A 123900-nucleotide genomic window follows, 5' to 3' on the forward strand; every position below is an offset into this window, starting at 1 on the left:
TTGAACAAACACTTCACAAAAGAAAATTATAGGAATGGCTAATAAGACCATGAAAGAAATGCTCACATTGTTTGTCATAAGAAAATGCAAATTGAAACCACAATGAGATGCTGATACATACTCACATGAATGGCAATAATAATAATAAAAAAGGCTGTCAGTATTAACTGCTGTATGAGTATAGAACTTTCATACATAGCTGGTAGGAATGCAAAATGGTACAGCAACATTAGGAAGAAGTTTGGCAGTTTCATAAAAATTTAAACATAAAATACCATGTGACTTAATAATTCTAGTCCTAAGTATGCAAGAGAAATAAAAACGTATATTCACACAAAACCCTGTATACAAATGTTTATAGCAGTGTTATTTCATAATAACCAAAACTTGAAAACAACTTGTACGTCTTTATCTAATGAAATATGTTTATAATGAAACGAGTAGCCTTGCGCACAAATCCGTGCGCCAGTAGCTCACCAGTAGCTCGCTGCTGCCCTCCAGTAGCTCTCCACCCGCTGCCCCGCCCTCCTGTAGCTCCCCAACCCCCCTCCCCCATCCCCCCTCATAGCTTGCTGCCCTGCCCCCTCCTGCAGCTCCCTCTGCCCTCCCCCGCCCCCCACCTCATAGCTTGCTGCCCTGCCCCCTCCTGTAGCTCTCCGCCACCCGCTTGTAGCTCGCTGCCCCACTCTCCTGCTGATCTGTAATCCAGTCGTTATGTAGCGTAACGACCATTTGCATATTACATCTTTATCATATAGGATTCCACTCAGCAATAGAAAGGAACAAACTATTGATACAAGCAACAACATTGATGAATCTCCAAATGCATTGTTCTAAGTGAAAGAAGCCACACTCTAAAGGCTACACACATCCATCTGTATGTTCCACTTATATGGCATTTTAGAAAAGGCAACTGTAGGGTGAAGGACAGATCAGTAGTAGCCAGGAGTCAGATGTTGGGGGAAGGGTTAACTGCAAAGGGACTGCATGGGGGAACTTTTTTGGATGATGCAACTCTTCTACATCTTGACTACTGAGGTGGTTACATGTACTAGTAAAACTCATAGAAGAGTGGATTTTACTGTATTAAATTAGAATATAAATTTTAAAAACAATCACATATATGATATGAAAGTCTAGTCAATAATAATCCTGGAGAGCTATTGAGGTGCTTAGCGAAACTATGACTATATGATCAAGAAGCATATATTTTTTTAAAATACCAAGAGGCTTAGCTGGTTTGGCTCAGTGGATAGAGCGTCGGCCTGTGGACTGAAGAGTCCCAGGTTCAATTCCAGTCAAGGGCACATGCCTGGGCTCTAACCCCAATAGGGGTGTGCAGGAGGCAGCCAATCAATGATTCTCTCTCATCATTGATGTTTCTATCTCTCTCTCCCTCTCCATTTCTCTCTGAAAACTATATATATATACATATATATATACATATATATGTATATATGTGTGTGTGTGTGTGTGTGTGCGTGTGTGTGTGTGTGTGTGTGTGTGTGTATAAAAGCCTAATATGCAAATTGTCGCCACAGGAGTTCAACCGGGAGACCAATCACTCACTATGATGTGTGCTGACCACCAGAGGGTGGCGCAGAATGAAAGGAGGCCCCAGCTGGCAGCTGGCAGCTGGGGAAGGGAGGCCCTGGCCAGCAGCTGGAAGGCCCCAATCAGCCCTGATAGCTGGCCAGGCCTAGGGACCCTACCCATGCACTATTTTCATGCACCGGGCCTCTCTAGTATATATATATATATATATATATATATATATATATATATATATATATATATTATCAAGAAGGATGCTGCAGAGTATGTGAAGAGATGAGCTAATGTTATAAACATTATGCCAGGCATGATAGTGTATTTTTGTACTATTTTGCACCAGAAATTGTCTTTCAAATATGCATTGGTAAATGAATCATTATATGACTTCAAAGATAGACCCAAGCGGTATGTTAAAGAATGCTATAAAATTAACCACTACACGATATACTAAGAGCCATAATAATAGATGAACAAATTTTGCCAACAGCTAAGTCATTCCACTATCTGATAAAAGTAAAAAGTTAGTGGAAAAAATGTCTTGCTATTGAAAACATCAGAGAGTTTATCCGGTTTGGGCAGCATGGGGGTGTGTGCTTCTGGCAGAGTAGCTGGAAGCAAATGTGGAAACTCAAAACCATCAAAGTAAAGCCGCTTATCCTCCTAACAACTGGCATGACTTCATATACATGAAATCTAACTTGGACATCTTATCCCATAGAAATTCTTTGATGTCAGTTTTGGATCAATGACTTCTACTAGTATATACTTGCTAAATAACCAGAAGTTTCCATCTCCATTATTATAAAGCTCTTCTGTTAAATAAGTTAAGGCCAGATTGATTTTTTAAATGATCACATCTTGCATTTGTAAAATGTATTAACTGTGTGGAGAACTTTTACATATATACATTTCCTCATTTAAACTTAAAATTTATACTTGGATTTGTAAGGATTTTAGAAACTTCCAAACCTATAAAATTCTGTTATTTCAAATTAGTTCAGGAGTTTTATAGCAATTGAGTCATAAAAATACATATAGTTATAAACATTCCAATTTATTTTGGTCCTTTTTTTCTCCATAATAACAAGAAATTGTAGGATTTCTAGAAACCTACAGTTTAAGCAGCTGCCACCAAAAGTGAGTGGTATTTGAGCTACAGATCTGATTCAAGTAGCAAGTAAGACTCCACCTCTCTCAGACCACACCACACCACACCAAACATCATCTTGTCACATAGATAGAAAGCTAGAGGTTTCTAATTTTATACCTGAGATATTTTTAGTACAATCCTTTCATTTAACAAGTGAGAAAATTGAGGACCCAAGAAGCTAAGTGATACTTTGATAAATATTTAGATAAAAAAATGTAGATTAAAAAATAGTTCCAGAGTAGAACCAAGCCAATTCAAATATATTACAACTTCCAGCTGATTCTATACCTCTCTCATTATTTTTTTAAAAACCTAGAATAGCCCTGGCTGGTTTGGCTCAGTGGATAGAACATCTGCCTGTGGTCTGTAGGGTCCCACGTTCGATTCTGGCCAAGGACACGTGCCTGGGTTTTGGGCTCAATCCCCAGTAGGGGGTGTACAGGAGGCAACCAACCAAAGATCCTCTCTCATTATTGATGTTTCTATCTCTCTCTCCCTCTCCCTTCCTCTCTGAAATCAATAAAAATATATTTTTTTAAAAACCTAGAGTAGAAATAAGTATAATTATATGTAAACTTCTATTTGTCTGGAAGGCAAAAACTCTGGGCAGAAGGAATCCTGGAGGTTGGGCTGGTTGCCCCTTGGGAGGACTCAGTGGGTTCCAGGATGATGGGCTACCTGCAAATCCACTAAGCTCGAGGGTTTTCAAGTCTCTCTGGTGTTCAGAGTAAGAAGGAATAGCTGGTAAAAGCAAATGTTTATTTATATAGAGCTTACAGTATTCCAGTTATAGTACTTTATGTATATCATTCCGCAATAATTCCATGAGGCATTATTATCATTATCACTTTACAGATAAGGAAACTGAGGTCCAAAAAAATTAAAAAACTTTTCTGAAGTTCTGCAGGGAGTAAGCTGTAGAGCTAAGAAACCACCAGTCTGGCTCTAAGCGTTCTGTTGAGCTACCTCCAAAAAACAGCTAGGTCTTCGACATTACCTATAAGTGCTAAGCATTGTTTCCAAGAGCTCTTAACCTCATAACAACCCCATAAGTCATGCTATTAATAGCCTTATTTCATGGATGGGAAAGCTGAGGCACAGGCTAAGTAATTTGTCCAAGGTAGTGCAGCTAGTAAATTGCAGAGCCTGAATTTGAATCCAGGCAATTAGGCCTCAGATAATGCCCTTAACCATTGGTTAAACCAACAGTCTTGTTTTGCTTGTTGCCATAATTTATTCATATTAAAATTTAAAAATATATTTAACCTGAGAAATGTTGAGTAATATATAACTGTTTCGTACATTACCGAAAAATCTGTTTTGTGTATTACTGAAATAAGATGTGTTTGCTTCTAGAATGTAATGCACTAATGAAATATATTATTTAAATGGCAATGTGTTTGCTGCAAGAAATCCTTGTAGAAATTGCTGGAGTTATATTTATATTACTACAAAAATTGATGCTAGTTCAATCATTTTCCTATGAAGATACATATGACAACAGATTGAAATTTCTCCTTAAACATCTGTTTCCAAGATTATGTCTCAGGGAAATATTATTTTCACTACTGAGAAATATGGCATTGCAGCTGTGTTTGTGCTCTTGGCAGAAAGACTTTGGGTACTTACATTTTTTTCAGATATGTTACAGTAGATTTTTCTGGGTCAAACATTAACATAAAAATGATTCAAATACATTTGACTTTTCTAGGGGTTCTACGTGTAGCTACAGTATTTATATTTTGTACTGGAGTTTATAAAGTTTCTTTTTTTTAAAAATATATTTTATTGATATTTTACAGAGAGAGGAAGGGAGAGGGATAGAGAGCCAGAAACATCGATGAGAGAGAAACATCGATCAGCTGCCTCCTGCACACCTCCCACTGGGGATGTGCCCGCAACCAAGGTACATGCCCCTGACCGGAATCGAACCCGGGACCCTTCAGTCCACAGGCCGACGCTCTATCCACTGAGCCAAACCGGTTTCAGCTATAAAGTTTCTTAATATGTGATTGGGGGTGAAATCTTTACAACTGTGGTGTTTATTGCATGAAGAAACTGTCAACAGTGACTCTTCCTCTCAGTCCACATTGATGGCCCTATAAAGCATTTTGTGTAACTGGCTGATTGAGGAGGAAAAACCTAGGACCAGTTTACAAATGGTTCTGCATAATATCCCGGCACCAAGGAGAGGTGGACAATTGCATCATTACAGTCCCGATGAGAGGTGGCCCCGGAGGCCATTACTGGAGGGAAATTTTCCTAATGAGCATAGTTTGGAGCAACACATTTGATAGTCCACCTTGTCTGGACTGAAACGTATCAGAAGTATGGATCTGCAGTGATTCATAGGCACTTGCTAACATTTGGGCTGGATGGTCAGGAACTCAGGAAGGACAAGATGGGAAAATTGATATGAAAAGGTCTGGGGAAAGAAGTACGTGATAGGTCTCTCAGAATGGGCACACAGTGTAGAGACATTTTTGTTCCATGCAGATACTCACCAAAGCCATCATCTGAAGAGGAGGCTTTCAGTAATCAGGTGGACAAAATGGCAGTCTCTTATTGCCCACCAGCCATTGTTCCCAGCCACCCTCGTGTGGATGCTGAGTGTCAAAGGAGTCACTGTGGCAGTTATTGGGTCACTGTCAGCCCCAAACCCACCTTCTATTCTATACTCTTTGTGATGCTGGAGCTGGACTCCTCTGTACTCTGGGGCCACATTTCAGCTTTGATAGCTGGCTACAGCTGGCTCTGCCAACAGTGGATGCCAGGAGGAGACTGAAAGGCAAGAGGAAGAAAGGACTGCTCCCCCCACCCCCTGGCCCCCACCCATCAGCTTCTTGTTGCCGTTTGTCTTCCAGTCCACTCACTTCCTGCTCCTCTGAGCATCACTCCAGCAGCAGCAGTTCCTTTCTTTGGTAGGAGCTGAATCCACTTTGCAGTTTCCCCAGCATTTCCAGTACCAGCCTCACATGACCCTGTCAGAGACACCAGCATTAGTGGGTCAGTGGCTCTTCTGCAGAACTGGGTTCAAGCCTTAAAACATCTTCCAACTCCCTTTTTCAAATTCACCTCTTTTTAAAAATATATTTTTATTGATTTCAGAGAGGAAGGGAGAGGGAGAGAGAGAGAGAAACATCAATGATGAGAGAGAATCATTGATCGGCTGCCTCCTGCATGTCCCACACTGGGGATGGAGCCGGCAACCCGGGCATGTGCCCTGATCAGGAATCAAACTGTTCATAGGTTGACACTCAACCACTGAGCCAAGCTGGCTGGGCCAAATTCATCTCTTATTAATGCATCTAGTGTCCCCATCACACTCCTTTCTGGATTTGGGGAAGGTGTGTAAGACAACATGTAGAAATGGGAGGCTATCCTGAAGCTAGCACTGGGTTGGTTTGGAGTAAAGAGGAAATGCAGGAGGAATAGTGCCCTGATGGGTGGGGTCCTTATAGTAAAGGCGAGACCATGTAATGACATACAGAACTGTTAGGAAGCAGTAGGATATAGGAAAAGAGAGAATTGTAGAGTAGAGGGAACAAAAGGTCAGGAGCTGACAGTGTAGTAACAGGTTATACTGTATTGAAATGAAATTGAGACTTACAAGCCACCTTAATATTTTGGTGTGTTTCCTTCTGACCTTTTTTCGATGCTTTTTATTCAGTTTAGTCTTTATCATATATTCAATTTTATCTTATGCATCTGTCACTTAACATTACAACATAAGCATTGCCTCTTCTTATAACATCAACGTCGTCTTGTGTGTTTTTTAATTTGGGCAAGAAAGCAAAAGAGAATATACTAGTAAAGATAATATGCAGCCCTAGCTGGTTTGGCTCAGTGGATAAACCATTAGCCTGTGGACTGATGGGTCCTGGGTTAAATTTCTGGTCAGGGCACATGCCCGGGTTGCCGGCTTGATCCCCAGTAGCGGGTGTGCAGGAGGCAGCCGATCAATAATTCTCTCTCATCATTGATATTTCTATCTCTCCCTCTTCCTTCCTCTCTGAAATCAATAAAAATATACTAGAAAAAAAGATAATATGCAGTGCAACAAATAGTGCTTACCCTACATTTATTTATTTTTGAGCTAGTGCCATTTTATTTTATTTTATTTTTTAAAAATATATTTTATTGATATTTTACAGAGAGGAAGGGAGAGGGATAGAGAGTTAGAAACATCGATGAGAGAGAAACATCGATCAGCTGCCTCCTGCACACCTCCCACTGGGGATGTGCCCGCAACCAAGGTACATGCCCTTGACCGGAATCGAACCCGGGACCCTTCAGTCCACAGGCCGACGCTCTATCCACTGAGCCAAACCGGTTTCGGCCATTTTATTTTATTTTTAATTGAAGTACAATTGACAGAACATTGTTAGTTTTAGGTGTTTAACATAATGATTTGATACTTGTATATCTGCAAAATTATCACCACACTATGTCGAGTTAACATCCATCACCATACATAGTTGCAGAATTCTTTTCTTGTGATGAGAACTTTTAAGATCTATTATCAGCAATTTTCAAATATGCAATACAGTATTATTATTATCACCATGCTGTACATTAAATCCCATGACATTTATTTTATAACTGGAAGTTTGCACCCTTTACCTATTTTTCAGCCCCTCTCCCACCTCTGGCAACCACCAATCTATTCTCTGTATCTATAAGCTTGTTCTGTTTTTTGTTTTAGTTTTCACAGATAAGTGAGATCATATGGTATTTGTCTTTCTCTGTCTGAATTACTTCATTTAACATAATGCCCTCAAGTTTCATCCATGGACTTTATTCTTTCGTATGGTTGAATAGTATTCCATTATATATATTTAAATAATTTCTTTATTCATTCATCAATGAATGCTTAATTTGTTTCCATATCTTGGCTACTGTAAACAATGCTGCAATGAACATGGGGGTATATATTCTTTGAGTTAGTGTTTTCATTTTCTTTGGATAAACACCCAAAGTGGAATTGCTGGATGGCATTATAGTTCTATTTTAATTTTTTGAGGAACCTCCATACTGTTTTAGTGATGCACAAATTTACATTCCCACCAACAGTGCACAAGGGTTCCTTTTTCTTCACATCTTGACTAACACCTGTTATTTCTTATCTTTTTGTAAGAGCCATCCTAACAGGTGTGATGTGCTATCTCACTGTGGTTTTAATTTGCATTTCCCTTATAAATAATGATGTTGAGCATCTTTTCATGTACTTGTGGCCATCTGTATGTGTTCCTTGAAAAAATGTCTATTGAGGTTCTCAACATCATTTTTAGTGACTGATTAAAATCCCATTTTTTTTGTTAGATCATTATTTATTTAACTATTCCTCTTCTGATGGGCTTTCAGGTTATTTTCAATATTTATTAAAATAACTGCAATGACTGTCTTGGTGCAAAAGATTTTTTTTTTTTTTTTAGAGAGAGAGAGTGGAATGCAGGGGGAGAGACAGAGAGAGGGAAGCATCGATGTGAGAGAGACACATCCATTGGCTGCCACAGGGATAGAACCTGCAATAGAGGTATGTGCCCTTGACTGGAATCAAACCCAGGATCCTTCAGTCTGCAAGCCAACACTCTTATCTACTGAGCAAAACAGGCTAGGGTGCAAAAGCTTAAAAAAAATTTTTTTTTTTTTTAAATTTCAGAGGGGAAGGAGATGGATAGAAACATTAATGATGAGAGAGAATCATTGATAGGCTGCCTCCCGCATGCCCCCTACTGGGATCAAGCCTGAACCCCAGCATGTGCCCTGACTAGAATCTATCCTTGACCTCCTGGTTCATAGGTCAATGCTCAACCATTGAGCCACACTGGCTGGATGAGCAAAAGCTTTTTATTCACTTCAGGTTGTATCCTTAGGATATATTCCCCAAAGTGGAACTGCTGTGTCAGAGAATATGGATGCTTTTAATCTTAATATTTTCATTCTTAATTTGCCCTCAAATTCTTACAGGTGAACATCCTTTTCCCATAATAATCCTGTAATCTAAAAAGCACTGAAAATTGAAAGCATCTTCTTCATATTTTACCTGACTTGTAATCATTTAGTAGTAAAACCTGAGTAGAATTAATAGAAAGTGATTTATAGACTTTATTTTTCAACGTAGTATGAGTATTTGTTTTGCATAAATATTAATGCATTTTGATTATGGGATACTGCTTCAGAACCCACTCAGAGAGTTGGGTAATTATGTTTGTAACATACTGCCTTTTGAAAAATCCCAAAATATCTTACTTTAAAACTGTATCCAGGCTTAAGGGTTTGCGATGAGGATTGTGAACCTGTACTAGTAATGTTCCAAGAATGTACTGGATATGTTAATTTAAAAAATCTTTGCTGAGATTTTTGTCCTGGTGTTATGGGCTGAATTCATGCTGAAGTCCTAACTACCAGTACCTCAGAATGTGACTGTATTTGGAGACAGTCTTCAAAGAGGTAATTAAAGCAAAATGAGGTCATTAGCATAGGACCTAATCCAAAATGACTGGTGTGCTTAAAAGAAGATATTAGGGCACATCCACACAGAGGGAAGACTTCCTAAAGGCACAGAGAGAAGGCAGCCATCTATAAACCAAGGAGAGAGGCCTCAGAAGAAACCAGGCCTATGGATAATCTAGCCTCCAAAATTGTAAAATAAATTTCTGTTAGGTCACTCAGACTGTGGGTATTTTGTTTTGGCACCCTAGAAACCAATACAACGGTAACATATAGATTTTATAATCAACAAAGTATCTCCATTTTGCAAAAACAATGCACCAACCAACTAAACTAAACCACGCTCCCCCTTCAAATCAAGCTTTTAAAAATATGATTGGTTTTATAATTGTTGCCATTATTTTCACTAGTAGACCACAATTCTTGTCAGTTTCCTGGAAGATCCAGCCAGTTGAGGAATTAAAAAAAAAAAAAATCACAATGTCCTAGGCTTGAAGGGATGTGAGTTGAAACAACAGTTTTAACTCCTTTATTTTACAGATGGGAAGAAAGAAGTCGCTAGCCTAAGTTTAACCATTGCATTGCTGATAGATTGAAGACAAGGCCTTAGAACTTGTATGCTTTGGTCAATCCTCCTCCTCAGGGTTTCTGCGCTTCTGAATCAAGGTCTGAGTCTCAAGAAGTGACACTTGCAAGAATTACAGATGGTGCAGTGAGTTCAGAGATTGCTGTAAATGGGATGATGTGACTAATCAGAAAGCAGGGTTGGTGAACATCTAATAGAAAATCTGAGCTCTAATCCTGGCCTGTTCATGAAAGAAAAACCACTTAACCAGGGCTCTAAGTTCCTTGTCTTTCAAACGAAGGGATAGGCTAGTTGATGAGAACATTTGCATAGTACTTGGAGTTCTTTAAAATGTGCATTTGTGTAAAGAGAGTTACAAAGTGCCTGGCATATAGTGCTAAAAAAGGTTATTTTATTATTAATCACAACTCCCATAGAGATGCCATTTTGCAGATGTAAAAGCTGAGAATTACAGAAATTAAGCACACAATTTTCCAAGGTCTCAACAGGGAAAGTAGGCTGAGACCCAGACTTCTATTTCCTTTGTAGTACACTAAAGCCCGTTTAGGTGTAAGGTTATTATTTTACAATAATTTAGACTTGCTGTGAATCTAGAAAGATGTAGAAACAGTACGGTCAAAGAGAAGAGGGAAATGTTTTATGCAGAAGTAAGCTATGTATGTGAAGGAAGGGTTTGGGAAGATAATGAATTTCCTCTGCAGTCTTTACCACGAGGCAGCCTTTCTGATGGGGAATGGGGTGGGAGGTAGGGAGAAGGTGTGGGGCTAAGTAGCCTCAGGAAAAACCTTGATCAGAGTAACGGCCCATTACTAGCGTTTTATTACTTATCTGGTTGTGGATTATTAAATAGATTGGGGAATTGGGGCTGGAGGTTCAGAGACGAGTTAGATGGCTGTTGTTATAGTCTAGTACTGAATGAAGCACCAGAGGAGGGCATCCAGTAGGTTGAGACAATTAATGACCTGGGAGGAAGGTCTTCTGTTTTTAGTCAAGAGATCGCGTGCAGGCACATGTAAACCCGTTATTTTTATTTATTTTTTAAAGTATATTTTTATTGCTTTCAGAGAGGAAGGAAGAGAGAGAGAGAGAAACACCAATGATGATAGAGAATCATCCATCGGCTCCCTCCTGCACGATCGGAGCCCGCAACCCAGGCATGTGCCCTTGACTAGAATCCAACTCGGGACCCTTCAGTCCGCAGGTCCAAGCTCTATCCACTGAGCCAAACCGTTATTTTTAAAAAAGGACTAGTGAGTACTTTAAAAATATTTTTTAAAGCTACTGTAGAGGCCTGGGAAGCCAAAGTGACGCATTTGTAATTAAAACCAGGGTTAGATTCCTGGCTGATATCTTCTAATTATGCAATGCAGAGGAAGTCATCTAACCTCTTGTGAACCTCGGTTTCATTTCCTCTGAGTTAAGCGCGAAATTCCCTACTTGGTAAACCAGACAGTATTTGAAGGCCCCCAGCAATAGCGCTCAAGGTTGGCTCCCGTCTCCCCCCAGGCATCCTTCGGGCTGGGTCCGAGCAGCCCAGGGCGTCCGAGACTGGGAAAGCGGTTCTCCCGCAGGCTCCCCCCATCCCACCTCCCCCCTCCCCCCGCCCGACCTGGGGCTGACCTCCAGACACCAGCCCCAGCTAGGACCAAGCTTCCCGGGAGGACAGAGCATCCCTCGCCAGCCAGCGGGACGGAGAGAGGCTCGGAAGCGCGTGGCTGCCCCAGCTCGACCGGGATGCCTAGTGGAGGCGGGGAGAGCGGGCGAGGGGAGCGGGCGGGGCGGCGGCGCCCAGGCCGCAGCGTCACCCCCACGCCGCCCGCCCGCGAACTCGCCGCGGTGCTGGGCCGCGCTGGCCGCGTTTGAAGTCGCGGGCGCAGCCGCTGGTTGGCGGGCGCGGGTCACGTGGCACAGGCAGGAGTTTCCCCGACAGCTGGAGGCTGCGTGGGATCCGGCGGCGGCTCGGAGCTCGGCGCTGCGGCCCTCCCCGCCCCTCCTCCTCCCCGCCCGCTTCCGCCCGGCTTATTATCCTCCGTATTGACAAACAGAGCGGCCGCGGCGGCGACTCTCGGCGAGCATCGGTAGCCAAGCCATGGGAGACAAGAAGAGCCCCACCAGGTAACGGCGCCCGGCCCCCGGGCCCGGACAGGGCGGGCGGCGGGGCCCTCGCGCCGGGCTGCGGACGGCCGCCTCGCTCGCCGCCCGGGCAGCCAGCGGGGCGAGGACGGGGGCGACGCCGCTGCTCCGCGCGAGGGGCCGGCGCCGGCCGCCCCACAATGGAACCGCGATGGCGGCGGCCTGAGCGGCGGCCCGGGGTGTCAGGACGGCGCGGCGGCGGCGGCGGCAGGGTTAGCGGCGACTGCACGGCGCTCGCGCCCTCCCCCTTCCTGACTCCCCTCCCCCTCCGAGTCGAGCGGCGGCCGGGCCCGCGGGGCCGGGGTCGCGGAATTGGGGCAGGGGGCGGGGCGGGCGGCCGCGGGCCGGGGCGCCGGGCGCGGCCTGCTGGTGACCCCGCGGGGCTCGTGTCCGGGTTGTGTCCTGCAGGCCGAAGCGGCAGCCGAAGCCGTCCTCGGATGAGGGCTACTGGGACTGCAGCGTCTGCACCTTCCGGAACAGCGCCGAGGCCTTCAAGTGCATGATGTGCGATGTGCGGAAGGGCACCTCCACCCGGTGAGTCCCGCGCGCCGCCCGCCGGCCGGCCGGCCGGCCGGGTCGCGGCGCCGCCGAGGACGTCCCTGCGGCTGCCCCCCCTCCGTGACACTCGCAGACCAGGCGAGAGGAGGCCAGAAGGAGGGGGCGGGCGCGATAGGAATTGGATCAGATTGATCGCGACCCCAGCGATGGTTTGCGGTGAGGGGTAATTGAAGAGGCTGTAACGTCTTTCGCTGCCAAGAGGGCATAAATTATTGAAGGGAGGCAGTAGCTACTTGGATTCAATTCGTGTCACTAGGTGTAATACCCTCCCCCCCACCCCACCCCACCCCACCCCACCCCACCCCACCCCACACACATTCCGGATATAATAGTGTTGGCTGCATTGTTGCGTTAGTGTGTAGGAACCAAAGAAGAACCTTGAAGACCTCTTTAGGAGCAGAAGATGTAATTTACTATCGTTCTTCAAAGTAAAGTATTTGATTATAGAATACACAATAGGTTTGACTTCCTTTTTCATACAGACGTCTGGAAGGGTCAGATCAAGGTTTTGCTTCATGTTTGTATTCCAGTTTTTTAATATTTTATAAATAGGTAATTGGAGATGAGCCCAGTCACGGACACATTTTTGCCGAAAGTATCTGAATATCTTTAGTTTGATCAAATGGCAATCTGTTAGACTATACAGATGAGAGGAATTGATCTCTGTCTATTTTCAGTCTTTATTTTATTGTAAGCTTGCAATAACTGAGTCTTTTACAAAAATACTTAAGTTAATTTACTGGGTAAAGAAAATCATCCAGGAAATTCAAAGTCAGTGACAGTCTTGATATGCCAGCACTTAGTTACAGAGTTCCTTCGCCTTTAAAGGAAGGTAGTTTTTAAGTTAATTTATTATAATCCTGTGATTTATAGCTTGATATTTAGTTAACATGTATTTTGATATCACAGAATGTTACAAACTAAATTACCACAAGAATATAAGCTACTTGGATTCAATTCGTGTCACTAGGATAAACTGTTGTAAAAAACACTAACACAAAATTGACTTTAGGTTTATATATTCAGTAGAAATTAGATTTCTAAAAATGAGAGATTCATATTTTTAAACGCCATTTGGAGTATTTTATTAAAATTTTAAAATGTAGATTCAGAAATGGTTGGCAATAATTTAACATTTTAAGATTTACCCAGTGAATGAAGCTAGCTGCTTTGGACATAAGCCTTTTGTAAATCATAGTATGCTTTTTGCCTACTCCCATCTTCATTGGATGAAATTTTCCATAATATCCTTTAAAAAGCAAATTTTCAAACATTTACAAAATTCAAGGGAATGGAACAGAACATTCTAATAAAAAAGTACCTGTTTGCTAAAATGAACGTGGTAACTATTTTTGGACCTGTGATTTAAGTATTTTTGAAAAGCAGAATATCTTTATATCTTTATGTCTATATAAGGTTGGAATTGGTTTAGATTATGTTTGTATATCTATGTTAGTACTTTCCACTTTTAAAAATGCTCAATAGACGATTTTCAGAAAATTTGGTTTTTGGAGGCAGGAATTTTAAAGTGGAGATTATAATGATTATTATAATCTTAATCTCTGGTATGAAATTATTGCTTTTTGTTGTTCCCTCTATTTTCTTGTAGCCATTAGAAAATTACTGAAACTAGAAGAGCCTATATGTTTATTTGCAGAGACAGCAAGGAAGGGGGGAAGCTGGTGTCCTACTCCACAGCCAGTCTTGGGGTTAGAGGAACCCTGAGAAATAGAGTAGGTGGTGGCAGCTCAGAAGAGAAGAAACAGGCTGAATACCTGGCACCTGGAAAAAGAAGGAATATGGTGCACAGGGGAGTTGGCCCAGGACAGAGAAGTGGGCCTAGTTTAAAAGAGGCTTGAGTCCCCCATGGGGGCCCCTGACAATTTTTACCAGTACATCTGAGCTCTTGTAGATCCAATTTTTAGTGGATTACTTGAGGAGAACTCAGAGAAGCATCCTCATTTGGATTGAAACTGAAGAGGCTCTGGGCAACTCACCAGAAGTCTAAGGGACACTCTGTTCCTAAAAGTAAGTGTTATACACTACAACCCTCTCAGCTTCTTCCTTCCCCTCTCTGAATTGTCTCTTCTCATTTGATTTTGGCTATAAATTAAGAGCTCTAATTTCTCTGTTATTTTCTTCATACCGTCATTTCTGAAAATCAGAGTAGAATCCATGTTTAGATAGAACAATGGAGCAGGGCATTGTTAATAGGGCAGATATTGATTGCACCACAAAATATTGCCCTCTCTGGTAATGTTAGAAAACAGGATTAAAGGACTGCAGAACACTCTGGGGAAGCAAAAGTTTTTAGTAGTTGGAAGAAATAATTCTCTACAACTGACATGTTAATTAGCAGTTAAGGTAATTTCAAGGATAAGATTGGTGATTACCAAAGCAGGGACTAGATAGCTGCGGAACAGAAGGATGCAGATTGCTAATGACTAGTTTGCAAGAGGACAGACTGGGCTTGAATCTCTTGGGTCAGACTGACCTTTGAACTGATTCTGTCTCAGTCCATAAATGGGAGGCCAAGTGTAAGCCTTCCCAGACCCTTGAAAGATCTTTTTTTCTAAACCTCTGGAGAAGATGGGGCCATGGTCCCCTGTGAAGTCTTCGCTGACAATTTTATTTTCTTTAAAGAATGCCTAGTTAAGAAAAAAAAAAGTCTAGTTCAAATCCTTTATATTACAGAAGACCATTTCCTTTGGCTATATCCTTGGTAGGTCACGTTTTTCTGCAGAATAACAGTTTGTATGGAATGAAATGAGATTATGTTCATAGCAGTATTTTAAATGAAATGTGATTTGATTGAAGTAGCTTCAATTCCTAAGTTGATAAATTACATTCTTTAAGTTTAAACCATTTCTATGATTGAACTTTAGTTTGTACTTGCTGGCCTTATTAGTTTAAATTTTATTAATCCTTTTTTAATCCAGAAGCTAAATAACTACATAGTTCAAGTACCTGAGGTTTTCTACATTGTGCTTTTGTTAGTGAAAATGATAAATGTCAAAATGACAGGAAAATTTTAAAAAGAAAAAGTTATGGTGACAAATTGTTATCGAAAGTACTACATAGTCTCCTTCGTATTTATTTTTATTTTAAAAATATTTTTATTGATTTCAGAGAGGAAGGGAGAGGGAGAGAGAGAGATAGAAACGTCAATGATGAGAGAGAATCATTGATTCGATGCCTCCTGTACACCCCCAACTGGGAATTGAGCCCGAAACCTGGGCATGTACCTTTGATGGGAATTGAACCCGGGACCCTTCAGCCCACAGGCCAACGCCCTATCCACTGAGCCAAACCAGCTAGGGCTCCTTCATATTGATATCTCAGCTTCTTATAACTCAAATATAAACCCAAGAAATTTTAAGAAATTAAAAGCCATTCTGAATCATCTCAGAAAATGAAATATTTAGTGTCTGTGTGGGGATAGTATAATGTAAAGTATATCCTCACAGATATACATCACCACCATGCACATGATGATTTAGATTAGTATCTTAATTGTCACTTCTTCATATAGGAATGGAAATTACTGCTTAATTCAGGTAGCAAATATTAAAAAATGATGATGACACCCTAGCTGGTTTGGCTCAGTGGATAGAGCTTCGGCCTGTGGACTGAAGAGTCAGTCCCAGGTTCGATTCCGGTCCAGGGTACATGCCCAGGTTGCGGGCTCAATCCCCAGTTGGGGGCGTGCAGGAGGCGGCCGATCAATGATTTTCTCTCATCATTGATGTTTCTATCTCTCCCACTCCCTTCCTCTCTGAAATGAATAAAAATATATTTTAAAAAATGATGAAATGTGATCTAAACGAGAACCTATAAAACACCTAATTCATAGGAGGCTTTCTAGTGTAATTTCAAGTGGAACAGATAATGATCTTCTGAAGGTAAATTGTAATAGCTCCTTTAGGTTCCCTCAGATGTTATTTTAGAGAAAGATGAAAAAGATTTTACATAATAGAAAGAGCACTACGTGTTGTACTAAGAGTCTGGTGACCAGGGTTCTTACTCATTTCAGCCACTTTAGTACCCAGCATTCAGCAATGTTTATTGAACATCTTATTTTATATAAGAGTAGAGCCAGGTACTGGACATACAGTGGTGAACAAAATAGATGTTTCTTGCTTCTTTTATAAAATTTTATGATTTTTATCAAATCAGAAACACTGAATTGTACCAAATCTGTACATGAGGTAGTATTATTAAATCTTTCTTTTATGCTGAAATTTTCTTGTGTAAAGAAAAATAGTGTTTCTAACTGAACATAGTGTTGTGGTTAGGATCTGTTGGTTTAAAGAATGAATTATTTCAGCTTCTATAGAATGGGATTAAACTGTATAAAATTTACATTTTGAAAAAACCTTAAAGAAACCAGTTTTCATCTGATAAAAATTATTTCAGTATCATTGTTGTCTTTCCATACTTGCTTCCTGTCTTGTAATTTGAAGTTTGGCACAGACTCTCCTAGACTTTTGGTGTGGGAATGGGAGAAAAAAATTGAGGACCATCTAATCTAAGTCAGTCCGTTTTTCAGATAATGCAGAATTCCTGAGCCTCCCTTTCCAGCTACCACACTGTTGTTCTAGGAGGGGTTGGGTTTCCTCCCTGTCTTGGGTTAGAGTAGTTACATGGGCTCAGTGTTTACAGAGCATTTTGAAAATGATTGTGTTTGGATAGTCTAGGTAGTGGTTTTTAAAGTGTGATCTGAGGAACCCTGGAATTCCCTTTTAGGAAGCCTGTGAAGCCCAAACTATTTTCGTAATCATACTAAGATGTTATTCACCGTGTTGATATTGCAGTGGTGGAGCAGAGGCAATGGTGGGTCAAACTGCTGGCCCCTTAGCATGAATCAAAGTAGTGGCACCAAACTATTACCTTCACGGTAATCTTCACCACCATGCACATGCAGTAAAAATAACGTCAGTCTCACTTAAGAATATCTCTGATGAAGCAGTAAAAGTTACTAATTATATGAAATCTCATGTCTTTTTTCATACTCTGTTTCATGAACCAGGAAGTACTGGTACATATAAAAGCACATTTTGCTTTATAGCAAAGTAGAGTGGTTGGTTCAAGGGAAAGCAATTGTATTGAGGTGTAAGCAAAACTAGCTCCTTTTTTTGTAGAACATCATTTTTACTTGAAAGAATTCCTGGCAAACTATAGTTCTTCAGACTTGGATATTTAGCAGATATTTTCTAAAAAATGAACACTGTGTCTGTCACTTTAAGAAAAACAATTGTATTAAAAATAGTATTTGTTGCCAATGGTAAAATTGAGCTTTCAGGAGAAAATTAGAGTTTTTGAAAACTTGTAACCACTACAGTGATATTAAGAACTTAGACTACTTTAAAGATGAGATCATGTGGTAATACCAATTAATGTAATTTGTGGTAGTTTGTCATAAAATTTGTTAATATTTGAACGATCTTCATAACTCAGTGACCCAACATTTTCCAATAACCAGGGTATGATTTTACAAAACCATGCATGGATATAATCCATTCAAGGTTCTAATTAAGCCAGTGTGTTTTTAAGGGAACACTATGAAAACTTCCTTGATGTGGTTTCAGATTTCACATGCAGCTAATCTTTGAGAAACAACTACTTGTGTGTTTTTTTATGTAATATCAAAGAAGAATATTCACTATTATCTGAAAAGGCTATTAAAATACTTCTCCCTTATTTCTACTACATATTTGTGGGAGTCCAGATTTTCTTCATGTTCTTGAACCAAAACAGGGTAGTGCAGCATATTGAATGCAGAAGTAGATATGACAATCCAGATGACTTCTGTTAAGCTAGATAATAGAGGTTTGCAAAAATATGCAAGTGCCACTCTTCATGCAAAATTATCATTGTTTTGGAAAATATAGTTTTTTTTCCACAAAAAATGTTATTTATATCAACATGTGATGTACTTTTTGTTACTTTTTAAAATGCACTAGTATATACTTAAATTTTTTTCTGTTTATTTTATTTCTTTACAGATAAGACAAAAGCTCTTTTTAACTTTTGAGAGTGTAGCGATCCTGAGATCAAAAAGTTTATGAACTGTTTGGTCTAGAGTTTTACTAACTTGGGTTTCTACATACAACAGATTTATTTCAGCAGCATTCTTTTTCTTTCCTTTATCCTTTGTTGAGTAAGATCTCTATGTGACCTAGTTGTTAAACTCAGTGGCTTAATTTCAAGTCTTCTTTCTATGTCGTCTTTGTAGTAATTAGTATTGGTAACCTTTTTTTAAAAAAATTGAAATTCTCCTTCCTTGCCATCTGTAATGCTACTTTTTTCCTAGTTTTCCTTGTATGTCTCTGAAATCAATTTCTGCCTACCCAGACTTGGCTTCTTCTCTTTGTATGTGACACAGACTTTCTGGAACCTGAGCTAGAAACTATTATTGACTCATATTTGATTATAAGCCATCATCCCTTATGTTCAGTCTTTCTCTGGATTTTCTCTCAAATCTGTCCTTTTTCCAGTTTATGTAGGTAAAATTTAGAAGCCCATATCATCTCTCTTGAGTTATTGGACAAATTTATCTCTTCTCTAGAATGCTGCTATAATGTTATCTTCAGTATAATTTTTGAAAACTATGTAATTAATGTTGGTTCCTGTATTAAAAAAAAGAGACTCTCCAGTCACTTCTAATCAAGGGTTAGGTTCCTGAGATTGATGTTTCAGACAATAATAATCTATTCTTAAATTACTTTCCTAGCTTCATTTTCTGCTGTGTGTCCCAAACAATCCTATGCTGCATCAGCACTGAAATATTTTGATCAGATGGTACTCCCAACTATCATTGATTCAGTCTTATCTATCTAAATGTATATATAGTAATTATTCCTAGAGAATTACCATATTGTAGTATTATTGTCTAGAGTTTTATCTGTTCTACCAGGTGGGGACTATCTTACTGACTTTGGTATCCCCAGAAGCTAGTAAAATACCTGGAACATTATAGGCATTTAAATTTTTTCAATTAACGTGTTGTTGTTTTTTAAATTTGACTATTCAATTTGATATCCAGCATTGCTTTTCCAATAACTTTTAAGTCTGTATTTTTAAACATATTATCAGACTGCCCTGGCCAGTGTTGTTCAGTGGTTAGAGTGTCGGCCCACAGACTGAAGGGTCTCTGGTTCGATTTCAGCTCAAGAGCACATACCTGGGTTGCAGGTTTGAATCCTGTCCCACCTTCCATCCCCCTTCCGGTTTGTGCTCTTGCAGGAGGTGGCCCATGGATGTGTGTCTCTCATGTCAGTGTTTCTCTTTCTCTCCCTCCCTTCCAGTCTCTCTGAAAATCCGTGGTAAAGTGCTCTCAGGTGAGGATTAACAACAACAAAAATATTATCAGCTGTTTTGTTTGCAATTTATTGGTATATATTAGTTTTAGCATTATTACTTTTTTACAGCTTACTTTATATTTTGAAGCTGTGTTAATTGATTAAAAACAATTTTTACAGTTAGACTAGTAACTAAGATTTAGATTTACTTTCATTCTTAAACATGGCAGTAGTATTTTTATAGCACAATAATGTTATAATACAATATGTGGTTATTTTGAAGATTAAAGTAGAATACACTTAAAGAATGTAGTATCCTATTTTCTATTACTGTATTTTCTTGTCATATATATTTTGCTTTATTTTTTTTAATTTTCTTTTTTTCTTTTCTTCTATTTGTCATTTATATTTTGAAAAATATACGTGTGGAAGTAGGAAATATAATTTTCTTCTCAGTTTTTGAACATATTTAGCTTTATCATTTTGTTTGTTTGTTAGTCCTCACCTGAGGATTTTTTTCCATTGATTTTCAGAGTGAAAGGGAGAGGGGAGGGGGAGTAAAATGGGGGTGCGGAGGAGATATCTCAATGTGAGAGAGACACATGGATCGGGATCGAACCTGCAACCCAGGTACTTGCCCTTGATCAGGAATCAAACCTGAGACCCTCCAGTGTGAGGGCCGACGCTCTAATCACTGAGCAGTGCTGGCTACGGCTACCTTTAACATTTTTAAAATTGACATATTAGTTTCATGTTTTAGCATTATTTCAAAGATGATGTTATACATGAATACCTTAGCATTTTTAAGAAATAACTTCGGAACGTTTTTTTGTTTTTTTTTTTTTTTTTTTTTTTTTTTTCCAAATTTTTATTAAGGTATTACATGTGTACATATCTTATCATTGCCCCCGACCCCCACCCCACTCCCATATATGCCCTCACCCCCCAATGTTTTGCATCCGTTGGTTACTCTTATATACATGCATATAAGTCCTTCAGTTGATCTCTTATTTCCCCCACCTCTCCCTAACCTTACCACTGTAATTTGACAGTCTGTTTGATGCTTTACTGCCTCTGTAACTATCTTTTTGTTCATCAGTTTATAATGTTTTTCATTATCCCCAAATGAGTGGGATCATGTGGTATTTTTCTTTCATTGACTGGCTTATTTCACTTAGCATAATGTTCTCTAATTCCATCCAAGTGCCTACAAATGGTAGTAATTCCTTCTTTTTTACGGCAGCATAGTATTCCATTGTGTAGATGTACCATAGTTTTCTGATCCAGTCATCTGCTGATGGGCATTTAGGCTGTTTCCAAATCTTAGCTATTGTAAATTGTGCTGCTATGAACATAGGGGTGCATATATCCTTTCTGATTGGTGTTTCTGGTTTCTTAGGATATATTCCTAGGAGTGGGATTACTGGGTCAAATGGGAGTTCCATTTTCAGTTTTTTGAGGAAACTCCATACTGTTCTCCACAGTGGCTGCACCAGTCTGCATTCCCACCAGCAGTGCACGAGGGTTCCTTTTTCTCCGCATCCTCGCCAACACTTGTCGTTTGTTGATTTGTTGATGATAGCCATTCTGACAGGTGTGAGATGGTATCGCATTGTTGTTTTGATTTGCATCTCTCGGATAATTAGTGACTTTGAGCATGTTTTCATGTGTCTCTTGGCCTTCCTTCTGTCTTCTTTCGAAAAGCTTCTATTTAGGTCCGTTGCCCATTTTTTTATTGGATCATTTATCTTCCTTTTATTAAGTTGTATAAGCTGCCTGTAGATGTTGGAAATTAAACCTTTATCAGTGATACCATTTGCAAATATGTTCTCCCATACAGTGGGGTTTCTTGTTGTTTTGTTGATGGTTTCTTTTGCTGTGCAAAAGCTTTTTATTTTGATGTAGTCCCATTTGTTTATTTTCTGTTTGGCTTCCATTACCCTAGGGGCAGTATCACTGAAAAAGTTCTTTTGGCATATGTCTGAGATTTTGCTGCCTGTGGATTCCTCTAGTATTTTTATGGTTTCCCGTCTTATATTTAAGTCCTGTACCCATTTTGAGTTTATTTTTGTGTATGGTGTAAGTTGGTGATCTAGTTTCATTTTTTTGCATGTATCTGTCCAATTTTCCCAACACCATTTATTAAAGAGACTGTCTTGACTCCATTGTATGCTCATGCCTCCTTTGTCAAATATTAAATGCGCATATTGGTTTGGGTCGATATCTGGATTCTCTATTCTGTTCCATTGATCTATATGTCTGTTCTTGTGCCAGTACCAGGCTGTTTTGAGGACAGTGGCTTTGTAATACAGCTTGAAATCTGGTATTGAGATCCCTCCTACTTTATTCTTCTTTCTCAGGATTGCTGTGGCTATTCGGGGTCTTTTTTTATTCCAGATGAATTTTTGGAGAGTTCTTTCTAGGTCTGTGAAATACGCCGTTGGTATTTTAATGGGGAGTGCATTGAATCTATAGATTGCTTTGGGTAGTATGGACATTTTAATGATGTTGATTCTACCAATCCATGAACATGGTATGTTCTTCCATCTGTTTACATCTTCCTCTATCTCTTTTTTCAGTGTCCTGTAGTTTTCCGCATATAGGTCTTTTACCTCCTTGGTTAGGTTTATTCCTAAGTATCTTAATTTTTTTGGTGCGATGGAAAATGGGATTGCTTTTTTAGTCTCTCTTTCTGTAAGTTCATTGTTGGTGTATAGAAATGCCATAGATTTCTTGGTGTTAATTTTGTATCCTGCTACATTGCCGAATTCATTTATTAAGTCTGTTAGTTTTTTGATGGAGTCTTTCGGGTTTTTTATGTACAATATCATGTCATCTGCAAATAAGGACAGCTTTACTTCTTCTTTTCCAATTTGGATGCCTTTTATTTCTTCTTCTTGTCTAATTGCAGTGGCTAATACTTCCAGTACTATGTCAAACAGGAGTGGTGAGAGTGGGCATCCCTGTCTTGTTCCTGTTCTTAGGGGAAATGGTTTTAGTTTTTGCCCATTGAGTATGATGTTAGCTGTGGGTTTATCATATATAGCTTTTATGATGTTGAGGTATGATCCTTCTATTCCCACCTTGTTGAGAGTTTTTATCAAGAAAGGGTGTTGGATTTTGTCAAATGCTTTTTCTGCATCAATTGATATGACTATGTGATTTTTATCTCTCAATTTGTTTATGTGATGTATCACATTTATTGATTTGCGGATATTGAACCATCCTTGCATTCCTGGGATAAATCCTACTTGGTCATGGTGTATGATCTTTCTGATGTACTGCTGGATCCTATTTGCTAGAATTTTATTGAGGATTTTGGCATCTACATTCATGAGAGATATTGGCCTGTAATTCTCCTTCATTGTGTTGTCTTTATCTGGTTTTTGTATTAGGGTGATGCTGGCTTCATAGAAGGAGCTGGGAAGTGTTCCTTCCTCTTGAATTTTTTGGAATAGTCTGAGGAGGATAGGTTTTAGTTCTTCCTTGAATGTTTGGTAGAACTCTCCTGTGAAGCCGTCTGGCCCCGGGCTTTTGTTTGCCGGAAGCTCTTTGATGACTGCTTCAATTTCTTCCATAGTTACTGGCATGTTGAGCTGTTTAGATTCTTCCTGATTGAGTTTTGGAAGGTTATATTTTTCTAGGAATATGTCCATTTCCTCCAGGTTGTCCAGTTTGTTGGAATAGAGTTGTTCGTAGTAATTTTTAACAATCCTTTGTATTTCGGCGGGATCTGTTGTTATTTCACCTCTTTCATTTCTGATCTTGTTTATTTGGGTCCTCTCCCTTTGCTTCTTGGTGAGCCTGGCTAGAGGTTCATCAATCTTGTTTATCCTTTCAAAGAACCAGCTCTTGGTTTTGTTGATCTTTTGTATTGTTTCTTTGGTCTCTATGTCGTTTATCTGTGCTCTGATCTTTATTATTTCCTTCCTTCTGCTTACACTGGGCTTTTCTTGTTGCTCTTTTTCTAACTCTTTGAGTTGTTGGGTTAGGTAATTTATTACCCCTGTTTCTTGTTTTTTGCAGTAGGCTTGTAGAGCTATGAACTTCCCTCTCAAGACTGCTTTCGCTGTGTCCCATAGATTTTGGATTGTAGTGTTTTCATTGTCATTTGTTGTCATGATGTTTTTTATTTCTTCTTTGATCTCTCTGGTAACCCAGTCATGGTTTAATAGCATGCTGTTTAGTCTCCATGTGTTTGATTTCTTTGGGTTGTTTTTATTGTAGTTGATTTCCAGTTTTATGCCACTGTGGTCTGAGAAGATGCTTGATATGATTTCTATCTTCTTGAATTTGAAGAGACTTTGCCTATGTCCCAACATATGGTCTATCTTTGAAAATGACCCATGTGCACTTGAGAAGAATGTATATTCTGTGGCTTTGGGGTGAAATGTTCTGAAGATGTCAATTAATTCCATCTGGTCTAGTGAGTCATTTAGGATTGATGTTTCTTTGCTGATGTTTTGTTTAGAGGATTTGTCCAATGGTGATAGTGGGGTATTAAAGTCTCCTACTATGATTGTATTGCTGTCAATGTCTCCCTTAATATCCTCCAGGAGTTTTTTTATGTATTTGGGTGCTCCTGTATTGGGTGCATATATGTTTACCAGAGTTATTTCTTCTTGTTGGATTGCTCCCTTTAGTATTATGAAATGGCCTTCCTTATCTCTTGTTATGTCCTTCAGTTTGAGATCTAATTTGTCAGAAATAAGTATTGCTACCCCAGCTTTTTTTTCAGTTCCATTTGCCTGGAAAACCTTTTTCCATCCCTTCACCCTCAGTCTGTGTGCGTCTTTTTTTCTGAGGTGGGTTTCTTGTAGACAGCAGATATATGGGTCGTGTTTTCTTATCCAATCTGTTACCCTATGTCTTTTGATTGGGGCATTTAATCCATTTACATTTAAAGTTATTATTGATAGGTACTTATTTGTCGCCATTCCTATTCTTTACCCCTGTGTTACTTCTTCGCTTCCTGTTTCTTTCTTTCTTTCTTTTTTTTTTACAGTAGACCCTTTAGCATTTCTTGCATTGCTGGTTTGGTGGTAATAAATTCCCTTAGTCCTTTTTTGTCTGTGAAGCTCCTGATTTCACCTTCAATTTTGATTGACAGCCTTGCTGGGTACAGTATTCTTGGATTCAGCCCCTTCCTTTGCATGACTTTGTATATTTCATTCCATTCCCTTCTGGCCTGATGAGTTTCTGTTGAGAAATCAGTTGCTAGTCTGATGGGGGTTCCTTTGTATGTAACTTTCTGTCTCTCTCTTGCTGCTTTTAAGATTCTTACTTTGTCGTTGGTGTTTGCCAATTTAATTATAATGTGCCTTGGCGTCGGTCTTTTGGGGTTCATTTTGCTTGGGACTCTGTGAGCTTCTTGGATTTGTGTGGGTTTTTTCTTCCCTATATCTGGGAAATTTTCTGTCATTATTTCTTCAAAGAGGTTTTCTATTCCTTGCTCAGCTTCCTTTCCTTCTGGAACCCCTATTATGCGGATGTTGTTTTGTTTCGTGTTGTCCCAAAGTTCCCTTAGACTCTCCTCCTGCCTTTTAATTTTTTTTTCTAGAAGTTGCTTTTCTTGGGTATTTTTTTCCATCTTGTCTTCTAGCTCACTGATGCGGTCCTCTGCTTCTTCTAGTCTACTCTTGATGCTTTCTATTGAGTTCTTTACAGCAGCGATGTCATTTTTCATTTCTTCTTGGTTCTTCTTCATTTCCTCTTGGTTCTTGCTCATATTGTCGAATTTGTCTTCCATTCTTTTCAGCCACCTTATGACCATTTCTCTGAATTCTTTTTCTGGAAGGTTGCTTGCCTCCATTTCGTTTACTTCCTTTTCTGGTGATGCCTGCTTTTCTTTCATATGCGGGCTGCTTCTTTGTCTCCCCATGGTCTCTCTTCTCTGGGTGTCTGGTTATGTAGTTCTCTCTCTCCTGGGTTGATTTAAAGGCACAAAATACAGCACTACCAGGTACAACTCACAAGGCACTGAACAGAAATGTATTCACGATATTAATAACCTCCAATAAAGGTGACCACCAGAGAAAGGCAAATTAGGTGATAGGAGAGAAAGAAGAAGAGGAAAAAAGAAAGAAAGAAAGAAAAAAAGAAAAAAGGAGTGTGAAAATGAAATTGGGAAAAGGGAAAGTAAAGAGAAAAAAAAAAGTAAGAGAGACAAGAAAGTGACTAAGAGAGAAAGGGGAACAGACTATATATATTGGGGATAAAACTCCAATAGAACAATCACTAATCCCGGCAAATGCCAGCAACAAGTGCCTGGGGATTAATACAAACTACAACACCAACTAATATGGATTGAGGCAAGGGAAAGCTGAAGCACAAAACAAACAAAAAAATAAACAAAAGAAGAATAAGCAAAACTATCTCACAAAAACAGCATAAAAATTGGATATAATCTACATTCAAGCAAACAACAACAAAAGGACAGAGAGAAGGACAAGTTTATGGATAGCTCAGACAGCGAAGGGAGAGGTGTATGTGGACTTGGAGCAGGGGATTAGAGATTAGATATGTAAGTAGGGTGAAATTTTAACAAGGGGTAAACAGAAAGAATAGGGAAAATCTAAAGCAGTAAAAGGGTAAGACAAACAGGACACTGAAAAGGGGGAGGTTAGGAAGAGAGTGATGGCCTAAAGGTAGAGTTGAGATAGAGTAAAACGATGCTAAAGGAAAGATAAAAAATAGAATGTAGAACCCTAATCCCAAAATAAAATGAAGAGAAAATAAAATGACACTTTAAAAAAAAAAAGATAAAATAGCAGTAGTAATAATACGGATTGAAAATAAAAATGTAATCATTAAAAAGGTAAAATCAAGTGATGAAAAAAGAAAAAAAAGTTTCTTGATTAAAGGATGCAAAAAATGAAAATAAAAAAAAATAAACAAATAAAAAAATAAAAGGTAAAAATAAAATGTGAAGTAGTGAAGGTCATTCACTTCCTCTGTTTTTCTGTTTGGCACGCCTGTTTCTCAGTCCAGACAGTATTGCAGTTCCCTGCGATCCACTGCTCTTCGGTGTTGTAAGCCAGTCCTGATTTTAAGCAGGCGGTGTGTCTTAATTTCTCGTATTCCTTTATTTTTGATTACGCAAGAGTCAATTTGTGATTCAGCCCCTGGGTGGCAGTGTTTCTGGATTGACTTCCGGGTCTATCTATGGCCTCTCTAGGCAGTGTTAGAGCCTTTTTTCTCTGTGGCACTGCCACCGGCCTGTGGGCGTGGTCTGCCTCAGAGCTGACTCTCTGATGGTCACTCCCCGCTCCGATCCCCAGGTTCCAGAAAAACAACTTTCCCCTGCAGTCTCCCAGGGTGTCCCCAACTGGGTGATCCTATGTATTGGGCTTAGTAATCAGAAGCAAGGATTTGAAGAGGAAAAAGCCCAAGTGTGCGAACTCCAGGACTGCGAGTAAACCCAGGCACAAAGGGAGCGCACGGGCTGCGCGTAAGTCTGGACAGCCTGAAATTCTTAGGGTGTCCCTGCACTTCAGATCAAAATGGGTTGCTTTTTAGAGTGCCCTTCTCTTAGCAGCTCTGAGGACCCCTTTCCACAATCACAGATCACGCCAGCCCCTACAGCCACGGATTTTTCTAGGCACAGACTTCCCTGGTCCTCCGGCTCCCGCAAAACGCGCGTTCCTCTCTCCCGCCGGGACCAGAGACCTCACCTTATCCCAGGCGAAATCTGACCTTTCCGTGGTGGAGTGTAGAGCTCCTCTGAACCCGTGTGCTTGCGCCAGTTGGGGAGCGTTGTTCTGGGGCTCGCAGCTGTTCCTGGGGTGCCGCAGTTGTGGATTCTCAGGCTTCAGATAAGCTCCACTTTCCGGATCAAGATGGCGCAGACTCCGCGTCCAAGCCCGCAGCTCCGGGAGGGGACCCAGCCGCAGTTGGTGCTGCCAGGTCAGGGGAACCCCGTTCAGCAGTCCCCCACCTCCTTCTGGAATTCAGCTGTCTCCCAACCAGCCAACAAACACTCCTTGTGCGTCCCTCAGCTGTTCTTTTTTTCTGCTCCGGGACAAGGCTCGGAACACGTCTGTCTATTCCGCCGCCATTATTCCCTCCCCAACTTCGGAACGTTTTATGTTTTTTATTTTTCTTGTCTCACCACCACTTATTTAGGTCTTGTTATCCAGACTATTGAAATTTATATAATACAGCTAAAAATGAGAAATTAACTACTGAAGTCATGAAAGAATATAGCATGTTATAAAACATATTTTATTTCTCAACTAAATTATAAGATCTCTGTTGAATTATTTTTAAAGTTAAGACGGTTGACATTGAGGATCTATCAAAAAATAAAATATACTAAAACTAAACAGATTTGTGGTAATTGAGATTGTTTAATTGAAAAACAATTTAGAATTCATATAGTGCATTTTTTTGAACTGTACTAAGTTTTAAATTAATGGAACAAATTAAATTTAATTATTAAAATTGAACTAATTTTCATTTATCTGTGAACTTACTGCTTTTAAATATAAATTATACAAATTAGCAGGCACCTAATAGGTATAGAAATTAGTTAGACATTAAGAAAATAATGGAATTTTCCTTCATCTTGTACTTTTTACTGTATCTAGTTGTTCAGAGTCAGACTAACAGGATTAGTCACTTATATCTTTCTAGAATTTCATTATCATTTTGCCTGCCTAATTAACTATACTTCAAGACCCAGCTCATGCCTAGCCGGTTTGGCTCAGTGAATAGAGTGTCAGCCTGACTTTAAGAGTCCCGGGTTCAATTCTGGTCAAGGGCACATGCTCAGATTGCAGGTTCGATCCCCAGTAAGGGGCATGCAGGAGGCAGCCGATCAATGATTCTCTCACATCATTGATGTTTCTATCTCTCCCTTCCTCTCTGAAATAAATAAAAAATATATTTAAAAAGAAAGAAAGAGGAAAAAAAAAAAAACAAAACCCAGCTCACGTGTCTATTTCCTCTGACATTCTCCTAGGCACATCCCAAACTTGCCTCCTTTTGTGTGTCTTTTGTGCATATCTCTCATTCTGTACTCCATCTAGCTTTAGCATTTCCTCATAAATACAGCACTGATTCATGCTTTCTCAGGAAGCTGAGTATTTTTTCTCATAGGACAAGGTAATCAGAGAGGGGAGGATGGCTCTTTGGTTAATGTTATGAGAGTAACTGTATTCTCTTTCTAGGATTCAAATAGTCCCTCAAAATTAATTTGTGATGTTTACCTTTATTATATCATTTAGCATACTATATAGTTCTGTTACATATATGCATTTACTCACTTGTTATGCTATCAGTTTCTAAGGAAATATGAGTTTTTCAGGATCTTTTTTGAAAATGTTTGACAAAGTGCCTGGGAAGTAATGTGTTCAATAAAGGTTTGGTAAAAGAGGAACATAGGTATTAAAATTTTTTTTTTATTTATTTTAAATAAGTTTTGAAAAAGTTGGAATTTTGATACAGGTTGTATAAGTCATAATTTGGAGAGGACCTCCTGTATACATGTGTGAACTATCAGAAATAAATAGAAGTAAAAAAATTCTATAATTCTGTAAATGGTTATTAGACACTACCATATGCCAGGAATTAGCCTGAACTATAGAATTGTGGATGAGAGACCTAGTTCCAGCTCTCTGAGAATTTGAATTCTAGCAAAGAAGATATCTCTAGGGAGTAAACAAAAGGAATTTAAATTAATTTTCCAACACAGTCCTAGTTTTTGGAGAAGTCCTGTGCTCAAATTAAGTATGAAATCAGTTATTGCTGTGACCATCTACACTAATAAAAGAGAAAGATGCAAATTGATCATACCTTTGCGACACCCACAGCCAATCAGGAGTGAGTATGCAAATTAACCCAACAAAGATGGCAGGGTAATTTGCATACACAGGCGCCAAGCGGCAGGGGGCAGGACACTTGCGTCGTCACCATGGCGATAATGCAGGCGTTCCACACCGCACCAGCTGCTCTGGCCCTCTGGGCAGTGTGGGAAGGCGGAAAGACGGCTCAGGTCTGGAGCAAGCGAAGGCAGAAAGGCAGCTCAAGCTGGAGTGAAGGCGGTGCCTGCAGCCAGGGGAAGGAAGGGCCATTCTTGCATGAATCTTCATGCATCAGGCCTCTAGTTATTTATAAGCACTTAAGCTAAAATGTGCTTTAACATCGTGGCCAATTTCTAATTTGATGGATTATCTGTCTCAAATTTTAGCCAAATGAAGCTGCCACTTCATTGCTAGGTAAAACCTTCTCTTTCTGTCTTTGTACATGTATGTGTGTGTGTGTGTGTGTGTGTGTGTGTGTAGATGTGTATGTCTTTTAAAGAAACTACTGTTTTTAAAATAATAGTTGTTACATAAATGAGGATTTCAGAAGACTAAAATGATTATTTGCTGATGACAAATTTACATAGGATGTTATAGACTGTTAAATTTAAATATATTTAGTATTTACTCATCCCAGAAACCACCTTCTTTGAGAATAAAATAATTTCGTAATAGAAGTACATTATTAAATTTAATCTGTTTCTTCAGCTATCTTATTGGTTATATTGGCAATTGCTACTCAGGTTTTTTGTTTTTCTTTAAAAAGCTTTGCTGAGAAATTTTAATGAATTAATTTCTGTAAAGCTCTTTACACAGTGGCTTTTACATAGTAAATGCTCACTAAATGGTAGCCATTACTGTTGTGTGTATTTGTAAGCATATAATATATGGCCCTGTCCAGTGTGGCTCAGTTGGTTGGAGCTTCGTCCCTGGCACCAAAAGGTCGTGGGTTCGATCCCAGTCAGGGCACATACCCATGTTTTGGGTTCAGTCTTTGGGGCACATATCGGAGGCAACCAATCACATTATTATTTTTCTCTCTCCCTTCCCTCTCTCTCTCTCAAACAAAAAATCAATTAAAAATGCTAAAGAATATAATTTATTATTGCCAAATTAATTTTTATGTACTATTGGTGATTTCTGGGGCTGGGGGTAGGAATTCAGTAAAAGCAATATCATTAAATTTCATTCATGTAGTGCTGTACTGTATTCAAAATTCTTTCCTATATATCCTTCCATTTGCTCATCAAACCCCACCCTATGTGGAAGAAAGGAAGATGGTCATCTCATCACAGTTTAGTGATAGAACCCAGATTGAGAATCAGGTTGTTTTGACTGGTTGATCTTTTCACCCTTCCATCTCTGATAAACAGGTTTATGAAACAATCCTGTTCAGTTAAAGGTTTCTTTGCTTATTCCTCTTTCCTTCAATATTAGATACAGGGCCAGCATACTTTGGTAGAAAGGTTAGCATTCTCTGGGGTATCAAGTTTTACTCAAGGATTTAATGAAACCTTAGTTTTTGTTTTGTTTTGAAAGATATATTGACCTTAAATATTCATCTTTTATAGGTTGTAATTTTTACTGGTATTACAAGTGCATAAAAATGTCATAATGATTTTGTAAATTATTCATTTAATAAATATTGAACACCTACAATGTCTTTGTTTATTGACTTTCATGTTTGTTAAAATCTCTATCCCCCCATTTAATTTAATTTAATTTAATTTAATTTAATTTAATTTAATTTAATTGTTGTTAGTATTACAGATGTCCTCCAATATAATATTTACTCCCCCTTTACCTCCCTCCTCCCAACCCTTGCCCCCCGAGACCTTCACCACACTATTGTTTGATGTTGTTTATGCATATACTATCTAATAAAAGAGTAATATGCAAATTGGCCATCACTCTAACATACAAGATGGCCACCCCCATGTGGTCAAAGATGGCTGCCCCATGTGGACACAAGATGGCCACCACAAGATGGCCGGCAGGGGAGGGCAGTTGTGGGTGATCAGGCCAGCAGGGGAGGGCAGTTGGGAGGAACCAGGCCTGCAACGGAGGGCAGTTGGGGGCAATCAGGCCTGCAGGGGAAGGCAGTTAGGGGTGACCAGGCCAGCAGGGGAGGGCAGTTAGGGGTGACCAGGCCTGCAGGGGAGAGCAGTTGGAGGTGACCAGGCCAGCAGAGGAGGGCATTTGGGGGTGACCAGGCCTGCAGGGGAGAGCAGTTAGGGGTGACCAGGCCTGCAGGGGAGAGCAGTTGGGGGTGACCAGGCCAGCAGGGTAGGGCAATTAGGGGCAATCAGGCTGGCAGGGGAGCAGTTAGGCGTCGATCAGGTTGGCAGGGGAATGGTTAGGGGGTGATCAGGCTGGCAGGCAGGCGAGTAGTTGGGAGCCAGCAGTCCTGGATTGTGAAAGGGATGTCCGACTGCACTGGGATCGGGCCTAAATGGGCAGTCGAACATCCCTCGAGGTGTCCCAGATTGGAGAGGGTGCAGGCTGGGCTGGGGGACACACACCCACACACACCCTGTGCATGAATTTCATGCACTGGGCCTCTAGTATGTATATAAGTTCTTTGAGGGGGGTGTGGAGAGAGATTGAGAGAATTTCAGAGCTGGAGGGAACTTTTAAAGAGCTTTCATAATATTTAGTCATTTCTTGAGACAGGCTAATTTTTATTACTTGAAACCTTAATGGTAAAGGGATAAGATAGTCTTCAGAGGGAAGATCCTGAGAGGTTTCAGGTAGAGATATTTGCATTAAGACTTTTGAAATGGGTTGAGGCCACTATTGTTTGCAAACCTTCCTTGGTTAGGATTTTCAGCTCAGTTTGGAGGATTCTTGTGGTACTGTCTTAGAAAACTGCCAGGCAACATGTAGCAATCTACTGGGTTTGGTCTTTTCTATTTGTTGGAACTCACGGCTCTAGCCTAGCATCCTTTTGACAGGTAAGAAACAAGCCTGGAAAGATTGTGATTTGTTCGAAGTCAGTAACTAGTTAGTGTCAGATTCAGGTATTTGCATTTCCAGTTCTTTTTATTACCTAGCCATGTTAGCATTTAAATTTGCTGGCAAGTTAATTTCATAAGGATTTCTTGTAAATTTCATTATATCTAGATCTAATGTTGTACAACTTGATAACTTCTAACACTAAACCTATTACTTATAACTAATATAATAAGAATTTATGTTAAAATCTGGGATAGAATTATAATTAATGAAGAACAAAGTACTATCAGTTATTTTCCCTGTGTTAACAAATATATATGTTTTCATTCATTTTTATTGCTGGCTAACATTTCATTCACAATTATTTGACCATTTTATTGTTGATAGGCTTGCGAGCCGCGGTGTGCCGCTCTGTTGACTAATGAATTTGCTGACCACTGTCTTAGGAGAACAATTCCAGTAAATATTATTTCCCCTTTTATGTGTGATATAAATAATAAGGATCACTAATAGTATAATTAATAACCAATTTGATTATATATGTATATATGAATGTGCATGTATGATAAAAAGTTTTTACAGCTCTAGGTGCATCTGCAGAGTAGGCAAAGTTGTTTTGGTCTTCTTTCGTCTTTTCCCATCTCTTTTTGCTATTTATCTTTTGTTTCCCTAGGGCCCAAAATCTCCTCACCAATGTTCATTTCTAGCCTACATTCTAAATTGTTCTGATTCCTGCCTGGCTGGTGTGACTCAGTCGTTGAGCATCGACCCATGAACCAGGAGCACATGATTCCTTTCCTGGTCAGGTCACATGCCCAAATTGTGGGCTTAATCCCCAGTAGGAAGTGTGCAGGAGGCAGCCAATCAATGTTTCTTTGGAATCGATGTTTCTATCTCTCTATCCTTTCCCTTCCTCTTTCTCTAAATTTAAAAAAAACATTTAAAAAATGTTCTGATTCCTTTATTTTCTTCTCTAGTAGCTCTCTTAGAAAATCTTTTCTGCTTAATAAAGTAATCTGAATTAAGTAATTCATTCAAATGTGAATGTAAATAAAAGTGAGCATGGTGGGTAGCATTTTTTTCTTAAGATAACTCTCTGATGACAAAAGTATTACATGCTCATTGAAGATACTAAAAGAATGAAGAAGTATAAGGAGGAAAATAGGAATGCCCACCATCCTATATAATAAAAGGCTAATATGCAAATAGACAGAGCTGTGGAACAACTGGTCGCTATGATGTGCGCTGACCACTAAGAGGTGCACGCAGAACATGGCAGGCATCAGCAGCAGGTGGCAGAGTGCTGAACATGGTGGGTGTCAGCTGCAGTGGATGGTAAAGCAGGTGAGTGGGGGTGCCAGACCAAGGCGGGGCGCCAGTTGCTGTCATCCGGGCGAGCCTCGTGGTTACTGAAAATTCTTAGCTCCTGTGCACCGCGGTCCCGCCCGGCGCTCGCACCTGCTGCTGGCACCTGGCACTGGTCCTGATTGCTTGGCACTGTCAGTGGGTGTGAGCAGCTGCTGCCGGCCCCAATCGCCCCTGAGGGCTTCTCCACTTCCCCCTGCTCCTGAGGGGCAATCGAGGCAGCAGCCGCCACTCGCACCTGCTGACGTTGCCAGCCCCACTTCTCCGGCGCCGGCCCCCATCGCTCCACACTATCAGCGGTGTGAGCGGGGCCGGCGCTGTCAGCATGTCGGAGTGGCAGATGGGACTTGGGGGCCATGGCAGGAGGAGCTGGGCGGGAGCGTGGAGGATGGGCCAAGACCCACCCCTGTGCCCACTGCAGCCTCACAGCCCACAGTTCCTTTCAAGGTGCACGAAGTCGTGCACTGGGCCCCTAGTCATAATATAATTATCTCCAGCCAGAGATAGCTATTTTGTTGTGTTTAATGTGTTTCTTTTCTGTCTTTTTACACATAGATATTAGCATTTAAAAGTGCAAGTTGAGGTATCTGTTTGAAGAAAGGGGGAAAGAAGGAGACTTCCAAATGGTGGCCTTCTCTGACTTTCCATGACTGCTTTCACCTTGCCTGATCCTCTATGCTCCAGTGTGTTTCACAGACACTAATCCTAGGGAATGCTCTTTGAAAACAAGAAGTCAAGGAAGTTTGAAAATATTGTATGTAATCTTCATGGAGTTTAATAAAAGTTTCTTAGAAGAACAACTTGTTTTATTTGAGTGTTCTCAACCTTACTTGACCAGAACATGTTGGGACATATTGTTCTCTAGACCCTTACTATTGAAGTTGGTCCAAAGAACAGTGGTATTGGAATCACCTGGGTGTCCTTTAGAAATGAAGATTTTGCCCTGGCCACTGTGACTCAGTTGGTTGAGCATCATCCCAAGTCCTAAGAGGTTACCAGTTGAATTCCAGTTCAGGGCATATGTACAGGGTGAGGACTTGATCTCCAGTAGGAGGCGTGATTGATGTTTCTATCTCTCCTTCTCCCTTCCTCTCCCTCTAAAATGAATAAAACATTAAAAAAAAAAAAAAAAGAAGAAGAGGGAACCAAGATGGTGGCATAGGTAAATGCCTGTACTTACTGCCTCCCACAACCACATCAAAATTACAACTAGATTACAGAACAACTATCATCCAGAACTGCAGGAAAGCTGGCTGAGTGGAAGTACTACAACTAGAGAGGTAAAGAAGAAAGCAGACTGAGACTGGTCGGAGGTGTGGAGGCGCAGAATGGGCTGGTCCGGCATCTGGGTATGCCACTTTTTTAATTGGGAGGGAGATCATCTCTTCGGAGGCCGCCTGGAGGAGCAAGGAGTCCCAGTCCCACACCAAACCCCCAGCCTAGGGTCCCAGAGCTGGGGAAAGAAGTCCCTATGGGCCGTAAGAACTACGGGCTGTAAAAACCAGTCTGGATTGGGGCTGAGTGACACAAAGGCTGCTAGAGACCAAGCTACTCCTATTAAAAGGCCAGCACTGCAAACAATTTACAAGCTCCCACTTGCTCTGAGCTTTAGTGCCAGGTGAGGCTCTGAGGGACCCAGACAGATATGGGGAGAAACTAGACTGTCTGGCTTTAGGGCAGGAATGTGGGGGTGGCTTTCTTTCAGATGGGGGTGCTCTCAGTGGTCATTGTTCCCGTGCTGGGACCTCCCTGGTACAGTGCTGACTGGCAGACATTTCTGTTTGCTCCACCCTGGAGATTCCCTGAGACCCTGCCTCACCCAATTTACAACCCCAACCACCCAAGCTGTTTGCAGCGGCTTTTGCATATGAATAGCCTGTCCTTCCTTAGCCTAAAACCTGTCAAGGTACAGCTGGGTCAGGGAGCCCCCAAGGTATTAATAAAAAGCCCAAGGCCAGCACCAGCACCAGGCTCCCTTGCTTCACAACTGGGCCTCGTCTGGGCACTTCCAAACCTGATGCAAAGAGGAGGAATCTGCAGATCTCTCTCTAGCTCCTGCTGGGTGGCCCCAGGCAGTGGTTGACTTTGCACTTCCTTGGAGATCCAAGAGCCACTGTACCCAATGGTCAGTGTGAGACTATACCAGATTACAACTCTTCACATCCATAAGTGACACACTCAAGGGGCAGACTCAGTGGGCACCAAAGCCCCACTGAAGCAAGTCCTGCCCCATAGGGTGTCTCCTGCAGAGCAGCTCTCCCCCTGAAGTCACGGCTGGTCCCCACAGCCAATTGGCCTGGAGGTCAATTCTTCCCAGTGATACCAACAGCAATCAAAGCTCAACTACAACAAGACTGTGCACATAGCCCACAAAGGGGTGCATCAACAGTGTCCACCTCAGGTGATTGGGGAGGCTGAGCCACTGGACCCTTTAGGATACCTAATACACAAGGCCACTCTATCAACTCAAGGAGACTTAGCAGCTACCCAATGCGTAGAAACAAACACAGGGAAGTAGCCAAAATGCAGAGACAAAGAAATGTAACAAATGAAATAAATGGGAGAAAGCAAACTACTGGATATAGAGTTCAAAACCACAGTTATAAAGTTACTCAAGAATCTTCTCAAATCTTTCGAGGAACTTAATGAGACCTTCAAGGATCTTAGTGAGAATGCCAAAAAAAAAAAAAAAAAAAAAAGGAAAAGGACCAGTCAGAAATTAGGCATACACTGACTGAAATAAAGAATAATATACAGGGATTCAACAGTAGACTAGAGGACCCCAAGAATCTTTCAATGATGTGAAATATGAGGAAGCAAGAAACACCCAACCAGAAGAGAAAAAAAAAAAGAACCCAAAAATATGAAGATAGTGTAAGGAGCCTCTGGGACAACTTCAAGCGTACCAACATCCGAATTATGGGGGTGCCAGAAGAAGAGAGAGAGCAAGATATTGAAAACCTACTTGAAGAAATAATGACAGAAAACTTCCCCTACCTGGTGAAAGAAATAGACTTACAAGTCCAGGAAGCACAGAGAACCCCAAACGAGGAATCCAAAGAGGACCACACCAAGACACATCATAATTAAAATGCCAAGGGCAAAATACAAAGAAGCTTAAAAGCAGCAAGAAAAAAAAATAGTTACTTACAAGGAAGTATATATACGACTGTCAGCTGATTTTTCAACAGAAACTGTGCAGGCCAGAAGGGAGTGGCAAGAAATATTCAAAGTGATGAATAGCAAGAACCTACAACCAAGAATTCTCTACCCAGCAAAGCTATCATTTAGAATTGATAAAGAGCTTCACAGACAAGAAAAAGCTAAAGGAGTTCATCACTACCAAACCAGTATTATATGAAATGCTGAAGGGTATTCTTTAAGAAGAGGAAGAAGAAGAAGGTAAAGATAAATCATAAACAATGAAGTGACAATGAATATATATCAACAAGTGAATATAAACAAATAAAAATCTGATGAACTGCATAAACTGGTGAATGGAATGGAATCGGGCATGGAAGAAATGGAACAGACTGATGATTCTCAGAAGGAAGGGGGTGTGGGGGAGTTCGGGAAGAAATTAAAGATCTTATATGCATGTATGCAGTAACTATGCACACAGACAATAGGGTGATGAGGGCCTGGGGTGGGGTGGGAGCCGGGTGGTGGGGAGCTATGGGGGGATAAAGAGGGATATCTGTAATAATCTCAACAATAAAGATTAAAAAAAAGGAAATGAAGAATCTCTGACCCCCACCAAGGACTTACTAAGTCAGAACCTCCATTTTAGCAGGATCCCTAGATTATTCATACACACCTTAAAATTTGAGGAGCACTGCTCTATAGTTTTTTTCAGGATAAGATGAGCTGGGCGAGGTTCTGAGATGTTCATTCAACTTGCTCTACTTTTCCCCAAGGGCTCCTCCCCCTTTACTGTGTGTGCATGTGTGTGTGTGCAGGCAGGGTTGCAAGTATGTGTGTATGTGGGCATGCGTGTGTATATAGGCATGTGAGTGTGTGGGTATGTCTCTGTTTATGGTGCCCCTTCTCTGTTCGGCCAACACTCCCCTCATGAACTTTTATGTCCAAAAATGACTCCTGTTAACACCTTTTGTCCTTGCTTCTTATTCGTACACAACCATACATTCCTTCAGCCACATAGCTCATTCAGGGCTGGTTCTGGAAGCCTCCTGTGAGGAAATAGGGAGTAGGAGTAGATGGGCTTGCCAGGTAGAATCAAGTAAGTTTCTTGGCGTAGAAGATAGCTGGCCTTCCCTCAGAAAGGCCTAGGGGTTTTTAATTGTGTTGATTAGAACCCTGAAGTCTCATGGAATTGTCTCACTGGGTGCCAGTACCTTCAGCCAGATCACCTACACTCATTTTATTTATTAGGATTTGTCTTGATTTTTATTTCCTAGAGGTGTTTTGCTGTCAAGCACTTATTTTGAAAATCATTGCCTTGTTCCACCCTTTTAGCCTTCTACAACTCAGATTCTTCTGTTCAGCACTACTGGGTTGTGACTGGACTTCTTAGTCTCACATTTCAAAGGGAAGAGTTGATAATGAATTTTGTGTAGTGGCAGAGAGATTTGAAGCTCTCTCTTGAAAAGCCTTTTCTCCCTCCTTCCTTCACTGTATCTTTCCTTTATTCTCATCCATCTTCTTAGACATATTGCTCTTTTTTAAGACCAGGGCTGGTAAGGTCCAAAGGCACATAATCTGATTAGATGAGTAATGAGCAGTACAGTTTATAGATGCCAAATGAATTAATGTCATCAAGTTGTACTTTTGTTAAAATTTATAAGACTATTATCTATGAGAATCTCGTTAGCAAATTTGGTCACTATTCCCTTGTTGCCAATTTTCCATAAACTTAATGTCTTTGATTACACAGCATTTTTATATAATATACCTTGGTAATTCACATTTTAACTGTAATTTTGCTGTCCTCCACTTGTATAGGATTTCATTATACATATTCTTAGTGCAAGAAAATATATCCAGTTTTATTTTTTTCAAATATGTATCTATGTTAAATTTTTATGTGTATTTAGTATGATAACAGAAAGAAAAAAAAGAGCTTCAACATTTAATAATTCCCTACAATTAGGTAGTATTGTGGTGAAGAATTTAGACTCTGTAGTTCCACTCTTTGGGTTTAAATATTGATCTCACCATTTACTGACTGTGTGACTTTCTGAAAGATACTTAGCTTTTTGAGCTTCAGTTTTTTCATTTCTACAATGGAGTTGGCAACACCTACCTGATAGAGTTGTTGTGAGGATTACATGAGATAATTCTTGCAAAATACTTGGCACAGTGCCTACAATATAGTAAGTCCTCAAAAAATGTTAGCTAAAAACATCAAATACACATGTGGTAATATAATTTATATAGGGTTTAACAGTCCCTATTGTCAAACATGGGGTCCTAGTGTGGTAACTAACAAAACCAGAGCATAAGAAAGTGTTTTCTACTCTGGCTGGGTAGTTCATTTGATGCATCTTTCGGATACACCATGGTTGTGGGTTTGATCTCCAGTCAGGGCACATATAAGAAGCAACCAATGAATGCATAAATAAGTGGAACAACCAATCCATGTTTCGCTCCCTTTCTCTCTAAATATCAATAAACAAAAAGTTTAAAAAAAGGAAAAAGTACTCTGGTAATGTAATATTGGTAAGCTGTGCATATACACTTAAGAACTGAAACATTTTAAAGCAACATTTTTTACTATTTGCCATAGTTAAAGAGTAAGTTTATTTTCAAGGTTGGAGTGTTGGCACAATCATGGTCTTTTTTAGGATACTGTCATCTTATACATGTATACATATATATATATGTATATATATTAGAAGCCCGGTGCATGAATTCGTGCATGGGTGGGATCTGGCCAGGGGGTGGGGACATGGGTGGTTGGCCAGCCTGCCTGCTGGTGGAACTCGTGGTCGAGGGGTCAATTTTCATATTAGCCTTTTATTATATAGGATATACACTGAGTGGCCAGATTATTATGCTTCAGAGATCATAATAATCTGGCCACTCAGTGTATGTGTCATGTTGTTACTTCTGCCTTGCACTCTCCTGTCCTCCACAACTTCTTTCTATTCTTTATGATTGCTTAAGCATCATTTCTCTTGAGAAGCACTCCTTTATTCCTAGGCCAGAATGAATGCCCTTTCAATTACTCTTAAAGCATTCTATGCAAAATGTAATGATTGTATTTACACAGTATATTGAAAATATTTTGTTTTGTTTCTCTTTCCTTCCCTGGACTAATCTTGAGAGTAGTACCATTGGTCCTGGAGTCATATTTTAGTTTAAATCCCCACCTTGCCATTTGTAGTCATATAACCAGAGGGCTTTTTGGTGATTAATGATGTAAGGAAATGAGCACTGTTCTTAATAATAAAGATAATTGTAAGTAATGGTAATAAAAATTCTCAATGCCTGTCCCTATGTCTTGCATAGGTATTGATAATGCTTAACTGAACCTCAAAGGCTCCTTATCATTTATCTGATTCTGTGGCTGCTTTAAACTGTTTTCCACTTCTTCTTTTTTTAACACGTTAAGCGCCAAGCCTGTTTTGTCTTCCTTTCTGATTAGCCCGTGATATCCGATTTTACCCATATGCTGGCTGCACCAGTGACTGACGAGGTCTGGACGGAAAGTATAGTGTCAGTCACCAGTGACTGACATGGTGCTTAACATGTTAAGGGACATTAATATAATTTCATGTCATGAATCTGTGAGTTGGATGGAGTATGTTTAATTTTTCCTGTTTTATTTGATAAAAGAATTTATGTAAACCCAAGTTACCTTCATACTTGGCTCTTTCAGCAGTTAAAATGTTTTCCTTTGCCATCAATTCAATGTATAGTTGATAATGCAGTTGATACAGCATTTTATTGTCTTAATGTCCTGCTTGCTTGTTTGTTGAATCTTAACTAGAGGCAGACAGACCATTTAGTGTAAGCCATTGGCAGTAGTCAAGGGAAGAGACACTAGTGGCCCAACAAGGATAATATCAGTGGGAAAGAGAAACGAATGGATTCTAGATATGTTTAGGAGGAAATTTATAGGACTTATTGGGTGCTTGGAGATGGTTGTAGGAGGTAGGAAGTTGAGTTGTAGAGAGGGGAGAAGCAAAGATGAATTCCAGATTCTGGCTTAGTTAAGTAGCTGGGTAAATAAATGGTGGAACTTCTAACTGACATGGGGAACAGGAGAAGGGCAGGTTTGGGGTAAGGTAATAGTTCATTTTTCGATTTGTTTAATTTCAGGCATCTGTGGAAAATCTGAGAGGAGAGACTTATGAGGCAGTTGGATATGTGGGGCTTAAGCTTAGGAAAGAGAACAGGGCTAAAAATATTTTTTGGGTACTGATCAGTATACATGACAGAGTTGAAGACATGTAAGTGATAAGACAGATTAGGGAGAGAATAGACTGCATAGCATGAGAAAAAAAAACCTAGGACCGAAAATTGAGAAAGACTTTTGTTTTTTTTTTTTGTTTTTTTTTGGTAGTGGTAGAAGAAGAGCATCCATAAAGAAGAAGACAGAAATAGAGGAGAAAGAAAAATTAAATATGGAGTAAGAAACCCAGGAAAGTGTAGTTATAGAAACAGAGGGAAGAGAATGTTTTCAGAAGGTCAGCCATGTCAAATGGCCTTTACTTTAATCGGAATCTTAAATTTCTCCTTGCATTCTATGCATTGTTTATTTAACAAATGTGGCATTAAAATATATTTTTAAAGTTGTAACGATAATCTTGTGTAGTGCTTGTACCAAGCTTTTCATGATAGTTACAACAGTTCTGAATTATTTCTTTGGGTTAAATAAAGGAGGTTAATATTGGTAGGTTGGGAGATGAATATAATTTTGTTAGTATCTAACTTTGTTCCTAAAGAAAGAGAGCTTTAATTATCTAGTAATATCTATCATTAAGCCTGTACTTCCACAGGTAGTTCCTGATTGTAGCTACGGAAATTAATAGAATTAATTTTAAAAATTGTTCCATCTTGCTATTAAGAACTTTTAAAATGGTAAGTAAATGTCCAGTAATTTGAAGACTCTTGGAAAATTGTGTGGTTAATTGTGGAGGAGCATGAATGGTTTGAAGAAGCCCTTTTGTTTTTAGGAGTGAATCATTACACTCTTTATGGATCAGCTAACCCTGCAAATCATAGTGTTTTCCATAAATTTGTATTTGGTCTGTAAAGTAGTAGTCATCTGTGGAGTACATTTGATTTGATGTGATTCGTGATTCAGATTTTATGAGTGCTGAATAACAAAGTTATTTCTTAGAACATAGGCAATACTTTGAAAAGTGTCACTGTTGACCTCAGATTATATTGAAATTTATTATGTTAGAAAAATTTGCCATTGTTTTATAAAATCAGTTTTACATGGAAGATACGTACTTAACATCTTTGAGATGGTTATTAAGAATTGACTTGAAAACTAATGCAGGGCTTAGACTCTGGTCAGATTAATTTTAATATTATAATTAGAAAAGATGGGAAAAAACGTAATTATAGAGTAAAGGTTAAACTTCCTTATTATGTTGACATAATTGTTGGCATTTTTGCATATTAACTTGGATACTAACTATAATTAGTGTGTAAAGGGCTGCATATAATGCTCCTGACATTTTGGACTAGGATCAGGAAAATGTTAGATGATATTAAATGTCAATAGAAGTATCCCATTTTAAGATATGGGGGAAACCCAAAATATACTGTAGATGAAAGGGGAGCTGTTCTGTCTGGAGCAGGGGTCCTAGATTTTACCTCTTTAGCTTTTCCAAACAGTTTGATTATTAATGTCTTTACCATCAAGTGTCAGTCAAGAGCAGTTATCTCATATTTTCAATTAAGAATTTATCAACAGCCCTAAAATTCTATCTTATAAAAATCAGGTATTAGAACATGGAAAATTATTTGTGTAAATGTTTCTGGCACCTTTTAAAAAAATCTATTTTTATTGATTTTTAGAGAGAGGAAGGGAGAGGGAGAGAGATAGAAACATTGATGAGAGAGAAACATCATCGACCAGCTGCTTCCTGCACACCTCCTACTGGGGATCCAGCCTGCAACCTGCACATGTGCCCTGACCAGGAATTGAACTAGTGACCTCCTGGTTCATGGGTCAACGCTGAACCACTGAGCCACATCAGCCCGACTGTTTCTGGCAACTTTTAAAGTCTGAGTAGCTTCCTTTAATAAAGTAAATTTAATGTTATAGCTGATTTTATAATATTAGTAGATATAATTGGAATGATAACGATAGTGATTTATTTAGTAGCTACTATCTAGAATGTTTTATTAACTATTTCCAAACTATATGTATTTTTTTTAAAAAAAGGAGTGTCTATTCAGTTTTAATATTAACGTGTTCTTGTAGCTCTTTTATGCTGCAAATTGTGATTTCTAATAACATCAATTACTTATTTTCTTTATCTTGCAATATAAAAATATAGTTTCAAAATAATAGTACCAGAATTAATGTAAACAATAAATCTCTGAGTGAAGTTTAGAGTTTCTTTATTGTTCTTTTAGTCCTTAGATTACATCCCTCTAAAAAACATTATATTTGCCAAAACCGGTTTGGCTCAGTGGATAGAGCGTCGGCCTGCGGACTGAAAGGTCCCAGGTTCGATTCCGGTCAAGGGCATGTAACTTGGTTGCGGGCACAACCCCAGTAGGAGGTGTGCAGGAGGCAGCTGATCGATGTTTCTCTCTCATCGATATTTCTGACTATCTATCCCTCTTCCTTCCTCTCTGTAAAAAAATCAATAAAATATATTTTAAATAAAAAAAAAAAAAAAAAAAACATTATATTTAACATCATTTGAAAATAATTTCATTTCTGGGTGGTCATGCTAATAGTTGGATATATGGTTAGATTCTGGGCGTTGTTTCTAAACACTTATATTAACTTAGTTAATCCTTACAACAGCCCTGTGAAGTAGGTTCAGTTGTTATCCATATTTTACAGATGAATATATTTTTTGCCTTCTTGATTGTTGGCATTTCAGGTTAATTTGCATTAACAAGAAAATAGTACTGCTTTTGTTTGTCATTATGGGTTGATATAGGGAAAATGGCAGATAAAAACTGAGGAAAAGGAAAATTTTGATTAGGAAATGAGATGGTATTTATAATTTGGGACCCTGAGGATAGTATATCATGGGACTGAAAAGGGAGCTAAGGCACAATAGACAATAAGTTTTTGTCAAATGTATAAAAGAAAGACTAAGTACCAATCTTAAAATTTTTGTATATAACTGCTGTGTCCTGTAGAACTTTTCCCCCTCTGGATAATAATGAGAGGGAGTTCTAGCTAGAAAAACCAGATAAAGTGGGATTCTATACTTTACTGATCTGTTTAAGGAGCCAAAAAGAGGACAGTTTTCTGTAAATAACATTACTTAATAAGTTTATAATTCACTTTTAACATAATTTTGGTTAACTGAGGTTCAACTCAATTATATATTCACACATTCCTCCATATTTATATATAACCCTTCAATAATGTCACTTATGTATGTGTGAATATGTGTATAATATCAAATTTCATTACACTAACAGGATTCCAAGTCCAGGACTTATCTTGAACAACTTTCACAACCATAACGTCTTACATTAAATGTTTAAATCGTAATGAAAATTAGAAAATAACGTATCTGGAATCATCAAAACCAGTTGTAATTTAAGTTACTTATTGGCAAAATATAATGTTCAAACCAGTGGGTAGTAATGGAAGTGAAAGTTGCCACCATGTTGTTTCCTGAGCAGTATTGTCATAAGTTCAGATTGATTTGATGGAATAGATTTTCATTAGTGAAATGCTCGATTTAGTACTTGATTTCTAAGGAGTACCTTTTTGTGGATGAGCATTATGACTATTAAAGCTTACACAGGATATTTTTGAATAGAACATCCTAATTTTTGGAATTTCTTTTCTAAGCTATTCTGATGAAATCTATCTCTTAGTTGAGCTTATGGCATGATAACACCGACAAATAAAACTTTCAGTACTGGTGTCTAAGTGACCATTTTGGTTGCCTTAAAATATTTTCAAGAACTTTTAATTCACTTACATTTTTTTTTAAAAAAAGTACTTGATTCTATTTTAAATTCATAAGATCTGAGTTTAATGGAGACTGCATTTTCTGTAAATAAAATTTGGAAATTATTATTTAGTTCTTTTTAAAAATATATATTTTATTGATTTCAGAGAGGAAGAGAGAGAGAGAAATGTCTATGATGAAAGAGTATCATTGATCAGCTGCCTCCTGCATGCCCCACACTGGGGATCGAGCCTGCAACCCAGCATGTGCCCTGACCGGGAATTGAACTGTGACCTCCTGGTTCATAGGTCGATGCTCAACCACTGAGCCATGCCGGCTGGGCTATTTAGTTCTTAATGACATCTTTTATACTAGCTTATACCATAAGGGTAATATATTTGGGTTATTGTTTTTGTGCCTATCTTATCAATATAAACATGTAAGACATTTTCTTTTCCTGTTAATCCTCACTCTGTTTTTCCTTTGACCTTTTTTTAGAGAGAGTGGAAGAGAGAGCGAAAGACAGAGAGAAACATAGATGTCAGAGAAACACATCAATTGGTTGCCTCCTGCACGCAGGCCCCGGCCAGGGAGGAGCCTGCAACCAAGGTATGTGCTCTTGACTGGAATCGAACCTGGGACCCTTTGGTCTGCAGGCCAATGCTCTATCCACTGAGCCAAACTGGCTAGGGCCAAACAGGTAGGACCTTTATGCCATGTACTTGCTCACTCTTCAGGAAATAGAAGTCAACAAGATTTCTATTTAGTTAACTAGAAAAGTTAACTAGATGACCTTTTTGGTATTTATCCTTTTATTACAGTTAGAAATGGATGTCTGTGTAATGCCCCTGTTTTAGTGAATGAGTCATTTAAAAATGAAAAGGGAGTCCACTGTATGGGAGAACATATTTGCCAGTGATACAACTGATAAGGCGTTAATTTTGATAATATTTAAAGTACTCATACAACTCAACAAAAGGAAGACAACCCAGTTGGAAAATAGGCAGAAGACCTGAATAGACACTTCTCCAAAGAAGACATAGAAATGGCCAAGAGACTTAAGGAAAAATGCTCAAAGTCACTAATCATCAGAGGGATGCAAATTAACAATGAGGTATCACCTCATACCTGTCTGAATGGCTACCGTCAGTAAATCAACAAACAACAAGTGCTGGTGAGGATGTGGAAAAAAGGGAACCCTAGTACACTGCTGGTGGGAATGCAGACTGGTGCAGCCACTATGGAAAACAGTGTGGAGTTTCCTGAAAAATTAAAAATGGAACTGCCATTTGATCCAATGATCCCACTTCTAGAAATGTATCCTAAGAAGCCTGAAACACCAATCAGAAAAATATGTGCACTCCTATGTTCATAGCAGCATTATTTACAATAGCTAAGATCTGGAAACAGCCCTAGTGCCCATCTGTAGATGAGTGGATAAAAATGCCATGGTACATTTATACAATGGAACACTATGCAGCTATAAAAAAGAAGGATCTCTGACCTTTTGAGACAATATGGAGGGACCTGGAAAGTATTATGCTAAGCAAAATAAACCAGTAAGAGAAAGACAAATATAATATGATCTCACTTATATGTGGAATCTAATGAACAAAATAAAATGGGGAACGAAATAGATCCAGAGACATAGAAGCATGCAACAGACTTAAGATTCTCAGAGGAAAGGGGCAGGGCGCAAAGAGATTAACCAAGGAATTTATATGCATAACCCATGGACACAGACAATAAATAGTGTGGAGAAGGCCTAGTGAGGGGGCGGGAGTGGGGAGGAGGGAGTCAATGGGAGGAAAACAATAAAGATAAATTGAAAAAAAAATGAGTGCATTAAGTACTGTTATTTTTAAAATTCAGATTTATAGAAAAATGAATATAATTTACCAAAGACAATTTATATCTTAAAATAAGTAGAAATCTAGAAACAATCTTGACATGTGCTGTTAGCCTTTATGAAATATAATATTACCTTATAACAAGATAGAAATGTAAGATATTTATTAGAATTATATTTTTAATTTTTTGTTGAATAACTATTTTATACATAATTTTATCCTGTTTATGATTAAAACAAAGGAAAAAAGATACATTAGCTTGAATTTGTTTTCAGAGAATGAAGAACCATGAAACCAAAGTTTCTTGAGGATAGGGGGGGATAGTTATTTAGTAACATAATGGTAAAAGGGAGGTGTATTATTGAAACATCGCTTTGTATCTTCAACAAGAATTGATGTTTGCAAAGTCATCATTGCTGTATCACATTAAAATGAACAGGTACCTGATTAATATGTATTCAGTTAAAGGTAATAGGATGTATTAATGTGAGCTTGAAGATAAAGTTCTGTTTAGTAGACCTTTTTTCCTTTTGTTAGAAACAGATTTTTAAAATGACACGTTCATTTTTAGGCAATTATTTTAAGTGTAACAGTTTAAAAAATATTACCATATTACTTTGTACAACTATTTAAATTAAAATCAGCGTTGTTATTTGTCCATGGCCTGGCATACTTTTATGTGTGTGTGTGGTTGGTTTGTTGTAGGTGGCAAATGATTATTTTAAAGACTTAGTGAGTGCTGAATGGGAATTGTGTTGGTGCTTTTTATTTGAAGCCTTGTATATTGTTAATCCACGGTAGTGACCTCTAAACCAAAATTCAGTGAATGGTAATGACAATGGCTAGTTAGGGAATGACAGATTTTGATCAACTAATTTTCGTTGTACTAATATTAAAAATGATGGTGTTGTTTGAGTGAAATGGAATAGTGTGGTAACTGATATATTTGTATATTAAAACATAATTGCCATTATAGTGGAACTTTATAAATGAAACCATTCAAATATTTTTTTTTGGCTTGTGTTTCTAATAATGTCAGAAGTTTTTGTTGACATTGTGGTTAGCAGATAGTTTCTGTATTTGCTTTGGTGCATGCATATGTAGTTATCTGGTGAATTTATAACCCTTTCTCTGTAGTTCTGTATGTATTAATAATCTCAAATAAAATGAAATAATCTTCTTATTCTGATAGAGAAGAAAAAGCTGGATCACTTACCAGTAACTGGAGTTCTCCTATTGGGTAATCTCCACAGATCCACATTCTTTGAAGTTATTGTGAATGCCTCGAGGACCAAGGAACCGTTGAAATTTCCAATTTCAGGAAGGTAAGCAAGTGCAATGAAGCATGTCTCTAGCATCTTCCAAATCCCCTCCCCCAGCTTTCTTACATATACATCTGTACTGCATGCCCCCTCAGTTCCAGTGGCTGTCCATCGGGAAGACTCTCATGCTGGACAGAAGGGCAAGAGAGGTGGATCTGTGAGGGAAAAGACCCAATAGGATAACTCAAGTTACTGGTAAGTAAGCTAGTTTTTTCAAGCTTGAGATGTTTTTCTCACATTTCTTCTCTTTAGAAGGAGCTCATTTAATTACAAAGAAAGGAAGTTGTTTGCCATAGAGTCCTTTTGTAAGCTTGATGTGGATTATAGAATTTATTGTATGGATAATAAACACCTAGTTCTTAAATAGTGTGTAAATAAATGTGACATTAATTTCAAAGTGTATCATTTACATAATGGCTGTTTATAAAAATTATGTTTATTACCTCATAGTAAATAATATAATAGTTCTAAAGCAATACAAGGAATCTCTATGTTGAAATATTATGTTAATTCATTTGTGATGTTGCTTTTATCGAAGTAAACACTAAACACTATAAAATTTATGCTTATGTCAAATTTCACCGAATTCTTTTGACATAGTACTGAACAGCAAAAATAGTCTTATATAACTTGACTAGTACTTCTTACTGACATAGTTTAGTTGTACCTTTTAACTTCACTGAAGGTATATTGGGAAAATAATTCAGGGCAAGCTGCAATTATTTTTACCATTTTCTTGTTTATGGACTTATTGATGGGAAGGGTGGTGCAATTGGTTCAGTGTGTGCTCTCTGGTTTCTCAGGTACAAGATAATTTATTGAGCTGGCATGTAAATGTTAGAAATGGACAGAGTTTCTCATTTCTCTCTCAGTCATTACTAGGTTATCATTTCTAAAAGGGCACTTTTAGCACATAAGAGCCTGTAGAGGTGCTTTGCTTGCTCTGGCTATTTTATAAAATTGTCATAATTTGCTAGGTACTTAAGGCCTCTCATAATCCAATCCTATTCTATTTATCCAGCCCTAATTTCTGCAGTTTGGAACTTTTGTTTGGTCTTATTCTGGACACTTGTCATATTTATATTTTGGTTTCTGCTTTTCCATTTTCTTGAAATGTCCTTCTTTCATTCTACTTTTCTCTACTTTAAGGTTGAGGTCATAAATCATTTTATGCTAGCACCTCTCTGTTACTTTTGTTTGAGTGAGCAGAAACATGAGATTGCTCTGAGGATTGAATTCGTGGAATATATTTAGGACAGTGCCTAGTAGTACATAGTAAACACTCTTCTTGTTAGCTATTTAATTATAGATTGATCTTAAACACTTCTGTGATTATAGGTATAATTCTTATTTGTATGATACAGTTTAGCTTTTAAATATTAGCTTCAAGTTATATTGCTGTTTCTTTAGAAATAAACCTCTTAAACTGACTTGTATAGTCTTTTTTTTAAGTCTTCACCCGAGGATATGCTCATTGATTTTAGAGAGAGAGGAAGGGGGGAGAGAGAAAGAGTGAGAGACAAACACAACGTGGGAGAGAACATCAGTTGGTTGTCTTTCCTCTGTGCCCTGGCCAAGGATTGAACTCAATACCTAGGTATGTACCCTGCAACCTTGTGGTATACAGGATAATGCTCCAACCAACTGAGCCACTCAGGGCAGGGCATCAAGGATACAATTTTATTGTTCTTTATCTTACTTAGTCCCTAACATCAGTGACTGAGATTAAATTATATCCACTGAAAAAAATCCATGTTTTTTTAAAAAAATCTAAATTCACAACTATACTTAACAGTTTTTTTCATTTATAAACAGGTTTATTTGGCTTATCAATGCTGTTTGTACTGTATGTTTTTCTTAAGAACAACAGTTTTTTTCCCTATGAAACTAGTATAGTGAAATTATTGTTTAGTACAATATAAACTTCTCCCATGGAACATTACAAGGAATGTATAGTTTTAAAAGTTAAGTTGATTGGCTTTACTTTAAGACTTTGTGAAGGATTAGAAAACAAACTGGAAATTCAGTGTACTTGATTTTTTGAGGTTTGACTATTTTAGAAGGTTGTTGCTTAATTTTGATGATGCAGTAAATGAAATCTCTTTTCAAGGTCATTGAGGAAGGAAATGTTCCTTTACAGATTGAGTATCACTTCTAAATAATTCACCAGAGAACCATTTCAGGTCCATTAGACAAGCCAAGATAAAGAACAAAAGTCAGATGACTTCATTGCTTGTTTTGAGTCTGCTTACGCACATCCATGTAAGAAACTATTTAATTGCATGGTTTCTTTGGTTTGATAATGGTATGATGGTTATATTGAGAATACCCTTATTCGTTAGAGGTCTATACTGAAATATTTATAATTGAAGTATCACAATGGGTTTAGGAATGGGCTCAGAAAAGAAAATGTGGGTATTTGGGTATGGTGTGTATATGTATCTTCTTATATAATAAAAGCCTAATATGTAAATCAACCAAATGGCAGAACGACCAGTTGCTATGACGCCCACTGACCACCAGGGGCAGATGCTCAACACAGGAGCTGCCCCCAACCCGTAGGCGCCAGGCCAGCCAAGGTGGGTGCCAGCGAGATCCCCCCATTTGCCCCGCTGGTCGCCTCTCACAGAGGTAGGTGACCGGCGGTGGGTGGGGCCAGCAAGCAGGCGGCACCAGGCTGGCCAAGGCAGGTGCAAGCGGGGGCCCCCCGGTCACCCTGCTGGTTGCCCCACAGATTGGCCCTGATTTCCGAGGCTGAAGGACCCTACCTGTGCAAGAATTTTGTGCACCGGGCCTCTAGTCCTATCTAATAAAAGAGTAATATGCAAATTGACTGTCACTCCAACACACAAGATGGCTGCCCCCATGTAGTCAAAGATGGCCACCCCCATGTGGACACAAGATGTCCACCACAAGATGGCCGGCAGGGGAGGGCAGTTGTGGGCAATCAGGCCAGCAGGAAGGCCAGTTGGGAGGTACCAGGTTTGCAAGAGAGGGCAGTTGGGGGCAATCAGGCCTGCAGGGGAGGGCAGTTAGGAGTGACCGGGCCAGCAGAGGAGGGCAGTTGGGGGCTACCAGACGTGCAGGGGAGGGTAGTTGAGGGGGCCAGGCCTGCAGGGGAAGGCAGTTGTGGGGGACCAGGCCTGCAGGGGAGGGCAGTTGTGGGGGACCAGGCCTGCAGGGGAGGGAAGTTGGGGGTGACCAGGTCTGCAGGGGAGGACAGTTAGGGGTGACCAGGCTGGCAGGAGAGGGCAATTAGGGGTGACTAGGCTGGCTTGGGAGGACAGTTAGGGGCGATTGGGCTAGCAGGGGAGCAGTTAGGCGTCGATCAGGCTGGCAGGGGAGTGGTTAGGGGGTGATCAGGCTGGCAGGCAGAAGTGGTTAGGGGCAATCAGGCAGGCAGGCAGGCGAGTGGTTGGGAGCCAGCAGTCCTGGATTGTGAGAGGGATGTCCGACTGCCTGTTTAAGCCCAATCCCACCGGGTTCCAGATTGGAGAGGGTGCAGGCTGGGCTGAGGGACATCCCCCCCCCATGCATGAATTTCATGCACCGGGCCTCTAGTATATAATAAAAGGCTAGTATGCAAATTGTCCCCTCGACCGGGAGTTCGACCAGGAGTTAGACCAGGGGGCGGGGCTGGCCGGCCAACTGCCATGGCTCCTTCCCCTGGCTGGCCCCAGCCCCAACTGCCCCCCCCCCCCCGCCCCCCAGGCATCCCCTACCGCCTGCTGGCCCGGCCCAATTGGCCCCCATCGGGGAGCGGGCCAGCTGGACCCACCCATGCATGAATTCATGCACTGGGCTTCTAGTGTATATATAAAGAGAAATAAAAAGAAAGATAAAGAAAATGTTGCAGCCCTAACCGGTTTGGCTCAGTGGATAGAGTGTCGGCTTGCGAACTCAAGGGTCCCAGGTTCAATTCCGGTCAAGGGCATGTACTTGGTTGCGGGCACATCCCCAGTAGGGGGTGTGCAGGAGGCAGCTGATTGATGTTTCTCTCTCATCGATGTTTCTAACTCGCTCTCCCTCTTCCTTCCTCTCTGTAAAAAATCAATAAAATATATTTTAAAAAAAAAAAGAAAATGTTGCAAAAGTTAATTTTGAGTCTAGGTGAAGGGTATATAGATATACATTGTACTTTTAACTCTTAAGTGGCTTTGATATTTTTCAGAAAAAAAGTTGGGGAGAAAGTATTTTAAAAAGAACTTTACTGCCCGGCTCAGTGGTTGAGTGTTGACCCATGAACCAGGAGGTCATGGTTCGATTCCAGGTCAGGGCACATGTTCGGGTTGAAGGCTCTATCCACAGTGCGGGGTGTGCAGGAGGCAGCCGATCAATGATTCTCTCTCATCATTGATGTTTCTATCTCTTTCTCCCTTTCCCTTCCTTTCTGAAATCAATATTTTTTTAAAAAAAGAACTTGACTGTGATTCAGTTTCTCTAATTCTAAAATGGGAATAATGGAACTTGTTCTTTCTGTGCTTTGATTCAGGTAGGCACAGTGGGATAACCTTTGGTAGATAAAATGGCAATCAAGAGAACTTTTAAGAAATTTTTTTTTTTTTACATTAAAGAAGAGTTTTACAATGGAGAACTTTTCAAAGAACATTTCAACTAAAAGTGTATTAGCAGAAAAAAGGATACGATGGTCGAGATGCAACATTGAAGAAAAAATGACTCAGAACTTTTCAAGAATTAAAAAGGTGGAAATTATGAAATAATTAGAGCTTAATTACAACAAAACATTGTATCAAAACTTGAGGAATGCAAGAAAAGTGGGGCTTTAAAGGTAAATTTATAACCTTAAATGCATGTATTAGGTTGAAAGAAAATAAATGAATCAGATATTCAACTACAAAAAGGAGAAAGTAGCCGAGACCGGTTTGGCTCAGTGGATAGAGCTTCGGCCTGCGGACTGAAGGGTCCCAGGTTCGATTCCGGTCAAGGGCATGTACCTTGGTTGCGGGCACATCCCCAGTGGGGGGCGTGCAGGAGGCAGCTGATCGATGTTTCTCTCTCATCGATGTTTCTAGCTCTCTATCCCTCTCCCTTCCTCTCTGTGAAATATCAATAAAATATATTAAAAAAAAAAAAAAAAAGGAGAAAGTAAAACCAAAGAAGGAAGGGAGAGGAAATAAAAATAAATATAGAATTTGGTAAGATAGACTATAATCCTATGTAATAAAAGCCTTATATGCTAAGTATCTGATCGTTGTTTGACCAGTTGCTATGACGTGCACTGAACTCCAGAGGGCAGATGCTCTAGTACAGCTGTGGGCAAACTACAGCCCGCGGGCTGGATCCGGCCCGTTCAGCTGTTCTATCCGGACTGCAGAGCCGAAAGAGCGGAGGGTTCTCTTGCTCTCCCCTCCGCTCCTTTACTTTGAATTTTTATTAGTTCACACAAACACTCCATCCATGCTTTTGTTCCGGCCCTCTGGTTCAGTTTAAGAACCCATTGTGGCCCTCGAGTCAAAAAGTTTGCCCACCCCTGTTCTAGTAGGTTAGCTTGCTGCTGGGGTCCGGCTGATTGGTGCTGCGTGAGATGGGCCGGACACGCCCTGGAGCCCTCCCACAGTCCCTCCCAGGCCCTGATTGTGCACGGGTGGGGGTCCCTTGGCTTGGCCTGGGCCCTCTTGTGATCTGGGACCCTCTGGGGGATGTAGGAGAGCTGGTTTCAGCCTGATCCCCACAGGCCAGGCCGAGGGGCCCCACCAATGCACGAATCCGTGCACTGGGCCTCTAGTCAATAATAAAAATAATAGTGATGTTTATTCAAATTAAAGCTGTTTCTTTTCAGTTAAGTTCTGAAAATACTCACGAGGAAAAAGATGACAAATAATAAAATTTAAAAGTGGAATGTAATTATAAATAATATTTAAAAATGGAATATAATTACAAGGCAATTGCATATAAAAATATAATTACAAGTACAATTGTAATTTTAAAGATCACAGGAAATCACTTAATTTATATGTATATAAATTTTTTAAAATAGGTGAAATGGTCTGTTTTCTAGGAGAAGAAATAATTCTAAAATTGTACAAGAAAAAGAAAATCCAAGGAAAATAAAAACCATTTAAGAAATTAAAACTGTAATAAATTTCCCCAAGAGGAATTTTTTAAAATAGCAAGTTTATTAAGCTATAATTCACAAACCATACCATTTACCCATTTAAAATGTACAATTCAGTAGTTTCTAGTATTTTACAGTTGTGCAACCATTACCACAGTCAATTTTAGAATATTTTCATCACCTCAGAAAGAAACTCTGTACCTATTAACATCAATCCCAGTTCTCCGCAAATCAATGTTAGGCAACCACTAATCCACTCTCTGTAGATTTGCCCCTTCTAGACATTTCATATAAATGGAATCTTCAATAGATGGCCTTTTGTGGTTCACCTCTTTCACTTTTTTTTAAGGTCTAACCATGTTGTAGCATGTACCAATATACTTCATTCCTTTTTATGGCCAAGTAATATTTCATTGTACGGGTATACAACATTTTGTTTATCCAGTCATCAATTTATGGATATTTGGATTATTTCCTACTCTTTTCCTATTATCAGCAGTGTGTACAAGTTCTTATGTGGACATATGTTTTCATTTCTCTTGAGTATATACCTAGAAATGGAATTGCTAGGTACTGTGGTGACTTGATGTTTAACATTATGAGGAACTGTTAGATTGCTTTCCTGCCAGCAATGTATGAGGGCCCCAATTTTTTCCACATCCTCACCAACACTTTCATTATGAGTCTGACTATAGCCATCCTCAGAAGTGTGAAGTGATTTCAGAAGGAATAGGGTTTTTTTACTTTAATTTTTAATTTTAAATTACAGTTGACATACAATATTATATTAGTTTCAGGTGTACAGCCCAGTCATTAGACATTATATAACATGCTAACTGATCATCCTGATAAATCTTGTATCCATCTGACACCTTAGGTATTATTATAGTATTATGGACTATATTCCCTATGCTGTACTGTATATCCCCTGACTATTCTGTAACTATACAATTTGTACCAGAAGGAATAGTTTTAATGTGAAGTTTATTATGATTTCAGGTACACTTTTGTGGAACAGATAATCCCAATTTTATTTATTTTTATTGGTTTTTGAGCGAGAGGAAGGGAGAGGGAGAGAAACATCAATGTGAGAAACATCGATTGGCTGCTTCCTGCATGCCCTCTAATTGGGGATTGAACCTAAAACCTGGGTGTGTACCCTGATTGGGAATTGAAACTTGAGACCTCTTGGTGCATGGGATGTCGCTCAACCAACTGAGTCACACTGGCCAGGGCAATCCCAATTTTACACAAACTGACCCAGATAATAGAAGAAAAAAAGGGGTATGCTACCCTGATCATTTATTAGACTTTTAGCCCTGAAACCTAAATTGGAAAGAATATATAAGGGAAAGTTTATATTCAACCTCATTTATGAATAGAGACATAAAAGTTATAATTATAAGAATATAAGGATAGTTCAATATTTGAAAACCATCAATGTAATTTATAAGAGTTAGGGAAAAAATCTTGAAAGATAGAGTGAAAATATATGATAAAAGTCAATATCTATTGATTTTTTAAAGTAACCCTTAAACCATAAAGAGAATTGAACTTTTTTCTTCCAGGAAAGGTTGTCTTTCAAACAGCAAGCATCATGCTTAATGGTGAAACCTTACAAATATTCTCATGAAAGTTGAGAATAAGACACATATACCTGTACTGGTAAGTTAAGAAAAAGAAAATCCAAATCCGATGGTCTTAGGCGACCCTGCTAGCGGTTCTCAACCTGTGGTTCGCGACCAACAGGTTGAGAACCGCTGCTGTAGAGCCTAAGACTATCAGAAAACACAGATATTTACATTACAATTCATTAACAGTAGCAAAATTACAGTTATGAAGTAGCAACGAAAATAATTTTATGGTTGGGGGTCACCACAACATGAGGAACTGTATTAAAGGGTCGCGGCATTAGAAAGGTTGAGAACCACTGGATTAGAGGAAGAAAAAGGAGATGAACAAATGACTGAAAAATCTTTTTTAAAAGTCGACTGACTTTAATAAGGGACTTAAATGTTACTGGATACAAGATCAACATTCCATTTGGCAATAGCCAGTCAGAAAATAAAAAATATCTCCGTTACAGCAAATTCTATAAAGTACCCAAAGTTTTATTGAAGGACATAGAGTTAGACATGAATAAAAGGTAGGATATACTATATTTATGGGGGAGAAATACAAATATTGCTTTAAAATTACATCTCTGTGATTTATATGTAGTTTCAGACAAAAATCCCCATAGAATTTTTTGTGTGTGGAAAATGATCTTCATATACAAAGATACAGACACAAGAATTGCTGAGAGTTCTGAAAGAAGAAAAAGAATAAGGAGGAAGAACTCCTGTGGATATCAAGACTAATTTTTAAATATATGAACTAATTTTTAAATATGTAGTATTTAGAATGAAATACTACATAGCTATGAAAAAGAATGAACGGCTGCACACAAAATGGGATGAATTTCCAAGATTTAATGCTGAGCAAAGAAAGAGAGAAACAAAATATTACATATTGGATAATTTCATTTACAGGAAGCTCAAAAGCAGATTGAATTAATCAATGGTGATAGAGATAGGAATAATAGTTATCTTAAAAATATGGTACTGATTGCCAAGGGGTATGAGGGAACATTCTGGAGAAATGCTAATATATTGGTTTGGATCACTAAGGGGTGTTAGACATTTAAAAATCAAGTTGTATACAGCATTTGTGTACTCTATGTAAATTATACCTCAATAAACAAGTAAAATAAAAACATGGTACTTAAAGTAGTATAGTCTTAATACAGGAAAAGAAAGTTTAATAAACAGAGAGTTAAGAAATGGATCCATATGTATTTGAAGTTTGTAAGTGCTAGAAATGGCATTTTCTATCAGCAGGGAAAGAGCATGAACCAGTGAATTGGTTTTTCATATGAAGGAAGGGACTAGATCTCAAACCATATACAGAAATAAAGTTAATTTAAACACTGAACAGGAAAAACTTTTTAAAACAGGAAAGTATAGAAGAATATGTAAGGCCTTCTTTAACAAGTCAAGAAAAGAAGACTGAACCATCAAGGATAAAGAATTTGAGTACCTCAAAAAGAAAAACTAAGGTTTAATAAATGACATCATAAACCAAACAAAAAGTTAAGTAGCACAACTGGGAGACAGGTGCAGTATCTGTAATATCCAGTGGATTTGTGTCCACCCTATCTAATAAAAGAGTAATATGCAAATTAACCATTGCTCTGCTATACCCACAAGCCACGCCCACCAGCCAGTCAGGAGCAAGTATACAAACTAACCCAACCAAGATGGCTGCAGCCACAGAGCGAGCAGGAGGCTTGGGTTTCCCCGGCAATGGAGGAAGCCAAGCTTTCCGCACACCCTGACTGGCCTAGGCCTCCACTCAAGGCTACAAAGTTTCAATTATAGAAGATGAATAAATCCCAACAAAAATGGCGGCAGCCACAGAACTGGAGAGAGCAGGAGGCTTGAGTTGCCCCCAGCGATGGAGGAAGCCAAGCTTTCCCAGCCCTAGCCTGCCTTGGCCTCCTCTGCTCAAGGCTACAAAGTTTCACTTATAGAAGATAAATAAAGCCCAACAAAAATGGCTGCAGCCACGGAGCAAGCAGGAGGCTTGGCTATGCTCAAGGATACAAAGTTTCAATTATAGAAGATAAATAAATCCCAGTTACCAGGGCCTCCACTTGGGTCGCCGGGGGGGGGGGGGTGGGCATGGCCGGCCTGCAAATTACCACAGGCCCCTCGCCCAGGCCACCCCACGCCCCAAGGGAACCCCCCACCTGATCCGGGACACCCTTCAGGGCAAACCAGCTGGCCCCCACCTGTGCACCAGGCCTCTATGCTATCTAATAAAACAGTAATATGTAGATCAACCATCACTCCAATACACAAGATGGCTGCCCCCATGTGGACGCAAGATGGCTGCCACAAGATGGCCAGCAGGGGAGGGCAGTTGTGCGCAATCAGGCCATCAGTGGAGGGCAGTTGGGAGGGACCAGGCCTGCAAGGGAGGGCAGTTGGGGGGTGATCAAGCCTGCAGGGGAGGGCAGTTAGGGGTGACCAGGCCGGCAGAGGAGGGAAGTTGGAGGCGACCAGGCCTGCAGGGAAGGGCAGTTGGGGGTGACCAAGCTGGCAGAGGAGGGAAATTGGGGGGGGGACCCAGGCCTGCAGGGAAGGGCAGTTAGGGGGGACCCAGGCCTGCAGGGGAGAGCAGTTGGGGGGACCAGGCTTGCAGGGGAGGCCAGTTAGGGGCAAACAGGCTAGCAGGGGAGCAGTTAGGCATCAATCAGGCTGGCAGGCAGAAGTGGTTAGGGGCAATCAGGAAGGCAGGCAGGTGAGCAGTTGGGAGCCAGCAGTCCTGGATTGTGAGAGGGATGTCTGACTGCCCGTTTAGGCCCGATCCCGATAGGGCAGTTGGACATCCCTCGAGGTGTCCCAGATTGGAGAGGGTGCAGGCTGGGCTGAGGGACACACACCCCCTGTGCACGAATTTCATGCACCGGGCCTCTAGTAATATATAAAGATCAAAAGAATAAGTCAGATGATGCAAATATAAATAAAATGAAGAATGGTTATTAAAAAAATTCATAGTAGAGGAAACTGGAAATTGGAATGGCTAATGAACTGAGAAGATGCTTAGTCTCATTTGCAGGAAATGCAGTTAAAAACTTATGAGCCATCAATTTTCACTCATTAGATTGCAGAGCTCAGGATGGGGTAAGTGTTACAAAGTTAAAAATGTGCTTACCCTAGTATCCAGCAATTATTGTTCAAGATATTAGTCTTGGCAAACTTGCACATTTTCCCAGCAAGATTTTTACAGGGAGATTTATTTGGAAAAAGAGTCTACATGTCTATCAGGGATAGGAGTTGGGGATAAATAAGATACAAAACTAGAGGCCCGGTGCATGAAATGCATGCACAGGTAGGTTCCCTAGGCCTGGCCAGCAATCAGGGCCGATTGGGGCCTTCTGGCTGCCAGCTGAGGCCTTCTTTCATTCCACGCCACCCCCTGGTGGTCAGCGCACATCATAGGAAGCGATCAAACTCCCAATCTCCCAGTTGAACTCCTAAGGGGACACTTCGCATATTAGCCTTATATATATAGACTAGAGGCCTGTTGCATGACACTCTTGCACTGGGGGCGCAGGGTCCCTTAGCCTGGCCTGCCCCCCTCCGGGGATGTCCACCTGCTGGCTTAGGCCTGATCCCCCTGGGGATCTGTGAGCCAGAAGCCGGGCTTGCTGCTCCTTAGCGCTGCCATGGAGGTGGGAGAGGCTCCTGCCATGGCCGCTGCGCTTGCCAGCCGTGAGCCTGACTTCTGGCTAAGTGGCGCTCCCCCTGTGGGAGCACACTGACCACCAGGGGGTAGCTCCTGTGTTGAGCATCTGCCCCCTGGTGGTCAGTGCGTGTCATAGCGACCAGTCATTCCGTTGTCGTTTTGCCGTTCAGTTGATTTGCATATTAGGGTTTTATTATATAGGCCTGGCTGGTGATCAGAGCCGATCTGTGGGGCAACCGGCAGGGCAATCGGGGGACCCCACTGGCACCTGTCTTAGCTGGCCTGGGGTTTGCAGGCTGGGGCAGCTCCTGCGTTGTCTACCCCATGGTGGTCAGTGCACGTCATAGCAACCGGTCATTCCATTGGTCATTTTGCCGTTCAGTTGATTTGCATATTAGGCTTTTGTTATATAGGATAGTTCTACAACAATTACCTAGATCTATGTTCAGATTATTGTTGTTGGTTTTTTTGCTTGTTTGTTTGTTTTTACTTTAAGAAACATATTGTACTGTCTATGCCCAGGGATTGTTCTAAGCATTTTATTATAAACATGAACTATTTTAGTCCTCTTAGGAACTCAGGAATATTCAGCCATTATCTCCATTTTACATATGGGGATTCTGAAGCATAGAGGAGTAAATAACCTATCCACTCTCATAGGGAGTAAATAGCAGAGTTGGGATTCAAAGCTAGGTTTTTCAATCTCAGTTGCTTGGCTCCAGAGTCCACTATGCCATGCTTTATATTTGATGTATATAAATATGGAGAGACTTCATAAGTGTAAGGAAAAGTTTGTTGCAGAATGATGTGATCTAATTTACACAAAATAAATGGTAGTGGTTACTTCTGGTTGGGGTTGGGAAGTGAGGGAGATCTAGTAATAGTGGTGGAAGGAAACTACCTGTTTTTCCTTAAAGAACATGTGCACACACACACACACACACATTACTTTTAAACACCCACATTTAATGTATGTATATGCTTATTTTTTCAAAAGAAAACACACTGGAAGGATTGACCTTTATTGTTTTAATCTTCATTTATTCTCGATATTGGTTTATAGTAGAAAAAGAAAGCAGTGGCCTTAGCACAATGGCTATAATTTAATCTAGTTCTGAAATAGCCACAGATGAGCGCCAGACACTGAGTTAGGGATAGGCAGGTGAATAGGTTTCACTCTGTCTTTAAGGAGCTTAAGAGTTTTACAGGGAAATAGACAAGAACTAATTTTAATTCGGTATGTTAAGTTTTAATTTGGTATTTCTTCTTTTCCCTGTTTCTCCATCCCCAACCCCTTCCCTCCAAATACAAATAGGATAATGGGTAACTATCTTGATTTGGGGCATGGGAAACAATGAAATATCAATGGCAATCTTACTTCTTATTCTTTTACAAAACTAGCGGAGAATAAACCTTTAATGTTTAGAGGTTGTAGCTTATTCATCATTGTCTCTCCAAAACTTAAACTTAAAATGCCTTGTGCTTGGTATTAGTAGACTCCTAGATGTTTGAATGAATAACTGATGCACTTTCACACTTCACTCTTAAGTTAGCTAGCGCCTGAACCCAAAGTCTCCTTAAGCTGTCTGGGATGTCTTCTATTGGTTCCATTTCTTCCATTTGTTACTGAAGTCAAAGGTAATTTGACTGAGGACACTATATAAAGCCTTGAATTGTTTTGTGACAAAGAACTCTGACTTGAGAAATACTTAAATCTGTAGGAAATTTTAAATTTCTAAACGCAATTTCATTTTCATTGTGCTAAGTCCAATGCATTTTTTAAAAACTAGTAGTCTTCTAATAGTGGGATATACAATTATTTTTCTCAGAGTTACTATATTCTCTGTCTTTGAGTCACTACTGTCTTGTAATCTATATATTTAAAAGCCAAACAACTGAAACGACCAGAACGACCCGTCGCTATGACACACACTGCAGCCGGCCAACCAGCCCGATGGGGGTGGGGCCGGTCAGTCAACCTTTCGCAGCCCCTCCCCCCAGTTGGCCCAGCCCCCAATCAGTCCCCCCCAACCCCGATCAGGGACAGGGCTGGCCGGCCAACCTCCTGCGACCCCTCCCCCCGGCCAGCCCGTCCCCTGATTGGCCCCCACATCCCAGTCAGGGGTGGGGGTGCCCGGCCAACCTCCCGCATCCCCTCTCCCCAGCCAGCTGGCCCCTATTGGCCCCGATTGGGACAGGTTGGCTGGACCCCACTTGTGCACGAATTCGTGCACCGGGCCTCTAGGTGTGTTTATATTCTGCATCTTATTTGTGAAATTCTTAATTTCCGAAAACCACATTTTCTTGAAGTTTTCAGATGGACCATGGACTGTTTCCAGATTGTATTAGTGTTTATTATCGGAGAATTCCACTGTCTTTTAAAATTTGTCATGGTGTATCTCATGAAAAGTAGTTACTGTTACCTCCTTTTGCTCCAGTGAGAGAGGTATGTTTCCCTTGGTAGCAAATTAGAGTCACTAATTGGTTCTAATTTAATTAGAGTCACTAATTAAATTCCCATTTAATATTGGTTAGGTGAGATCTTTCCCAAAAGGCCAAATTTTAATGTCTAAAAACTGCTGAAAATGGTATACTTGAATAAGTCACAGTGAAAAATGTTTATCCTACTTTGTAAGTTTAACACTTGGGTTATAATTGAGAAAACCCTTAAACATAGCATATTATTGTGCTAGATGGATTATAGTAAACTATTGGTCAAATCCTGTTCAATGTGTACATAGTGCTTCTTTCTTATTATGTAACCCTTTTGCCAGAGATAACATGGTTATCATTTGGTAGAACAATCCTTCTGGCTCAAACCCCTGCCCAGAAATTTGACTCAGTCTCTTTTCTGGACAGTCTGGTAAGCTGTCATTGCTCTTATTCAGAGGGAACCCAAAAGGAATTTAATACGAAAGGAACAAACAGTAATAATGAAAATGTTAGAATAGTCCATTAATTTAAGGCTTCACATTAAACATGACTAATTTATAACAGTGCTGTTCAATAGAAATGTAATGTAAGCCAAAAAAGGGAGCCATATGTGTAATTTTAAAAGTTCTTTTGGCCAAATTTAAGAAGTAAAATGTAACAGATGAAATTACTTTTTTTAAAAAAATATATTTTATTGATTTTTTACAGAGAGGAAGAGAGAGGGATAAAAAGTTAGAAACATCGATGAGAGAGAGACATCGATCAGCTGCCTCCTGCACGCCCCCTACTGGGGATGTGCCCGCAACCCAGGTACATGCCCTTGACCGGAATCGAACCTGGGACCCTTCAGTCCGCAGGCCGACGCTCTATCCACTGAGCCAAACCGGTTAGGGCTGAAATTACTTTTAATATTAGATTTGTATTTAACTCAATATATCTGAAGTATTGTTCTTTACATTATTAGTGAGATATTTTACAATCTTTTTCACACTAAGTCTTCAAAATTCGGGGTGTATTTTATATTTAGAATGCATCTCAATTTGGACTAGCACATTTCAAGTGGCCAATACTCCCATGTGGCTTCTGCACTGTACAGCACAGACTAGGGTATCTGGAAGAATATTTGGTTCTATATCATTCTTCTGTTGCTTCCCATTAAAGATGCTTTGCGTATTTTTTTCTTTTATTGCTTCACCTGTTCATGGGTGCTTGGCTTTACTATTGATCATTGGCAACCTGAAACTCTACTTTTCTTTCTAAAGTTGACAGAGCATTTAGGTCTTTCTGTAGTGTTCCCGTATACTTATGTTTACTTAATGTATTTAGATAAAGTGTAAAGTTTCCTTCCTGTTAAGCTTTGAATCAGAGTATTGACTCCTGCTTTTTCCCAGACTATCAGGCTCAAACCTTCTACATGGGCTGTGTAGATAGGATTACACATTATTATATTGTCATCTCCCTCACCCTAGCAGGGTAATAAACCTCTCTCTTCTTAGTTTAAGTCATTGCTCTGAACCAGGATTCCATATGATGACTTACTTTTGGGTGTCCATTCTTTAAGATACTAATTGCTTAGAGATTTTCAAGGTAATGCATTTTTTTCTACCCAGTAGATACTTACATTGTAAAATAAAGTCATATCTAAGGTACAATGCATATGATATTCTGATAGCCTGTTGGTTTCACCTTTCCTAGATGAGGGACATTTAAAATTGTTCTCAGTAAATGAATTTGTAACCTTTAATATTGGTTATCCATGTGTCCCAAAACCAGCAGAAAAATCTTCTATGATTTATATCAAACAGTGCCAGACTTTGCTCTTATAATATGAGATTATTTGGACTCTGAATATATAATTGCTCAGATTCTGGGAGTTTTTGTGTTCCCTCTTTTCTTATCTTAATTATTATTTAGCTTTCATACTTGTTATGAGTTTCTAGTCTTAGCCTACCTCTTTATTACTCCATCTCCCTTCCAGCAGAACCTCAATCCCATTCTATTTCTTTTCCAAATCTACTTTCCATGCATACCTATGATTTTTGATGGGTGTTCCCAGCACAGTCAAGTGCAGCATTTGACTGTTACTTATCCCTGATATTTAGGTATCAGTTTTAGCAATAGTATAGAATTAGTATTGGAGGTCCTGGCCTGATGTTGAAGTGAAGCAAAGACTACCCTCATTCTCTCCCATCCGCTGTGATCATTCATCCTATTTAATTTCATTGTCCCTAGCCATGTGAAAGCTGATAGTTGCTAATTGAGGACACTAGTGTGTTGGCCAGATTCTCGAGTTAGAGGCAGTTATACTGTATAGCCAAAGAAATAGCACTAAGCAGCATGTGGTAGCAGCTGTGAACACAACTAAAAACTGGTAGAAGAGTGGGCTAGCACTAGAGCAAAGGAGCACTGGATTAGTTTTCTTTTTCTTTTTTTTAAGTTTTCTGTCCCCCAGTTTGTCCTATCTACTGCCATGACACCGATTTTCATAAAAATTCCAGTTTTAACTTCATCTGTAGATATTTACTGAAATGAATGAAGTGTCTAGTACTTTCTCAGTGAATAAGGCAGACACTGGCTTCTCAAGTCGTCATTCCTCTTTAAATGTCCAATAACTCTTTACTGCCTTCAGGTCCAAGGCCAAGGTCTTAGACTTTTAGGTTCTGCAGTGGAGTCTGGAAACTGATGACTGCTTGTTTGACTCTTAGTCTTGTTTTGTTTGGTCCCCTTAATGTTGATCTGCACCATATTTCAAGCAAATCGAATTACCATTTTTAAAAATGCAGGTTATTTTTTTAATTTCAATTTCCAGCTTTTTATTAATTGGAAGGTTTAGCAACACTTAGTCACATTGTTCATTGCAACAACTTGCCCCATTTAGAAGGGACTTTTGCTCTCCATAGTTCTTATCATTTTCTGTTGTCTCCTGGATTTGTCTAGTAAGTACCTGGTCCTCTTTACTTATTTTTATTAATTACCTGGTCTCTGTAGATAATTAAGCTTGCAACCCCTGTTTTAGATAAACTGGTCCCTCATTACTCTAAACTTTTCTTTGATATGAACCTTTTAGTATGGCCAAGAGGACATCCTTAGGTAAGGTCTATACTCTTTAACATGGCTTAGACATTTTTTTGTGGTTTGGTTCCTCTTTATTTCTCCAGCCTTAGCTCTTGCCATTCACTGCAGTAAAGTTATATCCCAGCCATATCTACCACTCACCTACTGGTGTTGTGTTCTATTGTTTCTGGCCTTTGCGTGCACACACGCACACACACACACACACACACACACGCACGCACTCTCTCTCTCTAATCTGTGGATCATAGTTTGCCTTTCCTCCCCATTCTCTGTCCCCACTGCTTCCCCAGCCCCACCCCAAGTTTGGTTAATTCCTGTTAATGTCTTAATTTAGATGTCACATCCATTAGAAAGCCTTCCCAGCTTCCACAGGATCTGCCTATGTATTTTTATAACTTCCTGAATTTAACCCAGTCTTAACACTTACTACAAACTGCTTCTGATAGACTCCTCTCCATCCTATTTAATAGACTTTTTAAAAATTTATTTCAGAGATGAAGGGGAGGGAGAGATAGAAACATCAGTGATGAGAGAGAATCATCAATCAGCTGCCTCTTGCACGCTCCCTACTAGAGAGCAAGCCCAAAACCCTGGGCATGTGCCCTGACTGGGATCAAACCATGACCTCCTGGTTCATAGGTCGACATTCAGCCACTGATCCACTCTTGCCAGAACTATTCAGTAGACTTTTAAAGGGTGTCTTTTTCATCTTTGATTCCCAGGGCCTAAAACAAAATAGGTGTATAGTTAATATTTCATGAATGGCTGACTACTTTCTATAATCTCTTATAATAATTCATACTTCTGAGTCTTTGCTTATGTGGTTTCTATTGTATGGAATGTTCAGTTACTCTTCCAGCTCTGTTCATCCTCTAGACTTTAACTTGGGGGCTATCCTGAGATTTTTTTGGTTGTGGAGTGCTTACTTCAATATCTACTTACCTTTCACTCCTTTAAGTTCTGGTAATATTTTTTAGACACTGGCTATTTTAGCACTTGCCATAATTTTATATATTTTACTTTTATTTATTTTTTTCATTTTTTTAAATATATTTTATTGATATTTTACAGAGAGGAAGGGAGAGGGATAGAGAGCTAGAAACATCGATGAGAGAGAAACATCGATCAGCTGCCTCCTGCACACCCCCTACTGGGGATGTGCCTGCAACTAAGGTACATGCCCTTGACCGGAATCGAACCCGGGACCCTTCAGTCCGCAGGCCAATGCTCTATCCACTGAGCCAAACCGGTTTTGGCTATTTTTTTCATTTTTTAAAATAAATCTTTATTGTTCAGATTATTACAATTGTTCCTCTTTTTCCCCCCATAGCTCCCCTCCACCCAGTTCCCACCCCACCCTCTGCCCTTAACCCCCCACCCCACTGTCCTCATCCATAGGTGTACAATTTTTGTCCAGTCTCTTCCTGCACTCCCCATACCCCTCCCCCCCCGAGAATTGTCAGTCCACTCCCTTTCTATGTCCCTGATTCTAGTATATTCACCAGTTTATTCTGTTCATCAGATTTTTTATTCACTTGATTTTTAGATTCACTTGATAGATATGTATTTGTTGTTCATAATTTTTATCTTTACCTTTTTCTTCTTCTTCCTCTTCTTAAAGAATACCTTTCAGCATTTCATATAATACTGGTTTGGTGGTGATGAACTCCTTTAGCTTTTTCTTATCTGTGAAGCTCTTCATCTGACCTTCAATTCTGAATGATAGCTTTGCTGGGTAGAGTAATCTTGGTTGCAGGTTCTTGCTATTCATCACTTTGAATATTTCTTGCCACTCCCGTCTGGCCTGCATAGTTTCTGTTGGGAAATCAGCTGACAGTCGTATGGGTGCTCCCTTGTAGGTAACTAACTTCTTTTCTCTTGCTGCTTTTAATATCCTCTCTTTGTCTTTTGTTCTTGGCATTTTAATGATGATGTGTCTTGGTGTGGTCCTCTTTGGATTCCTTTTGTTTGGGGTTCTCTGCGCTTCCTGGATTTGTAAGTCTATTTCTTTCACCAGGTAGGGGAAGTTTTCTGTCATTATTTCTTCAAATAGGTTTTCAATATCTTGCTCTCTCTCTTCTTCTGGCACCCCCATAATTCGGATGTTGGTACGCTTGAAGTTGTCCCAGAGGCTCCTTACACTATCTTCATATTTTTGGATTCTTTTTTCTTTTTTCTTTTCCGGTTGGGTGTTTTTTGCTTCTTTGTATTTCAAATCTTTGACTTGATTCTTGCAATCCTCTAGTCTGCTGTTGGATCTCTGTATATTATTCTTTATTTCAGTCACTGTGTGCTTAATTTCTAGTTGGTCCTTTTTCATATCCTCGAGGGTCTCGCTTAATTTATCGGCCTTTTCTAGAAAATTCTTGAAAAACCTTAGAACCGTGGTTTTGAACTCTGTATCTAGTCCTTTGCTTTCCTCCATTTCTTTCATTTGTGACCTGTTTCTTTGTCTCTGCATTTTGTCTGCTTCCCTGAATTGATAGAATGGTTTTGTGTGCTAGGTGTCCTATAGGGCCCAGTGGCTCAGCCTCCCCAGTTACCTGAGGTGGATACTCTTGGTGCACCCCATTGTGGGCTGTGTGCACAGTCTTGTTGTAGTTAAGCCTGGATTGTTGTTGGTATCACCGGGAGGATTTGACCTCCAGGCCAATTGGCTATGAGGATCAGCTGTGTCTATGCTGGGAGAACTTCTGTGCTGGAGACACCCTTATGAGACAAGACTTGCAAGAGTGTCTGTGCTCAGCTTGGATGGGGCGGAGTCTCAGGGCGTTGCAGACAGCAATGGCTTCCCTTCAGCCCTGCCCTAAGAGGCCTCTGTGTCTCAGTGTCTAGCTGTAATTGCTGCAAGCACCTCTGAGAGAAAGCCGCCCTCGAGTTTTGTCTGCTGCCAGACAGTCCAGTTTCTCCCCGAATGAGTCTGGGCCCCCAGAGTATCGCCTGGAACTGGAGTTCAGAGCTGTCAGGAGCTTTTGTCTCCCTCCTGATCGAGAAAGCCAGCCGCATATTCAGTTGCCAGCCCTCTCCACACGTGCGCCTCGGTACCTCTGCCTTCTGCAGCTCCTCTGAGTCTCAGTGTGCTTTTCTCTTTCCTTCTAGTTGTAGAATTTCCACTCAGCCAGCCTTCCTGTGGTTCTGGATGATGTTCATTTTGTCTTTTAGTTGTAGTTTTGAAATAATTGTGCGAGGCAGCAGTTTAGGTATTTATGCCGCCATCTTGGTTTCTCTCTCTATATATTTTACTTTTAATTGAAGTTATATCTAATGTCACAGTTTCATTCATAAGATGTTATTTGCCAGTAACCTGTGCTTTACTTATGGTATATTGCTAGCTAAAATAATTAATCTATTGATTATATTCACCCATGAGTCAAAACCTCTACTACTTTTCTGTATATTCTCCCTCATATATTGAGAACTATGACATCTAGCCAGAAGCTTTTATCTCTACCTAAACTTCATTCTCAATTTCAGACTTCTACCATAATAACTTTTTAATTAATATATTTTAATTGCTTGAGTATTTTTCCTGTTTCTACACTAAACTGTAAACTAAGGATGGTGAAACGTGTCTGTTATAGCTATCTGTTGATATACTATTTTAACTAATATTAGAGTTTATATGATCTTGGTACTCACTGTATGCATGTTTATGATGTGGGTAAAAAAACAATGAGTGTTTTCAATAAGCATGGTGTGAACATCTCTCATTTCTTTACATGTGAGTTGTTAGGCAATTATTTAGGCAACTCCATTCGTTTGTTTCCTAGGTATCTCATATTTGACATATGTGAAATTGAACTTACATTTCTGTCCCCTAATTTCTCTTCCTCTCTTGACACACTTTGTCTTTTCCCTCTCACACTCTCTACTTCCTGTTTATTTACAAATCCTGCATGATGTACCTCCAAATATGTTTAGAATTATACCACTTTTTCTACCCTCTACTGTTGCTTTCTTAATATAAGCCACCATCATCTCCTGCCTGCCTATTATAGTAAGTTCCTAATTGGTTTCTGTTCCCCTACCATCTGGTTTCTTAATAGCAGCCAGGCCATTTTTTTTTTTTTTAAATTTCCGAAGCTCTTTTTTGTCAGATCCTCACAAACCCCTTTGTAGAATGACTATTATTATAATAATCATTTTACCAAGAAAGCAGAATCGAGAATGGTTAAGTGGCGTACATAGGAACAGAAGCTATTCAGTAGTAGAACCAGAATTTAATTATATATCTTCGTGTCTCAAAGTTTTGTCTTGTGGACCACAAATTCCCATATAACTCCTGCCCCCACACTTGCATAGCTTCCCCACCAGAGTGGTAGGTACATTTGTTATAATTCATTCACCTGTATTGACATATCATTATCCCCCAAAGTCCATAATTTACATTAGGGTTCACTCTTGGTGGTATACATTCTGTGGGTTTGGACAAATATATAATGATATGTATCCACAATTACAGTGTCATAAAAGATAGTTTTACTACCCTAAAAAGCTTTAGTGCTGTGCCTATTAATCCTTCCCTCCACCCAGCCCTTGGCACCATTGATCTTTTTATTATCTCTCTAGTTTTGCCTTGTCCAGAATGTAATCTGTATGTAATCAGAATGTAGCTTTTTCAGATTGGCTTTTTTTACTTAGGCATTTTAGATTCCTCTATCCCTTTTGATGGCTTGATAGCTCTTTTTTTTTTAAGTGCTGAATAATAATTCGTTGTCTGGATGTATTACAGTTTATTCATCCATCCACCATTTTGCATTCTCACCAGAAATGAATAAGAACTTGTGTTGCTCCACATTTGCACCAGCATTTGGTGTTGGCAGGGTTCTGGAGTTAGACCATTCAAGTAGGGCAGCCAGGTAATTTTCATTTTAATTTCAGTTAGATCTTATTCTCTTGCTCAGAACTTTCCCATTCTATTAAGTTTCTCATTCTGCTTAGCATAATAGAATTCCAAGTTTTTCCCCATTGTATGAAAGAAAGGCCTTACATGATCTGGCTGTTGGTTGCCTCTTCATTGCCTTTTCTCTTTCACTCATTGCAGTCAGACATTTTGGTCACCTTATTGTCCTTGAACATGCCATCCTTCTGCCTCAGGGCCTTTGCAGTTGGTCTTGCTTATCCTGGAATCTTTTACATCTAGATACCTGTATGGCTTATTCCTTCACTTCATTTAGGGCTCTAAATATAACCTCATCAGAAGAGCTTCCTTGATTTCTCTGTAGAAAAATAGCTCTTCTGTGTAACTCTCTCTTCCCAGACCCTGCTTTATCTTCCTTTTACGACTACCTAATAATACTTTATACAGATATTAGAGGCCTGGTGCACGAAATTCATGCACTGAGGGGGTATCCCTCAGCCCATCCTGCACCCTCTCCAATCTGGGACCCCTCGGGGGATGTCCAACTGCCGGTTTAGGCCCGATCCCCAGGCCTAATCCGGGACTGCTGGCTCCCAACCGCTCGCCTGCCTGCCTGCCTGATTGCCCCCTCACCACTCCTCTGCCAGCCCGATCACCCCCAACTGCTCCCCTGCCGGCCCAGTCACCCCCAACTGCCCTCCCCTGCTGGCCCGGTAACCCCCAACTACCCTCCCCTGCAGGCTCGGTCGCTCCCAACTGCCCTCCCCTTGCTGGCCTGGTCGCCCCTAACTGCCTTCCCCTGCTGACCTGGTCACCCCCAACTGCCTTCCCCTGCTGGCCTGGTCATCCCCAACTGCTCTCCCCTGCTGGCCTGGTCACCCCCAACTGCCCTCCCTGCAGGCCTGATCGCCCACAACTACCCTCCCCTGCCGGCCATCTTGTGGTGGCCATCTTTGATCACATGGGGGCGGCCATCTTGTTCAAGGGTGGCGGCCATCTTGTGCAAGGGTGTGAGGGTCAATTTGCATATCACCTCTTTATTATATAGGATATGTTTGATTGCCTATCTTTTCTAGAATCCATGTGTGCTCCATGAGGCAATACTTCTATATACCTGTAGAATAAGATAATGGTACATAGGTTGTGCTTAGTAAATGTCTGTTGAGTGAATGAATGACTATATTACATCAAGAAATGTTTTAGTGTTACTGATTTATAATATTGTAGTAGAACATAATCAGAAACATAAAGGAGGCTTAGTTTTAATTTATTTCACAAATTATAGACTTTGTGAGGCTAGAGATTTTTCTTTCTTCTTTGCTATATTCCCATGCTTAGCATGTTACCTGGCAGTAATATACATTTAATAAATATTTACTGAATGGATGAGTTTATGTAAAGGAACAGTGATGTCTTTATTATAAGAACAACCAAATTATACTATATTTAAAAGTAATTTTGGAAGGGAAGGAGGAAGAGTGATAATACTACCTTGATTAAAATAGTTGGATCCAGCCCTGCTGGCATGGCTCAGTGGTTGAGCATCGACCTATGAACCGGGAGGTCTCGGTTCGATTCCCGGTCAGGGCACATGCCTGGGTTGCAGGCTCTATTGCCAGTGTGTGTGTGTGCGTGTTTGTGTGTGTGTGTGCGCACGCGTGCAGGAGGCAGCTGATAAATGATTCTCTCTCATCATTGATGTTTCTATGTCTTTCCCTCCCTTTCCTCTCTGAAATCAATTTTTAAAAAAATATATATTTTATTGATTTTTTACAGAGAGGAAGGGAGAGGGATAGAGAGTTAGAAACATCAATGATGAGAGAAACATCAATCAGCTGTCTCCTGCACACCCCCTACTGGGGATGTGCCCGCAACCAAGGTACATGCCCTTGACCGGAATCGAACCTGGGACCCTTCAGTCCGCAGGCCGACGCTCTATCCACTGAGCCAAACCGGTTAGGGCTGAAATCAATTTTTAAAAATCGTTCGATCCATTCATTTCCTTCCATCTTCACCATGTGCCAACTACTGCAAGTCACCATCTCTCTTGTATGGATTACTCTACTAATATACCACTTAGTCTCTCCAACTCTTTATGTGTCACACACTAGTGCATTCTGTACACAACAGTTTAAAAATGGAAATGTAATAAAATTCACTTCTCTCCTGAAGAGTATTTTAGGATATCTGTTGCCCTCAAAATAACTAGGTTCTTTAACTTGTCCCATTTGTAGACCTGACCTGGCCTTCCTACCTCCTGATCTTTCCCCTTACTCAATATTCTCCAGTTTTACTGACTTTTAGTTTCTATAATGTCTGAAGTTCTTTCCTCCTTTGTATATTCAGTACTTGCTTTCTGCCTGAGATGATCTTTCATCCATTCTTTCATTCAGCAACTCCTTTGTTTTATTTAAACCTGAATATGACAGAGCTTATGAGAAATTTTCCTTGAAAGCCTTATCTACCTTCACTCCTATTAAAATTGTTCATGGTTTTGGAGTGGGGTGGGGAAAGACAACACTACAGTTTGTAATTATATATATGTAGCTAATGTTTTGGTTTACTATTACATTCCTAACACTAAGCATGGTGCTTTGCACATGGTAGGCACTTAATAAACATTTGTTTAATATGTGAAATAACTATGCAACAAAAGATGGAAAACAAAAAGAATGAGCATGAAAGGGGGAAAAGACCGAGAAAACATAAAGACAGTACAAATATGCTTGTTAAAACATTAAATGCCCATGACATAAGCTCAGCTATTAAGCAAGACTTGGATTAGGTCAAATATAAAATCAACCTATACACTTGATTTAGAAACACATCTAGAACAAAATTACTAAGGGGGTTGAAAGTAAAGCGATAGTTGAAACAAAATAGTAGGCAAATATAAGCAAAAATTATCAATGGATTGGTATTATTGCTAGACAAAATTGAATTAAAAGCAGTAAACATCAGGTAAGAAAAGTTGCTGTGAAACAAATACAGGCTAAGACAAACACAGTCCTTAGAACAACACCTGACATATAGAAAGCATTCAATAAATATTAGTGCCATAAAAATAGAGCAATAGAGCAGGCATAATACTGATAACACCTGATGGAGCTCTCATAATAAAATACAACTACAGATGAGTTTTATCTAAGAATATGGATGCAGAAATTCAATAGTGGATTCAAAATATACTATACTGTGTGTGTGTTTATAAAATACATACTATGACTTAGAAGAATGTTTCAGGAATGCAAAGATATATTGGAATGCCTTTATATATAATTCAATATATCTATATCTATACTAGAGGCCCGGTGCACAAAATTCGTGCACAGGGGTGTGTGTCCCTCAGCCCAGCCTGCACCCTCTCCAATCTGGGACCCCTCCAGGGATGTCCAACTGCCCGTTTAGGCCCGATCCTACTGGGATCGGGCCTAAACGGGCAGTTGGACATCGCTTTCACAATCCAGGACTGCTAGCTCCCAACTGCTTGCCTGCCTGCCTGCCTTCCTGATTGCCCCTAACTGCTTCTGCCTGCCAGCCTGATCACCCCCTTACCACTCCCCCTGCCAGCCTGATTGATGCCTAACTGCTCCCCTGCCAGCCTGTTTGCCCCTAACTGCCCTCCCCTGCAGGCCTGGTCACCCCTAACTGCTCTCCCCTGCAGGCCTGGTTCCCCCCTCAACTGCCCTTCCCTGCAGGCCTGGTCGCCCCCAACTTCCCTACTCTACTGGCCTGGTCACCCCTAACTGCCCTCCCCTGCAGGCTTGATCGCCCCCAAGTGCCCTCTCTTGCAGGCCTGGTCCCTCCCACTACCCTCCCCTGCTGACCCCAACTACCCTCCCCTGCTGACCTGATCGCCCACAACTGCCCTCCCTTGCAGGCCTGGTCCCTCCCAACTGCCTTCCCCTGCTGGCTATCTTGTGGTGGCCATCTTGTGTCCACATGGGGGCAGCCATCTTTGACCACATGGGGGCAGCCATCTTGTGTGTTGGAGTGATGGTCAATTTGCATATCACTCTTCTTTAGATAGGATAGAGGCCTGGTGCATGGGTGGGGGCCAGCTGGTTTGCCCTGAAGGGTGTCCCGGATCAGGGTGGGGGTTCCCTTGGGGCATGGGGCGGCCTGGGTGAGGGGCCTGTGGTGGTTTGCAGGCTGGCCATGTCCCCCAGTGACCCAAGCGGAGGCCCTGATATCTGGGATTTATTTATCTTTTATAATTGAAATTCTGTAGCCTTGAGCGTAACCAAGCCTCCTGCTTGCTCTGTGGCCATAGCCATTTTTGTTGGGATTTATTTATCTTCCATAATTGAAACTTTGTAGCCTTGAGTGGAGGCCTAGGCTGGCCAGGGTGTGCTGAAAGCTTGGCTTCCTCCATTACCCCGGAAATCCAAGCCTCCTGCTCGCTCCGTGGCCACAGCCATCTTGGTTGGGTTAATTTGCATACTCGCTCTTGATTGGTTGTTGGGCGTGGCTTGTGGGTGCAGTGGAGATATGGTCAATTTGCATATTACTCTTTTATTAGATAGGATATATGAAAGCCTAAGCGACTGACCATCCAACTGGTAGCTATGACACGCAATGACCACCAGGGGGCAGACGCTCAACACAGGAGCTGCCGAGCTGCTGTGACTTGGCAGCTGGAGCTCTCTGGTGACCAGCACCTGGAACTAGAGAGGAAGGAGCCCAATTCCGTGGTATGTCACCCTAGAACCGCCCTCTCGCAATCTGGGACCCCTTAGGGGATGTTGGGGAGCCGGTTTCGGCCTGATCCCCGAAGGCCAGGACAAGGGACCCCACCGGTGCACAATTCCATGCACTGAGCCTCTAGTTAGTAGATAAAAGTGGAAAAGCCATGTGATTATCTCAATAGATCTTGAACTGAAGTTAATAAAATGAGACTTAATATTTCTGAAAGTCATCTTTAATAAAATTTTAACATAGTTAAGAGGCATGATGTAGAAGTAACCACCAAACTCTTTGGATGACATCCAGTGCTTTATTCTGGGCATTTAGTTAATGTGTCTTCAAGAACTATTCTGGGCCCTAATGGGTTTGGCTTAGTGGATGGAGCGTCGGCCTGTGGACCTGAAGGGTCCCAGGTTCGATTACGGTCGGGGGCATGTGCCTTGGTTGCGGGCGCATCCCCAGTGGGGAGTGTGCAGGAGGCAGCTGATTGATGTTTCTCTCTCATCGATGTTTCTAACTCTCTCTCCCTCTCCCTTCCTCTCTGTAAAAAATCAATAAAATATATTTTTTTAAAAAGAACTATTCTGGAACTGCCATTTCAGAAAGGGCAGCTGGTCCATAACAAATTCAGGCTCCAGAGAGACATGTTGTATGAGGTTCTAAATGGTGGTTCTGCAACATCAAGACAGCACAGCATTATGACATGTAGAAAGTATGGGCTCCAGAAAGACACTGCATAATCTCTCATATCTGTGGAATCTGAAAAGTTGAACTCATAGAGATGGAGTATAGCGGTTGCTAACAGGCAGGGGAATGGGAGAAATGGCATGGTGTTAGTCAAAGGGCACAGACTTTTAGTTATGCAGGATAAATAAAGTTCTTGTGATCTAATGTACAGCGAGGTGACTAACCTATCCTATAAAATAAAAGCCTGATATGCAAATTGTCCCCTCGGGTGGTCATTAGACTGAGAGTTCAACCCAGAGACCGGGAGTTTGACTGCTCGCTATGACGCGTGCTGACCAGCAGGGGGCGGCCAGAACATGGCAGGCATCGACAATGTGCTGTGACCTCGTGCTGGCTACCTGGTGGCCGGGGTGATGGGGATGGAAGTGCAATGAAAATGCAGGGCTTGCTCTCACTCCCCCTGCTACCCTCCCCCGGGATGCTAGGGCTTCCGCGCCAGGGAAGCCCCTGTGCTCAGATGCTGGGTGCCTGCGAGGTGCCCGCCCTGCACCTGCACAGCCTCTTCCTTGTGAGCCGGGCCGCAGCCCCTGGGAACACGGGCTGGTCGGGCTCCCCATGGGTTTGCGCAAGAGCCGGTCTGCGAGGCTGGCTGAGAGAGAGCACGCTGCCCACCCAGCTTCCTTGCAGCATCGCTGGGTGGCCCAGAGGCCCATGCTGCGCCCCGGTCTGCACTCACCGCATATCCGCGTGGTGACTCAGGTGCCGTGACTTAGGTTGAGGGGGTCCCGTGGGGGTGCGGGGGCCAAGTTGCTTCCCAGGGCCCAGAGGTCAGCTGGGATCTGCCCTTCCATGCCAGACACTCGCGCTTCAATCGCTGGCCAGACCTAGGGATCACACCCGTGCATGAATTGCGTGCACTGGGCCTCTAGTAGTTAATATTGTGTTGCATACTTGAAATTTGCTAAAAGAGTAATTCTAATGTTCTTACTACAAAAAAAGGTGATATGAGTTTATGGATTTGTTAATTAGCTTGATTGTGGTAATCATTTTACAATGTATACATATATAAAAACTTTACTTGTACACCTTAATTATGTGCCATTTTTATTTGTCAACTGTGCTGTAATAAACCTGGGAAAAAATTAAGTGTAGACTTTAGATTCAGGCAGACCTGGAGTTGAGTATAACTTGGAATGTGATCATGGTAGGCTTTTTAAACATTTTGAGCCTTGGCTTCTTTCTTTTAAAAAACAATATAGCCCTGACCGGTTTGGCTCAGTGGATGGAGCGTCGGCCTGCAGACTCAAGGGTCCCAGGTTCGATTCTGGTCAAGGGCATGTACCTTGGTTGCGGGCACATCCCCAGTCGGGGGTGTGCAGGAGGCAGCTGATGGATGTTTCTCTCTCATCGATGTTTCTAACTCTCTATCCCTCTCCCTTCCTCTCTGTAAAAAATCAATAAAATATTTTAAAAAATAAATAAAAATAAATAAAAATAAAAAACAATATATATTTTTATTGATTTCATAGAGGAAGGGAAAGGGAGAGAGAGAAACATCAATGGTGAGAGAGAATCATTGATAGACTGCCTCCTGCATGCCCCCTACTGGGTATGGAGCCCATAACCCAGGCATGTGCCCTGACCAGGAAATGAACTGATGATCTCTTGGTTCATAAGTTGAAGCTCAACCACTGTGCCATGCCAGCTGGGTGATCCTTGGTTTCCTCATCATGTAAAAAAGGAATTTGAAATTAAATGAGTTAGTGAATGTAAAGAGTTTGGGATGATCCTTGGCACACATAAGGACAACCTTTAAAAAGTTAACAATTTTTATATGTTATACTATTTATTAAGGCAGTGAATCATGTAACATATTTTAGGAAGAAAATAAAAAGATTTGGTTTTTTAAAACGTATACCTTACTCAGCTGGAAAATTGCTTTTATCTAAATACTTCATCCTCAAAAACGGGACATATGTAATACTTTCAACAATAAAGATTGAAAAAAGAAATAAATATTTCATTCTCAGATACTCATAACTAAAGTCTTTTTATGTTTAATTTTTTGACCAAAGTAAATTAACATAAAATAAAATGTACAGATGTTATATTTTCAATTTGACTACATTTAACCTTGACTTTTAATGTGATAGTGTCTTTCATTTGCACTGAACTACTTACTAGTGAATTGCTAAGTTTAATTGATAACAGTGATAACTTAGAAAATTCTGTGTTAAGAAAGCTCTTTTATAGGAAGTTAATGTTATTTCAAAAAAACTGAGTTGATTTGTAGCCATTGTTGGTCTGTAGAAGCTCAGTGGTAGTGTTTTTAGTAAATTTTATTTATTTGTGGGCTTGCTAACAAAAATAGCTTCCATTTATTAGTACCTAATACATGTTAACTAGTGTAATCCTGTGTACGATTATAAAGTTCGTCTTCTCAAGTTTCTTTTTTATGTATCTTATTTAGAGAGCCTAATATATTTCTGTTCTTCCTTTTAGTTTCCTTTGATCAAAAAGCAAAGATCTGAAGTAGTTATTTATGCCTGCTAATTGGTTGATTTATTACTAATATGTATTTGTAAATTTGTCAGTTTAGTCATACATTTGTGTTTTAGCTCTCTGTTAAAGTAAGTTTTGGCTAGCAGGAGCAGATGGGGAACTATGGGATGGAGGAGGAAATCAAAACTGTTTCCTTAGCTGATCTGGAAGGTAAACTTGACTTAAATTTCATAGGATCGTTAGGGATAAAGGATCCTGAAGTAGTTCTTACAGTTTTTGGAAAGAGAAGCTGGGAGTTCACTAGTGTTTGGCTGAGAAATGCTGAGATAGAGGGCCATTTATCCTTCCTAATTTCTGTTCATCAACAGAAATCCCTTCCTTAGTCTTCCTCTCCTCTTTTACTTTAGGTAGGCCTATTTTTTGTTGCATTTAAAAAATATATTTGATGTTATTAAGTCTTAGCTTTCCCTTTTCAGTTATTTTGGATTATATGATCATGACCCATTCATTCTAAATTTAGTTTACTTATGTACAACCCCAGTTGGTCACTTAATATTTTGTGAATAATTTAACTAATTAGAGCTAAATCTATTTTAATGAACATATGAGTGTTTATTTTAATTCAGAATACTATTTTTATTCTAAGAAGTATGGTAATCTGCCATAAACTTCTTATATAGCCCAATTTTGGACCCAAATGTTAAGAGAACTTAATGCAGGCTTAATTAAATCTTCTGTTAGCAGATAGGAGATAGCAACCATTTGTTGATTTCTTACTACCCTAACTGTGAAAAATTAATATGTAGTATAATAAAAAAGAAATAGACTAGTTGTGCTTGATATTATTAGGCTCAATATTTTTATTCTTTCTAATTATAGTACCTCTAAAAGAATATTCTTTAAAATAGAATGAAATCTCTCTGATTATAGGCATCTTGAATTAAATAGGAAAAACAATCTAAAGAAATTGGCATGGCATTGTATATTAAAACAGACAATTTTTTTGAAGATTTGTGTTTAACATTTTCTGCTTTTATTGTTTAGAAAAGTGTATGCTGTACTGATGTGTACATTATTGAACCTGTTGTTTGTCTTGAACTGATTATTTGTATATGAATTATCAAGAAGATGTGTTTATACTAACATAATTTTTCTCTGATACTTAGTGTGGGCTTGTTTACCTTCCCTGTCTATCTGTAGCATATACCACCAATTGGTACTTACGAAATTCCATCTAATTTTTTTTTAATCCTCATTGGAGGATATTTTTTTCCATTGCTCTTTAGAGAGGGTGTGAGGGAGTGGGGGAGAGAGAGAGAGAGAGAAACACTGATGTGAGAGACACATCGATTGGTTGCTTCCCAAACCCACCCTGACTAAAGTCAGGTATGGAACCTGAAACTCAGGTACATGCCCTTAATCGGGAATCAAACCTTAGACCCTGCAGTGTGCAAACTGATGCTTTAACCACTGAGCCACTGGCCAGGGTTCCATTTAATATTAATATCAATCTAAGAAACAATCAGGAATATAAAATTTTGAATGACTTTATATCTGCTGCAAATACGTTATATATTTATATATGTTTTATAATATATGATATATAACATTTAAATATCAGATTACATATATAGATACTATCTGTGTACGCATATGTGTGTATATGCACACACACATATGCATACACAAGGCCAAACAGCAAGCTTTAAGTATGTTTCTGTTATTGTGGCATCATTATGCTCTCAGGCACCGAGCTTTAAACCTTTAAATTTCCTCCTTTCCTCTGTCTCAGCAGCCCTAAATCCAGTTAGACTTCTGAGTTGTTGTTTTTCTCCTACTTGCTCACATAGCCCATCTAACCCCTAACGCCCTATTTTGGAACCTTGTCACCTCTTTTTCAACTATTGTAATAATTTCCTAATGGTGTACTTTGCTTCAGGTCTGACCCTGATATTCTTGCATTGTCAGCAGTGAGGATTCAAAAACAATTTCAATTTTTAAACTTTTTATTATATAACATTTCAAACATAAAATGTAAAAGTAGAGAGAATAGCATATGAGTTGAACTTGTGATAGATAACTCCTTATTCCTTTAGAATGAAATCCAAAATTCAGACCACTTCATAAAGCAACCAGAATTCTCCATAGCCGGCCTCCAATTTGTCTTTCCAGTTTTGTCTCTTCATATAATCTCAGTATTCTAGCTGTACTGGGTTACTTTCTAATTATTTGTTTTCTGAAAATGTTTTGGAAATTCTCTGTTTCTTCCTGACATTGTGACTACTCATTGTGCTCCCTAGGCCTTAATTGCCCTTCTCTTCAACTTTATTCATTGAAATTCTACATGTTACTTAAGGCTCAGTTTAAATACCAGCTTGTTTCTTTTCCACTCTGACTCTCCCATTTGTAGATGTGCCTTTTTTTTTTTCTTTAAGTATCCCTACTTCTCATTTATTCAACAAATACTTATTGGGCATATACTGTGTTCTAGGCCATATTGGATTCCTCATGTCTGTTTCTTCTACTAAATTGAGGCTCCATGATGTTAGGAACCTTGCTGTCTTCATCGCTTAGTCCTCTCTTGCAGTTAGCACAGTGATTGCATGTAGGTTTGAAGTGAATAGTGATCTTAATAGTTGACCTTCAGTTTTCAATTAATTACTGCATAATAAAATTATACATGTGAATATTTAGAGAGTTTTTAAAATTGAAAAGTATATTTTTGAAAAGTAAACTATTGTTAAAAGTGTGAAAATATAGATAAGGACAAACAAGAAAATTAAAATGATCTTAGGAACCTAGAAATAATGACAGCCTGAAATATTTTTGAATTCTTTGCATTGATTTATTCTATTCACTTTGATTAGCTCTATCCCCATTTCTCTCCTTCTTTCTCTCTTCTGTATTCCCCTTCCCACACCAAATAGCACTGTCTTTTCACATGGATTTTTGGCAAACAGATTTATTACATACTAGAGGCCCAGTGCATGAATTCATGCACCAGTGGGGACCCTTGGCCTGGCCTGCAGGATCGGGCCGAAACTGGCTCTCCGACATCCCCCGAGGGGTCCCGGATTGTGAGAGAGTGTAGGCCAGGCTGAGGGACCCCACTGGTGCACAGTCAGGGCTGGAGAGGGATGCAGGAGGTTGGCCAGCCGGGGAGGAACCGTGGGAGGGCTCCAGGGCGTGTCCGGCCTGTCTTGCTCAGTCCTGATCGGCCAGACCCCAGTAGCAAGCTAACCTACTGGTTGGAGCATCTGCCCCCTGGTGGTCAGTGCACGTCATAGCGACTGGTCGACCGGTCAACTGTCTGCCCCTTGGTGGTCAGTGCACATCATAGCGAGTGGTTGAGCGGCCTTAACATATCATTAGCATATTACGCTTTGATTGGTTGAACGGATGACTGGACCACCAGACACTTAGCATATTAGGCTTTTATTATATAGGATTTCTGTGTAACAAATTATCACAAAGCATTTATTTTCTCATAGTTTCTGTGAATCAAGAATTTGGGAACAGCTTAACTTGGGCTTATTCTGAGGTTGTAATTATGATGTCAACTGAGGCTGCAGTCATTTGAAGGCTTGACTCAGCTGCAGCATCTGCTGCCAAGATGGCACACCCACACTGGCTGTTGTTGGCAGGAGACCTTAGGTCCTCGCCATGTGTACTTCCCTATAGACCTGCTTTCAGTGTCCTGATGACAGAGCAGCTGGCTTCCTCCAGATTAAGTGATCCAAGAGTGAGCAAAACGGAAGTCACAGTGTCTTCTATTAGTATGACCTAGTCTTGAACGTCCCACTTAGTCATTTCTGCAGTATCTTTTTGGTTACACAGGTCAGCACTTTTTATTGTGAGAGGAGTGGTACAAGGGCACAAATGCCAAGAGATGTGAGGCTCATTGGCCACCATCTTGGAGGCTAGCAGTAGTTATCTGTAACTGGAAAACGTAGAGGTAAAATGAAAAGGCCAAATAGCTTTTACTTTTTTCAAATTGGGTATAGTGTAGTATTGCCATTTTGTTTGAAAGTGACAAGGTATGAAAGACTTAAACTCTTACTAGTACAAGGATGCATTCCTAAATCAAATTTTAGCAGTACCTTCAAATATTAGTTTTTAGGTTTTTATACACTCAATTGTCTGAACAACCTCAAAGAATAAGTCATAGTTTATTATTAATCCTTATTAGTATTTATTACATATAAGACAGTGTGTTAAGGTATTTTCGTGATCACAATATTTACTCACCACAATTACTACTTTATAAACAAGAAATGAGATTTAAAAAATATATATTTTTATTGTTGATTTCAGAGAGGAAGGGGGGAGAGAGAGAGAGAGGAATATCAATAATGAGAGAGAATCACTGATGGCTGCCTCCTGCATGCCCCCCCACTGGGGATTGAGCCTGCAGCCTGGGCATGTGCCCTGACTGGGAATCGAACCCCAACCTCCTGGTTCATAGGTTGACGCTCAGCCACTGAGCCACGCCGGCCAGGCAAGAAATGAGATTTTAAGTAAGTATCAGAGTAGGATTAGACTTGAGGCAATCTTACTTCACCTCCTAGCACTTTTAAATATTATGCCATCTAATCTCAGTATTTCAGTATCTTTGGAACTCAGAGGATATACATTCTATAAGCATACCACTAATATTTGGTAAATTGAAAAATACTATCACACCTAAAGCAATAAAAAATAAAATAGTATTTAAAAAAATAATAGTTATTGTTTATAATAAGTCACATCTGTGAAAGAGATGTTGTTTACCAGTTTTTCTATAGGGCTCAGGAGCTTGCACAATAGATCAGATTTCCCAAATCATACGTTTTTTTTTCCTGTTCTTAGTTCTGCTAACTTAAAATTATAGATTGCTGAAATGGTAGCAAGCAATGGCTGGTTTAGATAATTCTGCATATTCAGATTGAACCCAAAATTAGGGATAATTTCTTAAGCTGTTCCTGTACTCTCAGACTTTTGATGAACCTTATTCCACTAAATACTGAAAGTTGGAATATTTCAAATTGAGGGAGTGGCAAATGTAATATTAATTAGCTTTTTGGTTATTAGTGGGAAAGTCAACCTCTCGGTGATCAACCCTATGCAAATAGGTTGTCTATAGGTTTCTTAAACTAAAAATTAAATTTATTCTCTTGTATTTTAAATCAACATATTTATACTATTCAAGATTTAAACATATTGCTCAGATAGACATACCACTTGAGCAGATCTCTAAAAAATCTTAGAAATTATCTTTTCAGATGTTATTAATGCCTTGAAGAGGCGCAAACGTTTTTTTACCACAACAGACACTTTCTATTAAGATGGGGGGAAAAACAATATATTCAGTAGGTTTTAAAATATATATATTTTTATTGATCTCGGAGAGGAAGGGAGAGGGAGAGAGAGACAGAAACATCATTGATGAGAGAGAATCATCAATCATCTGCTTCCTGCACGCCTCCCCACTAGGGATTGAGCCTGCAACCTGTGCATGTGCCCCGACCCAGAATCAAACCCAGGACCCTTCAGTCACAGGCCGACGCTCTATCTACTGAGCCAAACCAGCCAGGGCTTAAGTAATTTTTTTTTTTTTTTTTAGAGAAAGACATTGTAACCATTCTGATCACATTGAATCAAAATTGGGAGGTATGCTTTTTATTGCCAGTTATACATTGAGGAATAATGTAACATAGATCAGGCAATTAATTGCAACCTCTTTTATAGCTTTGTATCTACACCAATACCTGGTGTTCTATCAGTACTGGTCCCAACCTACCTTTTCCAGCTGACATCGCAGTTCACAGTTTTCAATGTAGTCACTCTATTGGAAGTAACTTTTCTGTAGTTTGGTTGTCAGTGATGAAAAGTCATTGATTACTTCTCTCTCAAATAGGTTGTCTATAATCTTCTATACATATAAAAAGCTAAGTGCTAATTGTCCCTCCACCTGTCCGACCAGTTGCTGTGACACACACTGACCACTAGGGGGCAGACGCTCAACACAGGAGCTGCCGTGATGCGCACTGGCCATTTACAGAGAAAAGGCAGCGCGGACCTGGTGCCGACAAAGCAACACACTCTTCCCCCAAGTGGGACACAGGCCCCGCCACCACCCCGGAGCGATACCCCACCAAATCACAGCCGACGCTTCCAAGACCCCATGGCACAAAATGCGGCCCACAGCCCAGCCCAGCCCAGAAACAGTGGCTGTGCGCGTGGGGTAATGGCGTCACGTAGCAACGCCTGGCTTCCTCTCTGTCGCGACTATCACCCTTGGAGTTTCTTCAGCCCAGGAACACGACTTGCTTTATAGTCAGGTGCAAACATTTCACAGTTTAACCAAATGTTTGTGAAGCATTTTCCCGTGCCTCATCTCATTTGATCCTCACAGAAGTCCTGGTGTAGGTAGATAGGAGACTCGGTAGAATCCTATTTTCGTTTCATTAGCCGGAAAATGGAGGAGATTTAGAAAGTTTAGAAACTTGACCCGACTGAAAAGAAGTAAGAAATGGTGGGCCTTGAAAATGACTTGAAGTTTTCTCACTGTGCAGAATATACTCAAACACTGCTGCAGTTAAATATTTTACCCTTTGTTCTCCCTGTGTGATCTACAATAATAATCTTCTTCGTGTTGATATTTACTGCTGTGTTGCAGATAATTACCTGAAAGAGAAGTCGGGGTGCTTCACTGGTCTGGAAAAAGTTTAGCTAAATCAGAAAGCAGGTATAACTAAGCAAGTTTATTCTATATACAAGGGCCCAGTGCATGAATTTGTACACCTTGAAAGGAGCTGTGAGCTGTAAGGCTGCTGTGGGCACAGGGGCGGGTCTTGGCCCATCCTCTGCGCCCCCGCCCAGCCCCTCCTGCTGTGGCCCCTGGTCTCCCCTCTGCTGGCAGCCCCGCTCCCGCTGCTGCCACTGCTCCCATGTGCTGATGGCTCTGGCGCGGAGTGATTGGGGCCAGCAGGGGGTGCGAGCGGGGCCAGTGCTGTCAGCGGGTGTGAGCGGTGGCTGCTGCCCTGATTGCCCCTCAGTAGCAGGGAGAGGTGGAGAAGTTCTCAAGGGCGATCGGTGCTGGCAGCTGCCACTTACACCCACTGACAGCACCAAGCGATTGGGACCGGCGTCGGGTGCCGGCAGTGGTTGTGAGCAGCGGGTCTAGCACCAGCTGTAGGTGTGAGCAGGGCTGGCACCAGCAGTGGGTGTGATCAGCAGCACTGACTGCAGGTGTAAAAAGGGCTGGCGCCGGCATTGGGTGCGAGTGGGGCCGGTTCTGGCAACAGGTGTGAGCGCCGGGTGGGACCTTGGCACACGGGAGCAAAGAATTTTCAGTAACCACCAGAGGCTTGCCCTGATGACAGTGACTGGTGCCCCACCTTGGTCTGATGCCCCCGCTCACCTGCTCCACCATCCCACCGCGGCCAACACCCACCATGTTTCATGCTCTGCCACCTGCTGCCGACACCTGCCATGTTCCGCGCATGCCTCCTGGTGGTCAGCGCACATTATAGTGACTGGTTGTTTGGTTGTTGGGTTTTTCTGCTGTTCAGTCTGTTTGCATATTAGCCTTTTATTATATAGGATATAAAAGGCTAAGTTGACTCGTGCATGCATGATACATATAAAGCTCTCGCTGGCGCCAGTTGCATGTGTGTGTTTTGATCTATCACTGTTGATCATGAATTTGGTTGACACTTCCATTATAGAGAAAGGGTGAATAGCAATATTAAAATATTTCTTCTAATTAATTTCTTTCATTGTGTACAAATCTGGGTACCAGGCCACTAGTGATATAATAAGAACTAATTGATATTTTTTCACATTTGTGGTTTGTTTCAGCTATAAAGCAAAAATATCTACTAGTATGCACATGTAACAGTATTAACTCTTCTACATTGCATGCTAGTAGTATATCATGCCCAACTATATAATATATTAAAAGTATTTTGTACCTTTCAGTACATGGGATGACACTTCCTCTTCAACCATATGTCATCAATTTTATAAATTTTTTAAAACTTTCTGTTTATAATGTTTTTGCTGTTATGAGTACAGCTGTGAATGATACCATTGTAGTTTTAGACTTCTCTTTTTTTTTGGTGACAGAATACATCAGTTTTACACTGAAGACCATATTTTGCCCTTTGTTTTGTAAAAATTTACTTGGTCTTCCAGAAAAGTACTATATTTTGAAAATTATTCAAAAGCTTTGATGCTTCATGCCATTGTTTGACCAAGAATTATACTGTAGTTATTAGAGGCAGAAGGATGGTGACTCGCTAAAAAACAGTTTTCAGTTATTTATCAATATACTTCTCATTTCACTTTTCTTTTCTGGGTACTTGTGTGTACACATCAATACTTGCAGATTTTTGTGTGCAATAGGGCCAGTCATATTGATTGACATCCTATATTCTGTTGAAGCCCTGTTCAGTGTTTACATCATTACTCTGAATTCTGGCATTTGTGGAATTGTCTATTTTTATGAGTAAAAACAATTCTTATGAATTTGGATTGTACATTACAAAATAACAATGAGATTTCTGTGAACAATAATTTGATCTTACCTTTTATTTATTTTTAAATCCTCACTTGATATGTTTTTATTGATTTTTAGAAAGAGAAGTAGGGATGGAGAAAGAGAGAGAAACATCAATGTGAGAGAGAAACATTGATCGATTGTGTCTTGCACATGCCTCGACCAGGGATCGAACCTGCAACCTTTCAGTACATGGGATGACACTTCAACCAACTGAGACACCTGGCCAGGGCTGATCTTATCTTTTAAATTTATTATACCAGACTTGCCTATGGAGCACTAGATGGACTGACATGGCCCACTAGTGATACACAGATCGTGCTTTGAGGACACTGCACTCAGCTGCTCTATGAACAAGTACTAAAACAGCCACAGATCTGATTATTACACAAGAAATAGATCTGGCTGATAGAAGGTAAAGGAGAGGTAAAATGAAAGGAGCAATACTAGTGCATGGTGATGACAATGAAAACCAGTGTCTTACCCACATTAGGCCAAGAAGCAGAGGAAAAGCAATAGGGCAAGGAGTAAGGAGAGACAATACAAAGTAAACTGCCTAACAGGAATATTGACAGCACAGAATAAAGGTGAATAAAGGTGAATGCTACAAAGGAGTGAAAAGAAACACCAAATTCTTAGAATATAATAGGTGTCAATAAGTGTATTAGTATCTATTGCTGCATAAAAAAATAACCTCAAAACTTAACTGCTGCCGAAACCGGTTTGGCTCAGTGGATAGAGCGTCGGCCTGTGGACTGATGGGTCCCGGGTTCGATTCCGGTCAAGGGCATGTACCTTGGTTGCGGGCACATCCCCAGTGGGAGGTGTGCAGGAGGCAGCTGATCGATGATTCTCTCTCATCGATGTTTCTAGCTCTCTATTCCTCTCCCTTCCTCTCTGCAAAAATATCAATAAAATATATTTAAAAAAAAAACAACAAAAAAAAAACTTAACTGCTTAAAACAAGAAATATTAATTACCTCTTCCCTCCCCTCCTCCTTGCCCTCCCCCCTCCTCCCTTCCCCCCCTCCCCTCTCCTCTCTCTCTTCCTTTCCCCACCTCCTCCTTCCCTTCCATTTTGTCTCTAAAGATCAATGGGAAAAAATATCTTCCGGTGAGGATTAAAAAAAAAAAGGAATGAAGAGAGAAACTTGCCCTAACCGGTTTGGCTCAGTGGATAGAGCGTCTGCCTGCAGACTCAAGGGTTCTAGGTTCGATTCTGGTCAAGGGCATGTACCTTGGTTGCGGGCACATACCCAGTAGGGAGTGTGCAGGAGGCAGCTGATTGATGTTTTTCTTTCATCGATGTTTCTAACTCTATCCCTCTCCCTCTCTGTAAAAAAATCAATAAAATATATTTTTTTAAAAAAGAGAGAGAAACTTAAGCAAAAATAGCTTACTTAGGTGTGCCAGTTAATAATGAGGGTTTTTTTCAGTAGATGGAGTTACACATATGTTGATATATATGTGATTTGATATGTATGCTATTTTATTATATTGATAGCAAGCTTCAAAACTTCATATGTCAAATTTGCTGAAGGTGTTAACATCATAGATATTTTTACACGTAAAAAATGTTGAATTTCGTGCCAAAAAAAAGCATTTGCGGGAAGTTTTAATTCATTACTTTATTTTGAAGAAAAGTGCTGCTGAAAGTTATCGTGTACTTTGGGAAGCTATGGTGAACATGCTCCATCTCAAGATACTTGTGAACGTTGTTTTAAATGCGTTAAAAGTGATGATTTCGATGTGAAAGACAAAGAATGTCCAAGTCAACTGAAAAAGTTTGAAGACTAACAATTACAAGCATTATTGGATGAAGATACGTGTCAAACTCAAAAACAACTTGCAGAAAGATTAAATGTTGCTCAGCAAACAATTTCATATCGTTTACAAGCAATGGGAAAGATTTTAAAGGAAGAAAAATGGGTGCCACATCAACTGAATGAAACACAAATGGAAAACCGAAAAATCATCAGTAAAATGTTCTTCAACAGCACAAAAGAAAGTCTTTTTTGCATCGAATTATGACTGGCGATGAAAAGTGGATTTATTTTGAGAATCCCAAATGCACAAAATCATGGGTTGATCCAGGTCAACCATCAACATTGACTGCAAGGCCAAATCGCTTTGGAAAGAAGACAATGCTCTGTGTTTGGTGGGATCAGGAAGGTGATGGTGTATTATGAGCTTCTAAAACCAGGTGAAATCATTAATACTGATCGCTACCGACAACAGATAATCAATTTGAACCACCCTTTGATCGTGAAACAACCAGAATGTTCCAGAAGACACGGCAAAGTAATTTTGCTTCATGATGATGCACCATCATACACTTCAAAACCATTTAAAGACATGTTAAAAGATCTTGCCTGGGAAGTATTAACCCACCCGCTGTATTCACCAGACCTTGCTCCTTCAGATTACCACTTGTTCCGATCGATGGCACATGCACTTTCTGAGCAGCACTTCAAAACGTAAGAAGAAATGGAAAATTGGGTCTCTGAATGGTTTGCCTCAAATCAAGAAAAGTTCTATTGGGATGGTATCCACAAATTACCTGAAAGATGGGGGAAATGTGTAGCTAGCGATGGACATTACTTTGAATAAAGCACTTTTGATGTTTCTCTTGAAATTACCGTGTTTTCTTTGATTACAAAATCCACCATTATTAACCAGTACACCTAGTATACAGGCATACCCCATTTTATTTTTTCTCTATTCATTGCATTTTATGAAGGCAAGATCCTCCACTAGCAAAAAGATTGACTTTATTATGGTGGTCTGGAATCAAACCTGCAGTATCTCTGGGGTATGCCTGTACTAAGTGGTCCATAGATATAGTTTACAAGCATGGAAACTGAACCATAAAAGAAAAAAGTAATCTATCTATAATAATAAAAGTGTAATATGCTAATTAGACTGGCCGTCCTTCTGGATGACCTTCCGGATGAAGCTGGGGCTGCAAGGAAGGCCTGGGTCCTGGGTGCGTGCTGGCTGCCGGAGTGAAGCCCAGGTCCCGGGTGCCAGAGGGAAGCCGGTGCTGGCAGCCAGGGGAAGGAAGGCCTACTGTTGCATGAATTTTGTGCATCAAGCCTCTAGTCTGTATATATATAAGACTAAGTGACCGACCGTCTGTTCATCTGACCATCCGACCGACCGGCAATTTAAAAATAAACGTTGACTTGCACATGCACAATACATATAAAGCTCTTGCTGGTGCCAATCGCACACGTGTTTTGATCTGTCATTGTTGATTGTGAATTTGGTTGACACTTCTGTTATAGAGAAAGGGTGAATAGCTTCTAATTAATTTCCTTTCAATGTGCATGAATCCATGCACTGGTCCACTAGTCCTATATAATAAAAGGCTAATATGCAAATTGATTGAACAGCAGAATGACTGGTCGCTATGATGCGCACTGACCACCAGGGGGCAAATGCTCAATGCAGGAGCTTCTCCTTGGTTGTCAGTGCACTCCCACAGGGGGAGGAGCACCATTCAGCCAGAAGCCAGGCTCACGGCTGGCGAGCGCAGCAGCAGTGGCTGGAGCCTCTTTTGCCTCCGTGGCAGCACTAAGGACCCCTCGAGGGATGTCCGACTGCGGAGAGTGGGCCTAAGCCGGCAGGCGGACATCCTCCAAAGGGTCCCACACTGTGAGAGGGCGCAGGCTGGGCTGAGGGCCCCCCTTCCCCCAGTGCACAAATGTTGTGCACCGGGCCTCTAGTATATATATAAAAGGCTAATATGCAAAGTGTCCCCTCAGGAGTTCGATCAGGAGACCGGGAGTTCAATAACTCGCTATGACATGTGCTGACCACCAGGGGACGGCGTGGAACATGGCAGGTGACTGGCAGTGGCGGCGGTGGGGCGCTGAAGGAGCAAGGGAAGGAGGAGGCAGGGAGGTGGGGGGAACTGCATGGTGGTGGTGCATGGGTGCCAAAGGAAGGAGGAGGTGGGAGGCAGGGAATCTGATCGGCCCTGATCACTGGCCAGGTCTAGGGACCCTCTGTAAATGAATTTTGTGCACTGGACCTTTAGTCTCTGGATAAGAATGGTGTTAGCTAAAAGGAGACATATGTTGATCAATAAGTACTCTTATTAGTTTACTCATATCATAAAAGAAAGGCTTGGGAAACATGGGTGCTGTTTTCTGCAGATTCTAAATCAAATGTCATCTTTTACTACCGCCAGTCTCTATATTTAGAAAGATCTAGCATCTAAAATTGATGCATTTCAAACTACAGCGGGAAGGTGGGGAGGGGGGTTGCGGGGGGGGCGGGTAGGAGATCAACCGAAGGACTTGTATGCATGCATATAAGCACAACCAACAGATACAAGACACTGGGGGTGGGGGGATGAGGGCAAGTGCCGGATAGGTAGGGGAGGCGGAGGGAGGTCAGTGGGGAAAAAAAAAGAGACATATGTACTACTATTTGTAATACCTCAAACAATAAAATTTTTTAAAAAAATTGAAATCTGCCTGCCTCTTACTTAACCCTCAGTTCCCCTTCTGGAAATTTAACCCACTAAAATATTTGTAATGTGCTCAAGGGTGTTTACTGTGGTCTTAGGTGTAATGGCAAATGAATATAATAATTAATAAAACATGATAAATGACAAAAAATAAAGTTGATGCATTTCAGTCATTGGTTTATAGCTTTCCCTGAATAATGGAATCACCTTGAAAACAGAAAGACCAAACCAAAAAAGGATGTCTGGGCTCTGTCTTGGCTAAATAATTGAAAACCACTATGAAAGTGGGGCTCAGACAAGCACATTTTTTTTGGTAAATTTTCATCAGGTGAGTCCAGTGTGTATTGGCTTAGGAACTGTTGTTTTAAGTGGTGTTTCCTAATGGAAGGATTTGAGTACGTACCCTTTCTCTGGTTTAGTACAAATTGAATAAAGAAATAATTTTATGAATAAGCTTTCTTCATTTAGCATATATTTATACAGTGTCTGGAATGTAAATACCAGTTATAGGAGATTAAAAAGAAAGAAAGAAATGGAAGTAATTTAAAAACGGGCATAAGCTATACTTCATAATATAGTTAGGTATCTATATAAAAGGCTAACATGCTGAGTGTCCTTCCCACCTTCGCACTGACCACCAGGGGGCAGACGATCAACGCAGGAGCTGCCGAGCTGCAGTGACTTGGCAGCGGCCGTTCTCAGGTGAAGCACCCTGAAACCAGAGAGAAGGCAACCCGATTCCTCGCGGGGCTGCGAGATTCCACCTTTGGCTGTGGGTTATGTTGTTGTTGTGGCACTATCGGCCCAGAATCTGGTTTATTGCACACTTGAGTTTGTGTTCCACACCCTGTACGACAGCAACTTTGTAGAGTGCCCTCTTGCACTCCAGGACCCCTCAGGGGATGTTGGAGAGACGGTTTTGGCCCAATCTCTGCAGGCCAGGCCGAGGGACCCCACCTGCCAGAGGGACCCTGCTCACTCTGCCATCGCCCTTTGAGCTATGGCGCCACCCCAGGTGTAGCTGGCCAGGGAGGGACCATGGGAGGTTGGCTCCAGGGAATGTCTGGCCCAGTCCCACCCCGCGAGCCATCTTTTAATTAATTTCCTTTCTATGTGCACTGGGTCACTAGTTTACTATGATTATCTGACACAGTCCACATGTGCGGTAGGGTTTCAGAGAGGGAAGAGGTGAATATAGACCAGAGTAGGTAAGTTAGGCCAGTGGTCGGCAAACTCATTAGTCAACAGAGTGGCAAACAGCGGCTCACGAGCCGCATGTGGCTCGTGAGCTGCTGTTTGCGGACCGCTGAGTTAGGCTATTTGGATAAGATGGAGCAAAGGTAGATAGGAAAGCACGTTAGTGAAATGCAGGAACTTGCTGCTCTTGACAGATCCAGATCCTGGGATCCGATTTGGAGAGATCTGACAGTTTAGCTAACACTCTGACCTTATTCTGTAGGTGGGTGGCTGCAAGAGAGGGGCAACTGAGGAGCTTTGAAAAATACCGGGTTTCACTTCTGGAGACTTTTATTCTGTTGGTCTGGGTGGGACCCAAGTAGTGTAATTGTAAAAACACTAATTTCCCTGTGGTGTTCATGTCAGCCGGGTTGGAAAACTGTTACAGGATCACTTCAGGTCCCCAGACATTTTTTAGTAGGAGGGTTTAACATTCACCCATCCATTAAAAACATTAGGTATTTTTTATGTCGTGGGCACAGGGCAAACAGCAGTGAACAAAAGAAAACAGGAAAAAGTCCCTGTTTACACTATGGGGGTTGTAGGGAGCTTATATTCTTTTCTGGTAGGGGAAGACAGGCAGTAAACTAATAACATATAATATGGTAAGTAGAAACAAGTGCTTTGAAGAAAATAAAGCATAATGAGGGGGCAGAGTAATGACCACAGGGAGAAGTGGAGTTGAAGAGGAGAGTGCTATTTTATCAGGTTAGAAAAGACTTCCGAGACTTGGCATTTGACAATTGGAAGGAGTGAGGGAGTGACTGGGCAGAGGGGATAGCAGGGGACACCCCAGGCAGGAGTAAAGGCCAGTGAACTTGGATACTATGGACTGAATTGTACTGCTCTGCCCCCAGTTTATATATTGAAGCCCTAAGCCCCAATGTGACTGAATCTGGAGATAGGGTTTTTTAGAAGCTAATACAGGTTAAATGAGGTCATAAGGGTGAGGTCCATAATATTGGTGCCTCATATTATTATAATGCCATAATATTGGTGGCCTTATCAGAAGAGGAAAAGAGCTCTTTCTCATTTTACCATGTGTAGATATAGAAGGAGGCCTTCTGCAACCAGGAGGAGACCACGCACCAGAAGCTGAACCTGCTGGATCTTCATTTTGGACTTTCTATTCTCCAGAATTGTGAGAAAATAAAGTTAGGTTGTTTAAACCACCCAGACTACAGTATTTTGTCATGGCAGCCCAAGACATCTAAGACATGGGAATAGAAAGTGTCAGAGGGGAGAATATAGAAGATAAAGTGGAGAGAGACTAAATCATGTAGGGTTGTGGACTAGAGCAAGCGTTTTGGATTTTATTCTCAATTGCCATATACTCTGGTTGCCAGAATGTAACAAGGAAAGGGTTTGGGTGACAAGGAGGAACACATTACACCACTTTAAGCAGAGGAGTGATTTAATCTGATTTACATCTGGAAGGATCACCTGATTTGTGAGAAAATGGTCTATAGGAAAGCAGTTGAGGAATCAGGGATATTAGTTATGGGACTATTACAAGGGTGATATTGAGAAAATCAGTCGTGATGGTAGTGAAAAAACATTCAGTTCTATATTTTTAAGGTAGAGTGGAAAGGATTTGTTGGTGAAGTGGATGTGGGTGTGAAAGTGTGGAATAAATATTGCTTCTAAGCCTTTGGTACAAACAAATATGAGTATGGAGTATTTACTAAGGGAGACTATCAAAGGATAGAAAAGTGGGAGAAGGGAGGAATCAAAAGTATATTGTTGAACAAACTAAGTCATTTTGAGTTGTTACTAGACAGCCAAGTGAAGATATTAAATAGGCAGTTGATATAAGTCTGGGGTTTAGGGGAGACATTGGAGTTTTTAATTTAAAGTTTGGCCTGGCTCAGTGGATAGAGCATCGGCCTGCGGACTAAAAGGTCCCCGGTTCTATTCCGGTCAAGGGCATGTACCTTGGTTGCGGGCACATCCCCAGTAGGAGCTGTGCAGGAGGCAGCTGATCGATGTTTCTCATCAATGTTTCTAACTCTCTATCCCTATCCCTTCCTCTCTGTAAAAAAATCAATAAAATATATTTTAAAAAAAATAAAGTTTGGCCTGGCTGGTGTGGCTCAGTTGATTGAGCACTGTCCTATGCACTAGGAGGTAGCCACGTCAGAAGCCTGGGTTTCAGGCTCGATCCCTAGTAGGGAGTGTGCAGGAGGCAGCTGATCCAATGTTTCTCTCTCATCGATGTTTCTCTCTCCCTCTCTCCCTTCCTCTCTCTGAAATAAATAAAAACATTTTAAAAAATAAAGATTGGAGTATCAGTGTATAGATCAGTTATTGCCAACCTTGGATGTACTTTATAATCAATTTGGGAACTTTCAAAAAAATTTCTGAGCCTGGCCCCATCCCTATAGATTCTCATTTAATTTGAACATGAGGTTCAGGCATTCATGTTTTAATTTGATTAGTGGTTTGGTTAAACATTTTTTAAAATAGCTTTTATTAAAGTATAATTGACATATACTATACTGCACATAATTAAAGTATACAATTTGATAAGTTTCAGTATGTGAATACACCTGTGAAAAAACATTTCCACAATTAATATAGTGAACATATTTGTCATCATCAGAAGTGTGTTTGTATTCTTTTCTGGGTTTTCCTCCTGTGTGTACCTCCCTTCCATCCTCTGGCACTAGGCAACTACTAATTTGCTTTCTGTATAGATTAGTTTGCATTTTCTAGAATTTTATAAGTGGAATCATATAATATGTACTTCTTTGTATGACTTCTTTAAGCATTATTGTTTTGATATTCATTTATGTTGTTGTATGTATCAGTGCTTCAGTTCTCTCTGTTGCTGAATAGTATTCCATTGTAAGAATTGTACCACAATTTCTTTTCAAAATTTTTTTATTAAATGTATTGGATGAGATTGGTTAATAAAATTATATAGGTTTCAAGTGTACAATTCTGTAATACCTCATCTGTATATTGTGTTATGTATTTACTACCCCAAGTCAAGTTTTCTATCAACATATATTTGACTCCTTTTATCCTTTTCTACCCCCAGCCCCCACTCGCCTTTCCCTCTGGTAACTAGCTCTGAGGGAAATGCAGTTCAAATCCACAATGAGATGCCACCAAATACCTGTTAGAATGGCTGTTACCATCAAGTAATAATCTATACTAATAATAGCCTGGGGCCGTCATGACCAGATGGACAACTGGTCACGGGGAAGTGCATGGAGCACCTCTGGGTCCCGCCCCTGCGGCCCACAGGCTCCTATCACAGCAAGGCTGGTGGCCCGGTGGGCGGGGCGAGACAGGTGCAGACAGCAGGGCCTGGCTGCCAGGCGCCGTGGCCCACAGACAGACAGCAGGGCCTGGCTGCCTGGCACCATGGCCCGCAGATATACAGTAGGGCCAGGCTGCCAGGCGCTGGGGCGAGTGAGCGAGCAGGCCCGCAGACAGACAGCAGGGCCTGGCTGCCAGGCACTGGGGCCTGGCTGCCAGGCGCTGTGGAGAGCGAGCGAGCAGGCCCGCAGACTGCAGGGCCTGCCAGCTGCAGCACACTGGCAGTCCCGCCTCTGCGCGTGAGCAGCACAGGAAACACCTTTCCTGACCGCTCATTGGCTAAGCTCCTGGTATGCCGCTCGCAGTGTTCTTGGTAACTTGGGTAATAAGAATCCAAGAAGGTGATCTAGGGTTTTTCCACCTCACTCCTGGAGGAAAAAAACGAAGGTCCGCTGCTGGAGGGGCTAAGAAATGTCATATCCTGCCCTAGCCAGTTTGGCTAAGTAGATAGAACCTTGGCCTGCCCACCTCAGGGTCCGGGTTCAGTTCTGGTCAAGGGCATGTACCTAGCTAGGTTGCAGGCTCCTCCCTGGCCAGGGCCCAGGTCAGGGCTCATGCAGGAGGCAACCAGTCGAAGTGTCCCTCTCACATTGATGTTTCTCTCTGTCTTTCCCTCTCTCTTCCACGCTCTCTAAAAATCAATGGAAAAATATTCTCAGGTGAAGAGGGAGGGAGGGAGGGAGGGAGGGAGGGAGGGAGGGAGGGAGGGAGGGAATGTCATATCCTATGAAAGAGACATCTTGAAAATGCCTGAAGAAAGTTGTCATTTTTTTGTGGTGAAGGAACTGGAGTCTGTGTTGATGAAAACACCTTGGTGGCTGCGGCGGCTGGCAATGGCAGCAGCAGCGGGGTGTTGGGGGTGGCGCCTTCCCCTGATCAGCCCGGTCACCTCCTGCAGAGGGAGGCCAGACGTCAGTAGGACATCCCCTGAGGGCTTCCAGATTGGAGAGGGTGCAGGTTGGGCTGAGGGATCCCCCCCTCCCATGCACGAATTTCGTGCACCAGGCCTCTAGTTTATATAATAAAAGCCTAAGTGACTATTATAGTGGAATGACCACAATGACCAGTTGCTATGATGTGCACTGACCACCAGGGGGCAGATGCTCAATGCAGGACCTGCCCCCTGGTGGTTAGTGTGCTCCCACAGGGGGCCAGAAGCTGGGCTTATGGTTGGCAAGTTCAGTGGCGGTGGCAGGAGCCTCTCCTGTCTCTGTGGCAATGCTAAGGAGCAGCAAGCGGGTGGGCGGTAAGGAGCGAGAGGCCCCAGACTGCGAGAGGCATGTCCAACTGCCAGCTTAGAGGGATGTCCCAGACTGCAAGAGGGTGAAGGTCAGGGTGAGGGGACCCTACTCCCCCATGCACGAATTTCATGCACCAGGACTCTAGTAAGTAGTTAAGTGTTGGAGAGATATTGGAGAAAGAAACCTCATAGACTGCTGGTTGGGAATGTAAACTGGAAACAGTATGGAGGTTCCTTAAGAATTTAAGAAAAGTTACCATATAACCCAGCAATCGTACAGTTTCTTTATTCAACTGTTGATGGACATTTGGGTATTTTCAGGTTTCGGCCATTACGCATAAAGCTGCTATGAACATTTGTGTACAAGTCTTTGTATGGATACTTCTTTCCCTCTAGATAAATATCTTGGTGTGGAGTAGCTGGGTAATGTGAATCACATTTGTTCATATGTTTCAACATGAGAAATTGTATGTGTGTGTGTGCATGTCTTTGAGAAAATTTTTTATTAAAATTAATGTTAGTTAGTTGTAATTATTAAAATTAATCTTCAATTTATTAGTTTCAGTTTTAAAATCTAGTTTTCCTGCCCTAGCTGGGCAGCTCATTTGGTTGGAGCATCATCCCGAACACCAAAAGGTTGTGGGTCTGATTCCTGGTCAGGACACATACCTCGGTTGCAGGTGCAGTTCCCTGTTGGGGTGAGTTTGGGAGTTGGCCGATCGATGTTTCTCTCTCATATCGATGTTTCTCTCTCTCTCTCTCTCTCTCTCTCTCTCTCTCTCTCTCTCTCTCTCAAAAATCAGTGAAAACATATCCTTGGGTGAGGTTTAAAAATAAAAAGCTAATTTTTTCTTAAATGTTTGTTCATTTTTACAAATCTTATTCAACTTACAAAATTTAACTTTTATTTCCCTAGGCATAGTTATTTTAAAAAAGCATTGCAAGTTAATTCTAGTTGGAGTCAGGGCTGCAAATCATTGTACAGATGGTATTTACAATCGAGGACTGAATTAGATCACCTAGACCAGCATTTCTCAAGCTTTGTGTGCATAAAAATACCCATAGTTCTGGGACAAGGTTGAGAATTTGCATTTCCAGGAAGCGCCCAGTGCAGATTCCCTTGGTTGGGTTGGTGGCCCGCACTTCAAGTAATACCATCCTATAGGGTTAGTGTAGGTAGAAGAGATACCCAAAGACTGACTCCTGGAGCACTGCACAATTTAGAAATTGAGAAAGAGGAGGAGGAATCAGTAAATGAGACTATGGAAGAGTAGTCTGTGAGGCAGCAGAAAAATCAGAAGAACGTGGTGTTGTAAAGGTTTGTGAAAAAGTTTTGCTGGAAGAGAAGGAGTGAAAAACTCAGTTAAATACTTAAAAAAACCAAGTAAGGTGAGAGCTACAGTTGATCAATGAATATGATAAAGTGATTGTTGCTGACCTTGAAAGAATTTATTTTGGTAAATAGTAGAGACAAAAACTGATTGAGGTGGAAAACAGAAGAGAGAAATGGGGCAGTGGCTAGAAAGGCATTTGGACTTAGGGAAGGGTATTTTCTTTCTTTGTTTAAGATAAGAACTATTATAATGTATTTGTATCTAATAGGAATAACCTATTAGAGAAGAAAATAAAAATTGTTGGAGCAGAGGAGAAAGGAGATCAGTAGCAGGAGTGGTGTCCTAGATAACAGTGGTGTCCTAGAGTGGTGTCCAGTGGGCAGGTGGAGGCATTTTTAAAAAAATATATTTTTATTGATTTCAGAGAGGAAGGGAGGACAGAGAGTAGAAATATCAGTGATGAGAGAGAATCATTGATTGGCTGTCTCCTGCATGCCGCCCACTAGGAATTGAGCCCACAACCCGGGCATGTGCCCAAATTGGGAATCGAATCATGATCTCCTGGTTCATGGGTCGACACCCAACCACTGAGCCATGGCAGCGGGGTGGTGGAGGCGTATTCTTAAATAGGAATATGGATAGGGAAGTTAAGAGTGTATGGGCACAGATTGGAACTTGTGGAAATTTTAATCCAGTAGCTTCTATTTTCTCTGTGAAATAGGAATCAAGGTCATCCCATGATAATATGACATGTAATAAAAGTAAGCTTTCTTCAGTGCTCTATACCCATGCTTGGAACAGTGATTTGAACATAGTGAGTGTTTAATAAATAAGCAGGGAAGAGTAATCTTGGATTGGAAGGGAGAAGGGAAGGAGTCAAGTAGGTAGTGTAGGGAGCTGCTGTTGGGTTAGGCAGGTGGTCGGCAAACTGCGGCTCTGTTGACTAATGAGTTTGCCAACCACTGACCTAGACTCTCGATTCCAATAATTACAGGCTGCTGTTGTTCCTTGTGATTAAGCCCCTATCCAGTGGTCGGCAAACTCATTAGTCAACAGAGCGGCAAACCGCGGCTCGCGAGCTGCAGTTTGCCGATCACTGGCGTTAGACTATAGTGTTGTTCATGGGACTGATAAATAATATGGAAGAAAAATTGAAAGGAATTGATGTTTATTTGGCTAAGATGAAGGAAAAGTTGAAGATGACCTACCGGAATGTAGCTCTAGAGCAGAAGTGGGGAATGTCTTGCCTGCGGGCCGTATAAGGCCTGCAAAATCATTTTGTCTGGTCCTGCCAAGACAGTAGGGGTGAGTTAATTAAATATTTGACCAAATATAGCAGGCTAATTTTTAAGTTGATAAATTTGTATGGCCCTCAAATGATGTTGTAAATATTCAAATGGCCCTTGGCAGAAAGAAGGTTCCTCACCCCTGTTCTAGAGCATGTCCTTGGTCTTTGAAGTTAAGTGAACTGTGATGTTGCTTAATGATTTGAGGGATTTTTCAGAGACTTAATTGCTGAACACTCTAACCTAGTTTTTATAGCAGTTGTAGTCATCTATTTTGTCTGTACTTACCAAGGACTATCGTAGTAGTTGCCAAGGAATCAAGTCTCTCCTGCTGCTGTCTTCCTGGAGTTTAGGGGAAATTGTGTTCTGGGCTTCTGCAGAAGTGTATGATATTGAAAATTAAATATATGGAAACCTTGCAGATTCTTCAAAATACTCTGCATAGATTCTTGAAATGGTGAGGGATATTGTTCCATACATTCTATAATCACACTTAGGCAAGTGACAAGCAGAAAGAATACATTGAACCTTAGGTATAAATTTAATTGGCATGGTGTGAATACGTTGGATCAGTGGTTTTCACATGGTAGTCATCACAACCACATGTCAGGGATAACTGGGTGATTTGAGCATGAACACTGAGCACATGGGGGCTAAGGGGTCTCTACATCAACTTCATAGATGTATAAGTTTTTGCAGTTTTATCTATTGAGAGTCCTTAAAAAATTTTATTAGCATGGTGATTCTGCAAAACAATAACAAAAACATTTGAATATCCTTACTATAGGTAATATTTGAATTTTTCTGATAAGTCAAATAGTGCTGGTAGATGATTCCATTATTTAGAGGTGGGGAAAACCACTTATAAAGGACTTTTAATCCTTTGATTTAATAATAAAATTTTATAGCAAGGAGACGTACATTAAACTCTTCATTCTGTATTTCTGGAGAAGAAGTAAATGACTCAAAAGCAAGATGGCATCAGAAATTTTTTCAAGGGGGGAGGGTGAGAATAAATTAACCAAAGAACTTAGATGCATACATACATAACCCATGGACACAGACAATAGTGTGGTGAAGTCATGGGAAGGGGATGGGTACAAGGTGCAGGGAGGTCATTGGGGGAAAAAAAGGAACATCTGTAACACTTTCAACAATCAAGATAATTTTTTTAAAAAGGTAAATTAAAAAAATAAAAGAAAATGAGTCCTTGGAAGTTGGCACCTATTCAAATCAGTGTTCACACAGTTGATTAATAATTGTTTTTATACATTATATTTAAATTGTATTTATAATAATTGTTAATATCAAGACATGTTTATTGAGCATCTGATACATGTAAGATCTACTGTACTTGATGCTGGGGCTACAGTAGGTAAGATGTGATCTTTTCCCATGTAGGTATTATGTAATCTAGTTGGTAGGGAGACAGGACACAGCCATGCAAGGATCAATAGCATTACAGAGCAGTGTGAAAGACCACAATTCTGCAGAGGTACTTTAAGGGCTCCACAAATAATTAGATGCACATTTCTTCTTAAAATATTTTAATCATTTAAAAAATTAACACATTATATAAATGTGGTTTTTGCACAAAATATTATCCACAGAAGGAAGACCACAAAAGCTAATTTATTCTTTTTTTTTACAATTTCAAAATAAAGTAGCAAATCCTTTATTTGTAATTCTCAAACACTGTGAAAAAAGACACATAGCCCTAGAAGAATTTTTTAGTCATTTATTTTCCCTTTTCTACCTCTGCCCTCATATAACAGTTTTGTTCCCAAGCTATTCCTCAAAACCTCTCTAATCCCACAAATAAAACCTCTTCTGGCAATTTCTTTCAATTTTTTCCCTTCTGAGTCTCCATCTGTCAAGTAAGATCTACCTCAGAAAGCCTGGGAGGAGAAGAGTCATTGAGCAGGCCAAACTAGAGAATGCTCTTCTGAGGGCCTGGGGAGGAGAAATCCAGGGACTTGACATGGAGTCGTTTTCATCCCTCTATGTTTGTTAATCCTTTGTAGACTGCATGGTGCTAGAGCTCTCTGACCAGGTCTTCAAATGACAATATCCTAGGACAGTGGTCGGCAAACTCATTAGTCAACAGAGGGGCAAACCACACGTGGCTCGCTAGCTGCAGTTTGCTGACCACTGTCTAGGAGTCATTACATTAACAATATATGTTTAAGGACAAAAAAGAAATATGGTTTCTCACCACAGGAAGGATTTTATCATACAGCATTTTGTAACAGTGAACCTCAACCATCTTGTTTTGCATTGACGTGATGGTATTCTTTTATCTTCTATGATATTTGACACCAAAATTTACTTGATATGATTCATAAGTGGATGAATACTGGAGGATATATATGTATACTGGTCTAAAAATGAAAATGTCTCGTAATTTTGGAGCAAAGAAAATTGCTCTCCTCTTTTCAAAAAATGATGAGCCACCAAGGTTTTCAAAGTAAAATGTTTTGACAATGGAAGGGTAAGAAGTGGATATAAAGATAAGCCAAAATCGCCCTAGCCGATTTGGCTTAGTCAGCACCAGTCTACGGACTGAAGAGTCCTGGGTTTGATTCCAGTCAAGGGCACATGCCTGGGTTGCGGGCTTGATCCCCAATAGGGGGTGTGCAGGAGGCAGCCAATCAATGATTCTCTCTCATTGTTGATGTTTCTGTCTCTCTCTCCCTGTCCCTTCCTCTCTAAAATCAATAAAAATATTTGTTTGTTTTAAAAAAAAGATAAGCCAAAATCTGTCAGCGATGTATATGAATTCAGGAAACCAGTGTTTACAAGATAGATATGTTCCTGGGATTAGACATAATAACTGATAAGTTAGCTACATTAATAAAAACTTTGTGTCTTTTAGGTCTATATACCTTTAAAATCACATTATTAGGCAATAAAAATTTGAACTTACTATGTTACTAAAATTTTTAATATTCATTGTTCCTTTATTTCATCTGTAAATTATTCATAAAATGACATATTTTAAAAAGGGGTCCATGGTAATGGCTATTTTTCCTGATGTACTGATGGTTTAGACATGAACTAAATAAAGTTCTTTCTACCCTGTCTATAATAAGTCCCCTGACTGCTCTATCACAGGACATCATTTTCTTCTTAGTGCTTTTGACAAAATTTACTTTTATTTCCTTTTGTGTAGTGTCTTTCTCATCTGCTAAGTAAACAATGAGGTCACAGACTAAGTGTGTTTTGTTATAGGGTCAATCTCCAGCACCCCACCTAGTCCTTGACAAGTATTAAGTGTGTAATAAATTTGTCACTGGGGTGGGTGCTTATACAGTCTTTCTTGGTTAGATTTTTGGACTTTGTCAACAAACTCAGATTTGGGTTTAGTTCAGCCATTTTACTCATTGAGATTTATTATATTGCTTCAAATTACCATGTATTTTAGTGTCATGAACCAGATGGCTTTTTTTGGAGCTCTTGAGTAATGCCGCCTCTTTTAGAAAAGAACCAGTAATTGTTTTATGTCTTGTTTTTTTCTTTTTGTATGTTCAATTTGACTAAGCTAATTTGTAATGAGATTGATCAAGCTTAAAGCATTTTTCTTATATTTAAAGCATATTGTATTGGAGGGTGGTGAAGGTAAAGGGCAAACGCATAATTAGAAATGGTATATATTAAGCCTCCTACTCACATGGAAGGTTTAACAGCTTCTAAAATATTTTGTTTTGATGAATAGTAGGTATCCATTAAACGGTTGTTGAAATGTTTCCTTTTTTTATGTTACAGTAAATTATCACTCTTGCCAAACACTGTCTATTTGGGCATTTATGATGGATAAATAGATACATAGGGACTCCAAAATTTTTGAATACAGTATTTCACAAGTTACAGCCTAATCATGACATATGTAAGAAGATAATAGAGTGCATTTGGGATATGGCTGGACAGCACTTATTTTACTAATTAGATGACCTTTTTGTTCTTATCACAGAACCTTTGGTATTACAGATGTATTGTTAAAACCCCGAATAATAAAACCCTGAACACAAAAAGGCATATCTTATAAATGATATATCCTGCCCCTTATTTCCTGAGTAAACTTTCTTCCACCTCTAAAATTCCATACTATCCTCCTTATTTTTCTCATTAAATAGAAAAGGGATCAAAGTTAGACCTTGTTAAGCTCCCTGGAGATAGGAGGGCACGGTGAAGATGAATCACTTTATGATAGGAAAAGAAGATCATAATAAGCTATGTTCCCTCTGTCTTCAGTGAAGAATCTTTAGAGCTCATTTAGCCCCTAGAGATCAGCAAAAAAACTTTATTTCAATAGTTAGGCTATATGCATACATGTATATTTATATATTGTGCTTTTCTCCCAAATTTGAAACAGAGCAAATAATCCTAGAACAGAAGAGCAAATGTATAATCTTTTTTTTAAAATAAATCTTTATTGTTCAGATTATTACAGGTGTTCCTCTTTTTTCCCCCCTAGCTCCCCTCCACCTGATTCCCCACCCCACCCCATGCCCTTACCCCCCGCCACTGTCTTCATCCATAGGTGTAAGCTTTTTGTCCAGTCTCTTCCCGCACCCCTCACACCCCCTCCCCCCTGAGAATTGTCAGTCCACTCCCTTTCTATGTCCCTGATTCTATTATATTCACCAGTCCATTCTGTTCTTCAGATTTTTTATTCACTTGATTTTTAGATTCACTTGTTGGTAGGTATGTATTTGATGTCATTTTGTTGTTCATAATTTTTATCTTTACCTTTTTCTTCTTCTTCCTCTTCTTAAAGAACACCCTTCAGCATTTCATGTAATCCTGGTTTGGTGGTAATGAACTCCTTTAGCTTTTTCTTGTCTGTGAAGCTCTTTATCTGACCTTCAACTCTGAATGATAGCTTTGCTGGGTAAAGTAATCTTGGTTGTAGGTTCTTGCTGTTCATCACTTTGAATATTTGTTGCCACTCCCTTCTGGCCTGCATAGTTTCTGCCGAGAAATCAGCTGACAGTCGTATGGGTGCTCCCTTGTAGGTAACTAACAGTTTTTCTCTTGCTGCTTTCAAGATTCTCTCTTTGTCTTTTGCCCTTGGCATTTTAATTATGAGGTGTCTTGGTGTGGTCCTCTTTGGATTCCTCTTGTATGGGGTTCTGTGTGCTTCCTGAACTTGTAAGTCTATTTCTTTCACCAGGTAGGGAAAGTTTTCTGTCATTATTTCTTCTAATAGGTTTTCAATATTTTGCTCTTTCTCTTCTTCTGGCACCCCAAAAATTCGGATGTTGGTACGCTTAAAGTTGTCCCAGAGGCTCCTTACACTATCTTCATATTTTTGGATTTTTTCTTTTTGTTTTTCTGGTTGGGTGTTTTTTGTTTCCTCATATTTCAGATCTTTGGTTTGATTCTTGGGGTACGTTGATCTACAGTTGAGTTTCTCTATATTCTTTATTTCAGACAGTGTATGCTTAATTTCTGACTGGTCCTTTTCCATTTTTTTGGCATTCTCATTAAGGTCCTTGAAGGTCTCACTAAGCTCCTCAGAGGTCTCATCAAGTTTCTCGGCGGTTTTTAGAAGATTCTTGAGTAACCTTATAAATGTGGTTCTGAACTCTATGTCGTCCATTAGTTTGCTTTCCTCCATTTCTCTCATTCGTGACATGTTTCTTTGTCTCCGCATTTTGCTGCTTCCTTATGTTGATGGAGTGCCTTTGTGTGGTAGGTGACCTATAGGGGCCAGTAGCTCAGCCTCCCCAATCACCTGAGGTGGACGCCTTTGGTACACTCCTTTGTGGGCTGAGTGCAAAGTCTTGGTGTAGTTAAGCCTTGATTGCTGTTTGTACACTGGGAGGAATCGACCTCCAGGCCAATTGGCTGTGAGGACCCGCTGTGTCTATAATGGAAGAACTGCTGCGCTGGAGACACGCTTATGGTGCAGGACTTGTTTCAGTGGGGCTTTGGTGCTCACTGAGTCTGCCTCTTGAATGTATCACTTATGGATGTGAGGAGTTGAAATCTGGTGTCTCACACTGACCACTAGGTACTCTGGCTTTTGGATCTCCAATGGGGTGCAGGTCAGCTACTGTCTGAGGCTACCCAGCAGGCGCTACAGCAAGAACTACAGTTTTCTCCTCTTTGCTTGGAGTTTGGAGGTTTTGGAGCTGTCTGACCCGGGCTGCAAGTTTGCTAGGTTAAGCTGCAATAGGGCAGACCATTCATATGCTAAAGCCGCTGCTTGGAGCTTGGGTGGGTTCGTAGATTGTGCAGGGCGGGGTCTCAGGGCGTGACTAGGCTAGGGCGTGGCAAACAGCGATGGCTGCCAGTAAGCCGGCTCTGCAGCTCTGCGTCTCCTACCGTGTCCCCGCGTCCCGCGCCCCAGCACAATAAACAATTGTTCCTGCATGCAGCCCTGCAAGCAAGCCTCCCTCACTTTCCGACCCCACGGCAGACAGTCCAGCTTCTCCCCGTAGGAGTTTGGGTCCCCCGTGTCTCCCCAGAAACTGGAGTTCGGAGTAATTGGGAGCTTATGTCCCTTCGGGTTGAAAACAGCAGCGCTTTCAGTCACCCGTTGCCAGCCCGATTCGCGCGTCTCTGTACCTCAGCTTTTCAGCGCTTGTGAACCCCTCAATGCTGTTTGCTCTTTCCTTCTAGTTGTAGAACTTCCACTCAGCCAGCTTTCCCGTGGTTCTGGGTGATAGACGTTCTGTCTTTTAGTTGTAGTTTTGAAATTGTTGTGCGAGGCAGCAGTTTAGGTGCTTACCTATGCCGCCATCTTGGTTTCTCCCAAATGTATAATCTTTAAGTGAAAATCAACTACCATTAAAATAATAAAAGAATAGAATAGTATATACACTGAGTGGCCAGATTATTATGATCTCTGAATGCATAATAATCTGGCCACTCAGTGTATATCCTATATAATAAAAGGCTAATATGCAAATTGTCCCCTCGACCAGGAGTTTGACCAGCAGGCAGGCAGGCCGGCCAACCACCCATGTCCCCTCCGCCTTAATACACACACACACACACACACACACACACACACACACACACACACACGCCAGATTAGAGATCATAATAATCTGGCCACTCAGTGTATGTAGTAAACTCTAGGATAAAAAGAGAGAGTAAGAAATACAATTACTCAAGAACAGAAATAAACCTTTTTCTTAAGGAAAAAGAGAACCACTATAGAAAATTTGTTGGTGATTAAAAAATAAAATCAATAACAAACAACACTAGGTACAGAAATTACATGGTTACTTATCAGACAACTAGTCTCACATTTCCACTTGCCCTAAGGACAGCTTTGCTTATATTTTATAAAATCTAAAAAGCCAACATGTCCAACACCAAGTTCATCAGTTCCTTTTGTTTAGAATAGTCCTGTTCTTGGCTTCCTGCAACTATGGGTCTTAGTCCGTTTGAGCTGCTCTAACAACAATACCATAGACTGTGTGGGACATAAACAACAAACATTTATTTTTCACAGTTCTTGAGACTGGGAAGTTCAAGATCATGCCACTGGCAGATTCAGTGTCTAATGAGGACACACTTCTCTTTGACAGCCAATTTCTCACTGTGTTCTCACATGGTAGAAGGGGCAAAGGATCTCTCTCTGTGGCCTCTTTTATAAGAGCATTAATGCCATTCATGAGGGCTCTACCTGCATGACTTAATCATCTCCCAAAGGCTCCACCTACCAGTATAATTCTATCACCTTGGGGGATAGGATTTCAACATGTGAATTTGGGGAGAAGGGACACAAACATTCTGTCCATAGCACTGTGCTTCCTAATTGGGTGTTTCTGTCAGTTTTACTCCTATTGGGAAGGGGGTGTTGTTCTTTATTCCTCTTATTCAGCACATATCTGGTTGTATTATCCTTCTGAAACGTCAACAGATTCACTGCTTCAATTCCATTCCCCTGACTACGCCATTCAGGGGTCCTCAAACTACGGCCCGTGGGCCACATGCGGCCCACCGAGGACATTTATCTGGCCCACCGGGTGCCGCTGCCTGTCCTGCTTAGCAGTCGACTTGTCCCGGGCCCGCAGTGCACATAGGAATTTGTTCATAGTTTTTTTTTTAACTATAGTCTGGCCCTCCAACAGTCTGAGGGACAGTGAACTGGCCCCCTGTTTAAAAAGTTTGAGGACCCCTGGTAGATCCTTATTACTATTACTTCATTTCTAGTTTGACGTGGTAGTCCTCTAGCTTGTTTCCTGATTCCAGTCTCTTACCTGAGCAGTTTAAAAAATTGTTCTTTCTGGGTTGGTTTTGCCTTGTAGGAGAGTATACCTTTATTATTTTTTTCTTACCACTGAGAATTTAACACTTAGAATAATTCTAGTTTCATAACTCGTTTAGAAGATAAATTAGTGCCCTAGCTGGATAGCTCAGTTGGTTAAAGCATCATCTCGATATTCCAAGGTTGGAAGTTCGATCCCCATTCAGGGCACAGATAAGAATCAACCAATGGGTGCCTGAATAAGTGGAACAACAAATCGATGTTTCCCCTCCCTCTTTCCCTCCACACCTTCCTCTCTCCCCCTCCCTTCCTTCTTCTCTAAAATCAATCAATAAAGGTGTTTTTAAAAGAGAAAGAAGCCAAAACCGGTTTGGCTCAGTGGATAGAGCATCAGCCTGCGGACTGAAAGGTCCCAGGTTCGATTCTGGTCAAGGGCATGTAACTTGGTTGCGGGCACATCCCCAGTGGGAGGTGTGCAAGAGGCAACTGATTGATGTTTCTCTCTCATCGATGTTTCTGACTATCTATCCCTCTTCCTTCCTCTCTGTAAAAAATCAATAAAAATATATTAAAAAAAAAAAAAGAGAAAGAATTTATTTAATTCAACCTCCTGGCTTAATGAAACAAATCCTTCTCTACTAATGTGCTTTTATTTTCACACTAATGGACTCATGTTTTATATGGGCCATATAAAAGGGAAAAATGATCCTAGAAAGATTCTGGAGACATAAAACTTGTTAAATATGAAAAGCAGCAGTTGTATTGTAAGATTCATGAAGTTGGGGAATTAGGATTACCCCTTTCTCACAGAAGTGGGAGTGAGAATGTTGAGGAACGGTGTCACAGAATAGTTGGGTACCCACTTGGAGACATGCTGGAGGGAAGGGGGAATGATTGATCATGTTATAAAAACATTTTTTACTTAACCACAGCACAATAGTTATATTCCTGACAATCTTTATGATGTAGAATATCCATGAATGAGATATTTAGATCTTACAGAAAAAAACTGCTTTGGGGTATTGAGGTCATTAATGAATCCAAAACACCTAGAAAAATAATCAACTTTACTTAAAGGCAGTACTAAGTAAACAGAATATAAATAAATTACATATTTTAAGTTAGTATTAATGGCTCCTGAATAACTAACATCAATTTATTGATTGCTTGAAACTTCAGGATTTTGTACTAGGTTCAAATGAATGTAAATTTGTATGAATGTTTGCAATTTTATTGTAATTCAATTTTATTCATTAACCATTTTGGAAATTTATTTTGCATTAAATTTTGGGATGCAGAAGGGAGCAACATTACAAAATGTAAGAAAGGAAGTTGTCAAACCTTCATTTGTTATGGAAGAAATAGATTCTGAGATCCTTAATAACTTGGAGACCAAATGATTACTACACCTCAGTTGCATTTTATATCTTGGGGTGATTTTGAATTTTAGGTTATTCACTATTCACTAGGCACTAGTCTAAACAAATCTTTTCTCAACTCTACACACCTTTTAGCTTTCTCTTTCTATATTCCAGCATTATTAAAAGAGAAATTAATTCTTGCTGCTCTTTTTCATTATTTGGTTACTTCTGTGTAGCTATCCTGAACAGTGACTAAGCTTAGATATTACTGTACTACTTTTCTTAAAAAAATATCTTCCTTCCTCATTAAACCTGATTTTATTATTCACTCAGTCTTCAAAAAATATTTTTATATGCTTTTATTGATTTTTTTTAGAGAGAGAGGAAGGGAAAGGGATAGAGAGAAACATAATGAGAGAGAAACATTAATCAGCTGCCTCCTGCTCACCCCCTACTGGGGATCGAGCCCACAACTTGGGTATGTGCCCTGACCAGGAATCAAACCTAGCCCTCTTGGTTCATGAGTTGATGGTCAACCACTGGGCCACATCGGCCGGGCACAAATGCTAGTATTAAGTATCTAGTATTTTTTCAGTACTGTGCTGGGTACTAGTTATACAGTGGCATGTAATACCATCACTTTACTTGTGGAGTTTATTTTAGAAGCAGAAACAAGACAAAATTAAAACTGCATCTCCTTCCCTAACACTCCCGATGATCCTTACTTTATTTTTTTATAGCATTTATTAGCATCAGAGACTGTTTTTTCTTTTTTTATGCCACCCACAGAAAGTTGGCTACAGGAGAGCAAGGGTTTCTCTATGTTTTGCTAAAGGAATGTTCGTTGGTTGAGCAGTGAGAAAAGCACATCTGGCTAGTCATCGTCTCCCCTTGACCATGCTTCTTCAGTCTGTCTTAAATAACTCCACTGCTGCTTCCTTAGTTCAAGCCCCTTTTAATTTTGCCTGATCCATTAAAATAGCTTCTTAACAGTTTCCCTGCCTCTCTTGTACCTTTCCTCTTAAGACTGCTGCCAGTAATCTTTGTAAAATTCAGATCTGAATTTCTTCAATGCTCTCCCATCTATTAAGGGTAAATCAGACTTCTTGGGTTTTCATTATTGGGTTCCTTCCTGACCATTCAGCCTTGCTCTTTTTATTTCTCTGCTACTCCCTGCTTTTCATCTCAAACTTCATGCTCCAGTAGTACTAATACACTGAGTAGCCAGATTATGATCTCTGAACGCATAATAATCTGGCCACTCAGTGTATTTGTATCTCAAATGGGTACCAAAAGTATTCTAGACTTTTGCTGGAGATCAACCACCTATTTGCCCTGAGCTTTCTATCAGCCAGTGCAAAGGGAAAACTGATCAGGTGCATGATTTATAGTATCTTTGATATCAAATAAATGAGGTACTCAAGAGAAGTACACTGAGTGGCCAGATTATTATGCGTTCAGAGATCATAATCTGGCTGCTCAGTGTATATTACATTTCTTCAAGCTTTTTCACAAAGTGTGGTGGCCAGACCAGAGGCATCAGCTTAGCTTGGAAACTAGTTAGAAATGCAAATTATTGGACACTACCTCAGGCCTATTGAATCAGAAACCCTGGGAGTGAGGCTAAGTCTTCCAGGTGATCCCGTTGTATGTAAATTTGAGAACCATTCCTTTAACCCCTTTTTTTTAAAAGTTCATTTCTTGAGTAAGCTCAGCCATCACTTGCCATGTTTTCAGTGTCACTTTAATTTGTGTAACTCTTAATCTACATCACTAACCGTGATTTATATGTCAACCCTACTTGTGTATTGGTCATCTTTCCTGGATATCCTTCCTGTACTTCAGACTCTTTAGGCTCTAAACAAAATTAATTTCCCATCTGCAGAAATCTGTTTTACATACTGTTTCCTGTTTCCCCCTTCAAAGGATTCCTCTGTGCAGCTTTGAATTGTAGGTTATGCAGTATTTTCTCATTGGTTTCTATTTTGTCTTGCTTGTCTAAAGAAACAAACAAAAAAAGGATTTATTTATTTATTCATTCATTCATTTATTTATTTATTTTTAGTAACTCTACTGACCAAAATATGGTCAGGATTTTCCAGACAATAAAATTAATCTTTTGTTTATAGACCATCTGTTGAAATATTATCTTATCCTCCGTAACTTTTTCCTTCCTTCCCTTTTCCCTTTCTCAGTCTCTTTTTCTCTCTCATTTTAAGAACTTAGAGACTACTTTAAATCTTGACTTTAGTTACCCACGTTCTACCATAAAGCTGGAGGGATCCTTGATCTGGGCCTATAGAGTGATAGCTTGTACTGGCACCAAAGATTAAAGCCAAACAACATTTCAGATATCTCTGTGCAGTTCCTACAGTAGTTCTCAATAAATGTTTTTTTAATGAATAAGTGAGTGAGGAGGCCTGTGTCAAAAGACTGGGCAGATCTCCAAGGTCAAAAAAGCATGGTGAGCTTGTGGCTAGATACATAAGGCACCCCAAGGAATTGAGCAATAATGACTGAGAAATTTCAACACTCAAATATTTATTAAATGAATAAATGAAAGATTTTAAAGGAAAAAACAAATAGTCATAGTCACAGATGGTTAGATATTTCCTTCTCTGAGAGAGGAAGGATAAATTTAAACGTTATTTCAGTGTAAACTTTCAAGTTTAAATTTTTAAAATTTATGTGTATTTTTATCTGTGCTTCCCTATGAGCATTCAGTTTGATACATATTTTTAATAATTTCATATTGATTTATTTAAGTTATATTCTAATGGTTTGACCATATATCTTGGGCTATAACTTTTAGCTATTATATTTCTATTAGAGGCCCGGTGCATGAATTTGTGCACCAGTGGTCCCTTGGCCTAGCCTGCGGGATTGGGCTGAAACTGGCTCTCTGACATCCCCCGAGGAGTCCCGGATTGTGAGAGGGCACAGGCCAGGCTGAGGGACCCCACTGGTGCATGATCGGGGCCGGGGAGGGACGGGAAAGCTCCAGGGCATGTCTGGCCCGCTCAGTCCCGATAGGCCGGACCCCAGCAGCAAGCTAACCTACCAGTCAGAGCGTCTGCCGCCTGGTGGTCAGTGCATGTCATAGCTAGAGGTTGTGCGGCCTTAGCATATCATTACCATATTACGCTTTGATTGGTTGAATGGATGACCAGACACTTAGCACATTAGGCTTTTATTATATAGGACTTTTGTTGGATTGGAAAAACAATGTTATTTAATTGTTAAATTGCACATCTGAATTACCTTGCATATGAGGAATTTTTATCCTTGAAAATCATAATATATATCTCTTCTCATAATTTGAGCTATTTTCTCATAAAGAATATGTATTCTTAAGGTATAATAATTTTAAAAACTTTCTTTTTAACATGCACACAGGAAACCTCGACCTGTCTCCCAGTTGGTTGCGCAGCAGGTTACTCAGCAGTTTGTGCCCCCTACACAGTCAAAGAAAGAGAAAAAAGATAAAGTAGAAAAAGAAAAAAGTGAAAAGGAAACAACTAGCAAAAAGAACAGTCATAAGAAAACCAGGTAAATTTAAAAGATATTTTATGGTACTTTTGAAATAATAAAATTAACCATTTTATCTCTTTTAATATGATATATACAAAGTAGAAGTAAAAGATTTCATCTCCTTTATTGTAAAGTATCATGAAATTGGTTTTGGTGGGTTTTGTGTTTTGTTTTTTTTAGTTTGAAAGGTATACTAGAAATTAAACACAGAGGCCATAAATATAAGCTTAAATGTGAGGATGTGTGTGTTTTTTTTTTTTTTTTCATTAGATTAAAAGACATTTGTATTTGAGCTATTTCTTTTTCACTCATAAAGCCAGGAGTAATATTCACAGATATTTGCATGGGCTTTAATCAGTCAAAATAGTCATGGGTTCAGGCAGAATAGACATCCTTGATGCCCTTAACCATGCACATCAGTGGAGTAACAGCCCAGCGTATAATGTAACCTTAGCTGTTCCAGCTTCCTCTGTGATGTAACTATATCATTGCCCTTCTAAAACATTTGTTTTAAAAAAAATTTATAATCTATTTGCAAAAATAGGATAAAGCTATAAAAGCACAATTAAGAGCCTGTTGCTTCCAGAGTGTCACAGTTTTTTGTCACGAAGAAGATTCATGAGTGAGTGGTTTGAGTAATGTTAATGATTTGAAACACTTAATGATTTGAAACACTTAATGATATTTTTGTAGCTAGATACACATGAAAGTAGAGTTTTAAACATAGATGTTTTTATTTTTTTGTTCATACCTAATTTATTCATTATGTGCACAGAAAGTTAGTAGAAAAGCTAGTTTAAAATTATATCATCTTTTGTGTGTTTAGGCCACGATTGAAAAATGTGGATCGGAGTAGTGCTCAGCATTTGGAAGTTACCGTTGGAGATCTGACAGTCATTATTACAGACTTTAAGGAGAAAACAAAGTCACCGCCTGCATCTAGTGCTGCTTCTGCAGATCAGCACAATCAGAGTGGCTCTAGCCCTGATAACACAGAGAGGGGAATGTCCAGGTCATCTTCACCCAGAGGAGAAGCCTCATCGTTGAATGGAGAATCCCATTAAAGTTTATTTTCTCCAATTTCTTAGTTCTGTCATATCATGCAAATACACAGATTATGCCAAGAAGTACCACATTTTCATGACAAACATTCATGCACAATTCGTAATTTGCATTTTACATAAAATAGAAATTTGTTAGAATTTGTTAGATTTGATTGCAATCTATGCCTACCAAACATTTCCAGACTTTAACATTTTGGTCTCCACAGTTAAAGGTGCCATGAAAATGTGGTTGAATTATTCATTATGCAGTGTTATTGGTAAGTCTATTTTCACTTTTAGTTTAGTGAATTCTAACACATAATTCTTGAATTCTCTACTATTGGCATGTAACGAAGTTAAATTTTATAACATAGTGCAAGCTGCCTAAATATGTATTATTTGAGAATTGTGAAACAAATAGTTATATGTATACAAGTCAAAGATCAACTTAATCAACTATTGCTGCAACAGGATTTTCTTAATGGCTATCCTCTTAATACACCTGCTGGTACTTGGTGTGGTTAAATAGAAAAACTGTTATTAAATAAAGAATTTGTATGAACCGTTGCCAATATTTTTGACACATTTACTAAATTATTTTTCCTGAATTATGTTTCTGGTTTTACCTCCTTTTTTTTTTTTTTTTTTTGCTTTCAAAACATTCATTTGTTGTAATGTTTACTCTCAGACTAGTAAACAATAAAACATTGATTATTTAGCTTTATAATTCAAGTTTAGTGCTATTGTCATTGAACACTGGTATTTTCTGTATTATATAAAATATTAAAATTCAAATAATTATAAGCATTTGACAAAAGCAGAAGAGAAAAGAAACCTGCCATATTTCCATATTTTAAAAGCTGCAATTTTGGAAAAGCTTTAACTTAATAGTTCTATCACTGTTTCCTCGCCCCAAACTTTATCCAGGGTTATAGAAGTATGAATCTAATAAATACAGAAATGGCAACTGTTGCACAGAACTGGAGAAAAAACTAGTCTTAAATCAGTTTAATTGGCCTCTTATTAAATGTAACAATTCTTAAGAAAATCATAGTGACCTATTTTCAGACACAACTGCCAGTTTATGCATTTATCAGTATCCCAAGATAAAAAAAATATTTACAGCTCCACTTACTATTATGTAAAGTTATGAATAAAATATTTTTATGACTACAGATTTTGCATTTTTGTTTACAACTAATGAAGTGTTTTATGTTATATTTAAAAATCCAACCTAGAAACCACACAGTACTTAAATTCTCCTAAGGTCTCCTGCTTTTTCTTAGCCATTTGCTTAATATATAGCCACCTGTAGGAGACTTCTGCAATATCAATGAACTTAACAACATAACTTGGATATAAGATATCACATAAAGACATCATGATAGCATTTTAAGAAAAAAAACTGTAGACCCTGACAGTTGTGATATATGGTGGTTTCATGTGATAATGTAATTTTCTGTTTAATTGCAGTACTTTTTACAGGCACAATGGTACTGTCTTTTTTTGTAAGATGCTAGTTGTGAAATACAGTTAATTGCATACAGTAAAAGTCTGTGATTAAAACATTTATATACCTCATTCTTTAGTGTTGTTAAATGAAAAATTAAAATTTGTTTTTATTATCAGATACTTTCAGTGGAACTGCAACTAACTGGTTATGTTCTTTTAAAAAACATGAAGTTTTTTTTGTCTTATTTTTTTACCATATTTCAGATGTTTTTAAAAATATGCTTATTTTTAGACATAGCAAAAATTACAAATGATATTAATAGGGAAAATATTCTAAAATTTAAGTCAAAACTATGCTTTAGAGGTACTGGGTCTTCTGATGATGCTCAAATACTTTCAGAATGTATTTTCAGGGGACTGCAAAAGAGACAAATCTGACAGAAGGTGGGATTTTACCTGAATGGGGGTGGCATAGTCCTCTTTCTATATTGGTGGGGAGATAATGTAGCATGGAAATTAAAGTACTAACTGGTGTCTGGCATTTGAATCCCTGTTGTAGAACCTAAGTGAGCTTGAGTAAATTACTCAAGGTTATTTCCCATCTGTTAAACAGGGTGATGATAATCATATCTAACTCATAGGGTTGTTGGGACAATTAAATGTCAATCCATATAAAGTTCTTAACCACTACCTGACACATGCTGGATGCTTAATAAATGTGAGCCTTTGCTATCTTAACTGGTAAAATTCCATTACAAAAATACAAAAAAAAATATTTGTAACAGAAATCATTTCAATACCCTCTTGTATGACAGAAAGGAATTGTGTTCTCTAGGTTACACTGAATTTTCTGCATCAGATGTTTGCCCTGATCCTAGATCACCTATCTTTCCATAATTAAAGAACCTGATGGTGGGCACTATGAGACAGCAGAAATGAACTGAGTTGCCTAGTTTAAAATTTTATTTTCCTTCCATTCATCATAATTATCTTCACCTGCCTTCATTTCACCCTACCTCAAACACTTCCAAACGAGGAAGCAGACCCAAATACCACCTTAAAACCTGATATTAAAATATGCAAAAAGATTCAGAGCCTGGGCTTAGGGTACATTTTTAGCTCTGTTTCATCAATTTACCCTGTGATTGTAGCAGTGGGTCCTTTTATCCAAATTCCATACAAAAAGAGAATTTGGATATTTTTCAGAGTTTATTACCTTATTTTGATGTAAGTAAGAGTGAAGATATAATTTGAGGCATACAAGAATATATACTCTTAAAGCCTTTTGTATTAGTAGAAATAGTTGACTTAATAAAGGTTTTATATTTATTAAATGCTTTCCTAAAATTATAGTGATGATATCAGACAAAGTGAAAACATCGAGAAAGGAAGAAAAACCTCAGCTTTTCTAAGTTGATTGCATATTTATTACCTTTCTTTTAGGTAAAAATCCTTATTGCCTAAAAAGAATGTAGTTTCTGCATATTATATGCATTAATGCTAAATGGTAGAACTTTTAGTTTCTACTAAGGCCCTTTTTTTACTTTTTTTTTTTTTTGGTCTGCAACTTACCTTTTTTCCAGAATCTTTTAAGACCTGATGTAGGAACAGTGAAATTGATGATAATTTCTGTACTGTACTTTGAAAATTAAGTGAAAAAAGAAAAGTTTGTGTAAGAATAAGGATAATCATAAAATAATACTTTGACCTATTAGCATTGCCCCCCCCCACCCCGCCCTTTTAACCAGAGGCACCTTCAGTTGTCTGGAACAACAGATGTAGAAAATTGATGTGTAGAAAAGTTATGTGTCAAATATAGCTGAGCAGAATCAAGAGACAACAAAGGTTGCAGAATATAGGATGTGACTGATCGTTTTGTAAAAGCAGAAGGAAAAGAATTCCCTCAATTGCTATTGAATGAAAAAATAAGCCCTACTAATATCAAAGGCAAGGGAGAATAGGAATGGGGGGAAATGAGGGAAGAAGGGGAAAAACGAAGCACAAATAATAGCAGAAATTAGAAAATGGGGCAGTGGGGTGCCATCTGGATGATAGAGAAAAATCACTAGGAACGGGGGGTGGGGGGAGAGAGAACAAATGGAACTTAGAACATGTTTGTCTCTGAAAATGCTTGAAAAACATTCCATGATAAATCATCATAATGACTCAGTAATTAAAGTTTCAGTTGTGTTTAGTAGACTTTTTACTAGGGCAGCAGTACGTGATAACTTTAGAATGGTTTTCGTCAAAGCCAGTTAATTTTAAAAAGCTGCCATAGAGAAGTTTTACCTTGAATTATATGAATACTTCCCTGAATGCACATCCCCACTAGCCCAGGTAATTTAAGCATTATGATTCTAATATGGCATTCTACTTAGCCAGTGCAGATATTCCTGCCTTTATGGAATAGGCCAGTCCTGGAGCATACGAAATGTTGTGATAATGCAGGTGCTTCTGTGAAAAAAAAAAGATAGCTTTGAAAGCTTTCAGTGCCATGGGACGTTCCATGTTCTGAATCTTCTCCGGTGGTGGTCCCTGCCCCAATGTTAGTAGGAGTTGTAGATTATAGTAGCTGTTCTTCCACTGTAATACTTTCAGTATTTTCCTGATCTAGGCTTTCTTTACATCAATATTATTCAACTCTGAACATTTATTGGGTATGTTTTGTGTACTAGGCACTGGCTAGGAATTGGTTACCAAGAGGACAAAGATATGGAACTCTTAGAGGAGAGATCTGTGAATTATTACAATGTCATCACTGCAACAATAACTATATATAAGATACAGAAGTAGCACTGAGCTGTGTCACGCCTTTGCTTCTAGAAAATTCATCTTCACTGCAAGCCCACACTGGATCTCATCTCATAGTTGCAGCCGATATTGTTGGGTGTCAACAAGTAGTTTTAGCCAGCACCATTTCATTATTCCAGCTCGAATTTCCAAAAGATTAAAACTTTAAGCCATATAATATGAGATTATCACTTTCCCATACTTATTTTTAAAAATCAAACAGCTGAATGAGGTTGGCTATTGCCTTTTTATGAAGATTATTGAGGGAACATTACATCACTCAATCCAAATGGGAAATTATATTCAGACCTGTTTCAGGAAAATATTTACTTCTCCTGATAAATCAATTTGCCTTTTTCTTATGGACAATACTAATCATTAATTGTCCTCGGTGTTTATTTTAGATGTGAGAAATCTCAGATTAAAAGGAAACTTGCTTTTAACAATTATGTTGGGCTCAATTGCCTGCATGTCTATATTCTGATTTGTTACTCTTCAGTCTTCCAGATTCTGATTTTTATCTCATGTTTTTCCTTGTGTCATTCTAAAGTTCCTCAAATTTCTTCTGTAATAAGGCTAAATAGTGACACTTTTTTTAAAAAGCTAAAAAACGGCTTTATTTCAAGGTGTGAGGATAAGCCCAGCAGGAACTTCTTGGGGCAAGGAGCTAGTAAAGTGGTGCCTCTCAGCTGGAATTTCTGATGAGTGGAAACAATAGAGTTTGACAGGTCTTGAGATTATACCTTGGTTTAGATCTGCTGACCAACTTAGAAGTCTGGAGTTGGGATGAAAACTACCATACCATCTTTATACTTCCATTAGCAAGAGAATCAGAAACAAAACTGGTTATCAAGATTTATTCACTTAGACTTTTTACTATATTATTTTCATAGTCCTCTTTTAATTTATAATAACAGCAATGAATGAGCCTGTGTTTACTTTGGAGTCAGCAAGATTGAGAAGAGTTGGGCTACTGTTTAAAACCAGTTTGGGAGGAGAATACTTCAAAAATGGCAGTGAAAGTGTTTTTTAGAAAAGGAGAGTGGTCTGACTTCAAGAGCCGAGTGACCTAGCCTTAGGCCTAAGGGGTAGTTTTTTTTTTTTTTTTTTTTTTAAATATATTTTATTGATATTTCACAGAGAGGAAGGGAGAGGGATAGAGAGCCAGAAACATCGATCAGCTGCCTCCTGCACACCCACCACTGAGGATGTGCCCGCAACCAAGGTACACGCCCCTGACCGGAATCGAACCCGGGACCCCTCAGTCCGCAGGCCGACGCTCTATCCACTGAGCCAAACCGGTTTTGGCCTAAGGGGTAGTTTTTGATCTTTAATAAGAGTAAATAAAAAAACAACAAACCTATTGTTCCCAGTGCCCAATAAGATAAATAATTTAAGGGATATTTAGAGCAAAAGATTTTTTTTTTACTTTATTAAAAATAAAATATGGAAATGTAAAAAGAAACAGAAACTAAACAACGTAGGACTGAAGTGTGATGGTATCAGAATTCTTAATTATTTTCAGCCTTTAATTTTTGGGAACCTGGGTTAGAATTTGTGCATGTGCTTTTTTAAAAAAAATATATTGATTTTTTACAGAGAGGAAGGGGAGGGATAGAGAGTTAGAAACATCGATGAGAGAGAAATATCCATCAGCTGACTCTTGCATGCCCCCTACTGGGGATGTGCCTGCAACCAAGGTAAATGCCCTAGGCCAGAATCGAACCTTGGACCCTTCAGTCCCCAGGCCGACACTCTATCCCAGTGGTTCTCAACCTTTCTAATGCCGCGACCCTTTAATACAGTTCCTCATGTTGTGGTGACCCCCAACCATAAAATTATTTTCGTTGCTACCCTGATAGAGCCTAAGACCATCAGAAAACACAGATATTTACATGACAATTCATTAACAGTAGCAAAATTACAGTTAAGAAGTAGCAACGAAAATAATTTTATGGTTGGGGGTCACCACAACATGAGGAACTGTATTAAAGGGTGGTGGCATTAGAAAGGTTGAGAGCCAAAACCGGTTTGGCTCAGTGGATAGAGCGTCGGCCTGCGGACTGAAGGGTCCCGGGTTCGATTCCGGTCAAGGGCATGTACATTAGTTGCGGGCACATCCCCAGTGGGAGGTGTGCAGGAGGCAGCTGATCGATGTTTCTCTCTCATCGATGTTTCTAGCTCTCTATCCCTCTTCCTTCCTCTCTGTAAAATATCAATAAAATATATTAAAAAAAAAAAAAAAAAAAGAAAGGTTGAGAACCACTGCTCTATCCACTGAGCCAAACTGGCTAGGGCGTGCATGTGCTTTTTAAATCTGATTTTCCCCATGAGTAAATTTCCCTGCAAATCTAGCTTTTAATTTCCCTGACAGCATTTATTTTAAAGTAATCCTATATAATAAAAGGCTAATATGCAAATTGTCCCCTCAACCAGGAGTTTGACCAGGGGGCGGGGTGGGCCGGCCAACCACCTGTGGCCTCCCCGCTCTCCCCTGGCCCCGCCCCAAATCGTCCCCCATACCCTGATTGGGGTGGGGCCAGCCGGACCCCACCGGTGCACTGGGCCTCTAGTAGATTATAATCTATTGTAATAATGGGAGTGAAGATTAAACCAGGGAAAAATACAGGGATGGTCCTTAAGATAGTCTTTACTCCCTTCCCCACTCCAACTCCAACATACTCTCCCTTGTAGATAGAAATGCCAGCTAAATTCTGGGATCATTTAGGAGCTAAGGTGTCCCCATTCATTGGATTTCTACTACCACTTTTTCCAATCTTGTGGCCTGTAGCTGAGCTTTTTTAGTTGTGTACTCTTTCATTCTCTTCCTGACCCTCCTCTTTTCCCACATTTACTGGTCTGAATGAACACTTAAAGTGAAATACTTTTTGCTTAAGCTAACTATACTATTTTCCAACTTTTTCCTTCAGTCCAACAAGGTTTCTAGGAATTAGACTGTGGAAAATGGAGAAATTTCATTAGAGGCCTACTGGAGGGGATAATTTTTACTTTTAATCTGAGTTTCTGATTCTTTGTGCTCTAACTAATCTGACTTGTCTTTCTCTGATTTTAAATTTTATTTGAACCTCCAAGATCAGTCTAAGAGGTTTTCATATAACATTGTGTTTCTGTTTTCTGTTTAATTTGCATCACTCAGCTTAGCATTTATTTATTCATAGTGAGACAACATGGTATAATGGAAAAAACAAGCATGGTCTTTGTATCCTAAAAGATTTTCATTCAAATTATGGATCTTCATTATTAGCGATGTGGTTAACAAATTTTTCTAAATTTCAGGTTCCTTGTTATTTAAGAGAATAAAATATCTCCATATCAATGTTATAAGGATTAAATTAGATTATGCATAGACCTTTATAAAGTAGAAGTTATATAAAAATGTTCTTGAACTTTCCTCTGAAAAAGTATAGAATTTACCTTTTTCCCAATAGGATTTTTTTATTATTAAGAATCAAGTACTCAGTGTAAATAGAGGTGAGAAAGAAATACTGAGCAGAACCTAAAGTTTACTCTAGAGAGACTTAGAGAAGACATAAAAAATTAAAAACACTCATGAATTGAATGTCTATTATATATCCAACATGTACTAGGAGCTCTAAGAAAAATCAAGATTAATCTTTTGAATATAATAATTCTTGAGGTCTGGGTTACCCTGGATCTGAGAGTTTTCCAGATCATGGGAAAGAGCTCTACCTCCATAATTTTAAACAACAGATATTGCTACTTTTAAATTTCTTTTTATCTGCCAAAATTTACCTTTTTGACAGGATGAAAGGAAGATCAAAATTGATTAAAAATTTGGATATAGCCAGCCTGTTATTAGAAAATTAAGAGAATGGTCTAAACATGAAAAAATAGGTTTAGGAATATGTACATACACATAGTAAACTATTATAACATTAAAATATCCTAAATATCATATAAAATAATTTAATTTTAGGAATATGAAAATGTAATGTGAAACCTAAAAATGATCACAAGGGCATGCACACAGCTCCTTACACTCCAAGACAACCACTTAAGATAGTATGTGAGTAATACAAAAATCATTTCTATTTTTGGAATACCTTATATACTTTTTCAACAGAATTTCCTTTTTAATTACAGGATTAAAAGGAGCCTAAAGGGAGGATATGGTCCAGAACCCTGATGTCAAGTAAATGGATTATTCTTCTTCTGGATATGCTCTTCCCATAAATTATTGCAGAAATGAAAACTGCCATTCCAGTATTTTAACAATCTGTGGGTCATTAAATTATTTTTTATTTTTACTACATTTAATTTCTTTGTTGAGATAGAGAACATTTGTAGTTAGCATCCCTTTATATTAAACATCCTTGATTTGAGTACTAATTCTTACTCTAGTTTCTTAGTGTCGTATTACTTAGTTTTTTCCTCTCAAAATCTATTTTCCATTCTTATAAATGCTTACCGCTCTTTGTATCTCCTTGCGTTTATTTCTCTAAGAATTGTAAGGTGTAGTGGAAGGAATAACTTAATATTGTCTTCGTTTTTATCTGCCTGTCTCCCCTTTGAGGGCAGTACACTCTAGCCCCTTGTCTGGCATGTAGAATATATTCAATAAATGTTTATTGAATGAATAAGTGTATGTTTTCATTCTATTCACACATCTTGATAGAATGCTAGTTTTTCCTTTTTTGTCAGGTAAGGCAAGACCCTTTATTTTTATAGGGGAAGAAACTGGCTTAGTGTTTAGTGACTGCCTGACCGGCGTGGCTCAGTGGTTAAGCGTCGACCTATGAACCAGGAGGTCAGGGCACATGCCCAGGTTGCGGGCTCAATCCCCAGTAGGGGGCATGTGGGAGGCAGCCGATCCATGATTCTCTCCTCATGGATTTTCAATCTCCCTCTCATTCTCCCTTCCTTTCTGAAATCAATAAGATATGTATTTAAAAAAAAAAAAAAGTGTTTAGTGACTTCCCCTGGTCACAGAGCCAGCACTTTTTTGGTGTAGGAATTTCAAATGGAGAACTCTTGTTAAGTTACATAACACTTCCTCACCTTGTTTCTCATCGCCAAACTCTCCAGAGCTCCAAATGCAATTTGAACAATTTAACAGCATGATTTTTCTCTCTGAAATGTGTGTTTGTGTGTGTAAAGCTTTAAAGCTTCCTTTCCTTCACTTTTCGGTACTGGAGCTGCTTTCTGGCTCCAGTCTCAATCTCTGTCCCAGCCAGAATCTGCTCCCTAAAAGGTAAATGGGATCATGTTACTTCCTAATTTAAAAAAAAACCGTCAGTGGCTCACCATTATCTGCCAGAGTAAGTTCAAACTCTTTGGCACACTAAATAAGGCACTCAAGTAACTAGCCCCTTCAACTTCTACAGTCTTATCGCTGATCATATCATCTCTTGCATTCACTTAGCTGTGGTATCAAACTTCTCGAAGTTCACTAAACACAAGAGCCTATTTCATTGATTCCCCCGGCCTGGAATTCCCTTAATGCCACCCACCCCCCTACCACCTCTAATCCTCCCCAAGACTCTAGGGCCAACTTTGCTATGAAGTTTCTTTTGACCACACCCACAGTGGAACTGATTGTTCCTTTGTGTGTGTGTGTCCACACCTTTAGCGGCTTACATCCGAATGTCTGTATTGTACTTACAAGTATCCACTGTTCCACCCTACACTCCAACACGGCGTTCCTATTCTCCAAGGTACTCACAGAGCACTTTGCACATAGCGGTGCTCTGTGAATGTTCAGTGATCAAATGGAGTAGGAATATGGCCGAGGAAGAGGAAGAAGAAACGCGTAGCTGAAGAGAAAGCTCTGTAGGGAGAATATGAAATTGTTTTGGATGTGTGAATGAGTTGTGAGGAAGGTCAAAAAGATGTAAAAGGAGGGACCTCAGCTTTATTGGCTCCTGTGAGTAGGCAGTTAGACAGGAGCAGAGCAAGGATGATGGGCCAGGTACAGGCCACCAGGGCAGAAAGGCCTGGGCGCCTAGCAAAGGACAATTGTAGTGTAGGATCTCATACCCAGGGTGACCTTGCCTCCCTAGCATCTTGCTGGTCATGCTGTTTGGACCCCATGACCTTTCCTCTCTAGGGATAACACTAGGCCTCAGGTGTATTTCAGCCCCAGCCCCAGAAAAGCAGCAAAATCAGACAAGCAAGGCCATGGCTGACCTCAGGACCGAATGCACTGTCCCCCTGCACTGGCACCAACCAATTAATCAGTGGAGACCAGGATCCTGAAAGAGCACACCTGGAAAGCTGATGAATATTCTCTGGAGATCTTCCCCTGGGACCTCCCCTTTAACTTCCACCCTGAAAACCCTTAGGAGGAGCATCCCCC

The 123900-nt window shown here is 39.9% G+C and overlaps 1 protein-coding gene across 4 annotated transcripts; it reads left to right on the forward strand.

Annotated features, from left to right (window-relative positions):
• Nucleotides 1–11509: 11509 nt before the first annotated feature.
• YAF2 (YY1 associated factor 2) lies at nt 11510–114949 on the forward strand (the record flags this gene model as incomplete). Of its 4 annotated transcripts, XM_080658955.1 has the most annotated exons (5): nt 11669–11858; nt 12285–12410; nt 48037–48108; nt 112144–112296; nt 113105–114949. In XM_080658955.1, the coding sequence occupies exons 1-5, from the start codon at nt 11833–11835 to the stop codon at nt 113340–113342; spliced, it is 615 nt and encodes a 204-aa protein (XP_080515081.1). In that variant the 5' UTR covers nt 11669–11832. The 4 variants fall into 4 exon arrangements, with proteins under 4 accessions (XP_080515079.1, XP_080515081.1, XP_080515082.1 ...); XM_080658953.1 differs by lacking the exon at nt 48037–48108 and having other exon boundaries at nt 11510–11858; XM_080658954.1 differs by lacking the exons at nt 11669–11858; nt 48037–48108 and adding an exon at nt 11960–12088.
• Between the last annotated feature and the right edge of the window lie 8951 nt (nt 114950–123900).

The sequence above is a fragment of the Plecotus auritus genome, assembly GCF_963455305.1.
Source record: "Plecotus auritus genome assembly, chromosome: 3".
NCBI classification, from domain to species: domain Eukaryota; kingdom Metazoa; phylum Chordata; class Mammalia; order Chiroptera; family Vespertilionidae; genus Plecotus; species Plecotus auritus.